The sequence below is a fragment of the Panicum virgatum genome, chromosome 6N, assembly GCF_016808335.1.
Source record: "Panicum virgatum strain AP13 chromosome 6N, P.virgatum_v5, whole genome shotgun sequence".
Taxonomy (NCBI): Eukaryota; Viridiplantae; Streptophyta; class Magnoliopsida; order Poales; family Poaceae; genus Panicum; species Panicum virgatum.
The window spans coordinates 46,341,038-46,479,354 of NC_053150.1; the positions used below are offsets into that span (position 1 = coordinate 46,341,038).

Here is a 138,317-nt window from a genome sequence, read left to right on the forward strand (position 1 = left end):
GTCATCACATCTGCTGATAGGATCATTTCACAAAACTCCAATCATAATCTGGACTGTTATTAGTATCCTGCGTAGTTGGCTGCAATGACAACAACAACAGTAGCAGCAAGTAACTTTCCATTACAAAGAAGTGAAGAACACAAGCCTAGTTTCTAACTACGCAACATGTTTGTCCCTCTTTAACCCTTGCTATAATCACCGCGGCATGTCCAAGATTTCTCTCTCTCTCTTTTTTTTTTGGTTCTAACCTAGTTTACACAGCCGGCCATCTTAGTTTCCAAGGCTGATCCATTTCCACATGCACGCTCTCTCGGCCATACCCTTATATACATGTTGGCAATTCAAAACGAGGTGTTCATCTTCTTTCACCATCCAAGATCACCTCCTGGGGAGGAAGGTGAAAAACGTGCCTTTGACCGTGCTGCTACTCCTGCCATCTCAAGGTGATCTTGGACAGGGTGGTGCCGAGCTGCCTGCAGAGCCAAGGGCACGGCGGGAGCCAGAGCCTCGCGGCCGCAGGAGCGGAGGCGAGGCACCTGACCCTGTAGGAGATCCTGTACCCGCCGCCGAGCTGGGGGGCGGACCAGGGGACGCCGGCGCGGCGCAACTCCCCGAAGGTGTGCCCGGTGGACCTGGACGACGACTTCTCCGACGACCGCTCGGCCGGGAGCGGCTACTCGCCGGCCGTGCACGACGAGAGCGTGTCCGCCGTCAGCAGGGCGTCGCTGCGGAGCCAGCACATCGTGTCCAGGAGGGTGAGCTTCCGGTCGCCGGGCGAGTCCGACGTGTTCATCATCCCCGCGAGAAGCGACTCGGACGATGAGGATGATGAGTCGAGCGACGGTGAGGTCTAGCAGGATGTGAACGCTGTTTCGTCGAGCGACAGAATATCCCTGATGGGCTTGCTGTTCAAAGAGAAAGCAGAGACTCGTAGGTTTACTGCATCTTGCCTGTCGATTTTTCATTGAGCACGCCGATGAGCATCGCCTCGTGTCGTGAAGAGAACATCGGCCATGTTTTGTTTCCGCTTATAAGTGAATTCTCGGCCCAAAAGCGAGAAGCCCACCCAATTGTTTCGCTTATTTTTCGATTTTGCAGGCCGCAGCGTCTCCAGAAATTTCCGGTACAACATAGCAGATTCTCCCCACCGCGTCTCTGGACTCGCGTAGTCGAGAATCGAGCGGATTTTCCCCCGATACCCCCTCTTGCCCCGTCTCCCCCCAAGACCCCCTCCTCCGTCGATCTCCCCGCCCGCCGCCGCCTCCAGGCGCCGCCGCCCCTGCAGGCGCCGCAATCGGGGAGACGGAGGCATCCCGCGCGCGGCCCGGAGCGATGCGAGAACAGGCGGCCGTCGCGGAGGCAGAGCTCACTGCTCACGGCCGCCGCGCGCGCCCGCGACCTTCGCCTCGTCCCAGGTGCTGCCGTCCAGTGCCCCTCCCCGTCCAGCGCTCCTCCCCGAGATCCGCCGCCGCCAACCCAGGCCCCTTCTGCGCCGCCCGCCAGACCGTCGGGGAGACGCGACCCTTCCATCCCTCGTGAGCAAGAAGCGCCGGTGCCCCTGCCTTCTCCCCCAACAGGAGCAATGCCGCGGCCCTGTTCTCCTGCCGACCGTAGCTGCAGCGGTGCAAGGAGTTATGGTTTCGTGATTTAGTTTAGAAATTAGTTGTATCCATCATTTATGTACTCAATGTTTAGAAATTAGTGCTGCTACATCTCTTATTATATTTCTGATATTAATCTATTTGATCAAATAGTAATGTAATTATGTAGTCATGATTGTTAAAAAAATATAGAAATTGTTGAATTTTGCTCGTATTCAACATAAAATGAGATATCATCAGCCTCAAGGATATTTCAGACATTTTACCACTCAACTCAGAGAATCGACTCAAAATAATCAGGATTGTCAGACATCCAGCTTATTCAGACAGTCGATTCTCCAGACAGCTGGTTTATCTCAGAATCCTAATTGTCAGAAAAACGAAGTCTAGAAAAACGAAAACAAACAGGGCCATCGTGCTCAAGCCTCAAGGTCGGGTGTATTGATTTTATTTTTTTGTTTCATTTTATTTTATTTCTTTTTTTGAGAGAAGCCGGGTTTTCATTCATTGAAATATTTGGTGATTACATCCCAAATTACAAGAACACCTTTGAAAGAAATAGCAATTACATTCAAGTTCTTGTGCATTCTCGGTCGTTCTCGCCACAGTCGTTCTCGCCACTGGCGGCCGGAGCTCCCAGCTTGAAACCGACCTCCTCCCTGACGAAGAACAAGATTTTTTGGCACCGTCTTGAGTAGCACATCAGAATCGACATGCTGTATAACCGTTGAATGAACCGGCAGACAATCGACAGGCAACGAGGGATCTGCCGCCTCAAGGACCTCCAGAAACCCCACATCGCCAGATGACGAAGAACCCCGAAGGGGATCAGAACCACCAAAGGTGAGCTCAAGCCACCAATCCGACTTCGATTCGTGTTGGTACATAAAACTCCTCCGATGAACAAAAGAGTAACAACCAATCTTCCTCCCGCCTCCAGCAGCCTTCTCGGTGGTTGCAAGGCCAGCGGCGCCATGGATGGCACATCCAGTGCAGAGAAGCACACGGCGGGTTCGACCGACGACGCAAAAGACAAAGGCAAAGAATAGCATTGTCGTCGCCAAATCACCTGCATAAGACACCGAAGCGCTCCACCCTACCAACAGCCACCACCAAACTGCAGGTCCACTACCAAAGACCACATAGAAAACACAAGGAAGCAAAAGATCCCCGCCATAGCCGGCCACAAGGAGCACGACATCTCCATTTTGTTGGGATCTTAGCTTTTTAGATGCCCAAACAGAGAGCATGAACAGTACGAAAATGGCAATGAAGGTAGGCAATTCTCTAGTAATAACCAGAAAATTCAACCCTTTACACTGTGGAGAGAGGGGGCTATTTATATCCCTAGCCCTCGGCCAGGATACCCCAAATTGCCCCCTTCCAACTCATTTACAGCTCACTTACAGCCGGTTCCGAGGTAAAATTACAAGGTGAGAGGTGTACAAATCCGACCTTCTCACGTATTCACGTTTTACACGCACGCCTACACCCGCCGAAGGGCTTCGAGTCCTTCGGGGTACTTCGGAGGTCGCACCCCTAAATGCTCCGTCTTCAAGCGATCAGCCGTCACCTTCGGCCGCTCGAAGATGGGATCCTTCGTTTGTCGGCGGCGAAGGTCTAGATCTTTAAGCTTGTGCTTCTGAGTAGCCACTTATCACCTTCGGCCTGCCGACGGTGCGATCGACTTGTCTCCTTCGATCTCCTGAAGGTGACTCCTTCGAAGCTTCACAGGTTGCGGACCTCAGGCTTGTGCTCCTGAGTGTTCGGCCCTCACCTTCGGTCCCGAAGGTGAGCTTCTCGGTCCCCGGTGTCTTTGTTGGCACCGAGCACCCTTCGTGCGCGCTTGTTACCTAACACCGGAGCCCTGCAGACAGGTTAGGAGATGTTTTCGAGGCTGGGATTAACCTCCGGGCGCATTCCCGACGGTCCAATCCCCAACAGTAGCCCCTCGAGGGCGAGGTCCGAAGCAGACGGTCCGAACCCGCGTTAATGAAGAAGATTGCGCGTGACCTTCAGGAAGCTCCTGATGAAAAATGTCTCCCGAACCGTCGGCTGCAACGGTCGGTTTTGGTGGTGTACGTGTCAGGCTCCGATTGCGCCGCTTGGGCGGCCGACTCCTCGATTTTACCATTAGTATTGTTGCTTTCCCTCGCCTATATAAGCGGAGGGGGGGGGGGTAAATCCTGTGCCCTCTCGAGCTTTGCTTACCTTCGACGCTTTCCACTATAAAGCGCTTCTTCCGAAGGTTCCGCTTTCATCGTGATCAAGCTGCTCGTTTTTCTCGGTGTAAGTGGATTAGTGGTTCATGGCTCGCACTAAGCAAACAGCGAGGTTGATTGAAGGTTCGTTTGAACCCTTTTTCCTAATTTGCCTTCGTTTTTGTGTAGATATGTCATTCATTAAGAGGGCAGTTCTTCGTGCAGACTCTGGTCCAGCTCCCGAAGGAGAGACAGGTGCTTCACAGCCGCCTCAGCAGCAGCAGTCCAGCGAGATCCTTTCGGCGGTGTCCGCGGACGTTTCGGAACTAATGGCTCCAGAGAAACGTAAGACTCTGCTTTTCGAGCCATCTGTCGTTTCTCAGAGCATGATAGACTTCTACGTTTCGAAAGGCTATTTCGCCGAAGGTGTTTGTCGTCCTCCAAGGGCGGAAGTGATTCCTGTACCGGAGACCGGCGAGGTTGTGGTTTTTAAGGATTTTTTTACTACGGGGCTTAGACTTCCGATGGTTCCACTTGTGCCGAAGCTTTTGGAGCCATTCAAAGTGAAGCTGTACCACTTCACCCCGAACGGGATTGTTGCTTTGGCCAAGTTTTTGTGGGTGGTGCGGACCTTCGGAGGAGAAGTGTCCGTGGATGCCTTTTGTAGGCTTTTTCAGTTGCACTGCCAGCCTCGCAAGGTGTATGTGGATGAGGACGCTGAGCTTAGCAAGGTTCAGAATGGCTGTTGCACCTTCGTTCCTCGCAAGCCGAACAAGAGGATTGGCCTAGAGAAGGTTATGCTTTCGACGGCTTATAAGATCAAGTGGGAGGGGAACTGGTTGGGATACTGGTTTTACGCCAAGATTGGCTTTCCTGATCCCGAAGGTTCTGACGAGGAGAAGTATCTGCTGGCTTCGGACATTGAGATGTTCGAACACATCTATCAGCCTACCTTCAGCAAGCGTGGGCCGGGTTTCAAATCATGCCTGGAGGCCTTCATGATGGCTTGCCAAATTTGTGGCGGTAGGGATGTGGTGGAGGAGTTTTTGGCTGCGAAGATTTGGCCTTTGTCTGCTGGTTGGTCTCCGTTGAGGTTCGAGCGTAAGTGTTTTGCTGGCTTGAAGTATGACGTGACGACTCCGGTTTTTGGGCTTCGGAGACCCGAAGGTTGCAGCGACGAAGTTATAGTGGCTGAGCTGGAGCGGCAGGCTGCGGAGATATTGGGTCCCTGGAACAGGAAGGAGTATGGTTCTTTGGTGGAGGTGTGTGGGGAGAACCTTCGGTTGAACCGGTGTTTGGCTGAGATGGGCGTGGCTTATGAGCCTCGGCCAGTGCCGGCGAACGCCATTTCGAGAATGACGCCGCCCGGGAACGTTGGTTCCGAGGTTCCCGGGTCGAAGTCTAAAGGTAAGGCTAAGGTGGAGGAGGTGGGGAGTTCCGGGGCTGTTGACACATGGGGGCGCGGGCGTGGCCGGAAACCTTCGAGCACGAATGTTTCTATTGCGAGGGCTGAGAACGCCAAGAGGAAGGCACAAGATGAGGAGGTTTCTTCAGGCGATAGCAGTACGCCCTCATTTATGGAAGAGCTCATGGGGACGGTGGGCGGGGAGATTGTAGTTCCCGAAGGGAGGCTTTTTAGATCCCGTTATGATCTTAGCGATGAGTACGGGACCATGCTTTTTGGTTCCAGCCGTTGGGTTGAGGTGGCGAGGGCGTTGATTAATCTTTATTGTTCCCCCGAAGGTATAACAAAATGCCGGAGGATTCAGAGTCTTGTTAAGACTGGCTCCAAGCCTTCGGACATTCCGAAGCCGCCAGAGGCTAAGCCCACCAGGGCTGCGGCCGGTGCCCCGAAGGATCCGGCCCCGATGACGGCGTTCGCCACGCCTACCCTTGCGGCTGGTGTCGAGGAGGGGGAGATTGTGGTTGGTGAGACGCTGCTCTCTCTCAGGGGCGGGGATTTCCCCGGTGGGTCGTCGGCTCTACCTTCGGATAAGGAGGCGGAGATGTTGGAGGGTTTGAATCTCGACGAAGCCGGTAAGCTTCGCTTCCCTGTTTTTGTGAACCCTTTGTTTGTGACCTTATAGTATCCCTCTTTTTATTTCCTTCACAGCTGTCTCTGCGTCGATGAAGCAACTTTTGGCTCTGATGCATGGGCCTGGAATGACTGGGATTCTTCCTCCGGAAAGGGGCAGGGCGGAGCCTGATTATGTTTAGCCTTTCTTCACTTTTTGGTGTCCCCGAAGGTGATTTTGTGTTTGATTCAGAGTTTAATGCAGCCGTGGCAGAGACGTCTACCTCCGAAGCTGCCTTCATTGTTGCTGAGTTGGGCAAGAAGCTTGCCCACGCTAGCCGTATTTTGATGCAGAAGGCCAAGGCGGATGCGGACCTTCGGGTGACGAGCGCCATCGAGAGATTGGTTCTAGCTGACAAACTACGGTGGGCTGAGGCGGTGGTTCTCGCTCTGAAGGATGAGAACCAGCAACTGAAGGTCAAGTGTTCGAAGCTGGAGTCAACTGCTTCGGATAATGAGAAGGTTCTAGAGAGCCTTCGGAGGACTGTTGAGGGGGACGCAAATGAGAAGGCTGCCCTCAAGGGGAGGATCACCGAGCTGGAGAGGGTTCACGCTAAAATGGGTGAACTCGAGCAGGTCTTCACCGAAGTCGCCTCACGAGCCGATGGAGTTTACCAAGAGTACAAGAAGGCTCTTGCCACTCTTGGGGCGGAGCCTTTACCCTTGCTTGAGCCGGCCGAAGGTTCTCAGGTCATCTTTCAGCTCTTGGATTGGATGATGTCTGAGTTTGAGGGCCTCGGTAAGGTGATGAGCGTTGCAAATGACAACGCGGCCTCTGTTTCCTTCGAGGGGCTTGTTGGAAACCTTCTTCGCGCCGGCACAGTTGATCTTGCCCGACTGGAGGGTTTTCAGTATGTCCCCTACGAAGGTTTGGCTGAGGAGGTCGCAAAGATTCAGGAGGTGAAGGTTGCGTTTTTTGAACAGTTCTGGGAACCTTCGGGCATGGTCGCCGTTCGGACTCTGGCAGCCGCTGCTACTGAGGTAGGGTTGGTTCCAGCAACTGTTCGTTTTTGTTCTGCTTGTTTTTTATTGGGTTTGTCTATTTTGTGCAGGGGTCGACTCCTGATCAGCCTTCGGAGGACAATCGAATGTCCGAGGCTCGCAGGTCTCCTTCGGGGAATGACGCCGGTGGTTTGTCGGGGGCTTAGGTCTAGAGATTAGTTTGTAGTTTACTTTGGTAGTTTCTGGCACTTGGTCTGTAAATATTCTCATGGTGCAGGATATGAACAACGCTATGGTATTGATGAGCTGGGAGGCTTTCAGCCTTGCTCGTCCCGGATGCAGTGTGGCAGAATATTTATGCTAGTCCGGTCGAAATTCATTGTAATCTGTTTTGCTCTTTCGTCTGAATGTGACCTTCGCGATGCTTTTCAGAGCCTATGTTATTCTCGCAATTGCATTTAACGTGGCTTCTTATTGCGTATCCTTCGGGTTTCCTTTCTGTGTGCATCCTTCGAGATGCCTGAGATGTCCTTCGGGTGTTTTGATTTGTGCATCCGACGAGGTGCCTTGTTATGTACATCCTTCGAGGTGTTGTGTTTTGTGCATCCTTCAAGGTGCCTTGTTATGTGCATCCTTTGAGGTGCTGTGTTTTGTGCATCCTTCGAGATGCTTTGTTATGTGCATCCTTCAAGGTGCTGTGTTTTGTGCATATTTCGAGGTGCCTTGTTATGTGCATCCTTCGAGGTGTTGTGTTTTGTGCATCCTTCGAGATGCCTTGTTATGTGCATCCTTCGAGGTGACACTCGTTAGGGTTTTGTTTTTTGGAAAAACGTCTCCCCCCTTCCTAACGAGTCGTTGCCCGGAGGCAGTTTATGTAGAAAAGGGAGTTCTCTTTTGTGGAACCTTGATAGATTATTTGCTTACCACCGAGGCAACGCGCGGAAATTTTGTATTTTTGGAAAAATGTCTCCCCCCTTTCTTGCGCGCTGTTGTCTTCGGGAGGTTTTGTTCTTTTTGTTTCGTGTGGATCGAGGGATTGATGCCGAGGGGTCGGATGGAAAAACGTCTCCCCCCTTTCTGGCATCCATGTTTCGATCGTTCCGAGGGTATTTTTCTTTTTGTTTTGTGCGAAGGTCTTTTGGTTCGGTTCGTTTTAAAGGTCGAAGACCCCTTTTTTGCCGATGGTTGTTTGTTTCGGACCTTTTGAAAGGTCGAAGCCCCTTGGCTTTCTTTTTGCACGTTTTGTGCCCTTGGTGCCGAAGGTTTTTTGATTCGGGACTTTTGAAAGGTTGAGGCCCCTTGGCGTTCGTTTTGCACTTTTTGTGCCTTTTGTGCCGAAGGTTTTTTGGTTCGGACCTTTTAGAAGGTCGAAGCCCCTTGGCGTTCGTTTTGCACTTATTTTGCTTTTAGTGCCGAAGGTTTTTTATTCGGACCTTTTAGAAGGTCGAGGCCCCTTGGCGTTCGTTTTGCACTTTTTGTGCCTTTTTTGCCGAAGGTTGTTTGTTTGGACTTTTTGAAAGGTCGAAGCCCTTTGGCGTTCGTTTTGCAGTTGTTGTGCCTTTTGTGCCGAAGGTTTTTTTGGTTCGGACCTTTTAGAAGGTCAAAGCCCCTTGGCGTTCGTTTTGCACTTATTGTGCCTTTAGTGCCGAAGATTTTTTTGGTTTGGACCTTTTAGAAGGTCGAAGCCCCTTGGCGTTCATTTTGCACTTATTGTGCCTTTTATGCCGAAGGTTTTTTGGTTCGGACCTTTTAGAAGGTCGAAGCCCCTTGGCGTTCATTTTGCACTTATTGTGCGTTTTGTGCCGGAGGTTTTTTGGTTCGGACCTTTTAGAAGGTCGAAGCCCCTTGGCGTCCGTTTTGCACTTATTGTGCCTTTAGTGCCGAAGGTTATTTGGTTCGAGCCTTTTAGAAGGTCGAAGCCCCTTGGCGTTCGTTTGGATAAGTATGCAAAGTTTACGGATTCTGTATACTTTGCTAACTTACTGTTTTGTGCAGCATGTAGATGCTTGCCGAAGCTTGCCATTTGGGCTGTTTAGTGTTGGCGCTCCTTAAGTACCCCTTTTATCCCTTATTTATCCTTGATAATGGCATGAATTTAATATCAAAATCACTAACCATCCTAACCCCGGCCTAATTATTGGTCATTTTCACACTTGCACATATATTTTGGAGGAACTTCGTTTTTGCAGGTTTTTGGCCTATTTTGGAGTATGAAATGACGAGGCCCGTGATCGAGCGCTAACACGGAGAAAAACGAAGGCCAAAGCCCAAAGAAAGGACCAAAGCCCATATTGATTCAAAGCCCATTCGTGCACATCCATCCTCCAAGAGAGCCCAAAGGACCAAGCCTACGAAGATGAGATCAAGATACTTCGGGATTAAGCAAAGCAAATGAAGATTTAAGGAAGGATTCCCTATCCTATCCTTTCCTCGAAGATATCTCCAAGATAACGACGTCAAAAGGGGTGCAATCGTGAAGGACATAAACTCTAGAAGATGCGAGGAGTCTGCACGCGAAAGGAGGACACACGACGGCGAAGGAGTGAGCCAGGCCGGCCGGCCTAGGCCCATTGGGCCGGCCGGCCCAGCCCTTTTTTAGATCGGTTCGACCTCCCCTTCGACCGGTGGCTTCCTCGGCTTATAAATAGCTCGCACCTTATTCAACTCGAGGCATCCATCCACCCAGAACTCGACGAAAACCTAGGGCCAAGACCGGAGGGAGACGACGGCCGCCGCAAGTCTTCGAAGTTGTCTAGGAGATGGCTTAGGCCGACCCTAGCCGTCGTGGCCTCCCTGCGTGGTTGTGCCATGGCGGAGTTCAAGAGCTAGTTGGATTCATCGATGGTGTGCACATGGTGGTGATGATCCAAACGAATCTATTATGTGAGTAATGATAATCATGTCTTCCGAATCTATTAGCGATCATGTTCTCCTCTTTCGATTTCGTTCTTCTCTTTGGGTTTGCTTCATCCAAGATCTATTATCGAGATAGATCGCTTAGCATGATATTGTAGTCATGGTGGCTAGAGGTTCATGGCGGAACTACCAGAGGGGTTTCAACTTGCTTCAGGGTATCCCGTTGAAAGGGGTGGCGTCGTGACAGGCCGTTGCCACTTAGTAGGTTGGGTATCGAGGGATCGGATTGGAGATTTTGAGTTTAAAGATGCTTTTGATTGAGATGCATGATTTATCTGCTCGTTAGCTTGAACTACAACTAGATGACGATAGGCCTAGTCATATCTTTGGTTTTGCTATGATTAAGCCTATATTCATGGATGAGATCAACCTTCACATATCACTCATATCTATTAAAGGTTTACCCTTTATATGCAATCAATGCTTCATGTTAGGATAGATCCATTAGATTAGATGGAAAACCTTAGGTAGTTATTTGTCGATCCACGGATTGATAAACCTTGAGGGGAATACTCTAAGGGAAAAGCTACACGAACTGTGCGCTTGCGGTATACAAATCGGGGCGCTAAGGAGCGTCAACAAGCTTTTCTGGCGCCGTTGCCGGGGATCGGCAACACGAACCCTAGGGCGATCTATCTAGTTTTTGGACTAACCCTAATTTTATTATTGCATATATCCTATGTTTCTTGTTTGTGTCCATGAATGCAGGTGAAACCCTAGACACAAAGTGATTGAGAAGTTCTCAACGTCTGTACTTTGACAAGTCCAATCTCACTCAAGCAAGTTGATGGCTACGTGAAGACCCACTCTTTAGTGGTAGGTGCTAACTTTTGTTAGTGGCCCAGCATCCGCTATCGAGTCCCCATTCCCCAAAGCAAAAGATGATAAATAAGGTACGCCACCATGTCAATTGATTTTAAAGACTAATGTTTTTGGGAAAAATTGTTTGTTGAAGCAATAGGTATGAAGCATGCCCGCGAAGAAAATCATGCGATCGTATCATCATCATCTCTAAAGTGTTACTGTTGTAATGAGTTTTTCGTCCAAGATCAGAGAAGTACCATGAGCAAATAATAGATTATTTTGAAGCTCCATCAAGTCTACTTTCTAACGCATCAAGAATCATGAATTTTGGAGATCCGTGTGAAGAGTTATGGTAAAATCTTTCAACGCTGCGCGTTCTGAAATGTCTCTGGACAGAGCGTAGTGCCGGAGTAAAACAACAATAACTTCTTCATCCGGAGTCCGTTTGGGATCAATGACCACTCGTTGAAAAGGTAATTTCATAAGGCTTTCCATGGTGTAGAATTTTGGTACATGTTCTGTGCAGGATGATCAAGGAATTCAACGAAGAAGAGGCAGCAACAAACAATGGAGAAAGTGATGACGATGTCGCAAGATGTTTGGAGAACCTTGTGCACAAAAGTTGATGATTTGAAGTTAACCAACGCTAGAGGCAACAAGATTAGAGGAACCATGATGCCACCCATCTTCTCCATGGGATGCTCAAGAAGCTTCTAGTCAAGTGCAATCAAAGAAAGAGACCGCTCTGATCATCGACACAAAGCATGGGAGCCTCCTTCCATCCCGACACCTTAGGCAAAGCAAGAACCATGGAGACAGACCATTGGTGCCATGCTACTCGCTGGTGAATCAATGGTGATGACCTTGAAGCCAAGGATGCACAACAAGACGCTCCAAAGACCACAAGATCAAGATCATCGACATCTTCGGATCGATTCGTAAGAAGTCATTGTTATCATCAATATTCTGCTCAACCTCAGAAGCAAATAGCATCATATTTTTGGATATTCAAAAGCTCCACGAAGTTCCCGCCCCAACGAATTAAGAACCAAGTCAATCGGAGATTCCTACAAGCGGGTATGGCCAAAACATTGAAGGTTGTGCACTCTGAAAATTTCTGGACAGCACGCAGCGCCAAAAGTGAAAATGGCATAACTCCCTCGTTTGGACTCCGTTTAAAGCGAAGGACCACTCGTTGGAAAGGTAATTTTATAAACATTTCAATAGATATATATTTTGGTATATGTTCTGTTGAGTATACATGAGAGATTCCACAAAGAAGAGGCAGGAGCAACGCGATGAGAACAAGATAGAGAAGATGACGATGGCAACAATGAAGAGGAGTTTGGGCGATGTTTTCATCAAGCGTACATGATAAAATTCAGAGGATTGGAGCAGAGGAAGAACCCCAATGACATTGGCAAATGAAGGCACAAGCGGTCGACCTTCGACAAATGAGGATGTTGCAAACAAGCCACGACGGATTACAAGAGCGCAACATTCAACACATGGAGACGTGAGAAACAAATCACGACGGACCACGAGGAGTGCGTCAAGATGACATCTCGCACAAAGCACCACGACTCCAATGAGTATGAAAAAGCTCCGAGGCTAAGGTATATAGTGAATTCTCAAGCTTCTATTGGTTTTGTTGATAATCGTTAAAAATCTCATGCTCGAACCAATAGTCGGAATGAAAGTTTAAATTCTATGCCTTGTTCTTTTCATGATTATAGGCTAGAGTTTCTTGAGAAGGTTGATTTCATGCTTAAAGAACCTATGCCTAATAATGAGCTCCGCGCTATGCAAGAAACACATGCTGCATTTAATTACACCATGCCTTGTTGATGAAATTTAATTGAGGATGTGATTATGTTGCATATGTTTACAAATAATTGCAAATCTCGATCTTGCTTTGCGCTTGGTCAAGCTCATTACCCTAAAAGAGCACATGTCGGGAGAAGCCCCGAATTTCACTAACCATGCAGGACATGAAACTCAAATGATGAGGAGGGAAACTGTGCCCAAAATTTTGAACACCATCATCAACATCTTCAAGTTTCAAGAACGCATGTTGCTAAGCCTCATCAATTTTGTGCACAAGTCCAGAGATTTACAATGCAAGAAAGTTGAATATTCAGGATCTCCATCAAGTCCTCGGTTCAACGCATCCATAATCGATACAATTGAAGACCCACGGGAGGAGCTATGTCTCAAACATCAGAGATGCACGTGCTGAAATCAGCACGGGGCAGATTGTAGTGACGTGGAAAAAGGGGCATAACTCCCTTAATTGGAATGTGTTTTGGGCAAATGAAGACTTTTTGGAAAGAAGATTTCGTGTACTTTGCATTGGATCAATTGTTTGGCGCAATTCCCAATCTGGACAGAAAGGAAAATCCGTGAAAAGAGAGGTAGCGACGAAGGACAACAAAGAAGGAGGTGACCATGATGTGAGAGACGATTGGGCAAGTTTTCCATTAAGCGTGATTGATCATGTCCAACATGGGAAGTGGAATAAGAGCTGCATGGAACACCTTCACCTCTTGCATTAAGGACCATGGCTTCGCATCAATGAGAAGGTATGTAAGAAATTCGAGCTCTATGACTTTAAATGAAGCGCTTTGCGGGAGGCAACCCGTTCATTTTATTTTATATATATTAATATGACCGTCTACATTGCACTCTTTAATCGGAATATCAAGTAACATTGTACCATTACTCTAACAAAAACTACAACTTCATGTTGTTCATTCTAAATGTTATTGAGGAAGCACTTTGTTATTTGATCTTGGGAAACTTGTAGACCTTTTTGTGTGCCTATTAGTGTTTTGAGTCTTTTTATTTGTGTCCTTTTAGAGGGAAGTATGAAGTGTTGCACCACCCTTTGATTCTAAACTTGTGGCTAGTTAACTTAGGCTAACTTTTTGTTTTGTTTTAGACCACCTCATCATGTCATATCATTTTATTCACCCACCCTGTGTTGCATTGCATACCATGTTGTTCGTCTCACCCTTGCATTGCATTGCATGTTGCATTTAAAAAAAAAACCTTTTCTAAAAACCCAACACTCTAACACGGAGAGTACCCATTTTATCACTCTAAAACGAAGTTCCTCCAAAATATATGTGCAAGTGTTGCTCTTGCATTGCTCCTTAAGTACCCATTTTATCCCTTATTTATCCTTGATAATGGCATGAATTTAATATCAAAATCACTAACCGTCCTAACCCCGGCCTAATTATTGGTCATTTTCACACTTGCACATATATTTTGGAGGAACTTCGTTTTTGCAGGTTTTTGGCCTATTTTGGAGTATGAAATGACGAGGCCCGTGATCGAGCGCTAACACGGAGAAAAACGAAGGCCAAAGCCCAAAGAAAGGACCAAAGCCCATATTGATTCGAAGCCCATTCATGCACATCCATCCTCTAAGAGAGCCCAGAGGACCAAGCCTACGAAGATGAGATCAAGATACTTCGGGATTAAGCAAAGCAAATGAAGATTTAAGGAAGGATTCCCTATCCTATCCTTTCCTCGAATATATCTCCAAGATAACGACGTCAAAAGGGGTGCAATCGTGAAGGACATAAACTCTAGAAGATGCGAGGAGTCTGCACGCGAAAGGAGGACACACGACGGCGAAGGAATGAGCCAGGCCGGCCGGCCTAGGCCCATTGGGCCGGCCGGCCCAGCCCTTTTTTAGGTCGGTTCGACCTCCCCTTCGACCGGTGGCTTCCTCGGCTTATAAATAGCTCGCACCTTATTCAACTCGAGGCATCCATCCACCCAGAACTCGACGAAAACCTAGGGCCAAGACCGGAGGGAGACGATGGCCGCCGCAAGTCTTCGAAGTTGTCTAGGAGATGGCTTAGGCCGACCCTAGCCGTCGTGGCCTCCCTGCGTGGTTGTGCCATGGCGGAGTTCAAGAGCTAGTTGGATTCATCGATGGTGTGCACATGGTGGTGATGATCCAAACGAATCTATTATGTGAGTAATGATAATCATGTCTTCTGAATCTATTAGCGATCATGTTCTCCTCTTTCGATTTCGTTCTTCTCTTTGGGTTTGCTTCATCCAAGATCTATTATCGAGATAGATCGCTTAGCATGATCTTGTAGTCATGGTGGCTAGAGGTTCATGGCGGAACTACCAGAGGGGGTTCGACTTGCTTCAGGGTATCCCGTTGAAAGGGGTGGCGTCGTGACAGGCCGTTGCCACTTAGTAGGTTGGGTATCGAGGGATCAGATTGGAGATTTTGAGTTTAAAGATTCTTTTGATTGAGATGCATGATTTATCCGCTCGTTAGCTTGAACTACAACTAGATGACGATAGGCCTAGTCATATCTTTGGTTTTGCTATGATTAAGCCTATATTCATGGATGAGATCAACCTTCACATATCACTCATATCTATTAAAGGTTTACCCTTTATATGCAATCAATGCTTCATGTTAGGATAGATCCATTAGATTAGATGGAAAACCTTAGGTAGTTCTTTGTCGATCCACGGATTGATAAACCTTGGGGGGAATACTCTAAGGGAAAAGCTACACGAATTGTGCGCTTGCGGTATACAAATCGGGGCGCTAAGGAGCATCAACACTTAGGCGATGGTGACACTTTGTTTGGGGGAAGTTCATTGCATTGAAATAGTTTACAATGGGTCCACCTCGTCAAAAACCTCACCTCCGGTGTGGAGTTTCCCCTTGTGAGGAAAAGAGTACGTCCCTTTTGCAATGTAAAAGGGACTGAAAATAACTGCGAAGGTCCGCGATCGCTTATAGTTTCGCGATGCGGCCTTTTTACAAGCTTATATGTAGTACTTTTCAAGGTTGTCTGCATTCCAGGGATGCAGCAGCTCATTGCCTTCGGCGTCGAACAGGTGATATGACCCTGGCCTGTTGCTCTTGATTACTAGAAATGGCCCTTCCCACTTGGGTTGAAGTTTGCCGAAGGTTTCGGCATTTGGTTTTTTTTAGGACCCAGTCTCCGACTTCGATGCTCTTTTTGACGATCTTCTTGTCTCTCCACTTCGTGGTTTCTTGTTGATACTTCTCTAGGTTTTCCGAAACTTGTAGGATGTCTAGTTCCATGAGGTCTTTGTCATCCGAGGGGATGGCCTCCACTTGGTGGGTCACCCTTAGGCTTCGGTTTTTAAGCTCCTCTGGTGTCATTGCTTTGGCATCGTAGAGTAGCTTGAATGGGGTGAACTTGGTGGTTCTTGATTCTGATGTGTTGTGGGACCAGATGACCTTCGGGAGTTCATCGGCCCATTTGCCCTTTTTCTGATCAAACAGGCACTTTTTTATGCTTCCGAAGATGATACCATTGGCTCTTTCGATGGCCCCGTTGGATTGCGGGTGGTACACTGAGGCAAAGATTACCTTCGTGCCCACACTGTAACATAATTCTCTGAATAGCTGTGAATCAAACTGTTTGCAGTTATCGACAGTGATCTCCCTTGGGACCCCGAACCTGCAGATGATGTTCTGCCAGAAGAATTTTCTGATTGTTTCTGATGTGATGTTGATGTGTGTCTTAGCTTCGATCCACTTTGTGAAGTACTCAACAACAACTGCTGCGTACTTGTAATTGCCCTAAGCTGTGGGTAGAGGTCCCTGTAGGTCAATTCCCCATCTTTGAAGGGGCCAGGTCGGAGGTATCAGCTGAGGTGACTCCGAAGGTTTGGATGACTTCGGGCCCATCATTTGACATGCTTGGCATGTTTTCACTATGTGCTGAGCGTCCTTCAGCACCATTGGCCAGAAGAATCCTTGCCTGAAGGCTTTGGAGACAAGTTGTCTGAAGCCAATGTGGGATCCACAAAATCCGGAGTGAATTTCCTTGAGGAGATCAATTCCTTCAGTTGTCGAGATGCACTTTAACCATGGGCTGGTTACACCTGACTTGAACAACTCTCCCTCGGAGATAACATAGCCCCTCGCTCTCTAGAACATTTTTTTCTCCTCTTTTTCATTTGGCAGCTCGATGTTTCCCTGAAGGTACTCCATTATAGGTGTTCTCCAATCTTCGGCTGAGATTACTGAAACCTGTTTTTCTTTTTTCGACTTGACCGAAGGTTCTGTGATTTCTTCGAAAAATACATCCATGGGTAATTGTTTCCTTCTGGGTGCTGCTTTTGCCAGCTTGTCAGCTTCGTCGTTCATATGCCTCGGGATATGGACGATGTCGAAGCCCTTGAAATGCTTCTCCATGGCTCTGACGACATCGAGGTACTCGATGAGTTCTGGTTTTCTTGCCTCCGAGTCTTTTTCAATGTGGTCTCTGACAACCTTCGAATCTGCTCTGACTATGAAGTTTTGATGGCCCAGGGCTTTCATTTTACGAAGGCCCAGGAGCAAGGCTTCATACTCGGTGGTGTTGTTGGTTGATGATTCGAGGTTGCCGAGGCTTAGACGTGCTGTGTATCTTGTTTTTGCTCCCGAAGGAGATTCTATGATTGCAGCGATACCCGCTCCGTCGTTGCACCAGGCCCCGTCGCAGTGCATGATCCAGGTTTCAGCCGAAGGTTCCTCTTTGAAGATTGGGGATGTCCATTCGGCAATGAAGTCTGCCAATACTTGTGACTTGATGGCTGTTCTTCTCTCGAAGTCTATGTAGAACTCAGAGAGTTCCGAAGCCCATTTAGCAATCCTGACTGAGGCCTCTCTGTTGTTGAACAAGTCATGCAGAGGTTGATCTGTGACTACGATTATCTTGTGAGCTTCGAAATAGTGTCGAAGCTTCCGAGCAGACATGACTACTGCATATAAAATTTTCTCTAGCTCTGAGTACAGGAGCTTCGATCCTGAAAGAGCTTCGGATACGAAGTAAACAGGTAGCTGCTTCTTCTTTCCCTCGATTTCCCTCTCGAGGACGAGCGCTGCATTGACAGCAGAGTAGGATGCCGCGATGTACAGGAGCAACACATCTTTCGGGTCAGGTGAGGTCATTTTGACCATGTTCTGGAGATGGTTTTTGAGTGCTTGGAGGGCTTCGCTTTGCTCGAGGACCCACTCGAATTTGTTTGCATTGAGAAGGACCTTGAAGAATGGTAGGCTTCGGTCAGCAGAGCGAGGGATAAATCTGTTTAGGGCTGCTATCTGCCCTGTGAGCTTCTGTACGTCCCTGATGGACTTGGGCTCCTCCATGTTCCAGAGCGCTTTTACTTTGTCAGGATTTGCTTCGAAGCCTTTGGTGGACACGAGGCATCCTAGCATCTTTCCTTTGTGAACTCCAAAGATGCATTTGTTGGAGTTCAAGGACAGCCCTGCTTTTCTTAGGCTTGCGAAGGTTTCAGCCAGGTCTGCCACATGGTTGCCTCTTATTGAACTTGTTACTACAATATCATCAACGTAAGCCCGGACATTTCTTCTGAGTTGGTGCTCTAGGACCACCGAAGACATTCTTGAAAAAGACTGTCCTGCGTTTTTCAATCCTTCGGGCATCCTCACGAAGCAGTAGGTGTCGAAGGGGGTTATGAAACTTGTTTTTTCTTCGTCTTCTTTCCTCATCCAAATCTGATGGTATCCGGAGAAACAGTCTAACAGAGACATCAGTTGATTGTTTGCCGCATCATCGACGACACTGTCGATTCTTGGCAGTGGGAAGTCATCCTTCGGGCAGGCTATATTGAGGTCAGTGAAATCGATGCACATGCGCCACTTGCCATTCTTCTTTTTGACCGGCACTGTGTTTGCCAGCCATGTTGGATATTTGACTTCTCGAATAACATTTGCATCTAGCAGTCTCTGGACTTCGGCCTTGACTGCTGCGACTTTTTCATCTGCCATTTTGCGAAGCTTCTGCTTCTTTGGCTTGATGTTTGGGCTGATGTCCAAGCGATGCTCAATGATATCTCTGCTAACGCCCCGTAGGTCACTGGCGGACCATGCAAAAACATCTTGGTTCTTGCGGAGGAACTCAAGAAGTTATTTTTCTTCCTCGGGCTTGAGGGTTGCATTGATTGTTACCATCTTGTCTGGTAGATGTACGTCGAGGGGGACCTTCTTGACTTCGCAGTCTTCCTCGAAGGTTGCTTTCTCGTTGTCTTTTTGCTGCTCTTTCAAGGTAACAGACTTAGATTCGGTCCGAAGGTTGTGGACATTTTTCTGGCCTGGGGTGTATCCCCGCTCTATGTCCCGTGCAAGCTGCTGGTCCCCGCAGATGGTGATGACCCCTGCGGGAGCTGGGATCTTCATGCACAAGTACAGTTGATGAACGATAGCTTCGAACTTATTGATTGTCCCCATTCCTAGGATTGCGCGGTATGGGTAGGGCATCTCCACCACATCGAAGGTGATGTGCTCTATTCTTGCATTGGCCGTGTCTCCGAAGGACAGAGGGAGTGACAGTTTGCCAATTGTGTTCAATCTCTTTCCTCCGAATCCCATTAAAGGAATATTCGAAGGTTGAAGCAGGCTTCGGTCGATCCCCATCTTGTTAAAGGTGTCGGAAAAGATGATGTCTGCAGAACTGCCAGTGTCAACTAGTATCTTGCCAACCCTCCAGCCCTGAATATTTGCCTCGATGACAAGAGCGTCTGTGTGTGGGTAGCTGATAAGGTTAACATCTTCTTCAGTGAAGGTGATCGGGGAGTGTGACCACTGGGTTCTCTTGGTTGGACCTTCGGAGACGATGCAATGGACTTGCCTGAAGTAGTCTCTGCGCTGTCTCTTGTTTTCAAAGTCCAGGGTGGAACCTCCGGAGATGGGCATGATCATCCCGAAGGTTGGTAGTGCCGCGGGTTGGCTATTTGTGGTTTGGTTTTCTTTTTTTGGTGGGTGGACTAGGGGTGGTGGTAGCTGCTCTTGTGTTGGTTGAGCTTGGGTGGTGGGTTGACTGGGTTGTGTTTGATGGTTTGGCTGTGGCTGCCAGTTGTGGTTGTAGTTGAACATGGGTGGGCGGTATGCTTGGGTAAATGGGGGGGGGGTGGAACGAACGAAGGTTGTGTGTATTGTATTTGCTGAGTTTGTGGAGTCTGAGGCCATGTAGTATGCCCAACTAGCTTGGCTTTTTTTCTCGGACTCCATTCTGTCAAGGGTCTTCTTCTTCTCCGGGCACTGGTTTGTTCTATGGTCGGAGGCAGACCCGTGGAAGTGACAGAAGAATTTTTTGGGCTCACGCGAAGGTCCACGACCTCGGCCCCTTCCTCTGCCCTGTGCTCCGGATGAAGGTTGTTTGTTATTTGAGTGATGAGGTTCTGACTCTGGCGGTATCATGAAGGGATCGAAGGTTATCTGATCCTCATCATCATGCGAAGGCTCCAGAGGTAGGATGAGCTGCTGAGCTGGCTGCTCTTGCTGCCATGTTTGCTGATTGTATTTTTCTGCCTGACGCATGATTCTTCTTTGCTCGACCCTTCTGTGGTTGTCGGCGTCTGACTTCGCGTACTTCTCTGCTTCTGTATAGAGCTCCTCCAGGGTCCTCAGGGGCTCTCTTGTGAGATGAGAAGCAAGCTAGCCAAGCAGGAGACTTTCGATGCATTTCTCGATCGCATCCTTCTCTGGGAAGTTTGGGATTTGAGCCTTCTTCTGAATGAACCTCCGGAAATAGTCATAGAGTGGCTCACGGTCGTGCTATGGGCACTTGAAATCTTTCATAGTGTTGGTATTTAGCCTTCTGAATCCCTGAAAGTCCTGGAGGAGCCTGCCTTTCAGCTGGTACCAATTGTTGATTGATTGCGGGGGAAGGTATGAGTACCAGTTGGCCACAGAACCTTCACAGGCCATGACGAAGGACTTGGCCATGGTTGAGTCGTCACCTCCGGTCGAAGCGATGGTTGCTTCGTAGGCTATGAGGAACTGGGTTGGATCAGTTGTTGCATTGTACTTGGGGAGCTGTGTGGGCTTGTAGCCAAGCGGCCATGAAGTTCGCTGCAGAGCGACTGAGAGTGGCGAAGTCGGGTCAAATGGGAGGTTGACCGGTGGTGGCCTTCGGTCTTCACTGTGAGCGAAGGTTGTCTGGTGGATGATGCAGTTTTCTTGTTGGGCAGAACCTTCGGGCATTTCTTGGTATGCCCTCTGCAAATTCTCAACTTCCGCCTCCATTTCTGCTAGCTTGCGTCTGGCCTCGGCTAGCTTGTTTGCCTGGTCCAGTGCCCTCTTTTTGGTGGCGAGCTGAGCTTCGATGTTCCTTTTCTTCATATCTAGAGCCTTGAGCTTGAGTGCTGCTGCTGTGAGCTCCGCCGATTGGGCTTGATGAGCTTCGGTGTTTTCAGTGTCATCAACCGGATCTCCATGAAGAACAGCTTTGTTGGTGATGTCTTCAATTCGTGGGTTGGCCTCTTTGTGCTGAGGGCCGTCGGGGACATGGCTAGGCTCAGTGGTGTTGCTTGTGGTGCCGTCGGGGGCTTTCCTCTTCGCCGGGGCCATCGAAGGTTGTCTTTCGAGCTAGAACGGTGGGCGCCGCTGTTGGGATCTTAGCTTTTTAGATGCCCAAACAGGGATTATGAACAGTACGAAAATGGCAATGAAGGTAGGCAATTCTCCAGTAATAACCAGAAAATTCAACCCTTTACACTGTGGAGAGAGGGGGCTATTTATACCCCTAGCCCTCGGCCAGGTTTCCCCAAATTGCCCCCTTCCAACTCATTTACAGCTCACTTACAGCCGGATCCGAGGTAAAATTACAAGGTGAGAGGTGTACAAATCTGACCTTCTCACGTATTCATGTTTTACATGCACGCCTACACCCGCCGAAGGGCTTGGAGTCCTTCGGGGTACTTCGGAGGTCGCACCCCTGAATGCTCCGTCTTCGAGCGATCAGCCGTCACCTTCAGCCGCCCGAACATGGGATCCTTTGTTTGTCGGTGGCGAAGGTCTAGATCTTTAAGCTTGTGCTTCTGAGTAGCCACTTGTCACCTTCGGCCTGCCGACGGTGCGATCGACTGTCTCCTTCGGTCTCCCGAAGGTGACTCCTTCGAAGCTTCACAGGTTGCGGACCTCAGGCTTGTGCTCCTGAGTGTTCGTCCCACACCTTCGGTCCCGAAAGTGAGCTTCTCGGTCCCCGGTGTCTTTGTTGGCACCGAGCAGCCTTCGTGCGCACTTGTTACCCAACACCGGAGCCTTGCAGACAAGTTAGGAGATGTTTTCGAGGCTGGGATTAACCTCCGGGCACATTCCCGACGGTCCAATCCCCAACACATTTCAAAACACAAAGAAACGGAGAGCAAAAGACCCTCTTCTACCTCTGCCGCCAGAGCTGAGAGATCCTCCACAGCCGCAGAAGAAGACCCCCACCCTTTGGGACAAGAACAGAGGAGGCAATAGAAGCTCACAGCATCTTCGTCGAAGATGACACCGCTGTCATCACAGACGAAGAGGAGCTGGAGAACCTTTATTCGGCAAAAGAGAAAAACTAACCACCACAGCAAATCACCGATGGCACCTCCTCCGCAGTCGACGTGACCTCCGGCGAAGACACTGTGGTGGGACATGGAACCACCACCGGCAAGCACCGACAGAGGGAGAACCAAATCTACAACCTAATCTACTAGACTAAACCTAAAGCTAGCAGATATACAGGACCTCATCTGTTTCTCGAGCCGATTCCCTTCCCCTCCGGCGCCGGCGACGCCGTCAGAGAACAGGAATCGGCGAGAAACGGGTGGGGGATCGAGATTCGCCTGGAGCTCGCCGCTAGAGCTTGGGGAACGGGACGCTTCGCGAAGCTACCTACCTTTTATTTTTTTCCTGGTTGATGTGGCAGCATCTTGTTATGTACTGGGCCGTTCGGGGAGGATACATTCATCATCAAAAATGGCCGCGCTGCCCGGGTCCGCAGACCGTGCTATCACGACATTTTCAGTAGGTATAGCCCAAGTAGTGTCCCTTTTCAGATCGCAGAAGGCCAGGCCAGCAGCCGAACGGCCCGCTTTCCCGCAACCCAAGTCCACGGCAGACAGGCCCGAAACAGCGGCACCGATCCGGGCACGCGCCCAAATACTAGGGGTCACGCGCGGGTGCGGACCGTTCGCACAAGCGCCTGAGGGCAGCCCACTAGCTGATGGGTGGTTCACAAGCCTCCTGTCGTGTATAAGGTCCAGTTTTTTTTTCTTTTTTTCTTTTTTTCCATTGAAGTTCCAATGAATCATTTTTTCATTATATTCCAACGGAACTATTTGTTCTAGTGGAATATTTTTTCGTTTTCAAGATAAGATCGTATCCAACTGAATTTTTTTATGCTAGTAGAACTTATTTTTCCAACGGAACAATTTTAGTCCAATTACAGGGGAAGCTGTGGACTGACGGCCCAAAAGCAATTTGCGGTCCAGCTCCGTCTAAGCCTTTCTGTGATGGATCTCCTTAGGGTAACAAGAGTGACCCCGAATAGCCCCCGGCACACGGCCACGCAGGCACTTAACAATCTTTTTTCGGGTTGTATTAGGGGTAATGTGTAACATCCCGTAATTTTTACAGAATGTTATATATTCCGAAAATATGAGTTTTCAAAAACTTTTTTTTGTGTGGAAGTGATAATAGCTAGAATAATCTAAGAATGACTTCTTCTCTATCTCAAAATTCCTAGAATTTAAAACCAAATAAATATAAGGACAATATTGTTAGTATGAATCATTTGGATTTTATTTGGAGTTATTGGATCTACCTTGTTTATTTGAATTCAAGTAAGTTTATTTTCTCTTGTTTGAAATTGTGTGGGATTTCATTTGAATTTGGCCATTCAAATGAAATCCAAATGCTAACAACTAACTTGGGCCAGTACCCAACTAACTTCTAAACCCACTAAACACCATAACCTCAAACCAGCCCAACCTATCTCCTGACTAGGCCTAACCTTTGATCTCAGCCCAAACCCACCTAACATCCCGCCGGCCCAACCCGCCGGTGCGGCCTGCTTCGCATCCCGCCGGCCTGAACCACGGCCCAACCCGCGCACGCGCTAACCCACGCGCTCGGCGCGCGCGGCCTGCACAGCCCAAGCGCCGCACCCCCTTCACCTGCTGGCAAACCGGCCCCGCTCGCCAGCTTTCCCCTTCCTTCCAACCACTCTGCCGCTCCCCTGCATCACCACCCACGCGGACGCCGCCCCCCCTCGTCTCACCTGCCCGCGCGCGTGCCTCCGCTCCGTGCCAAGGAGGGCCAATGGCCTCGCCTGCCACACCAGCAGACGCCCGCGACGCTCGCCACGAACCGCGCTGCCCTGTCCCCTTCTGCTTGCGCGTCAAGCCCCCACGGACCGCTTGGATGTGCTCCACGTCGCCCACGCCGAGCCGGTCCCATCCGTGCCGTCGAACCTCGGCGTCCGTGCCCCAATCGGCCACTAGCCCTAAACCCTAGCACGCCCCTATAAAGCCAGCCTTGGCCGCCACGGGAACCCTAGCTTGGGGAATTTTCCCCTTCCCAGCCGCCGCCGCCAAGAAGAAGGAAAGCAGAGGAGGAAGGAGAGAAGGAGGAGGAAGGAAGGAAGGAGAAGCCAACGCCGCCGGAGCTCTTCGCCACGCCGGCGCCCCCGATCGACGACATCAACGTTGCTGCGCTCCCTGCACAGCCCCGACTCTCCACGGCCGCGCCTCGACTTTGCTTCGCCCCTTTCTTCTCCGAGCCGCACGGTAGGCACCCGCTCCACCTCGCCGCCGGTGAGCCGTAGCAAGCCATAGGGCCCCTTTACCCTTTGTGTGTGCACATTGTAGGAGCCCGACGCCGTTCTCACCTTGATCCCCGCCGTTTCCGCTCAACCCCACCATGGCCTCGCCACGGCATCGCCATGCGTGCGCCGTGGCCACGCCAGACCTCGGCTTTTCGAGCGTCCGCGTGCTCCGTCGAGCCACCTTTGCCCTGCCAGGGTACCTGACCGGACCGCTTCGCCCTCACTCCGCATGCCGCACGGACCTAGCCATGCCCTTTGGCATGCGCACACCCCGCCGGCACCGCCAGATGGCCGCGTCGCCGTCCGCCTTGCCCACGCGCACACGAGCACGTTCTGGCATGCTCGAGCCTCGCCGCCTAGACCAGCCCGGCGCCGCGCCATGGCCTCGTCCATGGCGAGCGCCCGCACGCGCGCGCGCCCTGAACCGCCCAAGGAAGCCGTCGCCCTCGATCCGCTGCCGCGCCGTCGGCGGCCACGACCAAGTCGCCGTCGTGCCGGCCTTGTCCCGCGCACACGCTACCTGCGCCTTTGCCACTTGAGCCTGACCTTACCTTGGCCTCGCCGTGTACACCCCTCGCCACGCCATGGGCTCCTTGTCCACACACGAGCACACGCCCTGCGCCTGAACACCGCACGCGCACGCTAGCCACACCTTCGCCGTGCCCGGCCCCGCCTTGGCCTTGCCTTGCCCAAGATGAAGAAGAGCTGAGCCCTGCTCGCCACCGCGGAGACCGTCGCCCGGCCTTGCTGACCACCGCCACCTTGGCCCTGCTTGCCGCCGCGGCAGTCTCTCCATGGCTTCACCCTGCGCGCGTCGCGCGCGTTTGAGCGCGTCGAGTCCGTACCTAGACCCGTCCAACCCGGCCACTCTATCACCTTGCTCTGGCATGCCGCCACGAACCTGGTTCGCCGGCGACCCGCGAGCCCTGCACCCCGCTAGAACCGGTCCTCGCCGCAGCGTCCCCGGAGCAGATCCACCTCGCTGTCGCCGCCTGGAGGCCCCGACGCCGTCGCCGCTTGGAGACCCGCCGCTTCACCACCGCTGTCGCCATCACTGCCTGGAGGTCGCGCCATTGCCGGACCAAGCCAACAGAGGAAGGAGGATGCCGCCGACCCGCGGACCTGCGCGGGCAGCAAGGGAAGAAAAGAAGAAAGGAAGAAGGGGAGAAGAAAGGAGGGAAAGGAAAGAAGAAGAAGAGAGGAGATGGGCCGCTGTCCTCTTGCCAAGCCGGCCTGCCAAGTGTGGGCCAAGCCGAGCAGAGCCGGTCCATCAAGCCACGAGCCGCGTCAACCCACCAAGACGAGCCTGTTGGGCTGTCGAGCCGGCCCGGACTGCCTTGAGCCCATGAACCCAAGCCACCCTTTCCTTTTTCTTTTTCTTTTAATGGACCTGACATGCGGGGTCCACTGGTCAGTGACCCAGTGCCGCTGACATGTGGACCCCACCTGGACGTGGACCAAGTTGACCGTTGACTTGGTCAATGTTGACCGAGTCAACGCTGACGTCATCAAAGGCCATGATGACGTCAGCATTTGGCGGACCCCGTGCTGATGTCATGCTGACATCAGCAGGACACGTGGCACTCCCCGGTGCTGCCACGTGTCAGTCTGTGTGTTTTTCTTTTTCCGAAAACCTTTATTTAATTCCAGAAATTATTTTAAGCTTCAGAAAATCATAATAAATCAACCGGAGCTCCGAAAATTATGAAATCAGTTTCATAATTCTTCTAAAATCATGATCTATGCGTTAAAGTAGGTTTTGTTGTGAGTTGGATCTTATTTGAGTAGTGTTGTGCATTTTTTCACTTTGGCCCCTATAGTAATCTGTAATTACGATTAGGTCCTGCTGCTGAAGAGAAGACCGACGACGAGGACTACCGGGAGGCCCAGGAGTTCTACGAGGAGCACTCAGGTTCACGCCCATCTATGACTTGAATTCCTATGGGCATTGCTTGCTAGAATTGCTATCGCTTTACTTGTGTGTGTGTGTGTGAGAGAGAGATAAGCCTGCATGGCCTACTTATACCGTATTCCTTACATCCCTATACCTTGATTGATTCTTGGATGCTTTGGCCACTATGAGAGTGTATGGGTATGGGAATTCCATGATATGATAGTCTTGGCATGCATGAGACCTACTTTGTGAGGAGCCAGAGATAGGGCTTTTAGCGGGGGCAAGCTACTGGCCGGGAATGTGTATTGGGCACATTCTGGGGAGCACCTGTGCCGGGTGCGGGAAGAGAAGAAAAGGAGGGGCAATACCTGTTATGGGTGCCCAAGGAGAGGCAATACCTGTTATGGGTGCCTTTGGTGGACCACTGCGGAGGACCGCGTGAGGAGTGCTTGCCCCGGCTCTTATGGACATATGCGGTAACTATGATTTGTGGGACTTTGTAAACGTGCACACCACTTATCTATTATGTGGGTGGACCCGGTCTGAGCTAGATATGCGCGTCACTAGACCTGTTAGAAGTAGGGTATGTGCGGGGGAGGCCCGATGCGGGAGTAGCATGGGCCTTATATAAACTCCGGATGGCAAGGGGTGGGGCCACACAACTCCAGGGCGACCTCTTGCGAGAGGATGCATCCCAACCTGGGGGGACAGGATGGTGTCGTAGCGGTTAGTCTCATTCTCAGTAGACCGGTGCCTCGGAGTCAGTCGGAGTTGTCTGCTGGCTGGCGACGGGGCGAGTGGGTACAAGTGTACAACCCCTGCAGGGTGAAAACTATACGTATAGCCGCGTACTCGGTCATGTATATTCCTACTTTTTTGTTACTTCATCTAGAGTAGTAAACCTAGATTTCTACCTCCCTCTAGTCCACTTTCCCCTGTGGAGTCAGATGAGGTGCAGGGAGAGGGAGTTCCTGCACCGACCTAGGATGGGTGAGAGACATGATTATGGATATGTGTAGATACTTGTGCTTGCATAGGAAACCTCAGCCTATCCTTGGCTATTTTTTATACCTTTGCATCCACTTAAATCTTGCATACGGATGGTGACGTGAACATATCCCGTCCTTGGGGATAGATGGGCAAGATGCAGGATCCGATCAGGAGTTCGACACCAACAACGACGGATGGTACGATTGAGGACTTAGAAGCCCGTGCTACGCTCAAGTACTGCCTGTGGGATTGAAGTTCGAGATAAGGATGGCCTGAAGACCAGCTACCGCTTCTGTTTTCTGTTTGTTCCATTTAGCCCAATGGGCTTGTAATAAATTCGTACTGCAGATCCTACGGATCTTGTAATAATTAAATCCATGTTTGAACCAGTTTTAAGTGAGTATGAACTGATTCACTGCCTGAAATGAGTTCTGTATGTGATAGCTACTGATCCAGGGACTATCACGATGATACAGGGATTCGGATTCTTCTTTCGAAAACCCGAGTCATTTCATAATGTGAGTTACTTCCGGTCAATCTATCGCAAAATAGGGACCGTCTACCTTGATTTATTTGCTGGGCCGATTTCATTCATGGGTCGTTGCCCACCCGTTGCTACCATAGCCTGCTTTGTTGGGCTGCTAATTCTTTTTAGGCCCGCCAGCCCTAGCTCCTCTATGATTGGAACAAATTGTTCCACTAGAACAAAATTGTTATTGTTTCAATGGAAAATTTGTTCCATTAGAATAAACAAAATTTCATCGGAACAAAAATTAAAATTATTTAGTTGGATTCAAGCTTAGCACTAGGAAAAAATGTTTCACTAGAACAAATGACGGGTCCAAGGGCCCGGGGTCCCTAGCAGGCCCACTTAAATGACCGTCACAGCTAAACAAAAACCACTGGTTCAATTCCCCGACTGAGCTCGCGTGCACGAGCAGGAAAAACAATCAAGAATACTCCATGCACTGACAGGCCCACATGGGCAAGCCGTGGAGGAGAAGGCAGCACCCCAAGTCAAAGCTATTGTGCTAGCCAACCACTCTCCCATGGGAGCAATGATGGCTACATGGAGGAGAAGGCAGCACCCCAAGTCAAAGCTATTGTGCTAGCCAACCACTCTCCCATGGGAGCAATGATGGCTACTGACACCACTGCAGGGGGACTCTACTACTCTACTTGCATGCATGTCCCTACGAGGGGACAAGACAGGAGTCTATCAGCTCCACACCACCAGCACAATGTTATGATGACCATACTGCAGACACAACCTTGCCTAGTTGAAGTGACAGGACGACGCCCCCGACTGAGAAGCCCCATCCGGAAGAGCATGCAGTGCCACTTTTCTTCTTGGGCAACACATTAGCTTTTTCTGTAAGGAGCCTCCCTTGGTCTATAAAAGGGAGGACACTCCGCATAGGAAGTGGAGGGGATTCTTAGCCTCCACACTCTAGTTTTCTGGCTTTCTAGCTCTACTCGTTCAACTGTAACTCCCCATCTCCTTCTCGCTCATGAGCACCTGGGCTCGAGCAATACAAGCAGAGAACCACCCCCATACTGGACGTAGGGCATTTCCGGCCCGAACCAGTCTAAATCCTCGAGTCATTGTGTGCTAGGCCATATCCGATCGGATGCACGACAACACGCAGTCAAGTAGTTTGTTAGTTGCCCATTTTTCGGAGCAACAACAAATTATTCCATTGTAACAAATGGAAAAAATGTTCTGTCGTAATTTTCAGGAGACAATAATAGTATCTAATGTTTTTATTCTTCTTCCTGTAAAGTTTCGTGTTCACATCCAGTCTTCTCTGTACACTAGTGCTGCTTCCAGTTCTATGCTATGTGCACACTCCTCCATGTGAAATAGAAAGATTCATCTTCACTTTTTTGTAGTAGTCGTGACCAACAGCCATCAACAGTCGGCTCGTTGGTAAGGCGAGAGCTTCAAGCCCGATTTCAGGTGGCACACCCCCCAAACAAGCACCACTATTCCTTATCTAATGGTATTTTCTTTTATTCTTTTATTTCTCATTGCATACTTATTTTCATCCATTCATTCTATATCTATCCTTTTATTTCATTTCTACTTTAAATTTCATTCTTCTCTTACTTCATATACATAAATTTATCATTTATCTTCTTAGAGTTCATATAATCTCCTCTAAATCTACTTATTAATTTTGTGCATTCGTAGTTTTACATGTGTATATTTTATGTGAGTATGTACAGTTTGTTCAGGTGTTCACTTTGGAGTCTTAATTCTTCATAGTGCTAGGCTATTTATTTTCTTCTTATATTTATGTCTCTTGTTCTTTTCTTCTTTTTCCTATATCTTTTATTTCTTTTTCAATCCTTTGTATCCATTTATTTATTTATTTATTCATTTTCTTGCTTGATTATGAACCTCATACATATAATCTTTATTTAAATTTGTAATTTATCCTTTTTATAATTCATATCAACCATATTTTTTGTTAATAGATTGACACTTACATGTAGAATACTATAATTCTATTTATTTATATTTATGATCAAGTAATGCTTAATGTATACTAATTTATTTATGTTATAATGTATAAAATAACTATTTAGTTATACTATAATTTATTTAGCACATGTATATATGTTTATAAGAATGACTTTTTTTGCACTGTAGAACCATTTGGGTTTTATGTAAAATTATTTGTCTACATGTAACTAATTTGTTCGCAATATCAAATTATTTATTTACTTTATGGAAAAAGTTGTTCAGCGTATTGTTCTCGACATTTTTTTTGTTTTTGATCCTACATGAGTAAATGCTCATTATGTTTAGTCTTTTGTTCATATTATATTATTATTTGTGCATCATGTTTATTTTTTGTTCTTACAAAAGTCATATGTTCGTGTTATTAAAATATTTGTCCCTAATAGCTGAAATTAATTATTTAGTTTAAATTATTTTTAAAAGATCATGGAAACATAGACAAGTGGAGTCTTGTTTTCAAGATTTGTCACAAAAAGATAGTGGTGCAATACTAATTTATGACAAGAACGATAATGGTGCAATTCAAATTTAATTTGGATGCACAATTTAATAGTTATAATTTTTTTAGTTCTGGATTTGCATGCATATGGATGATGTTATCTTCATTGTCTTCTTTTATATGCATACGCAGAACTTCTCCTATTTAGCTGGCAACATGCATGCACCAAATTTTAATTTGTGGTGTTTAAATTTTGTTCGCAGTGCTCTATTATTTGTTCGCCGTGTTTAATATTTTGTTATATGCATTTGTTCGCAGTGTTCCATACATTTGAGCTTTATCAAAAAAAATATTCAAAAAATAAAATTCTTCAAATATAGTTAAGTGTAATCTTGTTTTGATGATCTTGACGCAACAAATACAATGGTGCAATCAGAATTTAACTTGGATACATGCTCTGGGATTTATGCCTTTTTTTAATTTCAAACCTGTTTGCATGTGGGTGATGATATTATTTTATCTTTTCTGCATGGGTGCACATGTCATTCTCGCAGGGCTAATTGGATTGTTGCAGCCATATTTATTGGGCTGAAAATGGTTTGCCCGACCAAACAAGGTTATTTAGCTAATTGGATTGTCGCTGAAAACCAGTCCACCACGCGCTATGCGGAGCTGGTTCTTCAAGCGATGGTTGCATGTCATGTCGCCTTTGGCGATATACAACCGCGCCCGACGGTATGCACACAGAATTCCCGATCCGTGGCCTCGGCGCCCCGCTCGTTTCGCGGCCCGGATCGCAAGAGCGGACGAGGAGGTGCCACTCGCTCTCCCCTCCCCTCCCGTCTCGCGCGGATCCCGAACGACCCATCACACCAGCAAGCTCGCCACGCCACCACGACCACGACCACCACCATCCTCCCTCCTCCGCTCCACTCCACCTCGCGACCACCACACGAGAGCTTCTGTTCTTCCATGAAAGCACCACCGGCTCGCGCGCGCGTGTTCAGATCATCCGTACGTCGCCCGCTTCAGGAATGCTCGCTGCTGGCGTGAGGGTGCGCCCGTAGACAAGACACGCGACCACCGCCTGGGACGGAGGGAGAGAGAGCTTGGTTTGCCTGCGCGGTAGCACGCAGCTGGGCTGGGCGAGATGGAGAGCTACCTCAAGGAGAACTTTGGGGGCGTCAAGGCGAAGCACTCGTCGGACGAGGCGCTGGGCCGATGGCGCAACGTCGTCGGCGTCGTCAAGAACCCCACCCGGCGGTTCCGCTTCACCGCCAACCTCGACAAGCGCTCCGAGGCCGCCGCCATGAAGCGCTCCAACCAGGAGAAGCTCCGTGTCGCCGTGCTCGTCTCCAAGGCCGCGCTCCAGTTCATCCATGGTATGTCGAGTTCTCTCTCCCAATTTCGCCTCTGAATTGAATCTTACCGCAAACCGGAACTCCGATCATCCACCGCAGGCCTCCCGCCGCAGGCCGACTACACGGTGCCCGCCGACGTCGCGGCGGCGGGCTTCGGCGTGTGCGCGGAGGAGATGAGCTCCGTCGTGGAGAGCCACGACATCAAGCGCCTCAAGGCGCACGGCGGCGTGGAGGGCGTCCTGTCCAAGCTCTGCACCTCGGCGTCCGACGGCCTCCCGGCGTCGGCGGACAAGCTGGCGGCCCGGCAGGAGCTCTTCGGCGTCAACCGGTTCGCGGAGGCCGAGGCGCGCAGCTTCTGGGTCTTCGTGTGGGAGGCGCTCCAGGACATGACGCTCATGATCCTAGCCGCGTGCGCGCTCGTCTCCCTCCTCGTCGGCATCGCCACCGAGGGGTGGCCCCACGGCGCGCACGACGGGCTCGGCATCGTCGCCAGCATCCTGCTCGTCGTCTTCGTCACCGCCACCAGCGACTACCGCCAGTCGCTGCAGTTCAAGGACCTCGACAAGGAGAAGAAGAAGATCACCGTGCAGGTCACCCGGAGCGGGTTCCGGCAGAAGCTCTCCATATACGACCTCCTCGCCGGCGACATCGTCCACCTCTCCATCGGGGACCAGGTGCCCGCCGACGGGCTCTTCGTGTCGGGGTTCTCGCTGCTCATCAACGAGTCGAGCTTGACCGGTGAGAGCGAGCCGGTCGCCGTCCACGCCGAGAACCCGTTCCTGCTGTCGGGGACCAAGGTGCAGGACGGCTCGTGCAAGATGCTCGTCACGACCGTCGGCATGAGGACGCAGTGGGGCAAGCTGATGGCGACCCTCAGCGAGGGCGGCGACGACGAGACGCCGCTGCAGGTCAAGCTCAACGGCGTCGCCACCATCATCGGCAAGATCGGCCTCGCCTTCGCGGTCGTCACGTTCGCGGTGCTCACCCAGAGCCTCTTCTGGCGCAAGATCTCGGACGGCTCCTACTTCAGCTGGTCCGGCGACGACGCGCTGGAGCTCCTCGAGTTCTTCGCCATCGCGGTCACCATCGTCGTCGTGGCCGTCCCCGAGGGCCTGCCGCTCGCCGTGACGCTCAGCCTCGCGTTCGCCATGAAGAAGATGATGAACGACAAGGCGCTCGTCCGCCACCTCGCCGCCTGCGAGACCATGGGCTCCGCGACCTCCATCTGTAGCGACAAGACCGGCACGCTCACCACCAACCACATGACCGTCGTCAAGGCCTGCATCTGCGGCAAGGTCAAGGACGTGAGCAGCTCCTCGGAGACCAAGACCTTGCCCACCGAGCTGCCGAGCTCCGTCGTGGCGATGCTTCTGCAGTCCATCTTCAACAACACCGGCGGCGACGTCGTCCTGAACCAGGACGGCAAGCGCGAGATCCTGGGCACGCCCACCGAGACCGCCATCCTCGAGTTCGGCCTGTCGCTCAGCGGCGACTTCGCTGCGGTGCGCAAGGCGAGCACCCTCGTCAAGGTCGAGCCCTTCAACTCGGCCAAGAAGAGGATGGGGGTGGTCATCCAGCTCCCCGGCGGCGCGCTGCGAGCTCACTGCAAGGGCGCGTCGGAGATCATCCTGGCATCGTGCGCCAAGTACCTGGACGAGCACGGCAACGTCGCCCCGCTCGACGGCGCGACCCTGGATCACCTCAAGGCCACCATCGACAGCTTCGCCAACGAGGCGCTCCGCACGCTGTGCCTCGCCTACATCGACGTCGACGGGGGGTTCTCGGCGAGCGATCAGATTCCGATGGATGGGTACACCTGCATTGGCATTGTGGGGATCAAGGACCCTGTCCGTCCCGGCGTCAAGGAATCGGTCGCCATCTGCAGGTCAGCAGGCATCACTGTCAGGATGGTTACCGGTGACAACATCAACACGGCGAAGGCGATCGCGAGGGAATGTGGCATTTTAACTGAAGGTGGTGTAGCCATTGAAGGCCCGGACTTCAGAGTCAAGGGTGAAGAAGAATTACACGAACTGATACCGAAAATACAGGTGAGCTGGTTGGTGTACTACTTGCCTTTGCTTTGCCTACCACTTCTGAGTTCATCTGTCAATATGATCCGATTTCATGAGTCAGGTGATGGCAAGGTCTTCGCCGCTTGACAAGCACACCTTGGTCAAGCATCTTCGGACTACATTTGATGAAGTTGTCGCGGTGACTGGTGATGGAACAAATGATGCACCTGCACTTCATGAAGCTGATATTGGGCTTGCAATGGGTATTGCTGGAACTGAGGTACTATTATTTATATCATTTTCATAAATTAAATAGTAGAATTATTTTCTATTTCATAAAAATGTTATCACTATTGGGCTTTTAGTAATCAAACAATAATGTAATTCCTTGTGCTATTCTTGACATCACCATAATGACTTTAAGAATCAGCAAAACTGTGAGTTGAACCCAATGCCGTTCATTACGCCGCTCTGATATGATTTCCCATCTTTATGTGAAGGTGGCAAAAGAGAGTGCGGATGTTATCATTCTTGATGACAACTTCTCCACTATAGCTACTGTTGCTAAGTGGGGTCGATCAGTGTACATCAATATTCAGAAGTTTGTGCAGTTTCAGCTGACAGTCAATGTGGTTGCTCTCATTGTAAACTTCTCTTCAGCTTGCTTGATAGGTACCTTATGCAAAGCTGATTTTATTTTTTTCTTAAAACAAAGAATTTATGCTGCAATGCAATTACATTTATCAGAGAAATACTGGAATGAACCTTTTATATTTGCAATAATGTTTCGGATAATCCAAATTTGTGTTCTAGTACTAACGCTGCAAACTTCAAACTTCCAAACCTGTTTGTTCTGTAAGTTGTTTCTCACTGTTCCTGTACTTCTGCTTGTTGATGAAGGGAGTGCTCCTCTTACCGCTGTGCAATTGCTCTGGGTCAACATGATCATGGACACACTAGGCGCACTGGCATTGGCCACAGAACCTCCAAACAATGAGCTGATGAAGAGAACTCCTGTTGGAAGGAAAGGAAACTTCATCAGCAACGTCATGTGGAGGAACATCATGGGACAGGCCATCTACCAGTTCCTTGTGATTTGGTATCTGCAGGCTGAAGGGAAATGGCTCTTTGGAATCGAGGGCGACAACTCCGATCTAGTCTTGAACACAATCATCTTCAACTGCTTCGTATTCTGCCAGGTAATTTGGAAGTGGTTCTTGCATTTATTTTTGTGCTTTTACCAAATATGTAGGCCCCGTTGGCTTTACTTTGTGTTTCTTGCTGGAAGTATGGCATTAGTGTGCTAATGAATTTATATCAGAAAATATGGGATTATTCCACAGAATCCCTTCTAAGAAAGGCTGAAACCTGAAAGTAGTACTTTGATATTTTCAACTGTCAGAAAAGGGGTTTCTTTATGGCAATCTGGGAAAGTATGATTACTGGAAGTTTGAAATGTTCATGAATATGGAATAAACATCCATGAACAATACTATATTTTCATTCATTTTAGCATGCGAAGCTCCACTAATTCTTTTTTTCCCTGAACTGTGCAGGTATTCAATGAGGTGAGCTCAAGGGAGATGGAGAGGATAAATGTCTTCGAGGGCATCCTAGACAACAACGTGTTCGCCGCCGTCCTCGGCAGCACCGTCGTCTTCCAGTTCATCATAATCCAGTTCCTCGGCAACTTCGCGAACACGACCCCTCTCACGTTCACGCAGTGGATCGCCAGCATCTTCATCGGCTTCATTGGCATGCCGATCGCCGTTGCGGTGAAGATGGTGCCGGTCGATTCTGCGTAGGAGGCACTACTAATTCCTGTCAGAAACTGAAGCCTGGCAATTTTTGGCCACTGCCATTTGCATAACTAGTTCTTTTTTTCTCTCCTTTGTGTAATGCAATTAGGTAAGTCGTATTTGCCCATTTTTATTGCTGTATGATCTAGAGGTTGAGACAGGTAATGGGCCTGATCATTCAGACTGTCGAATAGGATCATGTAGCTTTTGGTGTTCCAAATTCTTCACTCTTTATGTGTTTCCTTTGGAACTCTGGAACTGTACATGGCTCGAATTGTTTGCACCAAGAACGACTCCATTCATTTGTGATTCTACAACTGGAGCTTGAACTTGCTGCTGTTGTCCCGTCACAAGCTGCATGAGCAACTGGAGCAAGGCACTGCGCGCCGCGCGTCCGCGGCCAGTGGCCAGTGCGCCGCCGTGCCGCTGCTCTGTGCGGTGCCCGGCGCGGCGACCCGCGCACTATGCTGCCCGTCCCCTCGCCGTGCGCGCGTCCGCCAGCGCGACGGACGGGAGGCGCCGCCCATAGGCCGGAGGTTCGGCCGGCCGGAACCCGGGCCTCCGGCTAGCCGTCGCGGACATGTGCGTAGCACTAGGCGGCGTGACGGCGGCATGAGCATGAACTAGTGCGCCGGGATCCTTTTTTCCTGGTGGACGCCGGACGCGGCGAGGGGCCACGGCCAGCCCATGCCGGAGGCGCCATTGACTCATCTCCGGCCAGTGCGAGCTCCACGTCTGGGCACGTCACAAAGCGCACCAAGGTGGGCGCCGGAGGCAGTGAGACGAGGAGAAACGGCCGCGCGAGGGAGAAGCCGTTCCCCGGGCGGTGATTGGTCGGGCCCGTTGGGGACGGCCGGGACGGGGGGTGGACGGTATTTCAATCACCGTCCACCCCCCGGTGCCCTGTCTCGCTCCATTTCCCGATCCAAATCGCGACGAAAAATTCTGAAAAAAATCCCACACACTGAGCAAGAAATGTCGAAACAACCCACCAAATTTCATTTCTATCCTCGCTTTGTGGAGGGAGAAATTAAATCGAGAAAATCTGGAGGCGGGGTGGACGGACGGTATTTCAAGTACCGTCCACCCCCTTGTGTTCTTGTGTTTCAGTTCGTTCGTAGCCAAACCGAGATCCAAAAAATCTGAGAAAATTCATGGAGCCTGGGGGTTCAACGAAGAATCACCGCACCAAGTTTCAGTCCCAGGCTCAATCCATAGCAGGGAAACAGAATTACAGAACCATGGTGTTCGTTTCTTCTTGTTCAGTCTTTCCTCGCCGTCCCTTTTTCTGAACCTCGCAGATGCATGCAGGTCCCCTGTTCCTCGTTTAGTCACGTCACCTCGGCGTCGTCGCCGAGCCAGATCGCACGCAGAGAAGCTCGCGCTCCATGGTCTCGACTCGAGCGCGAGCGACGACGAGGCATCTGTTCGGGATTCATCCACACCGACGGCGACGGGCCGTGGCGCGCGGCGCGGCGTTGGCCGAACACGCCGGGGGCACACAGCTGCAGACAGGCGGCGCCGGTTGGGGGGAGGCCTGTGGCCATGCCCTCTTGTCACGGGAATATTTCTTTCCATCCGCTCCCTCTGCCGTGCGCCCGACACAAATAAGGCCAATAGCCATAGGAAAAATCAGATATACGTTCGAGTGTCCGTGGCCTTCGTGAATACGCCGTGCGGTCGTTCTGCACTTCTGTGCCCTTCTTATTTCTCCATGCAGCCGGTATGCCTTGTTGAATTGTGCTTCAAATGGATGTACCAACGATAGCGGTGGAGACATGTGCCGGATGACAAGCAGCGACACACATGAATCATCTGTAGAAAGCAGGTACATCTCAAAATCTTCATCCAATTAGCCGGCTCATTAGTAAGTTTTCCTTTTCTCTCTTCCAATCTCTCCTAATTATTAACTCGAGCAGAACGCATCAGCTACGCAGTAGACTTTCAGTTGCCACAAAACTTTATTTTATCATGTGTCATTAGATTATATTATTAGAGTGCACGGTCGTATTGGCCTATTTAATCTATCTATATTATAAAGATCGAAAATAATTGAAAATATTTCTTACTCAAATCGGATCCACCTTACCCCTCACGTTGAACCCGTCTGTCAAGGTCCAAATAGGTGGAAAGGGGTGGAGACCCATAGAAACTCGATGATAGAGGATGTTTCTGCCAAAAAATTAATCTTTTTTCTCACTAAACGCGATTCTACCCGCCCGCGTACCCACACATCAACTGCAACCTTCGCGTACCCGTTCGTGGTCTTCTCCTTTCGGCTTTCGCTCTCTGTTCCCTGCCATGGTCCTTCTCACCTCCTTCCGCCCGCCGCGCGCCACCGCCTCCTCCCCTCCTCCCGCTTGCCGCGCGCACGCCACCGCCTCCTTGCTCGCCGCCCGCGCGCTCGCCACCGGCTCCTCGCTCGCAGCCCGCGCGCACGCCACCTTTCCTCCTCCCACTCGCCGCGCGCACGCCACCATTGCCCGATGGCGGCCGCGCACGCGCTCGCCGCCGCCTCCTGGCTCGCCGCCCGTGCGCGCGCCACCTCCCTTCCCCCCGCTTGCCGCGCACCACCGCCTCCTCCCCGCTCGCTGCTCGCTTCCCCACCCTCGCCATAGCCCGGGCCTCGCGGCACAGCCCGTTCACCATGGCGCTCGCGAGAGCCACCATGGCCTCTTGCCCTCTTCCCCTACTCCCGCGGCACGCTGGTCGCGGGCGCGGCGTGGCTCTGCGCTGGGGCCGACAAGGCAACGTCGCCTGGGATCTCGGCCTCGCTGCGTGCGAGGCTAGGTTGCACTGATACTTCACTGACCTGCCGTACCCGTATCCCGATACGTATCCGATACTTCGATACCCCGATACTCCTTCGATACCGTATCGGCAAAGTATCGGAAAATATGAGGAAAAAATAAATAAAATTAATTCCGATACTTCTTCGATACACTTCGATACCTCTACCGATACTTCGTAGCCCATAACCACTCAGTTTGTAGCCCATCGTCTCAACAGCCCATTTGTGTACATGTGAAGTCCTTAAGTAGTCATTTAGGGAGAGCAGCCGATCCTTAACCCTAATCTATTCATACCCCGTAGCACTGTAGCAGGAAACAAACGGTCGGAGTCTCAAAGACGCCTGGCCGGCTGGCCGCCGCTTCCATCCGACGATCACTGCATCTGTTCTTCAGGTATGTCCAAAATTGCATCTAGGATTGGACTGTAACCTTCGTGACTCCATCAGTCCATCTCTCCATCTTTATGGCTGAAATCTATATTGTTTTTCAATCTGTTCTAGCGTTCTTGGTCCATTTTCTAGATGGCTAGTGCTGGTGGAAGTTCTCAGTCTCACGTCAATGTGGCTAAATGCTATTTGCTATCTCATATTAGTTATTGCTCTTTAGAATTTTATTGCAAGAACAAATTATTATGCTATCTTAAATGTGTTATGGAACTATGTTTTCTCAAGGTATATCCATTGTCATATTTATTTTTCAGCTTCTATATATACTCGCCGTATCGGCGTATCCTTATTTTTTGAAGATGCCGTATCGCTGTGTCGTCGTATCCGTATCGGCGTATCCGTATCCCGTATTGGTGCAACATAGGTGCGAGGACGTCGATGCCGAAGAGGAGACGGACGAGGAGGATGAGAACGAGGAGCGGGAGGACGCCGAGCACGAGTCCGAGTCCAGCAACGCCGCGGAGCTCGGAAATTTCAGGAAGAGTTTGCATAGAAAGTCGTGGCTCTGGAGCCAGCAACAGGTGCTTTTCTTGGTTTGCTATTTCAGCTGCATTTTGTAGGATTAGAGGCAGTTTCAGGAAGAAGTTACATAGAAGGTCGTGGCTATGGAGCCGGCAACAGGTGCTTTTCTTGGTTTGTTATTTCTGCTACATTTTGTAGGATTAGAGGCAGTTTCAGGAAGAATTTGCATTGCATCCTAATTATTCAGCAATGGAAAAGGCTACTTTTGTCTGATTCTTTTGGTTTTGGGATGTCCTCGCTGGTAATTTTTTCACTTTGGAGAATTATTTCTTTTGTCAAAAGGTTCTCGCCTTTTGGATGTGGACTATGCAAATTCAAGCAAACTATGAGCAGAAAAAGATTAATGGTTATTGCAGACATGCTAGCTTTTGCGAAGTCATATTCTCTTGCTGAAAAGGGGCAAAACCTAGCTTTTCTCAACATTTTGCTTCCTGCTTCAGTTTCAGAGTTTCTGAGCTGAAAGAATGTGCAGAGTTCAACAATTTTTTTTTGAGGGGGGCTACGGCCAGCAAAACACCAGCCTGAACAAGTTTTATTAATATGTGAGGTTGTACATACAGAATTTACAGCAAAAGAGTATGGGAGGGAAAAAACAATGTGCAAACTAATTGAGTACTATACTAACGCGCCAGGAATTGGCGCGCGCTCATGCGTCGCGGCCCCACGTGGGCCCAGGGGTACTGTTCATCATTTAAAAATAATAAAATGTACTGTTCATGTGGGGCCGGGGGTACTCTTCATAATAAAAAATAAAAAAATACTATTCATGTGGGCCCACCGGGTACTGTTCATAATAAAAAAATATAATTCGAAATTAAAAATAAAAAATTAAAAAGTGGCCCCATGTGTTTAAATGTTTAGTTTTTTATGAAAAAAAATTATATACTACATTTACCTCTATTATATATTGGATTTTATTTTCACTTTGTGAACTCGCAAAATATAATTGAATCATACATTCATTTCTAACCCTATCATTTTTTCTACCAAAATTAATAATTAGTGTAAGCTAATCCACCAATTATATCTACTAACATACACAAAATAAATTCTTCTATGTACTATTTATACAGGGATGGGCCCTGTGTGTTATTTAGGTGTTACCCACATAATATTCAATTGGAATCCACCCACAAAATATATTTAATTATTTATTTACATGAAAACAATAACCATATTTCATACACTACGTCTACACGTGCTAGCCCCTACTACTTATTGGATTTTAATTCCACTTCATAAACTCGCAAAATATAATTATATGACAATCTATCAACTATACCTATCACACTTCATTCAATACATCAACACGTTGCCAAAATATATCAGCACGATATTGCTTTAACTGTAATATACGATAATATATTATTATTATTATTTTACATCAAATTTTTGCTACAGGCGCGCAAAGCGCGCCAACCTGCCTAGTTTACATCAAAAGCAGAACACCACTCGTGGAGGTAAGCTTTGTCTGATGGCGATCGCATCCTAATGGACCAGAGGCGCAGGTCTTGGAGGATGGCCAAACGAGTATCATCAGCTGTGGGGAACAGAGAACTGAAGACAACAGAATTGCGCGCTTTCCAGACATTCCAGAGCACGGCAGTGATGATGGTGGAGCGAGTTCGCGGGGAGGCTTCATCAGAGAAATATGGCAGGTCCCAGAGTTCTCTGAAAGAAGTCAAGTGCGGAGCAATGTTCCAGCCAATATAGTTGAGAAGCCCACGGGCAAGGGGACATCGCAGCAGCAGATGATCCTGATCCTCATAAGCGCCGCAATACTGACACAGAGCAGATTCCACAATACAGCGGTGGTGGAGCAAGGCAGCAGAGGGCAGCCGGTTGTGATGCACCAGCCAGAGGAAGTGCTTGCATCTCAGGATGGCAGCGTTGGACCAAATGCAGTCAGCGAATCCATCAATCGGTCGCTGCTCCATATGCCATAAGTAAAAGCCCCAGGAGGAGAAAGGCTGAAGATCAACGCCAATGCCACGACGATCTGGGACGTGTGGCAGGAGAGCGACATCCGCCAGGGCAAGCAGGATTGCACTCAGCTGCGAGGAGGCCACCGAGGTCAGACGCGGATGCAGAGGAATTATCCACCGGTCCTGAAGATAGGCATGAGCAACCGTGATGTTTGGTCTTGGGCAGAAGGAGAGCAGAGCAGGGAACAAGTCGGCGAGTGGCTGTGGTCTAATCCAGTGATCAAACCAGAAGCTAGTAAACTGACCACTGCCAAGGTGGACTTTGGTGCAGCGTCGGAAATTAGGTATCAGTTGACGCAGAGTAGTCCAAATGGCAGTGTCCAGGTGATGTGTGTCGCCAAGGTCCCGACCAGCACCATCACCATACATAAGGTGAAACCACTTCTGCCAGTTGGTGGTCGGGGCCTGCAGGAGCTTGTCAACAAACTTGGACAGGAGGCCCTTATTCTGGAGATCTAGACGCTTAATGCCCAGCCCACCACGAGCACGATTCCAACAGACAAGCTCCCAAGCAGCCTTGCATTGCCCCCCCCCCCCCCCCGAGCAGGTGATGTCGCCCGTCCAAATAAAAGCACGTCTCCTGGCATCAATAGCCTCAATAGTGCCTTTGTGTAGTAGAGTGGAACACATGGCATAGACCGCACGAGCGCCCAAGACAGCATTGGCAAGAACAGTCCGACCACTAGGAGAGAGCAGCTTGCCACACCAGCCAGGGATGTAGGACGGTGATCAGTGAGACGGAGCTTAGTAGAGTTGAGAGGCAATCCAAGATACGTCTGTGGGAAGGACGAGACTTGGCATCCAAAAAGCTGGGCCATCTCAGCAGCCAGAGATGGCTCAACCCCAATAGGAACAAAGGTACTTTTATCATAGTTGATATGCAACCCAGTGAAAGAGGAGAATTGATCCAGCAGAGCCTTGAGATGTGCCAGTTGATCTGGATCAGCTTTGACCACGAGCAAGGTGTCGTCAGCATATTGGAGGACAGGGCATGGCAGGGAATCAACGATGGGGTGCTGCAAAAGGCCTTGCATGGAGGCACTCAGAACCATTTGCTGCAGAAGGTCTGCCACAAGGATGAACAAATAGGGTGACAGAGGATCCCCTTGACGCAAACCCTTCCGGCACTGAATCCATTTACCAGGAACACTGTTTAGCACAACAGCAGTCTGGCTGGAGGTGTTGAGGTTGGTGATCCAAGTACGCCAACGAGCAGGGAATCCTTTCGCTAGAAGAATAGCATCCAAGGCATGCCAATCAACAGAATCGAAAGCCTTCCTGAAGTCAAGCTTGAGGATGATTGCAGAGGCACCTCGCTTGTGGCAGCATTGGACAACTTCAGTAGCATAAATAAATTTCTCAGCAATACAACGACCTTTGATGAACCCGGTCTGATCAGAGTGCACAAGATGAGGAATAAACGGTTGCAAGCGGAGCGTCATACCCTTGGTACAGATCTTGGTGACACAATTCTGCAAGGAGATAGGTCTGTAGTCTTTGGCCAGGAGGGAGGCAACTTTCTTAGGCAAGAGGGCAAGATAAGCCTTGTTGACACGTTCAAGGTCAGTTGTACCCGCATGGAAGGCATTCAGGAAGGCAAGAAGATCATGATTTACTAGTTCCCAGTTTGCTATGAAGAAGAGAGGTGTAAAGCCATCAGGGCCGGGTGCAGTGTCGATCTTCATGGAGAATAGGATGGTCTTGAGTTCCTCAAGAGAGAAGGGCTCAACCAGAGCTGCAGCCTGACCAGTTGTAAGAGTAGTGCAGCTGAGGAGGGAGGCTAATTCTGGCATATCAGAGCATTGATCAGCTTGTCCCAACAGACCCGAGTAGAAGGCATGAAGAATGGCAGCTTTGGAGGCATGATCAGATACCAAAGAACCATCAGCAGCTTGAAGTGCTTGAATCTGGTTGCGTCGCCATTGCACAGTAGCGGCCATGTGATGAAATTTGGTGTTCTCATCTCCAAGCTTACAGGAACGGAATTTGCTTCGCTGGCGCCAGAAGATGGCAAGCTGCTTTCCATGATCCAAGGCCGCAGCTCGAACCAATGTTCTCAGGTTGAATTCAGCCAGGAATAGGGGCCGGGCTTCCTCAATGTGGTCGATCATGGCAATGACTAAGTTGCAGTTTTGCAGGAGGTCGAAAGGGGAGCGTTTTTGCCGGTGCCAGAGCTTGAGATCATGCCGACATCGTTTGAGCTTTCTGACGAGCAGAGCAGCATGATTGCATTGAGGAGCAAGCAGACCAGGAACACTAAGCCAGGCAGAGGAAACAATATCTGTAAAACCTTCCACACGCGGCCAGTGATTGTTGAACCGAAAGATCGCCGGCTTCGGAATTGTTGTAACTGCAGTGAGGACAAGCTGACAGTGATCCGAAACAGCAGCCGAGGAAGAGGCAAGAGTCGAGTTGGGGAGGCAGAAACTCCATTCAGTGTTAACAAAGAACCTGTCAAGACGTACCAGAATGGGAACCTCCTGATGGTTGGACCAAGTGAAGCGTCTGTCGAGCAAGGGGAGTTCCTGCAGAGCCATAGCATCCAGAGAACCATTGAACCAATCCGCCTCCAGAGAGTCAAAATTACCATTGGAGCGGTCGTCGGGAGATCTGATGAGGTTGAAGTCTCCAAGAAGTACCCATGGGCCAGATACAGAGGACTGGAGACCAAACAACTCATCCAAGAATGCCTGCTTATCACCATGCAGGCAAGGACCATAGCAGTTGGTCACAGTGACAGTGAGATTAGAGCAAGTGTATTGGAGGATGGTTGTCAAGGAGTGAGCTGTGTGGCTGGAGGAGGTGAGGTTGAAGCAATTCTGGTCCCAAGAGGTAAGAATACCAGCAGAGGCACCATTTGAGGCCAGGAAGGTGAAGGAAGAGGCGTGGTTAGCAGGGAGAAGGGAGCGGGCTTTGAAGCAATCAATGGTTTGTAGCTTGGTTTCCTGAAAGCAGATGATGGTAGGGGTAGTTTGAGGAATGGCGAGCGAAATATTGTTGCATTTGCCCCTGTCACCAAGCCCTCTTACATTCCAGGAGAGAATGGTGAGAGATCTAGCCATAAGGAAAGCCAAGCACCACCAAACCCAGAGAAATGCAACTAGACAGGCCTTGGCAGGAAGCAAGCCAACAATATGACATGAAGAAATCATGCTCCGGCAGCCGGGGAGCTCTCAGCACTGAGTATCTCCTGAGAGTTTTAAGGCGCGTTAAGTACAGACCAGGACCGAAGCACAGGGTCAATGCAAAAGTGAGAGCAACGCAGGCTCTCCAGCAGCAGCAAAAAGGGCGAGGAGCATGAACATGAAGTTGCAGGCGCATCAGTCCAGCAGATCGACGGCAGGAACGGGGCAGCCATCCAAGTTGAGGAGGTGGCCATCAGGGACACCACAAGCCCGCCCTAGCAGCTGCAAATCTTGGAGGCACCAGGCCGGAGTAGCCGAGGCCGGAGCAGCATCGGAGTCGACGTTGTTGTTGCCCGCAGAGGTGGCCGCACCCAGCTTACGCTTCTTGAGGCGAACAGCAGCATCAGCCACCGTCTCACGGAGGGGGGCCTCCTTGGCACGGAGACGGGAGCTGCGACGCTTGCCAACCACATCCTCAGTGGCAGCAAGGGTCGGGATCATCGTAGATGTAGCGGGGAGCCGGGTCTTCTTAGGCAGAGGCAGGGCAGCAACATCAGAGAGCTCCAGGGGAGCAACGTCGACATCGGGGAGCTCCGAGGAACCAAGAGGCAGCGGCGGCAAGGGGATGGTCACGGAAGTGATGAGACACTCCGCGTCCCCAAGGCTGCGCAAGGGCTCCGGAGCCACCGGCAGGATGTCGAGGTCGAGGACGTTGAAGTTTGGTGAAGTGGGGGGCGCAGGAACAACAGCCGGCGGTGGCACCAGGACAGCAAGGTCAATGTCGAGGGCGGCAGGAACAACGGAGGTTGGTGGAGCAGTCGGAGAAGCAGCAGAGGCGGCCCGGGGGAGGGGGCGGCCGTTGCACAGGTTGTTGGCATCCCGGATGGAGATGTTCGGAGCCGGGGCCGCGCCAAAGCCAGTGGCGATGATGTCGACGGAGCAGGACAGAGAGCGGGTGGACCCCACCTCTGCAAGCTGGTGAAGGAATCCCATGGAGGCGGTGCAGAGGTTGACGACGAACATTCCCTGGTCCCCCGGAATGTTGGCCCGGAAAGGCTGGGTGGGGATCCGGTACAGGCCTCGCTCGCCGCGTTCACCAACCGTGCGGATCTCAAAGAAGGACCCACGGAGCATGTGGAAGGAGACAGAAACCGGCTTGGAAAGCAAAGGTTCGGCAAGTACCTCGGGGTAGTAGAGCTGACCCAGGTCACGGCCAATAGGGATCGGCAGCATGTCGCCCAGGGACATGAAGGCGCGGCGAGCATGGCGCGCATGGTCCCCCAGGTAGGCAGAGCCAGCCGCCGACATCCCCAAGGCCGCGGCAACCGACCCATCTAGGGGAAGCCCAGCCGGCGGCGGGGCCTCACCAGGAACGGCAACGTCGGCGGCGACGGGGGGTGTGGTGGCGCAGCCGGACCCCGAGGCAGGCCATCATCGTCGGAGTCAGAGTCCTCAAGGTGCTCGACGTGGAGGTTCTCGATCTGAGCCATAGCGCCCAAACCAGCATGGTTCTTGACATATTCCTCGAAAGGAATGTCGGCCGTGCCTTCCACCTTGACAGTCAAGAGCACGACAAAGAAGTCAGTGCCCTGAATGCAAACCGGATCGACGAGATGCGGGTTGGCGTAGGAGTCGGCGGAGTAGACGATGCGCTCGCGGTTTCAGTGCTCCATGGGGAAGTTGCGGATGGCGAGGTGGGCGAATGCCTCATGGCCGAACTGGAAGCGGTTGGGGGTCTCGGTGTGGCGCTCCAGCCGGACAGTGTGCTCACGGCCAAGGAACGGCGCCAGCAGCATGGTCTGCTCACGAACAGCATTGCTTTCGAACATGATGAGAGCAGCACCATAGGACGAAGGGGCGAGCGTCACGCGGGGATTACCCCCAGGGCCGCCCAGAGCGTGGCGGATGTGACTCATCGGCGACGCCGGGGTGGGGTCGACGAGACCAAAGGCGAGGTGCGCGAAGCGCTGCATGCGCACCGGCGGCATGAAGACGTCGATGGCATTAGGGCGTTGCAGGTCCTCCTCAGCAAGCGAGGCATCCTCCACTGCAGCATCCGCAGCAGGAGGCACATCATCAACGGCAAGGGGGGGGAATCTCCCCCTCCTCAAGAGCAGGAGCGGGAGGCGGGGGCGAAGCCAGAGGGGCATCAGCGCCAGAGGAGCCGGAGGAGGTAGCGGAGGTGCGCAGCGAGGCAAGGCCCGGGGAGGAGGGCTCAGCGCCAGAGCCAACAAGCGGCAGGCCCGGCATCTTGCAGTGGCGCGTGGTGTGGCCGAGCTTCCAGCAACGACGGCAGCGGATAGGGTCGCGGCATGCAGCACGGTGGTGGTCCAATGCAAGGCAGCGGAAGCAGCGGCGGTGAGCGAAGGGGAGCGGTGAGCGTGGAGGGGTGACCGGCGGGGGATGGGGTTGCGGGGGAGTGGCAGTGACGGTTGCAAAAGAGTGCCGGGGAGGGGTTCTTGGCCCCGGACTGGCAGTGGAGGGCGGAGCGTCGTGGCTTCCAGGGGAAGGCGTAGCGCTGCAGAGGGGCGGGAAGGGACTGACACCGCAGGGGGTGGGTAAAACTCCCGTGCACCGGGTGCACACCGAAGGGAAGGCAGCAGCAAGAGGGGGAGCACCACCCGAGGCAGGCGCAGGCGTGCACTGGGCGCAGCCGTCCACCAGAGGACGCACACGGCGCGAGGTGACGACGCGACGGCTAGCCCCACCGCCCGGCAACCGAGCGGCAGCAGCAGAGCGCCCAGGCAGCACCCCCGCCGCGCCCGCGCCCGTGCCCTCGGGAGTGGCGAGGCCAGATGACCAAGGGGAAACCGGCTGGAGCGGCGAGGCCAGATGACCAAGGGGAAACCAGCTGGAGCGGCGCATCGGGCACAGCACCGCGGGGGGAGACCGGCACGGCAGCACCACCCCCTGGGAGGGGGAGGCGGGAACCGGACCAACCGGTTGCGGGAGGGACGCAGAGGCCGACGCCGCAGAGGCGAAGAAGAGGACCTTCACCGGGCCATGGCGGAGCACCCCAAGAGTGAGGATGAACCGGGCGATGGACGGCCGAGCAATTGCGATACGGAAGAGGGCCGGCGAGACATGGGAGACGCAGGACGGGCCACCCAACCAGTAGCTCAGGGTGTTCCGCATCCAGGCGAGGTTGCAGGAGGCGAGTCTGGGGTAGGGGTCACCCAGAGCTCAGAGAGCTCGAACAATGGCGACGCCGCAGAGAGAGGCACAAAGACAGGCGAATGGAAGTTCCGGAGGCAGTAGTCACGGAACGCATCACTTGGCGAGAGAGGAGCGCCAGGAGTGGGGTTACCAGCATGGGACCAGCGGGGAGCGCTAGCAGAAGTGAAGCCGGCAATGGCAGGGTTAGGTCGGCCAGGAGGCAGTGTGGAGGCAGGGTTAGGACGGCGGCGACGGCGAGGACGGGAGTGCGTTCTTGGGCTAGGTGGCGCGGTGGCGGCAACGGCCGGGGAGGTCGGGTCGCCGGAGCGAGGGGGGGAGGGGGGGGGGCTCGTTAGCGGTCTTCATCTCCTTCGTCTTCGACGTGGTTTGGCTGTGTGCGGTTCCACCGTGCGCCATTACGAAATATATTCATAAATTCCAAGCTGCAGAGTTCAACAATGTCAGCTTAAATACTTAATATTGCATATTTGATCTTTTCTTCTACACCCCCACCCCCTAAAAGTTGCAATCTTGAAGCTTTATTTTGAATGAAGTGGATATTTTGAAAAAATCAAAATAAGTTGACACGAACATTTCTTTGGCTAGAACGCTCCCTTTTCCTTCTGACACTGATAGAAGTTTTACTCCTCAGAGCCCAGATGGAGACATCATCGACTGCGTGCATATCTCCCACCAACCAGCCTTCGACCATCCTCTCCTCAAGAACCACACAATACAGGTGAGTTAGTCAACCTCTCAAATATTTTCAGGAAACAAAACAAACATATAAATGGTTAATTTATGGGCTCACCATTTTAACACTGCCAAAATATCTGTCATTGCAGTTTAGGCCGGCCTACCACCCTGAAGGTCTATATGATGATGCCAAGAGCAGCATAGGCTCCAACAATGCCGGCCAGAAGCCGATGATCCAGACGTGGCATTGAAATGGCACATGTCTGGAAGGCACAGTCCCAATCAGGAGAACCAAGAAGGATGACCTACTCCGAGCGTCATGAGGCAGTAGGCTAACAAGTTCAGTCTGTCCCAACTCTGGATCCTGGGGGGTCATATGGGGAGGATCTGAACAGCATAGAGGCTAGGTACTTCAAAGAATCTGACATTCTGACCTCATGAGTTTAGTTTGTTCATTCTTGTGTCAAGTAAATGCTGACATTTTTCATAGTGGCATGCAACCCAAAATGTGTGTCTTAACATTTATGTGATGTTTGGTTTTGGTTCATCAGGTTAGCCATGACCTTTATGGACACAACAACACTATATTGTTCACATTACTGGACTGTAAGTCTCACAAAGTCAGTACCTTGTGCTTATATTATTAATTTGTTTCAGTACTTGATTGACAGACATTCTTGGGTTGATGCATCAACTCAATGACTGATGCGCTGCCTTCCGATTGTGTATTTTGCAGAGTGATGCATATCAGGCAACAGGGCGCTATAACATGGTTGTGCATCGCTGGATTATGTTAAACAAATTTTTCTAGGAGTATTATGCTGTCCTTACTATAAATAATTCAAACAACTCGCATTTGCAATGAAAGCGAGTATACACACAACTTGACAGCTCCCGAATTTTATTTCAAGGATACGCAACAGATATGCGTATCTTTTTTTCATTAACAAGAACAATTGTTAATTACAGGCACCTATAGAGCTCTAGATTAGACTCTAGCTGGGAAACTTAGAACAACAAGAATGCTAATTACAGGTGCGTGGTTTAATGACGAAGTACAGCAAAGCTGAGCATGTGCCGAAACAATAGAATATGCAAGGAGCTCCTGTTCGAGTCAAATTCACCAAAAGTTCGCAAACATAGCAGGCTATATTGTAGAAACTCATGATCTTCGTGTTAAACTGAGATAGGGTTGTAGATGGCCAAATAAGTGGCCTAGGCGCCCAGAAGGACCCGGTCAAAGCCTGGATATCAGACACGACACGATCGAGCATAGCACGGTTGGGCAAGGCACGACACGGCGACCAGCAATACCAGGAGGCGGAGGAGGCCGGTGGCACAGCGCGCAATGCCGTGAGGTATATGCAAATGATCAAAACACGTGCGGCACACTTTACTAGTTTTAATAAATGTAGGATACAATTTTTGTTTCAATTGATTATTGGAGTTGTACATTGAAATATATTTTATTCTTTTACATGCTTATTAAAATATGAAGAAGAGTGGTGATATTGACTCTTTTCTTTAAAAGTATGCATCAAAGAATTTTTTTAATGACTTCTATTAAAAATAAGCTAAAAATAAGATGGCTAATAGTCATTAATATCCTTTTGGACGATTATCTAGTGACTTATTGAGCGAGATATCTTATTACAATTGTGTGAAGAAGAAATCATCAACACTTTCATGGCTATTAGAAGCTGTAGGCCTAACAAGAAGTAATGACACAATGTTCTGGTGTGATATTTTAATTCTAGGTTAAGCAAAGCTATACTCTTTTGAGAAATAATTAACGTGGGGGAATGGAGGAGGAAAATATTAGGACTCTAGAGAGACGGAGAAGAGTCCAGAGTACCCAATAAAAAAATCCGGAGAGGGAATCCGAGGAGCGTTGCTCCTTCTATAAATAGGGGCTAGTTCCCCACTGTAAAAGCATCTTGTGAAAAAACAACATAAAGAAATAAAGAATTCCCTTTCTCCTAAATTTCTCTCCTGCTCTGTGTTCTCATTAGACACACTATTTCTTAATTTACTTGTCTATTCCATAAACTTTATGTACCTTTTCTTTTTAATTGTATTTTGTAATTCACATACATGTATACCGACATATTAAATTTATAGAGGTTAATAAAATTTTAGATTGGACCGCCATAGCTACAAATTTTGAATGTGCCACCGAAGAAAAAGCATACGCACTTGAACAGCTCCATGGCTAGATGCCGATCGATGGGTTAATTTGATGGAACGATACAACGTGGGATCTATATTTATAGCTGGCTTTGAGATAGGTAACGATATGATGCGGATCTCCCTATATTATCGCTGGCATTTAGGCATGTAAGACCAGACCCGTTCAGAATGAGTACGACAGGGGGATAAGGATAAATTTCAGCCATGCAATCTTTATTTGCCTTCGCTTGGTGAGTCTCAAGTCGCATGGACTCCATTTATCACCGGTCGGTCATCGGTTCATGCATGCAGGCCACGCGATGCAGAAGTTAGGGAAGTTTTATCTGAAAGGAATTAGGACCAACAGTTTGATACATACACTAGCTAAAGATTTTGGTGGCACACTGTTTGGTATCACAGAAGACGTACTGAAAGGTGCTCAGGACTTCAATGGGTTCCAGGCAAGTATTCCCGGTCTGACTGTTCTGATACACGTTTTGGGGAACGCTCAGATGGAATTTGGCAGATAGATGTTGTACGGAAAAAGAGCGATATGTTCATTTCTACATTGTAAAGAGATATTCATAGACTTGAAATTGCGACTCTTGGAACCGAGTGTCTGTGCATTTTCCTATTTCACTTATTGTCTGCTACGTGTTTGCTAGAACTACAGTTTGAAGGGCAACTGTGATCAGTTACTGAATGCACTTGCTGATCAGTTAATATGGAATGCTGAAAGTCCTCAAACAGACCCCATCTTTTACTATTAGTTTGGCATAATCAGTGATGCAATAGCATAGCCTCTGATGATGCATTGAGATCACTTTTGTTCCCAGAAAATGTTAATATCATAATCAGTTATTTTGTCAGACTATTTTTGGAAGTTATTTTGTCAGACCACTATGACCTACCTTTCAGTGATAGCATCGTACTGAAGTGGAGTGATGTTTACCAGCTAAGAGTATTTTGAAGTTTATAACTAATAGTGACACATGAGTTTAGTCCCTTCTGGCAAATCATAATCATTTTTCTGTGATTATTCCTAACTGCATTTTCTTCTCTGCTGCTCACTGTTCATATTAATGTGACCATAGGAGATGCAACTGGAATTATTTTTGAGCATTGTACTGAATATTTTTTTGACAATTTTAAAAAAATGACTGAATGACTTAGCTGCCACTTGTGAATGTCACTTGTGAATGCCAGTGGCATAGCTGCACTTACAGATCAAGATGAGCCATGAAGTACAGTGGCCTTACAGATCAAGCATCAGCCAAACTGTGGCCTTGTGATTTATGAAATAAAAACCAATTCTTCAGAATTCTTCAGAACAATAAAAACAATAAAATATCCAATGGAAAGACAAATTAAATTCCATTATAGAAGAACAAGATCTACTGAACAAACATAATCAATGGATAAGCAAGAAGAGATTAGCAAGTCTGCCTAGCTTTCATTCATGGTCATTGGGGATGATCTGGTCATCTGGAACAAGAATAGATGCTGCATACAGAAAACTGACCTCCAGCTATTGGTAGCAGACTGGGCATCGAGAGCAACTGAAAATGACTAAACAATTCCAAAAACATAATAGTGCATTCTCCTGTTCTAGAGCTTGCTCCAATATACAAACTGTTTATTAGCTCAATCAAACCAGTACTTAATATTTTCAGAACATATAATAAAAACATTATAAAGCCTGCAACCACAGGTCCCAAATCTCTTCTCAGTTCTGCTGAATGCCATCAAGAACATGCATGATTTTGTAGCCAAGTGAACAACACTTGAAGACCAGTAGCACATAACTGGAGCTGTCAGAAAATGTACAGTACCCTGAACATTCATATCAGTTACTGGACTCCAGATACTGAACTCATTGTGACTTACTGAACATTCATATCAGTTACTGAACTTGATGAGAGTATGGAGGATGACGGTTACGACGGGAGCCCGAGCAGAGGCGGCGGCGCCCGCCCCCGCGGCGACTGCCCCCACGGCGACCGCGACCTTGGTGACCGCGTGTAACGCCCCGATATTTTGCCCCTGTAGATAACACTCGATATTTTTGCCTGTACGTGGCCATCGTGACCAATTTGGCCACGGCACCGCGAGGGCGCAGTGCGGCACCGCGAGAGCGCTGCACGCGCCGTGCGTCTCGCGCTGCTGCTCGCCGCTGCCCCTCTCTCCCCCTCCATCGCCTCTCTCGCGTGCGGATGCCGCCAAGGCCGCGCCGGCTGAGCTTGCCTGCGCCGCCTGCCTGCGAGCGCTCGCCGCACGTTTGCGCGCCGCTCGCCATGGCCGCCAGTCGCCGCCGCACGCCGCGAGCAGTGCCCACGCGGCACGGGCCGCGCCTTCGCGCGCGCCGGCACCGCCCGGCCGCGCTGGAGCTCGCACCGCCCCCCAACGCCGCCATCTGGCCCTGTGCCAGCTGGAACGGCCACGCCGCCACGCCCTCCATGGCCGCCGCCCGCACCTCCACGCCGAGCCATCGACCGAGCTCGCCCCGCCCTCCACCAACCCCCAAATCCGCTTGACCTCGGCTCCCTGAAGCTCCTTGGCCTCTCCTCCGCCCGCCCCGGCCACCGGAGTTCACCGGAGTGAGCTCAGCACCGCCGCCGGCCGCCGCCCGCCGTGGAGCCGCCGCCACAGACCACCTCCTTGCGCTCCAAGGCCACATACAGGTCCGCGCCGATCTCCTCTCTCTCCTCCGCCCCGGGCCCTCGCCGCCGGCGAGCCCCCTCGTCGGGAAACGGCGGCGCCACCGCCTCCTCTGTTTTGGCCGGCCAGGGACCCGATCGCAAGAATCAAAATGTTCCAGGGGTCTATCTGCGAAAGTTCTTTTCTTTCTTAGTTTCAAAAGCAGTAAATTTGTAAAATCAATACAAAATCATAGAAAAATCAAAAAAATGCAAACTAAAATTTGTTGGATGCCTTGTTCTAAGATCTACAACTTTCCTTACAAGTTGATCTTTAGTTTCTAAATAGTTTTTGTTCTAGTTTAAATATTAGTCTAGGTGGATGTAAATTTGAAAATGCATAGTAAATCATGGAAAAATCATAAAATAGGAAATAAAGGTGTTTTGGAATCTTTGTGATTAGATCTATGCAATGAACCTATAATATGACATGTGTTGGTAGAAAAATATTGTCCTAGAATTTTATCCATGCTTGTTAGGGATAAAATCATATATGTAGTTATGTTACTCCTTTTGCTATGAATTTTTTGTGGTAGGTTATTCATGTGATGTATGTTCTGTGGTAAAAATGTCAGAATTATTGATGCATGTATGACTGAGTTATTGATTTAAGTTGTATAGTGCTTAATAAATTATTATGAATAATAGAAAGGGTAAAAATAGAAAATGTGCTAAACTTGTTTAATCTCTAGTAAATTATAGTTTGAGCCATAAGTGACGAAACTTATTTTGTTATGCCCTCACGACTAGATATATGCTTTGGGTAGATAATATGACATGATTTAGTTTAATGTTTTGTTGGAAATCAATAATTGCTTGTTAATGCTTTATGTGGATAATTTGTAATAATTCCTTAAACTGAAGTTGTAACAATTCAAATGCTTTAGCAATTTCATGGTAAACTAGTGATAATGTTTGTAGTTTAAGGTAAGAATTTCACATCCTGAGTTACTAATTTACCTCATAATAGGTTTGTTTAATATTAAGAACATGGATATTAGGTTTAGAAGAAAATAAACATTTGTTTTGTACAAATGATGTCGTGACGGGTGGTTAGTCATCGGAGCTAGCTTTCATGAGCTGTCTAACAAAATTTTGAAACACTTTAATTACCTCTGACCTGTTGGTTGTATGAAGTGCTCGTGTGTTAAGCTAGTGTAGGGTTGATGCAACTATTGATAAGCATCTCTCTGTATGCTGCCTGTCTGCTCTCTAGTTGTGCAAACTTCTTTATAAATACTGTACTGAATGGTAAATTCAGTTATTAAATTCTTGTTCATGTATAAATCATGTTAAATCTGATATATCAGAATGTGGTTTGTCTTTATTTACCTTGCTTATGCTTGCTCGCTTGTTACATCAAGTTCTAGTTTAATCCTTCTTGCTTTATCGTATTGCTTGGCTTTTCTAAATAAATTTAGTAATGCTTTCTAGAAGGAAATACTTCAGGCTAAAATAAATTAAATGAACTCTAGTATTTCAGCACCAACCCAATTGTCTTTTGAGTTTGTTTGTTGTGTTTACTCGATAAATGATTGCCAGTCATGTCTTTCTTTTAATCGTATCGCATTATATGGCATTATGCTCGTGCCCATGCAATCGTGACATTGTGCTAGCCTCGCTTGTCCTTTTTGCTGTATCATCTACTACACTGACATGCATTCAGACATCCACATTGGTGCATCTCATCTAGGTACGCTAGATGTACAACGCATGTAGGTGAAGCACATGATTTTGGAGCCGAGTCAGAAGACGGTGGATGGTGGACACATCTGGAAGATGGATGAATGGATCCCGATATGCATGACCGAAGAAAGGTACTTGCTAAGCGAGTATCATCTAACTAACACTGACTCAGTGTTAATCCCAGGCAAGCCCCGGAGCATAACCTGTTATTTTAACTTATGAAATGTTATATATATATATATACACTTGATTATGCATTAAGTTTCTAGACGTTGAATGAAACCCTAATTGCATAATTCCTAGGTTCCATTGGTCGAAATATTAGTATGGGTAGGTCGGTATCTTTGCCATGCTAAAAAAATAGAATTCGGTAGAAGTCGAGTAATTTCATGTTACTCGCGAGATATAGGATGTCTCTATGAATTGATTATGGAATATTGGAATATGGAGGAAAGGAAATGAATTGGAGACCGGGCGGGAACTGCCTAGCCCCGTCTGTGTCGGTTAAGGACTGTACCGTTGTCGGCCCTGCTGATCATGTTTGAATTGTACTAACCGCATACCGGGAGTAGGAGGTAGTCGAAACCGGTAAGCCGAGTACTGCCTCACCTCGAAAGTACAGGACTCCATCTCACCTCCTGGGGTAGTCGAGTAGTCGCGGAGAAATGGGGTTGCATATGTTTACTTTTGGTGGTCTCACGTTGAGCTCGACTGACCATATGATGGTGGGGCGGTCCTGTAGTTCGAGACGGGGAGGGGAATGGTTGGCTCGTATAGTCCGACGGGGCATATGCGTGCCGTGTTGGTTAGGTCCACATTGCAAGGTTAAATCGGATCGATTCGCCATCAGTCGCTCTCAGACATGAGCACCTTGATCTCCGAGTCACATCGTAGTAAGGAAATGAAACGAAATGATATGATACATGTTGATGTTATTTAATCATTTATGTTTTCACATTGATTGTTATAGATCTGCAAATCATAAATGTTTAGCAACTTTATAACTATAATTTGGAGTTAAAATTTTGAAATTAAGGATCTACCCTTAGATGCTTTTTTGCAAATAAATCCACCAGCCAGAAAACTTTGCATGTCTAGATATGTGGGCTAAGTATACCCAAAAGTCGGATAAGTCTTGCTGAGTATTAGTATACTCAGGGTTTGTTGTTTACCCTGTTTCAGGTATAGAAGTTAACCAGAATTCGCATCAGTGGGCTCGATGTGACGACCTCACGTGTTCATAGTTATCGTTTTGTTTTATTGGTTCTCAATCAAATTTCCTTCTCTCAGGTCATATTCTCTTCCGCTGTTGTCATTTATTTTATGTAAATTCTAAATTTAAAATTGTTTTGTAAATATTCATGTTATTATCTATTTTTGTGAAATTATATTATGCTGGTACCATCTGTGCTCGCCGTTGCGCGAGACTTCTGGTGTGTTTCGATCGGCCTGTGGGTTGGAAACAGGCTGTCAGGTTACACTTAATTAAGCTAATGTGCCTGATGCATTGAAATGATGGTCATTACGTTTAATTAAGCCGTTTAACTTGGCGTTTCTGTCACACCGCGCCCGCGGCGACAGTGACCTTGGCGTCCGCGCCCTCGACGACCGCGCCAGCGGCGACCGCCCCCGCTGTTCTCGACCCGCCATCCTCCCCGATTCGACCGGAAGCTGCTGCGGGACGAGTGACGCGTGCGGCGTCGATTTCATCTCCGGCGTCTTCAAGCTCATCGGACTGCTCCTTCTCCTCCGCCGCTCTTGAGCGCAAGGGGGCTAAGTACAGTCGAGAGCTAGCCGCGGCGCGGGAGCGGCGACTTCAAGCTCTCGCCAAGGCTACGGTTGAGGTAGTTGTTGTATCCCCTCCTCCCTCCCCTCGCGTAGTCCTCCAGCCGCCACCGTCGCAGTCATCCCCTCCCACGTCGCCTCCGCCGCATTCATCCCCATTCCCATCGTCCCATGAGGTTTCCCTCTTTCCGCCGCACCTCCCCTCATCCCCACATCTGCACTGCTCTCCACATCATGCTTCGACATCTCCGCCATGCGATTTGCTTCTTATTTCGTGTTCCCCTATCCGGTTGGATTATGCGACGAATTCGTCGGTTGTTCTCGAATCAACGAAGGATGAAGTGGTTGATCATATGACATCTAATTTTGACTCTGATAGTACAGATTGGGAATCGGACTCCTCGGAGGCCTTACAACGATATCATAAGAAATTTGCGAGAATGTCTGAAAGAAATGATGCGAATATTAGGCCAGCGGAAATTCCGACGGCTGATTCGTATCAGTTGGACTCAGCTGTGTCTCATTCCGGCATTTCGCTAAGCTGTCTGGTGAAAACTCCACTCCCAGAGCCAAATCATGGCTTGTTGGTTGAATGCAACACAAGTGAGAACGTCCAAAATGTCATTGAAATGTCTGATTCCAAACTAACGGAAAATCCGATTACTGGATCAGGGCAAAATACAAATGGCGATATGGTTGGGATTGATGGGGAGCAGACACAAACAGTCTATAATCGTGTCATGAAAGTATGAAACACAAATGGAATCATCAGGTACGGTTTATCTCCTCAACCAGAGGGATTAATCACGGGAGGAGCCATGGAGCTTACTCATTCCCAATGAATCCTTCTGAAAGGGAACTAAGACAAAAATCATTAGCTGTGAGATTTCCATTTGAGCAGGTTCTGAATGATAGGGTTAAACTAAAGTATGCTCCGATTGAATTCCAATGGAATATTCAGGAAAATCCTGATAAAATAACAGAGCCCCTTGCATTCGCTCAAATTATGGAGAAGAAGCCTGACATGTGGGGTTACAGACGTCAGGAACGGTGGTTCAGACTTCAGACAACCGCCCAAGGTGATAATTGTCACCGGTCTATTAGGAGCATATCCTGAACAAGTGACACATGTCACCAACCTAAAGCAAACTGCTAAGGGTAAGTGTAACAAGAATAGTGACCGTGGGTCAGGTCACCTCCCTCCCAATCCATCTTTTACTGGCATAGAATACTCCCAACCCATGCCCATCTCAAACCTGCAAAAGTTCGTGGGTCACATTTGGGAGAAACCTAGGCCCTGTTTGGTTGTGTGGATGGGAAACATGTTATGGAATTATTTTCATGTGTTTGGGTCTCACGGGATGGGCCAAAGACGGGACCCACAGCTGACCGCGTCAGGCGTCAGCATGCGCATCACTCCGCGCACAACGATGCGCCCCCAATGCGCTTCAGGCCTTGTTTAGTTCCCACCCCATAAACCTCGTAAACGCAAAAAAAATGTCACATCGAATATTTTGACACATATATGAAGTACTAAATAAAGTCTATTTATAAAACTTTTTGCATAGATGGGCTGTAAATTGCGAGACGAATCTAATGAGCCTACTTAATCCATGATTTGCAGCAGTGATGCTACAGTAACCATCCGCTAATTATTAACTAGCAAGGTGGCCCGCGCTAATAGCGCGGCTAGTCTGATTTCAGCTATCATAATAACATTATGTACATAAAATTCATTTTTCTATCTCTAGGTAGTTTCTTACTTTTCTTTCTCATAGTGATGAGGTATATGTGTAGATTCTTTTCAGTTGTTATATTCTCCCATTGTCTTCTTGAGCAATTACATCAATATACCATCTTCTTTCTTGGGCCTTGAGCAAGCTAATTTTCTCATCAATGATCAAGATCTTGGTGCGCATCTAATCATTCAAGATCATATATAAATCTATACTCTTTTATATTCTCCTACTTTTTTAAACATGATTTGCTCAAGCCTGTGGACACCCTAGGCTGGATGGACTTCATATTCTTATACTATTATTTTATCACTTTAAGTTTTAGTTTTGTGTACTTTTTTAGCTATGGTCTCGATATCATTCTTAGGAACTACACAAATAGACCATCCTCTTTTCCACGCCTTGAGCAAGCCAATTTCCCCTCTAATCATCCCAGTCTTGATGCATGTGTAGTCCATTAATATTCTGAACTAAACCTCCCCTCCTTGATATTCTAATAGAATACTTTAGCCCAAGACAAATCTACACTGCTCCATATTGGTATTCATAGTCTTTTTGGCCCTATTTACCTTGTCTCTTCTTTTATACTTTCTCTCTTGCCTTGCCTTCTATATGTTGTTGTTCTTGTCTTCTAAGAATGCTTCATCTTTTACATCATGCTTTTCTATCATGACCTGCTCGTATTGATCCATAGGTTATCCGTGTTCCCATTTATCATGTTGGCTTTCACCGACATATCCATTATGATGCCCACATCCTTTTGCAGCATTTCATTATGACCAATAGGATTTCCATGTCCTCTACTGATAGCTTGGCATTATGTACCCTAATGGTAAAATGTTAATCTTATAATGCACTCATTATTTAATCCTAATTTTAGGTTAAACCAATTAAATTTTATATAAGCTATTTATTTGGATATTTTAGTATCACTAGCGGACCTAGGGCCTAGCGACCCTAAGTCGTCGCCCGTGCTCCTCTGCTGCAAATTCTACTATGAGCCTAGATCTTCATAAAATCCAACTTATATCTTCTCTTTTTTAGTTTAACTTGGTTAATATTTTACCAGTACTGTGAAAAAAGCAGGTAGCATTAAAATTTTAGGAACCAATGTCCCTTTATTTAAGTAATCTGTTCAAAATTTAGATACTATTTGTCATTACTATTCCTAAAGATTTAGTGATTTATTTTATTATTTACTTGGATCTTTTATTTTTATATTTCTATTTTTAGATTTTATATTGTATTAAACAAACCCCTCTAGAATAATTTAAAATATTGGATTATCATAAGAATCAATGTTATCAATTATCTTTTATTAGTATGGCAATTTCAAGCCATATTTATAAATCTATCTTAAATAATTTTACTTTACAAGGGCTATATATATATATATATATATATATATATAATTTGCTTCCCAAACTCAATAGAAATCAAATATCAGTTTTTATTATTTGATTAATTTGGATCCGATACTAAAATAGCTCCGTGCCAACTTTAGTACCGGACCAAAAGTTAACCGGTACTAATCGTATGGGACGAAAGCTCGTTTTTATTGTAGTGTATGCACTCTTTTTCAAGTGCTAATTTCCTTTTTCTTATTCTAAATTTACCTATTTGGTTGTAGTGAAGTCTGAATTTTATTATTTTTAATTCCTAATTTATTTATTTACTAATCATATTTGGCAAGTTTTTTTATCAAATCCTAATTTTTTCAATTTTTTAATTATATATATATATATCATATTTGATATAGACTCTTTGAGTTAATTTGATCGTTAGATCTTCATAAAATTTCATGGTGTATATTCTCCTCTTTTTAGATACTTGGTAATGTCTAGCCTCTCTCGACGAATGTGGTGATTTTCTTTTAACGCTGCTTTATTTGTCGTGCTTTGCAAAAAAATTGATGTCGTGATGGATGCTACCGATCCATACATACATATGCTGTTGTTGTTTAATCATCTAGCAGCCAGTGTTTGTAGTATTACCCCGACTCCGAAATGAAGCGGCCAACCGTGTAACATATATATCCAAGGGCGAGCAGGTAGTATAGGACCGAGGTTCACGTAGGCGACCAACGCTTTGCCATCAGCCCATCCTAAACCGATGGTCACCCCCAACAAACATTGAAAATGCAGCATGGCGTACATGTCAGCTTGTGGTCTATGAAAAAGGTCATGTCATGTCACATGTGAGGCTCGTCGGCAGCTTGCCGGCTGCATGCTGTTGAGGAGTATGGCGAAGGCAAGCAGCACGGAGAGATCATGCATGGCGGCGAGCACACCCTCGCTGGACGTGAAGAGGTGCCCCGGCGCTAATTTTTAGAAGCTTATTTACTTATCATATTCGGTAAGGATTTTTAATCAAAGAAATTTTTTATTAATTTATTAATTCTGAAATATATATTTCATTGATGCCGGCAAGCCGGTGGTGAAAGTTGTGTTCAGATCAAGTTACAAATAGGAGCGTTTGCAGGAGTAGGAGTTACAGCATTGGGAAGTTTTGTACTACAACAAGCAATAATTTAATTGGTAGCTATATTTTTCGGCATGTTATTACTTGTGCTATTCTTGACATCCACATAACAGCTATAAGAATGAACTCATTTACCTGTGCTCCCAATGCCATTCATTACACAGTTCTGATATGATTATCTTTATGTGAAGGTGGCGAAAGAGAGTGCGGATGTTATCATTCTTGATGACAACTTCTCCACTATAGCCACTGTTGCTAAGTGGGGTCGATCAGTGTACATCAATATTCAGAAGTTTGTGCAGTTTCAGCTGACAGTCAATGTGGTTGCTCTCATTGTAAACTTCTCTTCAGCTTGCTTGATAGGTATTTATGAAAAGTTGATTTTATTTTTTCCCTTAAAATAAAGAATTTATGCTGCAATGCAATTACATCTATCACATAAATACTGGAATGAACCTTTTATATTTGCAATAATGTTTCGGATAATCCAAATTTGTGTTATAATACTAACGCTGCAAACTTCAAACTTTCAAATCTGTTTGTTCTGTAAGTTGTTTCTCACTGTTCCTGTACTTTTGCTTGTTGATGAAGGGAGTGCTCCTCTTACCGCTGTGCAATTGCTCTGGGTCAACATGATCATGGACACACTAGGCGCACTGGCATTGGCCACAGAACCTCCAAACAATGAGCTGATGAAGAGAACTCCTGTTGGAAGGAAAGGAAACTTCATCAGCAACGTCATGTGGAGGAACATCATGGGACAGGCCATCTACCAGTTCCTTGTGATTTGGTATCTGCAGGCTGAAGGGAAATGGCTCTTTGCAATCGAGGGCGACAACTCCGATCTAGTCTTGAACACAATCATCTTTAACTGCTTCGTATTCTGCCAGGTAATTTGGAAGTGGTTCTTGCATTTATTTTTCTGCTTTTACCAAATATGTAGGCCCCCATTGGCTTTACTTTGTGTTTCTTGCTGGAACTATGGCATTAGTGTGCTAATGAATTTATATCGGAAAATATGGGATTATTCCACAGAATCCCTACTAAGAAAGGCTGAAACCTGAAAATAGTACTTTGATACTTTCAACTGTCAGAAAAGGGGTTTCTTTATGGCAATCTGGGAAAGTATGATTACTGGAAGTTTGAAATGGTCATGAATATGGAATAAACATCCATGAACAATACTATTTTTATTCGTTTTAACATGCGAAGCTCCACTAATTCTTTTTCTTTTCCTGAACCGTGCAGGTTTTCAATGAGGTGAGCTCAAGGGAGATGGAGAGGATAAATGTCTTCCAGGGCATCCTAGACAACAATGTCTTCGCCGCCGTCCTCGGCAGCACCGTCGTCTTCCAGTTCATCATAATCCAGTTCCTCGGCAACTTTGCGAACACGACCCCTCTCACGTTCACGCAGTGGATCGCCAGCATCTTCATCGGCTTCATTGGCATGCCGATCGCCGTTGCGGTGAAGATGGTGCCGGTCGATTCTGCGTAGGAGGCACTACTAATTCCTGTCAGAAACTGAAGCCTGGCAATTTTTGGCCACTGCCATTTGCATAACTAGTTCTTTTTTTTCTCCTTTGTGTAATGCATTTAGGTAAGTCGTCTTTGCCCATTTTTATTGCTGTATGATCTAGAGGTTGAGACAGGTAATGGGCCTGATCATTCAGACTGTCGAATAGGATCATGTAGCTTTTGGCGTTCCAAATTCTTCACTCTTTATGTGTTAACTTTGGAACTCTGGAACTGTACATGGCTCGAATTGTTTGCACCAAGAACGAGTCCATTCATTTGTGATTCTACAACTGGAGCTTGAACTTGCTGCTGTTGTCCCGTCACAAGCTGCATGAGCAACTGGAGCAAGGCACTGCGCGCCGCGCGTCCGCGGCCAGTGGCCAGTGCGCCGCCGTGCCGCTGCTCTGTGCGGTGCCCGGCGCGGCGACCCGCGCACTATGCTTCCCGTCCCCTCGCCGTGCGCGCGTCCGCCAGCGCGACGGACGGGAGGCGCCGCCCATAGGCCGGAGGTTCGGCCGGCCGGAACCCGGGCCTCCGGCTAGCCGTCGCGGACATGTGCGTAGCACTAGGCGGCGTGACGGCGGCATGAGCATGAACTAGTGCGCCGGGCTCCTTTTTTCCTGGTGGACGCCGGACGCGGCGAGGGGCCACGGCCAGCCCATGCCAGAGGCGCCATTGACTCATCGCCGGCCAGTGCGAGCTCCACGTCTGGGTACGTCACAAAGCGCACCAAGGTGGGCGCCGGAGGCAGTGAGACGAGGAGAAACGGCCGCGCGAGGAAGAAGCCGTTCCCCGGGCGGTGATTGGTCGGGCCCGTTGGGGACGGCCGGGACGGGGGGTGGACGGTATTTCAATCACCGTCCACCCCCCGGCTCCATTTCCCGATCCAAATCGCGATGAAAAATTCTGAAAAAAATCCCACACACTGAGCAAGAAATGTCGAAACAACCCACCAAATTTCATTTCCACCCTCGCTTTGTGGAGGGAGAAATTAAATCGAGAAAATCTGGAGGCGGGGTGGACGGACGGTATTTCAAGTACCGTCCACCCCCTTGTGTTCTTGTGTTTCAATTCGTTCGTAGCCAAACCGAGATCCAAAAAATCTGAGAAAATTCATGGAGCCTGGGGGTTCAACGAAGAATCACCGCACCAAGTTTCAGTCCCAGGCTCAATCCATAGCAGGGAAACAGAATTACAGAACTATGGTGTTCGTTTCTTCTTGTTCAGTCTTTCCTCGCCGTCCCTTTTTCTGAACCTCGCAGATGCATGCAGGTCCCCTGTTCCTCGTTCAGTCACGTCACCTCGGCGTCGTCGCCGAGCCAGATCGCACGCAGAGAAGCTCGCGCTCCATGGTCTCGACTCGAGCGCGAGGGACGACGAGGCATCTGTTCGGGATTCATCCACACCGACGGCGACGGGCCGTGGCGCGCGGCGCGGCGTTGGCCGAACACGCCGGGGGCACACAGCTGCAGACAGGCGGCGCCGGTTGGGGGTCTGCCTGTGGCCATGCCCTCTTGTCACGGGAATATTTTCTTCCCATCCGCTCCCTCTGCCGTGCGCCCGTGCGGTCGTCCGTGCGCCCGACACAAACAAGGCCAATAGCCATAGAAAAAATCAGATTTTTTTTTTGAAGTTATGGACAGGAGCACTGCCGGATCATATAAGAAGGAGAAGAAAACAAATTCTTATAATAGTTGTGATTACATAAATAACTGAAAAACTCAAACTCTTAAGAAAGGGATACATAAAAGATTAACTGGCCGGTCGGCCCTCGCACGTCTGTCGCCGAACCTCCATTTCTTTCTTGATGAGGCCTAAAATCCAGTCGCCGGCTGCGAAGTGCCCGTGCGCCTAAAAATCAGATATACGTTCGAGTGTCCGTGGCCTTCGTGAATACGCCGTGCGGTCGTTCTGCACTTCTGTGCCCTTCTTATTTCTCCATGCAGCCGGTATGCCTTGTTGAATTGTGCTTCAAATTGATATACCAACGATAGCGGTGGAGACATGTGCCGGATGACAAGCAGCGACACACATGAATCATCTGTAGAAAGCAGGTACATCTCAAAATCTTCATCCAATTAGCCGGCTCATTAGTAAGTTTTCCTTTTCTCTCTTCCAATCTCTCCTAATTATTAACTCGAGCAGAACGCATCAGCTACGCAGTAGACTTTCAGTTGCCACAAAACTTTATTTTATCATGTGTCATTAGATTATATTATTAGAGTGCACGGTCGTATTGGCCTATTTAATCTATTTATCTATATTATAAAGATCGAAAACAATTGAAAACGTTTTTTACTCAAATCGAACCCACCTTACCCCTCACGTTGAAATCCGTCTGTCAGGATCCAAAAAGGTGAGAGGGGGTGGAGACTCATAAAAACTGGATGATAGAGAATGTTTCTGCCAAAAATTAATCTTTTTTCTCACTAAATGCGATTCTACCCGCCCGCGTACCCACGCATCAACTGCAACCTTCGCGTACCCGTTCGTGGTCTTCTCCTTTCGGCTTTCGCTCTCTGTTCCCTGCCATGGTCCTTCTCACCTCCTTCCGCTCGCCGCGCGCCACTAAGGATGGTAGCGGGGCGGGTTCAGGGCGAATATCCACGGATTTCGGGTTTGCGGGTTTCGGGTTCGGGTTTTGATTTTCGCCCGTGGTTTTGCGGGTTCGGATACCCGAAATATTTCGGATTTGGGGCGGGTTTTAAATTTTACCCACGGAGCTCCACTGGATCTCCAAAACAAACCAGCCCAATAAAAGCCCACTAGCAACTCTAGGTATATAATCCCTTCTCTCCCTCAACCCTCACGACCTAACCTCTCCCTCCCCTCACCAGGGTTAAAAAAACCGGCTGGAACCGGTCCGGTTACCGCGGTTACCGGTCTAACCGGCCCGGACCGGTTCCGGTTCCGGCCGGTTTCAAACCGGCCCAAATTCAAATTTTAAATTTGAATTCCAAAAAATGGAAAAATCTCAAAAAATTCCTAAAAATACTTCAAGGTGCAACGAATCTAATGGTGTCAAATTTTCTCAAAAATTCGTTCATTTAGTATAGTTTGCGGGGAGTTGAAGTTAAATCAAAAAAGAAAAAGAAAAAAATGGGCCGGCCCATTAAGGCAAACCGGTCAAACCGGCCGGTAAACCGGTCAAACCGGCCGGTAAACCGGTTGCACGGGAGCTGTTGAATTTGGATTCGAATTCAAACCGGTCAAACCGACCGGTAAACCGGTAAAACCGGCCGGTAAACCGGTCAAACCGGCCGGTAAACCGGTCGGAACCGGTTGCACGGGAGTTTTTGAATTTATTTGAATTTGGATTTGAATTCAACCGGTTTTCACCGGTTACCGGTCCAACCGGTCCGGTAAACCGGAACCGGTGGCCAGCGGTTTGGGTTAACCGGTCGGGATAAAAAACCCTGCCCCTCACACCCATCCCTCCCGGCGGCTGCCCACCCGACCCCACCCACCTGCCGCACCTCCGCCCCCCGCACGGCCGCACGTAGGCGGGCGAGCGCCCAACGCCCGGAGGCCGCCGGCCGCCGCACCTCCGCCCCCCGCGGCCCGCCCTCCGGCCGCCGGACGGAGGCTGCTCGCGCGGCCGCGCCCCGCCGGCCGCCGCAAGGAGGGTGCTCGCGCGGCCACGCCCCGCCCGCCGCAGGCCGCATGGAGGTCGTGCCACTGCTGCTCGCACCCATTGCAGCGGCCTCCGACGAGCTACCTTGCCGGCTGCGCCTCTTCAAGCCACGAATCAAGCATGCCAGCTCGGCCATGAGCGCCTTGTCTCCGGGAATTAAGCGGATCTGAAGCTACTACTGCATCTCAATCGGATCTGAAGCTACTACTGCATCTCAATCGGATCTGAAGCTACTACTACATCTCAATCTCCTTGCTAGAATATTGTTGTTGCTTGTTTGTAAAAGAATTCGGGTTTCGGATTAACCGTTGGGTTTCGGGTATCCGCGGGTTTGGTTTTGGGTTTGAATTCTCACCCGAATTGAAGTTCGGGTCGGGTTCGGGTTTTAAGTTCGGATTTCGGTTTTGGATGCCCAAACACTCCACCCGAACCGAACCCGACCCGTTGCCATCCTTACGCGCCACCGCCTCCTCCCCTCCTCCCGCTTGCCGCGCGCACGCCACCGCCTCCTTGCTCGCCGCCCGCGCGCTCGCCACCGGCTCCTCGCTCGCAGCCCGCACGCACGCCACCTTCCCTCCTCCCACTCGCCGCGCGCACGCCACCACTGCCCGAGGGTGGCCGCGCACGCGCTCGCCGCCGCCTCCTGGCTCGCCGCCTGTGCGCGCGCCACCTCCCTTCCTCCCGCTTGCCGCGCACCACTGCCTCCTCCCCGCTCGCTGCTCGCTTCCCCACCCTCGCCATCGCCCGGGCCTCGCGGCACAGCCCGTTCACCATGGCGCTCGCGAGAACCACCATGGCCTCTTGCCCTCTTCCCCTACTCCCGCGGCACGCTGGTCGCGGGCGCGGCGTGGCTCTGCGCTGGGGCCGACAAGGCAACGTCGCCTGGGATCTCGGCCTCGCTGCGTGCGAGGCTAGGTTGCACGGATACTTCACTGACCTGCCGTACCCGTATCCCGATACGTATCCGATACTTCGATACCCCGATACTCCTTCGATACCGTATCGGCAAAGTATCGGAAAATATGAGGAAAAAATAAATAAAATTAATTCCGATACTTCTTCGATACACTTCGATACCTCTACCGATACTTCGTAGCCCATAACCACTCAGTTTGTAGCCCATCGTCTCAACAGCCCATTTGTGTACATGTGAAGTCCTTAAGTAGTCATTTAGGGAGAGCAGCCGATCCTTAACCCTAATCTATTCATACCCCGTAGCACTGTAGCAGGAAACAAACGGTCGGAGTCTCAAAGACGCCTGGCCGGCTGGCCGCCGCTTCCATCCGACGATCACTGCATCTGTTCTTCAGGTATGTCCAAAATTGCATCTAGGATTGGACTGTAACCTTCGTGACTCCATCAGTCCATCTCTCCATCTTTATGGCTGAAATCTATATTGTTTTTCAATCTGTTCTAGCGTTCTTGGTCCATTTTCTAGATGGCTAGTGCTGGTGGAAGTTCTCAGTCTCACGTCAATGTGGCTAAATGCTATTTGCTATCTCATATTAGTTATTGCTCTTTAGAATTTTATTGCAAGAACAAATTATTATGCTATCTTAAATGTGTTATGGAACTATGTTTTCTCAAGGTATATCCATTGTCATATTTATTTTTCAGCTTCTATATATACTCGCCGTATCGGCGTATCCTTATTTTTTGAAGATGCCGTATCGCTGTGTCGTCGTATCCGTATCGGCGTATCCGTATCCCGTATTGGTGCAACATAGGTGCGAGGACGTCGATGCCGAAGAGGAGACGGACGAGGAGGATGAGAACGAGGAGCGGGAGGACGCCGAGCACGAGTCCGAGTCCAGCAACGCCGTGGAGCTCGGAAATTTCAGGAAGAGTTTGCATAGAAAGTCGTGGCTCTGGAGCCAGCAACAAGTGCTTTTCTTGGTTTGCTATTTCAGCTGCATTTTGTAGGATTAGAGGCAGTTTCAGGAAGAAGTTACATAAAAGGTCGTGGCTATGGATCCGGCAACAGGTGCTTTTCTTGGTTTGCTATTTCTGCTACATTTTGTAGGATTAGAGGCAGTTTCAGGAAGAATTTGCATTGCATCCTAATTATTCAGCAATGGAAAAGGCTACTTTTGTCTGATTCTTTTGGTTTTGGGATGTCCTCGCTGGTAATTTTTTTACTTTGGAGAATTATTTCTTTTGTCAAAAAGTTCTCGCCTTTTGGATGTGGACTATGCAAATTCAAGCAAACTATGAGCAGAAAAAGATTAATGGTTATTGCAGACATGCTAGCTTTTGCGAAGTCATATTCTCTTGCTGAAAAGGGGACAAAACCTAGCTTTTCTCAACATTTTGCTTCCTGCTTCAGTTTCAGAGTTTCTGAGCTGAAAGAATGTGCAGAGTTCAACAATTTTTTTTTTGAGGGGGGCTACGGCCAGCAAAACACCAGCCTGAACAAGTTTTATTAATATGTGAGGTTATACATACAGAATTTACAGCAAAAGAGTATGGGAGGGAAAAAACTATGTGCAAACTAATTTACATCAAAAGCAGAACACCACTCGTGGAGGTAAGCTTTGTCTGATGGCGATCGCATCCTAATGGACCAGAGGCGCAGGTCTTGGAGGATGGCCAAACCAGTATCATCAGCTGTGGGGAACAGAGAACTGAAGACAACAGAATTGCGCGCTTTCCAGACATTCCAGAGCACGGCAGTGATGATGGTGGAGCGAGTTCGCGGGGAGGCTTCATCAGAGAAATATGGCAGGTCCCAGAGTTCTCTGAAAGAAGTCAAGTGCGGAGCAATGTTCCAGCCAATATAGTTGAGAAGCCCACGGGCAAGGGGACATCGCAGCAGCAGATGATCCTGATCCTCATAAGCGCCGCAATACTGACACAGAGTAGATTCCACAATACAGCGGTGGTGGAGCAAGGCAGCAGAGGGCAGCCGGTTGTGATGCACCAGCCAGAGGAAGTGCTTGCATCTCGGGATGGCAGCGTTGGACCAAATGCAGTCAGCGAATCCATCAATCGGTCGCTGCTCCATATGCCATAAGTAAAAGCCCCAGGAGGAGAAAGGCTGAAGATCAACGCCAATGCCACGACGATCTGGGACGTGTGGCAGGAGAGGGACATCCGCCAGGGCAAGCAGGATTGCACTCAGCTGCGAGGAGGCCACCGAGGTCAGACGCGGATGCAGAGGAATTATCCACTGGTCCTGAAGGTACGCATGAGCAACTGTGATGTTTGGTCTTGGGCAGAAGGAGAGCAGAGCAGGGAACAAGTCGGCGAGTGGCTGTGGTCCAATCCAGTGATCAAACCAGAAGCTAGTAAACTGACCACTGCCAAGGTGGACTTTGGTGCAGCGTTGGAAATTAGGTATCAGTTGACGCAGAGTAGTCCAAATGGCAGTGTCCAGGTGATGTGTGTCGCCAAGGTCCCGACCAGCACCATCACCATACATAAGGTGAAACCACTTCTGCCAGTTGGTGGTCGGGGCCTGCAGGAGCTTGTCAACAAACTTGGACAGGAGGCCCTTATTCTCGAGATCTAGACGCTTAATGCCCAGCCCACCACGAGCACGATCCCAATAGACAAGCTCCCAAGCAGCCTTGCATTGCCCCCCCCCGAGCAGGTGATGTCGCCCGTCCAGATAAAAGCACGTCTCCTGGCATCAATAGCCTCAATAGTGCCTTTGTGTAGTAGAGTGGAACACATTGCATAGACGGCACGAGCACCCAAGACAGCATTGGCAAGAACAGTCCGGCCACTAGGAGAGAGCAGCTTGCCACACCAGCCAGGGATGTAGGACTCAACAGCAGCAACAAAAGGACGGTGATCAGCGAGACGGAGCTTAGTAGAGTTGAGAGGCAATCCAAGATACGTCTGTGGGAAGGACGAGACTTGGCATCCAAAAAGCTGGGCCATCTCAGCAGCCGGAGATGGCTCAACCCCAATAGGAACAAAGGTACTTTTATCATAGTTGATATGCAACCCAGTGAAAGAGGAGAATTGATCCAGCAGAGCCTTGAGATGTGCCAGTTGATCTGGATCAGCTTTGTGTTGGTGATATGCCCAAGAGCCCATCATCACAATACGGTTTAAAGGCCCAAGTGGATATTGATCCAAGAGGGATTAGGGTTACTAATGGGCCTATGAGATAGAAGCCCATTAGTACGCCCTATATATATGAGGGAGGGGCTAGGGGGGCGATGACCTGAGCCGCGCCACCTCCCTAGCCGCCGCCCCTCCCTCTCTCTCGGCCGCCACCCTTGCCGTGCGTGCGGTGCTAGCACACCGACGCCCGGCGTTTCATCCCCGTACGTGTGGACTCCGTGGAGGCGCTGCTGCGACTGCTGCGCTGATCGGCTGCTGGGATCAAGTACGAGGAGCTCGGTTCGTGGGACGTGATCGACTACTTCCTCTACATCGACGCGCGACTTTTTCCGCTGCGCTGCGCGTCTAGTGGTAACGATCTATGATCTTCTACTCGCAAGTATCTTGGGTTTATGCGGTAGTGATGCTAGCGTAGCCTACCCGTTTCCCTACAGTGGTATCAGAGCCATCTTGCGTAGATTTTGGTCTGGATCTTTTGCATATAGGCAATATGTTGTTGTAGTAGATTGGATCTATTACTTTTGCACGGTTTGATTAGATCAATTGGTCATAAGGGGTTAAAACTGGAGCGAGTTGATTGCGCGGCATATGACAAAAGATTAGTTTGTATTCTTTCTCTGTTATGCATACGACATGTCCCTACCGGCTGGAATCACCATCGGGACTAACTGTGTGCATAGTCAGCAGATTGAACCAACAGATCAAGGTCATGTGTAGATGCAGTCTTCTCAAGTGAAAAGTTTGCACGGTCAAGGTGATTGACCTAGTGAAAATTGAGGCATTATGAATGGCTCGGATTTGAGGTGATGCGATCACTCTGATGAGATTTTCATAGGGATTCCATAGATGCGATCTGTGTAATTCCGTGAGGTTTTCAGGCCCCCCGCCCGCTGACCGGCCAGCGGGACCGCCGTTGCTTTCTCGCTGTAGCGGCTTCCCAAGCGCTATTTTGGTAGAACACGTCGTACGCCTAACTTGTTTTTGCAGGGTGTGATGTGAATGGTATGGCCTCAATGTCATGTGATGATGTATGTGATGATTTGTGCGGCCTGCGTGTCGCAAGTTAACACAACCGGGTTGAGGTTGCACCATTATTGTATAACGACCTGCGTGTCGACTTGTGATGTTTGAATCCTCATGTAATTATTTCACTAGCTATTAGATGTAGTAGCTTAGTACCTTTTCATGGAGGTTTCAATCATGATGGCGATGATGATCACCACAAGACAGGACGGATGGCAATGGAGGTCACCTTGGAGCCATGGCGATGGAGCCCATTGTGATGCAAGAGGCCATACTATTCACAATATAATATGATTATATGCCTGTGATGTTTATTTTCCTGTCATACTATTCTTTCATGCTTTTACATATGGTGGATGCTTTAATCATGATAGAATAGCTTCCCTCAGAAAAGTTTGAGTTTTTGATGCCTTTTACCAATAGCTGCACCTATAAATTTTGATCGTTGTGTGGTAGGTTTACCAAAGTAGAGTACCCTCAGCAATCACTTTTGTATAGGGTGGATGTCGGACATTCACAAGCATAGTATTGGTTTACTCAGCAAAGCTATCAAAACAGTTTTGGGCTTTAAGGCATAGGGTTGGGGCCGGGGCATTGGATGCCACCCAACAAACAAGAGTCGCATAGAGATGTGATTAGTAATTTGTTACTTACCTGTATCACTACTTTTCTAGCCGTGATGCTAAAGCTCACTAGAATTTTAGTGATTATGGATCTTGAACTACTATATGTCATTAGAGGGAAGATGACTTTGATATAGTAGGTTGTCTTTTGTTAAATCAGTTAATGAAAGTCTTTACATAAACTTAGTGCTGAAATCTTGCTTTACTTTAATGTTGTAGATCATGTCTGCCAGTAACAATTCCGCTTTTAATTTGCGTTCTGTTCTTGAGAAAGAAAAGTTGAATGGAACAAACTTTATTGATTGGTACCGCAATCTGAGAATTGTTCTCAGACAAGAGAAAAAGGAGTATGTTCTTGAGCAGCCATATCCTGATGATCTCCCTGACAATGCAACTGCTGCTGATCGCAGAGCTTATGAGAAGCACTGCAATGACTCACTTGATGTCAGCTGTCTGATGCTCGCCACCATGTCCCCTGATCTGCAGAAGCAGTATGAGCATGCAGATGCTCATACCATGATCGAGGGGCTGCGTGGGATGTTTCAGAACCAAGCCAGGACTGCGAGGTTCAATATCTCAAAGTCCTTGTTTGCGTGCAAGCTGGCAGAAGGTAGCCCAGTCAGTCCTCATGTGATCAAAATGATTGGTTACATTGAGACTTTGGATAGACTTGGCTACTGATGTTATTCTCCAGTCGCTCCAGGCGAGCTATGAGCCTTTTATCATGAACTTTCAGATGAATGGCTTGGATAAAACATTGAGTGAGTTGCATGGGATGCTAAAAACAGCAGAGGAGAGCATTAAGAAGAATCCGAATCATGTGATGATGATTCAGAAGGGGAACAAAAAGAGGAAGCGTTGGACGCCTCCTAATCCCAAAGGTAAAGGCAAGGAAAAGAGTTCCGGTGGTGAGTCTTCGGGCTCTAAGCTAAAGCCAGCACCTAAGGCCAAATCTGGCCCTACTTCTGAAGATGAATGCTTCCACTGTCATGAAAAGGGACATTGGTCTAGGAACTGCAAGAAGTACTTGGAAGAAAAGAAGAAGAAGAAGGGAAGTGAGACTTCCACTTCAGGTATAAATGTTATAGAAATAAATATTGCATTATCTTCTAGTGAATCATGGGTATTTGATACTGGATCGATGATTCACACTTGCAAATCGTTGCAGGGTCTAAGTGAGACTAGAAGATTTGCAAGAGGCGAGTTGGATGTTCGGGTCGGCAATGGCGCAAAGGTTGCGGTGTTGGCGGTCGGCACCTACCACTTGTCTCTACCATCCGGATTAGTTTTGGAATTAAATAATTGTTATTGCATTCCTGCTTTGAGCAAGAACATTATTTCTTCTTCATGTTTGGAAGAAGTTGGTGATTTTAAGATTGTAATTGAGAACAAACGTTGTTCTATCTTTTGCAATGGTATTTTTTATGCTCATTGTCCATTGGTGAATGGATTATATGTTCTTGATCTTGAGGATAAATCTGTCTGTAACATTAATACTAAGAGGCTTAGACCAAATGATTTGAATCCCACTTTTATTTGGCATTGTCGCTTAGGTCATATAAATGAGAAGCGCATTGAACAACTCCATAAAGATGGATTGTTAATCTCATTTGATTTTGAATCATTTGACACATGTGAGTCTTGTTTGCTTGGAAAGATGACCAAAGCGCCTTTCACTGGTCAGAGTGAGAGGGCGAGTGACTTGTTGGGACTTGTACATACCGATGTATGTGGACCAATGAGCTCAATAGCCAGAGGTGGTTTTCAGTACTTCATTACTTTCACTGATGACTTTAGTAGATATGGCTATATCTACTTAATGAGGCACAAGTCTGAATCGTTTGAAAAGTTCAAAGAATTTCAGAATGAAGTAGCAAGACAATTAAATTTCTGCGATCTGATCGTGGAGGAGAATATTTGAGCCTTGAATTTGGTGATCATTTGAAGCAATGTGGAATTATTCCGCAGCTAACTCCGCCCGGAACGCCTCAATGGAATGGGGTATCCGAACGGAGGAACCGAACCTTGTTGGACATGGTTAGGTCCATGATGAGCCAAGCTGATCTTCCATTGTCATTTTGGGGTTATGCTCTTGAAACTGCTGCGTTCACACTGAATAGGGTTCCAAGTAAGTCTGTTGAGAAGACACCATATGAGATATGGACTGGGAAGCGTCCCGGATTATCTTTTCTCAAAGTTTGGGGATGTGAGGCTTATGTCAAACGTTTGATGTCAGATAAGCTCACTCCAAAGTCAGACAAATGTTTCTTTGTGGGGTATCCTAGGGAAACCAAAGGATATTATTTTTACAATAAGGCGGAGGGCAAAGTGTTTGTCGCTCGCAATGGTGTTTTCTTAGAAAAGGAGTTTCTCTCAAAAGGATTTAGTGGGAGCAAGGTGCAACTTGAAGAAATTCAGGAAACACCCGAAACTGTTTCAGCACCCACTGAAGATCCACGGGATGTGCAAGATGTTGCACAACCCGTAGTTGAGGCACCAGCCCCACGAAGGTCTATAAGGGCACGTCGCGCTACTGACAAGCTCAACCTCCTTATTACGGAGGAGCGCCATGTATTATTGATGGAAAATGATGAGCCCTTGACCTACAAAGAAGCAATGATGGGACCCGACTCCGACAAATGGCTTGAAGCCATGGAATCCGAGTTAAAATCCATGCATGATAATCAAGTTTGGAACTTGGTCGATCAGATTGACAGTGTAAGACCTGTCGATTGTAAGTGGATTTTTAAGAAAAAATTAGACATGGATGGAAATGTTCACATCTATAAGGCACGATTGGTGGCGAAAGGTTTCCGACAAATTCAAGGTGTTGACTATGAGGAAACCTTTTCGCCCGTCGCAATGCTAAAGTCTGTTACGGATTCTCCTAGCAATTGCCGCATATTATGACTATGAGATATGGCAAATGGATGTCAAAACCGCTTTCCTTAATGGACATCTAAGTGAGGATGTGTATATGACACAGCCTGAAGGTTTTGTCAATCCTAAAAATGCTGGGAAAATATGTAAGCTTCAGAGGTCCATCTATGGATTGAAGCAAGCATCTCGGAGTTGGAATATTCGTTTTGATGAGGTAGTCAAAGGGTTTGGCTTCATCAAGAATGAAGATGAGCCTTGTGTTTACAAAAAGGCTAGTGGGAGCGCACTTGTGTTTCTGATCCTATATGTGGATGACATATTACTGATCGGAAATGATATTCCAATGCTTGAAGCCGTTAAAACCTCATTGAAAAAGAGTTTTTCGATGAAGGATTTAGGAGAGGCGGCTTATATTCTGGGTATTAGGATCTATAGAGATAGATCAAAAAGGCTAATTGGATTGAGCCAAGACACGTACATTGACAAGATACTGAATCGGTTCAATATGCAAGATTCCAAGAAAGGTTTCTTGCCAATGTCACAGTGGCATTACTCTAAGCAAGAGTCAGTGTGCTACGACACCTGATGAGCAAAAGAGGATGAGTACGATTCCTTATGCTTCAGCCATAGGGTCGATCATGTATGCTATGCTTTGCACGCGCCCAGATGTTTCCTTTGCTCTAAGTGTTACGAGCAGGTATCAGTCAGATTTCGGTGAACCTCACTGGACAATTGTAAAGAGTATCCTTAAGTACTTGAGAAGAACTAAGGATATGTTCCTAATATTTGGAAGCGAAGATGAGCTCCTTGTAAAGGGTTACACCGATGCTAGTTTTCAAACAGACAAAGATGACTCCAAATCGCAATCCGGTTTTGTTTTCTGCCTCAATGGTGGGGCAGTGAGCTGGAAGAGTTCCAAGCAAGATACGGTGGCTGATTCGACGACAGAGGCCGAGTATATTGCAGCTTCCGAAGCTGCAAAAGAAGCTGTTTGGATCAGAAAGTTTGTTTCTGACTTGGGTGGTGTTCCTAGTGCGTCCAGTCCAGTGGACCTCTATTGTGATAATAGTGGTGCCGTTGCACTAGCAAAGGAGCCTAGAACAACTAAGAAGTCCAGACATATACTGCGAAAGTATCACATCATCCGTAACTTTGTTGAGAGAGGTGATGTGAAGGTTTGCAAGGTGCACACGGATTCAAACGTTGCTGATCCGTTGACGAAGCCTCTCCCACAATCAAAGCATGAGGCGCACACGAGATCTATGGGTATTAGATACTTACATCAGTGATTCTAGTGTGCGTGGGAGATTTTGTGTCATGAGTATGTTTATGTAATGATAAATAATTGTTATTTGTTCCATGGATGATTATTTTACATTGATTATCAAGTATGTGACTTGTTCGTGAAACTCTTTGTTGAAAATGATATGATTCTAAATTATCCCTAGTTTATGTCGTTGTGTGGGACAACAACGATGTTGAGACTAGCACATGCATTAATTGATGATCATGTTTCACGGATCATGGATATGGAGATATCGGATTAATGATGTGGACACATGTTGGTGAACATGGTGTTGGATTGACCCACTCCAAGACAATGTTGGGATTGTTATTTTGTATGTGCCATCAGTTGTTCTTGAGTGTTATACCTACTGAATCCTTAGACCTGAGATCGCCATTGTTTCTCACTGTGTGTAGTGGTGCATCTTGGGGCTGCTAAACGCTACTTCCGTGACTGGGTAGTTACAAAAGCAGCTTACAGGTATGTCATGAAACATGGAATGGGATGTGAGCGGATCAAGATGGAATTTGCCCCTCCTAGATAACGGGAGAGATATCTCTGGGCCCCTCGAGATAGTTGGATTTGAAAGTGCATGGCCATGCCAAAGTGATTAAAGAGTTAATCATGATGACTAAAGGTTAGTTATGAATAGAATCCACTATTAGATCGAGAGAATGGTCGAGCTATCACAAAGGTGGCACGCATCTCGCTTTGAGCTTGACTGGTATCGTGTGGCAAAGGGATCGGTGTATGAGTATATCTATGGTTCGGCCGATATGATCTTTATGTGTATTTGTGAGTCACTATGCCCTGCTAGGTGCCGCTATTGACTTGTGATTCGGAAATGATTTCCGATCACGACCACCTACACATGAACCTAACGGGTCACACACTTAAGGGGTTTGGAATGTTGGAAAGCTTGCATGTATGATTGTCTCTAGTGCAAGTGGGAGATTGTTGGTGATATGCCCAAGAGCCCATCATCACAATACGGTTTAAAGGCCCAAGTGGATATTGATCCAAGAGGGATTAGGGTTACTAATGGGCCTATGAGATAGAAGCCCATTAGTACGCCCTATACATATGAGGGAGGGGCTAGGGGGGCGATGACCTGAGCCGCGCCACCTCCCTAACCGCCGCCCCTCCCTCTCTCTCGGCCGCCACCCTTGCCGTGCGTGCGGTGCTAGCACACCGACGCCCGGCGTTTCATCCCCATACGTGTGGACTCCGTGGAGGCGCTGCTGCGACTACTGCGCTGATCGGCTGCTGGGATCAAGTACGAGGAGCTCGGTTCGTGGGACGTGATCGACTACTTCCTCTACATCGACGCGCGACTTTTTCCGCTGCGCTGCGCGTCTAGTGGTAACGATCTATGATCTTCTACTCGCAAGTATCTTGGGTTTATGCGGTAGTGATGCTAGCGTAGCCTACCCATTTCCCTACACTTTGACCACGAGCAAAGGTGTCGTCAGCATATTGGAGGACAGGGCATGACAGGGAATCAACTATGGGGTGCTGCAAAAGGCCTTGCATGGAGGCACTCAGAACCATTTGCTGCAGAAGGTCTGCCACAAGGATGAACAAATAGGGTGACAGAGGATCCCCTTGACGCAAACCCTTCCGGCACTGAATCCATTTACCAGGAACACCGTTTAGCACAACAGCAGTCTGGCTGGAGGTGTTGAGGTTGGTGATCCAAGTACGCCAACGAGCAGGGAATCCTTTCGCTAGAAGAATAGCATCCAAGGCATGCCAATCAACATAATCGAAAGCCTTCCTGAAGTCAAGCTTGAGGATGATTGCAGAGGCACCTCGCTTGTGGCAGCATTGGACAACTTCAGTAGCATAAATAAAGTTCTCTGCAATACAACGACCTTTGATGAACCCGGCCTGATCAGAGTGCACAAGATGAGGAATAAACGGTTGCAAGCGGAGCGTCATACCCTTGGTACAGATCTTGGTGACACAATTCTGCAAGGAGATAGGTCTGTAGTCTTTGGCCAGGAGGGAGGCAGCTTTCTTAGGCAAGAGGGCAAGATAAGCCTTGTTGACATGTTCAAGGTCAGCTGTACCCGCATGGAAGGCATTCAGGAAGGCAAGAAGATCATGCTTTACTAGTTCCCAGTTTGCTCTGAAGAAGAGAGGTGTAAAGCCATCAGGGCCGGGTGCAGTGTCGGTCTTCATGGAGAATAGGATGGTCTTGAGTTCCTCAAGAGAGAAGGGCTCAACCAGAGCTGTAGCCTGACCAGTTGTAAGAGTAGTGCAGCTGAGGAGGGAGGCTAATTCTGGCATATCAGAGCATTGATCAGCTTGTCCCAACAGACCCGAGTAGAAGGCATGAAGAATGGCAGCTTTGGAGGCATGATCAGATACCAAAGAACCATCAGCAGCTTGAAGTGCTTGAATCTGGTTGCGTCGCCATTGCACAGTAGCGGCCATGTGATGAAATTTGGTGTTCTCATCTCCAAGCTTACAGGAACGGAATTTGCTTCGCTGGTGCCAGAAGATGGCAAGCTGCTTTCCATGCTCCAAGGCCGCAGCTCGAACCAAGGTTCTCAGGTTGAATTCAGCCAGGAATAGGGGCTGGGCTTCCTCAATGTGGTCGATCATGGCAATGACTAAGTTGCAGTTTTGTAGGAGGTCGAAAGGGGAGCGTTTTTGCCGGTGCCAGAGCTTGAGATCATGCCGACATCGTTTGAGCTTTCTGACGAGCAGAGCAGCATGATTGCATTGAGGAGCAAGCAGACCAGGAACACTAAGCCAGGCAGAGGAAACAGTATCTGTAAAACCTTCCACACGCGGCCAGTGATTGTTGAACCGAAAGATCACCGGCTTCGGAATTGTTGTAACTGCAGTGAGGACAAGCTGACAGTGATCCGAAACAGCAGCCGAGGAAGAGGCAAGAGTCGAGTTGGGGAGGCAGAAACTCCATTCAGTGTTAACAAAGAACCTGTCAAGACGTACCAGAATGGGAACCTCCTGATGGTTGGACCAAGTGAAGCGTCTGTCGAGCAAGGGGAGCTCCTGCAGAGCCATAGCATCCAGAGAACCATTGAACCAGTCCGCCTCCAAAGAGTCAAAATTACCATTGGAGCGGTCGTCGGGAGATCTGATGAGGTTGAAGTCTCCAACAAGTACCCATGGGCCAGATACAGAGGACTGGAGACCAAACAACTCATCCAAGAATGCCTGCTTATCACCATGCAGGCAAGGACCATAGCAGTTGGTCACAGTGACAGTGAGATTAGAGCAAGTGGATTGGAGGATGGTTGTCAAGGAGTGAGCTGTGTGGCCGGAGGAGGTGAGGTTGAAGCAATTCTGGTCCCAAGAGGTAAGAATACCAGCAGAGGCACCATTTGAGGCCAGGAAGGTGAAGGAAGAGGCGTGGTTAGCAGGGAGAAGGGAGAGTACTTTGAAGCAATCAATAGTTTGTAGCTTGGTTTCCTGAAAGCAGATGATGGTAGGGGTAGTTTGAGGAATGGCGAGCCGAATATTGTTGTATTTGCCCCTGTCACCAAGCCCTCTTACATTCCAGGAGAGAATGGTGAGAGATCTAGCCATAAGGAAAGCCAAGCACCACCAAACCCAGAGAAATGCAACTAGACAGGCCTTGGCAGGAAGCAAGCCAACAATATGACATGAAGGAATCATGCTCCGGCAGCCGGGGAGCTCTCAGCACTGAGTATCTCCTGAGAGTTTTAAGGCGCGTTAAGTACAGACCAGGACCCAAGCACAGGGTCATTACAAAAGTGAGAGCAACGTAGGCTCTCCAGCAGCAGTAAAAAGGGCGAGGAGCATGAACATGAAGTTGCAGGCGCATCAGTCTAGCGGATCGACGGCAGAAACGGGGCAGCCATCCAAGTTGAGGAGGTGGCCATCAGGGACACCACAAGCCCGCCCTAGCAGCTGCAAATCTTGGAGGCACCAGGCCGGAGTAGCCGAGGCCGGAGCAGCATCGGAGTCGACGTTGTTGTTGCCCGCAGAGGTGGCCGCACCCAGCTTACGCTTCTTGAGGCGAACAGCAGCATCAGCCACCGTCTCACGGAGGGGGGCCTCCTTGGTACGGAGACGGGAGCTGCGACGCTTGCCAACCACATCCTCAGTGGCAGCAAGGGTCGGGATCATCGTAGATGTAGCGGGGAGCCGGGTCTTCTTAGGCGGAGGCAGGGCAGCAACATCAGAGAGCTCCAGGGGAGCAACGTCGACATCGGGGAGCTCCGGGGAACCAAGAGGCAGCGGCGGCAAGGGGATGGTCACGGAAGTGATGAGACACTCCGCGTCCCCAAGGCTGCGCAAGGGCTCCGGAGCCACCGGCAGGATGTCGAGGTCGAGGACGTCGAAGTTTGGCGAAGTGGGGGGCGCAGGAACAACAGCCGGCGGTGGCACCAGGACAGCAAGGTCAATGTCGAGGGCGGCAGGAACAGTGGAGGTTGGTGGAGCAGTCGGAGAAGCAGCAGAGGCGGCCCGGGGGAGGGGGCGGCCGTTGCACAGGTTGTTGGCATCCCGGATGGAGATGTTCGGAGCCGGGGCCGCGCCAAAGCCAGTGGCGATGATGTCGACGGAGCAGGACAGAGAGCGGGTGGACCCCACCTCTGCAAGCTGGTGAAGGAATCCCACGGAGGCGGTGCAGAGGTTGACGACGAACATTCCCTGGTCCCCCGGAATGTTGGCCCGGAAAGGCTGGGTGGGGATCCGATACAGGCCTCGCTCGCCGCGTTCACCAACCGTGCGGATCTCAAAGAAGGAGCCACGGAGCATGTGGAAGGAGACAGAAACCGGCTTGGAAAGCAAAGGTTCGGCAAGTACCTCGGGGTAGTAGAGCTGACCCAGGTCACGGCCAATAGGGATCGGCAGCACGTCGCCCAGGGACATGAAGGCGCGGCGAGCATGGCGCGCATGGTCCCCCAGGTAGGCAGAGCCAGCCGCCGACATCCCCAAGGCCGCGGCAACCGACCCATCTAGGGGAAGCCCAGCCGGCGGCGGGGCCTCACCAGGAACGGCAACATCGGCGGCAACGGGGGGTGTGGTGGCGCAGCCGGACCCGGAGGCAGGCCATCATCGTCGGAGTCAGAGTCCTCAAGGTGCTCGATGTGGAGGATCTCGATCTGAGCCATAGCGCCCAAACCAGCATGGTTCTTGACATATTCCTCGAAAGGAATGTCGGCCGTGCCTTCCACCTTGACAGTCAAGAGCACGACAAAGAAGTCAGTGCCCTGAATGCAAACCGGATCGACGAGATGCGGGTTGGCGTAGGGGCCGGCGGAGTAGACGATGCGCTCGCGGTTCCAGTGCTCCATGGGGAAGTTGCGGATGGCGAGGTGGGCGAATGCCTCATGGCCGAACTGGAAGCGGTTGGGGGTCTCGGTGTGGCGCTCCAGCCGGACAGTGTGCTCACGGCCGAGGAACGGCGCCAGCAGCATGGTCTGCTCACGAGCAGCATTGCTTTCGAACATGATGAGAGCAGCACCATAGGACGAAGGGGCGAGCGTCACGCGGGGATTACCCCCAAGGCCGCCTAGAGCGTGGCGGATGTGACTCGTCGGCGACGCCGGGGTGGGGTCGACGAGACCAAAGGCGAGGTGCGCGAAGCGCATTGCACCGGCGCATGAGACGTCGATGGGATTAGGCGTTGCAGTCCCTCAGCAAGCGAGGCATCCTCCACTGCACATCCAGAGGGGGAGCACCACCCGAGGCAGGCGCAAGCGTGCACTGGGCGCAGCCGTCCACCAGAGGACGCACACGGCGCGAGGTGACGACGCGACGGCTAGCCCCACCGCCCGGCAACCGAGCGGCAGCAGCAGAGCGCCCAGGCAGCCCCCCCGCGCGCTCGCGCCCGTGCCCTCAGGAGTGGCGAGGCCAGATGACCAAGGGGAAACCGGCTGGAGCGGCGAGGCCAGATGACCAAGGGGAAACCGGCTAGAGCGGCGCATCGGGCACAGCACCGCGGGGGGAGACCGGCACGGCAGCACCACCCCCTGGGAGGGGGGAGGCGGGAACCGGACCAACCGGTTGCGGGAGGGACGCAGAGGCCGACGCCGCAGAGGCGAAGAAGAGGACCTTCACCGGGCCATGGCGGAGCACCCCAAGAGTGAGGATGAACCGGGCGATGGACGGCCGAGCAATTGCGATACGGAAGAGGGCCGGCGAGACATGGGAGACGCAGGACGGGCCACCCAACCAGTAGCTCAGGGTGTTCCGCATCCAGGCGAGGTTGCAGGAGGCGAGTCTGGGGTAGGGGTCACCCAGAGCTCAGAGAGCTCGAACAATGGCGACGCCGCAGAGAGAGGCACAAAGACAGGCGAATGGAAGTTCCGGAGGCAGTAGTCACGGAACGCATCACTTGGCGAGAGAGGAGCGCTAGGAGTGGGGTTACCAGCATGGGACCAGCGGGGAGCGCTAGCAGAAGTGAAGCCGGCAATGGCAGGGTTAGGTCGGCCAGGAGGCAGTGTGGAGGCAGGGTTAGGACGGCGGCGACGGCGAGGACGGGAATGCGTTCTTGGGCTAGGTGGCGCGGTGGCGGCAACGGCCGGGGAGGTCGGGTCGCCGGAGCGAGGGGGGGAGGGGGGGGCTCGTATGGAGGATGACGGTTACGACGGGAGCCCGAGCAGAGGCGGCGGCGCCCGCCCCCGCGGCGACTGCCCCCACGGCGACCGCGACCTTGGTGACCGCGTGTAACGCCCCGATATTTTGCCCCTGTAGATAACACTAGATATTTTTGCCTGTACGTGGCCACCGTGACCAATTTGGCCACGGCACCGCGAGGGCGCGTGCGGCACCGCGAGGGCGCGTGCGGCACCGCGAGAGCGCTGCACGCGCCGTGCGTCTCGCGCTGCTGCTCGCCGCTGCCCCTCTCTCCCCCTCCATCGCCTCTCTCGCGTGCGGATGCCGCCAAGGCCGCGCCGGCTGAGCTTGCCTGCGAGCGCTCGCCGCACGTTTGCGCGCCGTGCGCGCCGCGCCGTCTCGCCTCGCCGCCGCTCGCCATGGCCGCCAGTCGCCGCCGCACGCCGCGAGCAGTGCCCACGCGGCACGGGCCGCGCCTTCGCGCGCGCCGGCACCGCCCGGCCGCGCTGGAGCTCGCACCGCCCCCCAACGCCGCCATCTGGCCCTGTGCCAGCCGGAACGGCCACGCCGCCACGCCCGCCATGGCCGCCGCCCGCACCTCCACGCCGAGCCATCGACCGAGCTCGCCCCGCCCTCCACCAACCCCCAAATCCGCTTGACCTCGGCTCCCTGAAGCTCCTTGGCCTCTCCTCCGCCCGCCCCGGCCACCGGAGTTCACCGGAGTGAGCTCAGCACCGCCGCCGGCCGCCGCCCGCCGTGGAGCCGCCGCCACAGACCACCTCCTCGCGCTCCAAGGCCACCTACAGGTCCGCGCCGATCTCCTCTCTCTCCTCCGCCCCGGGCCCTCGCCACCGGCGAGCCCCCTCGCCGGGAAACGGCGGCGCCACCGCCTCCTCTGTTTTGGCCGGCCAGGGACCCGATCGCAAGACTCAAAATGTTCCAGGGGTCTATCTGCGAAAGTTCTTTTCTTTCTTAGTTTCAAAAGCAGTAAATTTGTAAAATCAATACAAAATCATAGAAAAATAAAAAAAATGCAAACTAAAATTTGTTGGATGCCTTGTTCTATTATCTACAACTTTCCTTACAGGTTGATCTTTAGTTTCTAAATAGTTTTTGTTCTAGTTTAAATATTAGTCTAGGTGGATGTAAATTTGAAAATGCATAGTAAATCATGGAAAAATCATAAAATAGGAAATAAAGATGTTTTGGAATCTTTGTGATTAGATCTATGCAATGAACCTATAATATGACATGTGTTGGTAGAAAAATATTGTCCTAGAATTTTATCCAAGCTTGTTAGGGATAAAATCATATATGTAGTTATGTTGCTCCTTTTGCTATGAATTTTTTGTGGTAGGTTATTCATGTGATGTATGTTCTGTTGTAAAAATGTCAGAATTATTGATGCATGTATGACTGAGTTATTGATTTAAGTTGGATAGTGCTTAATAAATTATTATGAATAATAGAAAGGGTAAAAATAGAAAATGTGCTAAACTTGTTTAATCTCTAGTAAATTATAGTTTGAGCCATAAGTGACGAAACTTATTTTGTTATGCCCTCACGACTAGATATATGCTTTGGGTAGATAATATGACATGATTTAGTTTAATGTTTTGTTGGAAATCAATAATTGCTTGTTAATGCTTTATGTGGATAATTTGTAATAATTCCTTAAATGAAGTTGTAACAATTCAAATGCTTTAGCAATTTCATGGTAAACTAGTGATAATGTTTGTAGTTTAAGGTAAGAATTTCACATCCTGAGTTACTAATTTACCTCATAATAGGTTTGTTTAATATTAAGAACATGGATATTAGGTTTAGAAGAAAATAAACATTTGTTTTGTACAAATGATGTCGTGACTGGTGGTTAGTCATAGGAGCTAGCTTTCATGAGCTGTCTAACAAAATTTTGAAACACTTTAATTACCTCTGACCTGTTGGTTGTATGAAGTGCTCGTGTGTTAAGCTAGTGTAGGGTTGATGCAACTATTGATAAGCATCTCTCTGTATGCTGCCTGTGTCTGCTCTCTAGTTGTGCAAACTTCTTTATAAATACTGTACTGAATGGTAAATTCAGTTATTAAATTCTTGTTCATGTATAAATCATGTTAAATCTGATATATCAGAATGTGGTTTGTCTTTATTTACCTTGCTTATGCTTGCTCGCTTGTTACATCAAGTTCTAGTTTAATCCTTCTTGCTTTATCGTATTGCTTGGCTTTTCTAAATAAATTTAGTAATGCTTTCTAGAAGGAAATACTTCAGGCTAAAATAAATTAAATGAACTCTAGTATTTCAGCACCAACCCAATTGTCTTTTGAGTTTGTTTGTTGTGTTTACTCGATAAATGATTGCCAGTCATGTCTTTCTTTTAATCGTATCGCATTATATGGCATTATGCTCGTGCCCATGCAATCGTGACATTGTGCTAGCCTCGCTTGTCCTTTTTGCTGTATCATCTACTACACTGACATGCATTCAGACATCCGCATTGGTGCATCTCATCTAGGTACGCTAGATGTACAACGCATGTAGGTGAAGCACATGATTTTGGAGCCGAGTCAGAAGACGGTGGATGGTGGACACATCTGGAAGATGGATGAATGGATCCCGATATGCATGACCGAAGAAAGGTACTTGCCAAGCGAGTATCATCTAACTAACACTGACTCAGTGTTAATCCCAGGCAAGCCCCGGAGCATAACCTGTTATTTTAACTTATGAAATGTTATATATATATATATATACACTTGATTATGCATTAAGTTTCTAGACGTTGAATGAAACCCTAATTGCATAATTCCTAGGTTCCATTGGTCGAAATATTAGTATGGGTAGGTCGGTATCTTTGCCATGCTAAAAAAATAGAATTCGGTAGAAGTCGAGTAATTTCATGTTACTCGCGAGATATAGGATGTCTCTATGAATTGATTATGGAATATTGGAATATGGAGGAAAGGAAATGAATTGGAGACCGGGCGGGAACTGCCTAGCCCCGTCTGTGTCGGTTAAGGACTGTACCGTTGTCGGCCCTGCTGATCATGTTTGAATTGTACTAACCGCATACCGGGAGTAGGAGGTAGTCGAAACCGGTAAGCCGAGTACTGCCTCACCTCGAAAGTACAGGACTCCATCTCACCTCCTGGGGTAGTCGAGTAGTCGCGGAGAAATGGGGTTGCATATGTTTACTTTTGGTGGTCTCACGTTGAGCTCGGCTGACCATATGATGGTGGGGCGGTCCTGTAGTTCGAGACGGGGAGGGGAATGGTTGGCTCGTATAGTCCGACGGGGCATATGCGTGCCGTGTTGGTTAGGTCCACATTGCAAGGTTAAATCGGATCGATTCGCCATCAGTCGCTCTCAGACATGAGCACCTTGATCTCCGAGTCACATCGTAGTAAGGAAATGAAACGAAATGATATGATACATGTTGATGTTATTTAATCATTTATGTTTTCACATTGATTGTTATAGATCTGCAAATCATAAATGTTTAGCAACTTTATAACTATAATTTGGAGTTAAAATTTTGAAATTAAGGATCTACCCTTAGATGCTTTTTTGCAAATAAATCCACCAGCCAGAAAACTTTGCATGTCTAGATATGTGGGCTAAGTATACCCAAAAGTCGGATAAGTCTTGCTGAGTATTAGTATACTCAGGATTTGTTGTTTACCCTGTTTCAGGTATAGAAGTTAACCAGAATTCGCATCAGTGGGCTCGATGTGACGACCTCACGTGTTCATAGTTATCGTTTTGTTTTATTGGTTCTCAATCAAATTTCCTTCTCTCAGGTCATATTCTCTTCCGCTGTTGTCATTTATTTTATGTAAATTCTAAATTTAAAATTGTTTTGTAAATATTCATGTTATTATCTATTTTTGTGAAATTATATTATGCTGGTACCATCTGTGCTCGCCGTTGCGCGAGACTTCTGGTGTGTTTCGATCGGCCTGTGGGTTGGAAACAGGCTGTCAGGTTACACTTAATTAAGCTAATGTGCCTGATGCATTGAAATGATGGTCATTACGTTTAATTAAGCCGTTTAACTTGGCGTTTCTGTCACACCGCGCCCGCGGCGACAGTGACCTTGGCGTCCGCGCCCTCGACGACCGCGCCAGCGGCGACCGCCCCCGCTGTTCTCGACCCGCCATCCTCCCCGATTCGACCGGAAGCTGCTGCGGGACGAGTGACGCGTGCGGCGTCGATTTCATCTCCGGCGTCTTCAAGCTCATCGGACTGCTCCTTCTCCTCCGCCGCTCTTGAGCGCAAGGGGGCTAAGTACAGTCGAGAGCTGGCCGCGGCGCGGGAGCGGCGACTTCAAGCTCTCGCCAAGGCTACGGTTGAGGTAGTTGTTGTATCCCCTCCTCCCTCCCCTCGCGTAGTCCTCCAGCCGCCACCGTCGCAGTCATCCCCTCCCACGTCGCCTCCGCCGCATTCATCCCCATTCCCATCGTCCCATGAGGTTTCCCTCTTTCCGCCGCACCTCCCCTCATCCCCACATCTGCACTGCTCTCCACATCATGCTTCGACATCTCCGCCATGCGATTTGCTTCTTATTTCGTGTTCCCCTATCCGGTTGGATTATGCGACGAATTCGTCGGTTGTTCTCGAATCAACGAAGGATGAAGTGGTTGATCATATGACATCTAATTTTGACTCTGATAGTACAGATTGGGAATCGGACTCCTCGGAGGCCTTACAACGATATCATAAGAAATTTGCGAGAATGTCTGAAAGAAATGATGCGAATATTAGGCCAGCGGAAATTCCGACGGCTGATTCGTATCAGTTGGACTCAGCTGTGTCTCATTCCGGCATTTCGCTAAGCTGTCTGGTGAAAACTCCACTCCCAGAGCCAAATCATGGCTTGTTGGTTGAATGCAACACAAGTGAGAACGTCCAAAATGTCATTGAAATGTCTGATTCCAAACTAACGGAAAATCCGATTACTGGATCAGGGCAAAATACAAATGGCGATATGGTTGGGATTGATGGGGAGCAGACACAAACAGTCTATAATCGTGTCATGAAAGTATGAAACACAAATGGAATCATCAGGTACGGTTTATCTCCTCAACCAGAGGGATTAATCACGGGAGGAGCCATGGAGCTTACTCATTCCCAATGAATCCTTCTGAAAGGGAACTAAGACAAAAATCATTAGCTGTGAGATTTCCATTTGAGCAGGTTCTGAATGATAGGGTTAAACTAAAGTATGCTCCGATTGAATTCCAATGGAATATTCAGGAAAATCCTGATAAAATAACAGAGCCCCTTGCATTCGCTCAAATTATGGAGAAGAAGCCTGACATGTGGGGTTACAGACGTCAGGAACGGTGGTTCAGACTTCAGACAACCGCCCAAGGTGATAATTGTCACCGGTCTATTAGGAGCATATCCTGAACAAGTGACACATGTCACCAACCTAAAGCAAACTGCTAAGGGTAAGTGTAACAAGAATAGTGACCGTGGGTCAGGTCACCTCCCTCCCAATCCATCTTTTACTGGCATAGAATACTCCCAACCCATGCCCATCTCAAACCTGCAAAAGTTCGTGGGTCACCTTTGGGAGAAACCTAGGCCCTGTTTGGTTGTGTGGATGGGAAACATGTTATGGAATTATTTTCATGTGTTTGGGTCTCACGGGATGGGCCAAAGACGGGACCCACAGCTGACCGCGTCAGGCGTCAGCATGCGCATCACTCCGCGCACAACGATGCGCCCCCAATGCGCTTCAGGCCTTGTTTAGTTCCCACCCCATAAACCTCGTAAACGCAAAAAAAAATGTCACATCGAATATTTTGACACATATATGAAGTACTAAATAAAGTCTATTTATAAAACTTTTTGCATAGATGGGCTGTAAATTGTGAGACGAATCTAATGAGCCTACTTAATCCATGATTTGCAGCAGTGATGCTACAGTAACCATCCGCTAATTATTAACTAGCAAGGTGGCCCGCGCTAATAGCGCGGCTAGTCTGATTTCAGCTATCATAATAACATTATGTACATAAAATTCATTTTTCTATCTCTAGGTAGTTTCTTACTTTTCTTTCTCATAGTGATGAGGTATATGTGTAGATTCTTTTCAGTTGTTATATTCTCCCATTGTCTTCTTGAGCAATTACATCAATATACCATCTTCTTTCTTGGGCCTTGAGCAAGCTAATTTTCTCATCAATGATCAAGATCTTGGTGCGCATCTAATCATTCAACATCATATATAAATCTATACTCTTTTATATTCTCCTACTTTTTTAAACATGATTTGCTCAAGCCTGTGGACACCCTAGGCTGGATGGACTTCATATTCTTATACTATTATTTTATCACTTTAAGTTTTAGTTTTGTGTACTTTTTTAGCTATGGTCTCGATATCATTCTTAGGAACTACACAAATAGACCATCCTCTTTTCCACGCCTTGAGCAAGCCAATTTCCCCTCTAATCATCCCAGTCTTGATGCATGTGTAGTCCATTAATATTCTGAACTAAACCTCCCCTCCTTGATATTCTAATAGAATACTTTAGCCCAAGACAAATCTACACCGCTCCATATTGGTATTCATAGTCTTTTTGGCCCTATTTACCTTGTCTCTTCTTTTATACTTTCTCTCTTGCCTTGCCTTCTATATGTTGTTGTTCTTGTCTTCTAAGAATGCTTCATCTTTTACATCATGCTTTTCTATCATGACCTGCTCGTATTGATCCATAGGTTATCCGTGTTCCCATTTATCATGTTGGCTTTCACCGACATATCCATTATGATGCCCACATCCTTTTGCAGCATTTCATTATGACCAATAGGATTTCCATGTCCTCTACTGATAGCTTGGCATTATGTACCCTAATGGTAAAATGTTAATCTTATAATGCACTCATTATTTAATCCTAATTTTAGGTTAAACCAATTAAATTTTATATAAGCTATTTATTTGGATATTTTAGTATCACTAGCGGACCTAGGGCCTAGCGACCCTAAGTCGTCGCCCGTGCTCCTCTGCTGCAAATTCTACTATGAGCCTAGATCTTCATAAAATCCAACTTATATCTTCTCTTTTTTAGTTTAACTTGGTTAATATTTTACCAGTACTGTGAAAAAAGAAGGTAGCATTAAAATTTTAGGAACCAATGTCCCTTTATTTAAGTAATCTGTTCAAAATTTAGATACTATTTGTCATTACTATTCCTAAAGATTTAGTGATTTATTTTATTATTTACTTGGATCTTTTATTTTTATATTTCTATTTTTAGATTTTATATTGTATTAAACAAACCCCTCTAGAATAATTTAAAATATTGGATTATCATAAGAATCAATGTTATCAATTATCTTTTATTAGTATGGCAATTTCAAGCCATATTTATAAATCTATCTTAAATAATTTTACTTTACATGGGCTATATATATATATATAATTTGCTTCCCAAACTCAATAGAAATCAAATATCAGTTTTTATTATTTGATTAATTTGGATCCGATACTAAAATAGCTCCGTGCCAACTTTAGTACCGGACCAAAAGTTAACCGGTACTAATCGTATGGGACGAAAGCTCGTTTTTATTGTAGTGTATGCACTCTTTTTCAAGTGCTAATTTCCTTTTTCTTATTCTAAATTTAGCTATTTGGTTGTAGTGAAGTCTGAATTTTATTATTTTTAATTCCTAATTTATTTATTTACTAATCATATTTGGCAAGTTTTTTTTATCAAATCCTAATTTTCTCAATTTTTTAATTATATATATATATCATATTTGATATAGACTCTTTGAGTTAATTTTGATCGTTAGATCTTCATAAAATTTCATGGTGTATATTCTCCTCTTTTTAGATACTTGGTAATGTCTAGCCTCTCTCGACGAATGTGGTGATTTTCTTTTAACGCTGCTTTATTTGTCGTGCTTTGCAAAAAAATTGATGTCGTGATGGATGCTACCGATCCATACATACATATGCTGTTGTTGTTTAATCATCTAGCAGCCAGTGTTTGTAGTATTACCCCGACTCCGAAATGAAGCGGCCAACCGTGTAACATATATATCCAAGGGCGAGCAGGTAGTATAGGACCGAGGTTCACGTAGGCGACCAACGCTTTGCCATCAGCCCATCCTAAACCGATGGTCACCCCCAACAAACATTGAAAATGCAGCATGGCGTACATGTCAGCTTGTGGTCTATGAAAAAGGTCATGTCATGTCACATGTGAGGCTCGTCGGCAGCTTGCCGGCTGCATGCTGTTGAGGAGTATGGCGAAGGCAAGCAGCACGGAGAGATCATGCATGGCGGCGAGCACACCCTCGCTGGACGTGAAGAGGTGCCCCGGCGCTAATTTTTAGAAGCTTATTTACTTATCATATTCGGTAAGGATTTTTAATCAAAGAAATTTTTTATTAATTTATTAATTCTGAAATATATATTTCATTGATGCCGGCAAGCCGGTGGTGAAAGTTGTGTTCAGATCAAGTTACAAATAGGAGCGTTTGCAGGAGTAGGAGTTACAGCATTGGGAAGTTTTGTACTACAACAAGCAATAATTTAATTGGTAGCTATATTTTTCGGCATGTTATTACTTGTGCTATTCTTGACATCCACATAACAGCTATAAGAATGAACTCATTTACCTGTGCTCCCAATGCCATTCATTACACAGTTCTGATATGATTATCTTTATGTGAAGGTGGCGAAAGAGAGTGCGGATGTTATCATTCTTGATGACAACTTCTCCACTATAGCCACTGTTGCTAAGTGGGGTCGATCAGTGTACATCAATATTCAGAAGTTTGTGCAGTTTCAGCTGACAGTCAATGTGGTTGCTCTCATTGTAAACTTCTCTTCAGCTTGCTTGATAGGTATTTATGAAAAGTTGATTTTATTTTTTCCCTTAAAATAAAGAATTTATGCTGCAATGCAATTACATCTATCACATAAATACTGGAATGAACCTTTTATATTTGCAATAATGTTTCGGATAATCCAAATTTGTGTTCTAATACTAACGCTGCAAACTTCAAACTTTCAAATCTGTTTGTTCTGTAAGTTGTTTCTCACTGTTCCTGTACTTTTGCTTGTTGATGAAGGGAGTGCTCCTCTTACCGCTGTGCAATTGCTCTGGGTCAACATGATCATGGACACACTAGGCGCACTGGCATTGGCCACAGAACCTCCAAACAATGAGCTGATGAAGAGAACTCCTGTTGGAAGGAAAGGAAACTTCATCAGCAACGTCATGTGGAGGAACATCATGGGACAGGCCATCTACCAGTTCCTTGTAATTTGGTATCTGCAGGCTGAAGGGAAATGGCTCTTTGCAATCGAGGGCGACAACTCCGATCTAGTCTTGAACACAATCATCTTTAACTGCTTCGTATTCTGCCAGGTAATTTGGAAGTGGTTCTTGCATTTATTTTTCTGCTTTTACCAAATATGTAGGCCCCCGTTGGCTTTACTTTGTGTTTCTTGCTGGAACTATGGCATTAGTGTGCTAATGAATTTATATCAGAAAATATGGGATTATTCCACAGAATCCCTTCTAAGAAAGGCTGAAACCTGAAAGTAGTACTTTGATACTTTCAACTGTCAGAAAAGGGGTTTCTTTACGGCAATCTGGGAAAGTATGATTACTGGAAGTTTGAAATGTTCATGAATATGGAATAAACATCCATGAACAATACTATATTTTCATTCATTTTAGCATGCGAAGCTCCACTAATTCTTTTTTTCCCCTGAACTGTGCAGGTATTCAATGAGGTGAGCTCAAGGGAGATGGAGAGGATAAATGTCTTCGAGGGCATCCTAGACAACAACGTGTTCGCCGCCGTCCTCGGCAGCACCGTCGTCTTCCAGTTCATCATAATCCAGTTCCTCGGCAACTTCGCGAACACGACCCCTCTCACGTTCACGCAGTGGATCGCCAGCATCTTCATCGGCTTCATTGGCATGCCGATCGCCGTTGCGGTGAAGATGGTGCCGGTCGATTCTGCGTAGGAGGCACTACTAATTCCTGTCAGAAACTGAAGCCTGGCAATTTTTGGCCACTGCCATTTGCATAACTAGTTCTTTTTTTTCTCCTTTGTGTAATGCATTTAGGTAAGTCGTCTTTGCCCATTTTTATTGCTGTATGATCTAGAGGTTGAGACAGGTAATGGGCCTGATCATTCAGACTGTCGAATAGGATCATGTAGCTTTTGGTGTTCCAAATTCTTCACTCTTTATGTGTTTCCTTTGGAACTCTGGAACTGTACATGGCTCGAATTGTTTGCACCAAGAACGAGTCCATTCATTTGTGATTCTACAACTGGAGCTTGAACTTGCTGCTGTTGTCCCGTCACAAGCTGCATGAGCAACTGGAGCAAGGCACTGCGCGCCGCGCGTCCGCGGCCAGTGGCCAGTGCGCCGCCGTGCCGCTGCTCTGTGCGGTGCCCGGCGCGGCGACCCGCGCACTATGCTGCCCGTCCCCTCGCCGTGCGCGCGTCCGCCAGCGCGACGGACGGGAGGCGCCGCCCATAGGCCGGAGGTTCGGCCGGCTGGAACACGGGCCTCCAGCTAGCCGTCGCGGACATGTGCGTAGCACTAGGCGGCGTGACGGCGGCATGAGCATGAACTAGTGCGCCGGGCTCCTTTTTTCCTGGTGGACGCCGGACGCGGCGAGGGGCCACGGCCAGCCCATGCCGGAGGCGCCATTGACTCATCGCCGGCCAGTGCGAGCTCCACGTCTGGGCACGTCACAAAGCGCACCAAGGTGGGCGCCGGAGGAAGTGAGACGAGGAGAAACGGCCGCGCGAGGAAGAAGCCGTTCCCCGGGCGGTGATTGGTCGGGCCCGTTGGGGACGGCCGGGACGGGGGGTGGACGGTATTTCAATCACCGTCCACCCCCCGGTGCCCTGTCTCGCTCCATTTCCCGATCCAAATCGCGACGAAAAATTCTGAAAAAAATCTCACACACTGAGCAAGAAATGTCGAAACAACCCACCAAATTTCATTTCCATCCTCGCTTTGTGGAGGGAGAAATTAAATCGAGAAAATCTGGAGGCGGGGTGGACGGACGGTATTTCAAGTACCGTCCACCCCCTTGTGTTCTTGTGTTTCAGTTCGTTCGTAGCCAAACCGAGATCCAAAAAATCTGAGAAAATTCATGGAGCCTGGGGGTTCAACGAAGAATCACCGCACCAAGTTTCAGTCCCAGGCTCAATCCATAGCAGGGAAACAGAATTACAGAACCATGGTGTTCGTTTCTTCTTGTTCAGTCTTTCCTCGCCGTCCCTTTTTCTGAACCTCGCAGATGCATGCAGGTCCCCTGTTCCTCGTTCAGTCACGTCACCTCGGCGTCGTCGCCGAGCCAGATCGCACGCAGAGAAGCTCGCGCTCCATGGTCTCGACTCGAGCGCGAGGGACGACGAGGCATCTGTTCGGGATTCATCCACACCGGCGGCGACGGGCCGTGGCGCGCGGCGCGGCGTTGGCCGAACACGCCGGGGGCACACAGCTGCAGACAGGCGGCGCCGGTTGGGGGGAGGCCTGTGGCCATGCCCTCTTGTCACGGGAATATTTTCTTCCCATCCGCTCCCTCTGCCGTGCGCCCGTGCGGTCGTCCGTGCGCCCGACACAAACAAGGCCAATAGCCATAGGAAAAATCAGATATACGTTCGAGTGTCCGTGGCCTTCGTGAATACGCCGTGCGGTCGTTCTGCACTTCTGTGCCCTTCTTATTTCTCCATGCAGCCGGTATGCCTTGTTGAATTGTGCTTCAAATTGATGTACCAACGATAGCGGTGGAGACATGAGCCGGATGACAAGCAGCGACACACATGAATCATCTGTAGAAAGCAGGTACATCTCAAAATCTTCATCCAATTAGCCGGCCCATTAGTAAGTTTTCCTTTTCTCTCTTCCAATCTCTCCTAATTATTAACTCGAGCAGAACGCATCAGCTACGCAGTAGACTTTCAGTTGCCACAAAACTTTATTTTATCATGTGTCATTAGATTATATTATTAGAGTGCACGGTCGTATTGGCCTATTTAATCTATCTATATTATAAAGATCTAAAATAATTGAAAATGTTTCTTACTCAAATCGAATCACCTTACTCCTCACGTTGAACCCGTCTGTCAAGGTCCAAATAGGTGGAAAGGGGTGGAGACCCATAGAAACTCGATGATAGAGGATGTTTCTGCCAAAAAAATTAATCTTTTTTCTCACTAAACGCGATTCTACCCGCCCGCGTACCCACGCATCAACTGCAACCTTCGCGTACCCGTTCGTGGTCTTCTCCTTTCGGCTTTCGCTCTTTGTTCCCTGCCATGGTCCTTCTCACCTCCTTCCGCCCGCCGCGCGCCACCGCCTCCTCCCGCTTGCCGCGCGCACGCCACCGCCTCCTTGCTCGCCGCCCGCGCGCTCGACACGGCTCCTCGCTCGCAGCCCGCGCGCACGCCACCTTCCCTCCTCCCACTCGCCGCGCGCACGCCACCACTGCCCGATGGCGGCCGCTCACGCGCTCGCCGCCGCCTCCTGGCTCGCCGCCCGTGCGCGCGCCACCTCCCTTCCTCCCGCTTGCCGCGCACCACCGCCTCCTCCCCGCTCGCTGCTCGCTTCCCCACCCTCGCCATCGCCCGGGCCTCGCGGCACAGCCCGTTCACCATGGCGCTCGCGAGAGCCACCATGGCCTCTTGCCCTCTTCCCCTACTCCCGCGGCACGCTGGTCGCGGGCGCGGCGTGGCTCTGCGCTGGGGCCGACAAGGCAACGTCGCCTGGGATCTCGGCCTCGCTGCGTGCGAGGACGTCGATGCCGAAGAGGAGACGGACGAGGAGGATGAGAACGAGGAGCGGGAGGACGCCGATCACGAGTCCGAGTCCAGCAACGCCGCGGAGCTCGGAAATTTCAGGAAGAGTTTGCATAGAAAGTCGTGGCTCTGGAGCCAGCAACAGGTGCTTTTCTTGGTTTGCTATTTCAGCTGCATTTTGTAGGATTAGAGGCAGTTTCAGGAAGAAGTTACATAGAAGGTCGTGGCTATGGAGCCGGCAACAGGTGCTTTTCTTGGTTTGCTATTTCTGCTACATTTTGTAGGATTAGAGGCAGTTTCAGGAAGAATTTGCATTGCATCCTAATTATTCAGCAATGGAAAAGGCTACTTTTGTCTGATTCTTTTGGTTTTGGGATGTCCTCGCTGGTAATTTTTTCACTTTGGAGAATTATTTCTTTTGTCAAAAAGTTCTCGCCTTTTGGATGTGGACTATGCAAATTCAAGCAAACTATGAGCAGAAAAAGATTAATGGTTATTGCAGACATGCTAGCTTTTGCGAAGTCATATTCTCTTGCTGAAAAGGGGCAAAACCTAGCTTTTCTCAACATTTTGCTTCCTGCTTCAGTTTCAGAGTTTCTGAGCTGAAAGAATGTGCAGAGTTCAACAAAAAAAATTTTTGAGGGGGGCTACGGCCAGCAAAACTCCAGCCTGAACAAGTTTTATTAATATGTGAGGTTGTACATACAGAATTTACAGCAAAAGAGTATGGGAGGGAAAAAACTATGTGCAAACTAATTTACATCAAAAGCAGAACACCACTCGTGGAGGTAAGCTTTGTCTGATGGCGATCGCATCCTAATGGACCAGAGGCGCAGGTCTTGGAGGATGGCCAAACCAGTATCATCAGCTGTGGGGAACAGAGAACTGAAGACAACAGAATTGCGCGCTTTCCAGACATTCCAGAGCACGGCAGTGATGATGGTGGAGCGAGTTCGCGGGGAGGCTTCATCAGAGAAATATGGCAGGTCCCAGAGTTCTCTGAAAGAAGTCAAGTGCGGAGCAATGTTCCAGCCAATATAGTTGAGAAGCCCACGGGCAAGGGGACATCGCAGCAGCAGATGATCCTGATCCTCATAAGCGCCGCAATACTGACACAGAGCAGATTCCACAATACAGCGGTGGTGGAGCAAGGCAGCAGAGGGCAGCCGGTTGTGATGCACCAGCCAGAGGAAGTGCTTGCATCTCGGGATGGCAGCGTTGGACCAAATGCAGTCAGCGAATCCATCAATCGGTCGCTGCTCCATATGCCATAAGTAAAAGCCCCAGGAGGAGAAAGGCTGAAGATCAACGCCAATGCCACGACGATCTGGGACGTGTGGCAGGAGAGCGACATCCGCCAGGGCAAGCAGGATTGCACTCAGCTGCGAGGAGGCCACCGAGGTCAGACGCGGATGCAGAGGAATTATCCACTGGTCCTGAAGGTAGGCATGAGCAACTGTGATGTTTGGTCTTGGGCAGAAGGAGAGCAGAGCAGGGAACAAGTCGGCGAGTGGCTGTGGTCCAATCCAGTGATCAAACCAGAAGCTAGTAAACTGACCACTGCCAAGGTGGACTTTGGTGCAGCGTCGGAAATTAGGTATCAGTTGACGCAGAGTAGTCCAAATGGCAGTGTCCAGGTGATGTGTGTCGCCAAGGTCCCGACCAGCACCATCACCATTCATAAGGTGAAACCACTTCTGCCAGTTGGTGGTCGGGGCCTGCAGGAGCTTGTCAACAAACTTGGACAGGAGGCCCTTATTCTCGAGATCTAGACGCTTAATGCCCAGCCCACCACGAGCACGATCCCAATAGACAAGCTCCCAAGCAGCCTTGCATTGCCCCCCCCCCCCGAGCAGGTGATGTCGCCTGTCCAGATAAAAGCACGTCTCCTGGCATCAATAGCCTCAATAGTGCCTTTTGTGTAGTAGAGTGGAACACATTGCATAGACGGCACGAGCACCCAAGACAGCATTGGCAAGAACAGTCCGGCCACTAGGAGAGAGCAGCTTGCCACACCAGCCAGGGATGTAGGACTCAACAGCAGCAACCAAAGGACGGTGATCAGCGAGACGGAGCTTAGTAGAGTTGAGAGGCAATCCAAGATACGTCTGTGGGAAGGACGAGACTTGGCATCCAAAAAGCTGGGCCATCTCAGCAGCCGGAGATGGCTCAACCCCAATAGGAACAAAGGTACTTTTATCATAGTTGATATGCAACCCAGTGAAAGAGGAGAATTGATCCAGCAGAGCCTTGAGATGTGCCAGTTGATCTGGATCAGCTTTGACCACGAGCAAAGGTGTCGTCAGCATATTGGAGGACAGGGCATGACAGGGAATCAACTATGGGGTGCTGCAAAAGGCCTTGCATGGAGGCACTCAGAACCATTTGCTGCAGAAGGTCTGCCACAAGGATGAACAAATAGGGTGACAGAGGATCCCCTTGACGCAAACCCTTCCGGCACTGAATCCATTTACCAGGAACACCGTTTAGCACAACAGCAGTCTGGCTGGAGGTGTTGAGGTTGGTGATCCAAGTACGCCAACGAGCAGGGAATCCTTTCGCTAGAAGAATAGCATCCAAGGCATGCCAATCAACATAATCGAAAGCCTTCCTGAAGTCAAGCTTGAGGATGATTGCAGGGGCACCTCGCTTGTGGCAGCATTGGACAACTTCAGTAGCATAAATAAAGTTCTCAGCAATACAACGACCTTTGATGAACCCGGCCTGATCAGAGTGCACAAGATGAGGAATAAACGGTTGCAAGCGGAGCGTCATACCCTTGGTACAGATCTTGGTGACACAATTCTGCAAGGAGATAGGTCTGTAGTCTTTGGCCAGGAGGGAGGCAGCTTTCTTAGGCAAGAGGGCAAGATAAGCCTTGTTGACACGTTCAAGGTCAGCTGTACCCGCATGGAAGGCATTCAGGAAGGCAAGAAGATCATGCTTTACTAGTTCCCAGTTTGCTCTGAAGAAGAGAGGTGTAAAGTCATCAGGGCCGGGTGCAGTGTTGGTCTTCATGGAGAATAGGATGGTCTTGAGTTCCTCAAGAGAGAAGGGCTCAACCAGAGCTGCAGCCTGACCAGTTGTAAGAGTAGTGCAGCTGAGGAGGGAGGCTAATTCTGGCATATCAGAGCATTGATCAGCTTGTCCCAACAGACCCGAGTAGAAGGCATGAAGAATGGCAGCTTTGGAGGCATGATCAGATACCAAAGAACCATCAGCAGCTTGAAGTGCTTGAATCTGGTTGCGTCGCCATTGCACAGTAGCGGCCATGTGATGAAATTTGGTGTTCTCATCTCCAAGCTTACAGGAACGGAATTTGCTTCGCTGGCGCCAGAAGATGGCAAGCTGCTTTCCATGCTCCAAGGCCGCAGCTCGAACCAAGGTTCTCAGGTTGAATTCAGCCAGGAATAGGGGCCGGGCTTCCTCAATGTGGTCGATCATGGCAATGACTAAGTTGCAGTTTTGTAGGAGGTCGAAAGGGGAGCGTTTTTGCCGGTGCCAGAGCTTGAGATCATGCCGACATCGTTTGAGCTTTCTGACGAGCAGAGCAGCATGATTGCATTGAGGAGCAAGCAGACCAGGAACACTAAGCCAGGCAGAGGAAACAATATCTGTAAAACCTTCCACACGCGGCCAGTGATTGTTGAATCGAAAGATCGCCGGCTTCGGAATTGTTGTAACTGCAGTGAGGACAAGCTGACAGTGATCCGAAACAGCAGCCGAGGAAGAGGCAAGAGTCGAGTTGGGGAGGCAGAAACTCCATTCAGTGTTAACAAAGAACCTGTCAAGACGTACCAGAATGGGAACCTCCTGATGGTTGGACCAAGTGAAGCGTCTGTCGAGCAAGGGGAGCTCCTGCAGAGCCATAGCATCCAGAGAACCATTGAACCAGTCCGCCTCCAGAGAGTCAAAATTACCATTGGAGCGGTCGTCGGGAGATCTGATGAGGTTGAAGTCTCCAAGAAGTACCCATGGGCCAGATACAGAGGACTGTAGACCAAACAACTCATCCAAGAATGCCTGCTTATCACCATGCAGGCAAGGACCATAGCAGTTGGTCACAGTGACAGTGAGATTAGAGCAAGTGGATTGGAGGATGGTTGTCAAGGAGTGAGCTGTGTGGCCGGAGGAGGTGAGGTTGAAGCAATTCTGGTCCCAAGATGTAAGAATACCAGCAGAGGCACCATTTGAGGCCAGGAAGGTGAAGGAAGAGGCGTGGTTAGCAGGGGGAAGGGAGAGTGCTTTGAAGCAATCAATAGTTTGTAGCTTGGTTTCCTGAAAGCAGATGATGGTAGGGGTAGTTTGAGGAATGGCGAGCCGAATATTGTTGCATTTGCCCCTGTCACCAAGCCCTCTTACATTCCAGAAGAGAATGGTGAGAGATCTAGCCATAAGGAAAGCCAAGCACCACCAAACCCAGAGAAATGCAACTAGACAGGCCTTGGCAGGAAGCAAGCCAACAATATGACATGAAGGAATCATGCTCCGGCAGCCGGGGAGCTCTCAGCACTGAGTATCTCCTGAGAGTTTTAAGGCGCGTTAAGTACAGACCAGGACCCAAGCACAGGGTCATTACAAAAGTGAGAGCAACGTAGGCTCTCCAGCAGCAGCAAAAAGGGCGAGGAGCATGAACATGAAGTTGCAGGCGCATCAGTCCAGCGGATCGACGGCAGGAACAGGGCAGCCATCCAAGTTGAGGAGGTGGCCATCAGGGACACCATAAGCCCGCCCCTGCAGCTGCAAATCTTGGAGGCACCAGGCCGGAGTAGCCGAGGCCGGAGCAGCATCAGAGTCGACGTTGTTGTTGCCCGCAGAGGTGGCCGCACCCAGCTTACGCTTCTTGAGGCGAACAGCAGCATCAGCCACCGTCTCACGGAGAGGGGCCTCCTTGGCACGGAGACGGGAGCTGCGACGCTTGCCAACCACATCCTCAGTGGCAGCAAGGGTCGGGATCATCGTAGATGTAGCGGGGAGCCGGGTCTTCTTAGGCGGAGGCAGGGCAGCAACATCAGAGAGCTCCAGGGGAGCAACGTCGACATCGGGGAGCTCCGGGGAACCAAGAGGCAGCGGCGGCAAGGGGATGGTCACGGAAGTGATGAGACACTCCGCGTCCCCAAGGCTGCGCAAGGGCTCCGGAGCCACCGGCAGGATGTCGAGGTCGAGGACGTCGAAGTTTGGCGAAGTGGGGGGCGCAGGAACAATAGCCGGCGGTGGCACCAGGACAGCAAGTTCAATGTCGAGGGCGGCAGGAACAGCGGAGGTTGGTGGAGCAGTCGGAGAAGCAGCAGAGGCGGCCCGGGGGAGGGGGCGGCCGTTGCACAGGTTGTTGGCATCCCGGATGGAGATGTTCGGAGCCGGGGCCGCGCCAAAGCCAGTGGCGATGATGTCGACGGAGCAGGACAGAGAGCGGGTGGACCCCACCTCTGCAAGCTGGTGAAGGAATCCCACGGAGGCGGTGCAGAGGTTGACGATGAACATTCCCTGGTCCCCCGGAATGTTGGCCCGGAAAGGCTGGGTGGGGATCCGGTACAGGCCTCGCTCGCCGCGTTCACCAACCGTGCGGATCTCAAAGAAGGACCCACGGAGCATGTGGAAGGAGACAGAAACCGGCTTGGAAAGCAAAGGTTCGGCAAGTACCTCGGGGTAGTAGAGCTGACCCAGGTCACGGCCAATAGGGATCGGCAGCATGTCGCCCAGGGACATGAAGGCGCGGCGAGCATGGCGCGCATGGTCCCCCAGGTAGGCAGAGCCAGCCGCCGACATCCCCAAGGCCGCGGCAACCGACCCATCTAGGGGAAGCCCAGCCGGCGGCGGGGCCTCACCAGGAACGGCAACGTCGGCGGCGACGGGGGGTGTGGTGGCGCAGCCGGACCCCGAGGCAGGCCATCATCGTCGGAGTCAGAGTCCTCAAGGTGCTCGACGTGGAGGTTCTCGATCTGAGCCATAGCGCCCAAACCAGCATGGTTCTTGACATATTCCTCGAAAGGAATGTCGGCCGTGCCTTCCACCTTGACAGTCAAGAGCACGACAAAGAAGTCAGTGCCCTGAATGCAAACCGGATCGACGAGATGCGGGTTGGCGTAGGAGCCGGCGGAGTAGACGATGCGCTCGCGGTTTCAGTGCTCCATGGGGAAGTTGCGGATGGCGAGGTGGACGAATGCCTCATGGCCGAACTGGAAGCGGTTGGGGGTCTCGGTGTGGCGCTCCAGCCGGACAGTGTGCTCACGGCCAAGGAACGGCGCCAGCAGCATGGTCTGCTCACGAGCAGCATTGCTTTCGAACATGATGAGAGCAGCACCATAGGACGAAGGGGCGAGCGTCACGCGGGGATTACCCCCAGGGCCGCCCAGAGCGTGGCAGATGTGACTCATCGGCGACGCCGGGGTGGGGTCGACGAGACCAAAGGCGAGGTGCGCGAAGCGCTGCATGCGCACCGGCGGCATGAAGACGTCGATGGCATCAGGGCGTTGCAGGTCCTCCTCAGCAAGCAAGGCATCCTCCACTGCAGCATCCGCAGCAGGAGGCACATCATCAACGGCAAGGGGGGAATCTCCCCCTCCTCAAGAGCAGGAGCGGGAGGCGGGGGCGAAGCCAGAGGGGCATCAGCGTCAGAGGAGCCGGAGGAGGTAGCGGAGGTGCGCAGCGAGGCAAGGCCCGGGGAGGAGGGCTCAGCGCCAGAGCCAACAAGCGGCAGGCCCGGCATCTTGCAGTGGCGCGTGGTGTGGCCGAGCTTCCAGCAACGACGGCAGCGGATAGGGTCGCGGCACGCAGCACGGTGGTGGTCCAATGCAAGGCAGCGGAAGCAGCGGCGGTGAGCGAAGGGGAGCGGTGAGCGTGGAGGGGTGACCGGCGGGGGATGGGGTTGCGGGGGAGTGGCGGTGACAGTTGCAAAAGAGTACCGGGGAGGGGTTCTTGGCCCCGGACTGGCAGTGGAGGGCGGAGCGTCGTGGCTTCCAGGGGAAGGCGTAGCGCTGCAGAGGGGCGGGAAGGGACTGACACCGCAGGGGGTGGGTAAAACTCCCGTGCACCGGGTGCACACCGAAGGGAAGGCAGCAGCAAGAGGGGGAGCACCACCCGAGGCAGGCGCAGGCGTGCACTGGGCGCAGCCGTCCACCAGAGGACGCACACGACGCGAGGTGACGACGCGACGGCAAGCCCCACCGCCCGGCAACCGAGCGGCAGCAGCAGAGCGCCCAGGCAGCACCCCCGCCGCGCCCGCGCCCGTGCCCTCGGGAGTGGCGAGGCCAGATGACCAAGGGGAAACCGGCTGGAGCGGCGCATCGGGCACAGCACCGCGGGGGGAGACCGGCACGGCAGCACCACCCCCCGGGAGGGGGGAGGCGGGAACCGGACCAACCGGTTGCGGGAGGGACGCAGAGGCCGACGCCGCAGAGGCGAAGAAGAGGACCTTCACCGGGCCATGGCGGAGCACCCCAAGAGTGAGGATGAACCGGGCGATGGACGGCCGAGCAATTGCGATACGGAAGAGGGCCGGCGAGACTTGGGAGACGCAGGACGGGCCACCCAACCAGTAGCTCAGGGTGTTCCGCATCCAGGCGAGGTTGCAGGAGGCGAGTCTGGGGTAGGGGTCACCCAGAGCTCAGAGAGCTCGAACAATGGCGACGCCGCAGAGAGAGGCACAAAGACAGGCGAATGGAAGTTCCGGAGGCAGTAGTCACGGAACGCATCACTTGGCGAGAGAGGAGCGCCAGGAGTGGGGTTACCAGCATGGGACCAGCGGGGAGCGCTAGCAGAAGTGAAGCCGGCAATGGTAGGGTTAGGTCGGCCAGGAGGCAGTGTGGAGGCAGGGTTAGGACGGCGGCGACGGCGAGGACGGGAGTGCGTTCTTGGGCTAGGTGGCGCGGTGGCGGCAACGGCCGGGGAGGTCGGGTCGCCGGAGCGAGGGGGGGAGGGGGGGGCTCGTTAGCGGTCTTCATCTCCTTCGTCTTCGACGTGGTTTGGCTGTGTGCGGTTCCACCGTGCGCCATTACGAAATATATTCATAAATTCCAAGCTGCAGAGTTCAACAATGTCAGCTTAAATACTTAATATTGCATATTTGATCTTTTCTTCTACACCCCCACCCCCTAAAAGTTGCAATCTTGAAGCTTTATTTTGAATGAAGTGGATATTTTGAAAAAATCAAAATAAGTTGACACGAACATTTCTTTGGCTAGAACGCTCCCTTTTCCTTCTGACACTGATAGAAGTTTTACTCCTCAGAGCCCAGATGGAGACATCATCGACTGCGTGCATATCTCCCACCAACCAGCCTTCGACCATCCTCTCCTCAAGAACCACACAATACAGGTGAGTTAGTCAACCTCTCAAATATTTTCAGGAAACAAAACAAACATATAAATGGTTAATTTATGGGCTCACCATTTTAACACTGCCAAAATATCTGTCATTGCAGTTTAGGCCGGCCTACCACCCTGAAGGTCTATATGATGATGCCAAGAGCAGCATAGGCTCCAACAATGCCGGCCAGAAGCCGATGATCCAGACGTGGCATTGAAATGGCACATGTCTGGAAGGCACAGTCCCAATCAGGAGAACCAAGAAGGATGACCTACTCCGAGCGTCATGAGGCAGTAGGCTAACAAGTTCAGTCTGTCCCAACTCTGGATCCTGGGGGGTCATATGGGGAGGATCTGAACAGCATAGAGGCTAGGTACTTCAAAGAATCTGACATTCTGACCTCATGAGTTTAGTTTGTTCATTCTTGTGTCAAGTAAATGCTGACATTTTTCATAGTGGCATGCAACCCAAAATGTGTGTCTTAACATTTATGTGATGTTTGGTTTTGGTTCATCAGGTTAGCCATGACCTTTATGGACACAACAACACTATATTGTTCACATTACTGGACTGTAAGTCTCACAAAGTCAGTACCTTGTGCTTATATTATTAATTTGTTTCAGTACTTGATTGACAGACATTCTTGGGTTGATGCATCAACTCAATGACTGATGCGCTGCCTTCCGATTGTGTATTTTGCAGAGTGATGCATATCAGGCAACAGGGCGCTATAACATGGTTGTGCATCGCTGGATTATGTTAAACAAATTTTTCTAGGAGTATTATGCTGTCCTTACTATAAATAATTCAAACAACTCGCATTTGCAATGAAAGCGAGTATACACACAACTTGACAGCTCCCGAATTTTATTTCAAGGATACGCAACAGATATGCGTATCTTTTTTTCATTAACAAGAACAATTGTTAATTACAGGCACCTATAGAGCTCTAGATTAGACTCTAGCTGGGAAACTTAGAACAACAAGAATGCTAATTACAGGTGCGTGGTTTAATGACGAAGTACAGCAAAGCTGAGCATGTGCCGAAACAATAGAATATGCAAGGAGCTCCTGTTCGAGTCAAATTCACCAAAAGTTCGCAAACATAGCAGGCTATATTGTAGAAACTCATGATCTTCGTGTTAAACTGAGATAGGGTTGTAGATGGCCAAATAAGTGGCCTAGGCGCCCAGAAGGACCCGGTCAAAGCCTGGATATCGGACACGACACGATCGAGCATAGCACGGTTGGGCAAGGCACGACACGGCGACCAGCAATACCAGGAGGCGGAGGAGGCCGGTGGCACAGCGCGCAATGCCGTGAGGTATATGCAAATGATCAAAACACGTGCGGCACACTTTACTAGTTTTAATAAATGTAGGATACAATTTTTGTTTCAATTGATTATTGGAGTTGTACATTGAAATATATTTTATTCTTTTACATGCTTATTAAAATATGAAGAAGAGTGGTGATATTGACTCTTTTCTTTAAAAGTATGCATCAAAGAATTTTTTTAATGACTTCTATTAAAAATAAGCTAAAAATAAGATGGGTAATAGTCATTAATATCCTTTTGGACGATTATCTAGTGACTTATTGAGCGAGATATCTTATTACAATTGTGTGAAGAAGAAATCATCAACACTTTCATGGCTATTAGAAGCTGTAGGCCTAACAAGAAGTAATGACACAATGTTCTGGTGTGATATTTTAATTCTAGGTTAAGCAAAGCTATACTCTTTTGAGAAATAATTAACGTGGGGGAATGGAGGAGGAAAATATTAGGACTCTAGAGAGACGGAGAAGAGTCCAGAGTACCCAATAAAAAAATCCGGAGAGGGAATCCGAGGAGCGTTGCTCCTTCTATAAATAGGGGCTAGTTCCCCACTGTAAAAGCATCTTGTGAAAAAACAACATAAAGAAATAAAGAATTCCCTTTCTCCTAAATTTCTCTCCTGCTCTGTGTTCTCATTAGACACACTATTTCTTAATTTACTTGTCTATTCCATAAACTTTATGTACCTTTTCTTTTTAATTGTATTTTGTAATTCACATACATGTATATCGACATATTAAATTTATAGAGGTTAATAAAATTTTAGATTGGACCGCCATAGCTACAAATTTTGAATGTGCCACCGAAGAAAAAGCATACGCACTTGAACAGCTCCATGGCTAGATGCCGATCGATGGGTTAATTTGATGGAACGATACAACGTGGGATCTATATTTATAGCTGGCTTTGAGATAGGTAACGATATGATGCGGATCTCCCTATATTATCGCTGGCATTTAGGCATGTAAGACCAGACCCGTTCAGAATGAGTACGACAGGGGGATAAGGATAAATTTCAGCCATGCAATCTTTATTTGCCTTCGCTTGGTGAGTCTCAAGTCGCATGGACTCCATTTATCACCGGTCGGTCATCGGTTCATGCATGCAGGCCGCGCGATGCAGAAGTTAGGGAAGTTTTATCTGAAAGGAATTAGGACCAACAGTTTGATACATACACTAGCTAAAGATTTTGGTGGCACACTGTTTGGTATCACAGAAGACGTACTGAAAGGTGCTCAGGACTTCAATGGGTTCCAGGCAAGTATTCCCGGTCTGACTATTCTGATACACGTTTTAGGGAACGCTCAGATGGAATTTGGCAGATAGATGTTGTACGGAAGAAGAGCGATATGTTCATTTCTACATTGTAAAGAGATATTCATAGACTTGAAATTGCGACTCTTGGAACCGAGTGTCTGTGCATTTTCCTATTTCACTTATTGTCTGCTACGTGTTTGCTAGAACTACAGTTTGAAGGGCAACTGTGATCAGTTACTGAATGCACTTGCTGATCAGTTAATATGGAATGCTGAAAGTCCTCAAACAGACCCCATCTTTTACTGTTAGTTTGGCATAATCAGTGATGCAATAGCATAGCCTCTGATGATGCATTGAGATCACTTTTGTTCCCAGAAAATGTTAATATCATAATCAGTTATTTTGTCAGACTATTTTTGGAAGTTATTTTGTCAGACCACTATGACCTACCTTTCAGTGATAGCATCGTACTGAAGTGGAGTGATGTTTACCAGCTAAGAGTATTTTGAAGTTTATAACTAATGGTGACACATGAGTTTAGTCCCTTCTGGCAAATCATAATCATTTTTCTGTGATTATTCCTAACTGCATTTTCTTCTCTGCTGCTCACTGTTCATATTAATGTGACCATAGGAGATGCAACTGGAATTATTTTTGAGCATTGTACTGAATATTTTTTTGACAATTTTAAAAAAATGACTGAATGACTTAGCTGCCACTTGTGAATGTCACTTGTGAATGCCAGTGGCATAGCTGCACTTACAGATCAAGATGAGCCATGAAGTACAGTGGCCTTACAGATCAAGCATCAGCCAAACTGTGGCCTTGTGATTTATGAAATAAAAACCAATTCTTCAGAATTCTTCAGAACAATAAAAACAATAAAATATCCAATGGAAAGACAAATTAAATTCCATTATAGAAGAACAAGATCTACTGAACAAACATAATCAATGGATAAGCAAGAAGAGATTAGCAAGTCTGCCTAGCTTTCATTCATGGTCATTGGGGATGATCTGGTCATCTGGAACAAGAATAGATGCTGCATACAGAAAACTGACCTCCAGCTATTGGTAGCAGACTGGGCATCGAGAGCAACTGAAAATGACTAAACAATTCCAAAAACATAATAGTGCATTCTCCTGTTCTAGAGCTTGCTCCAATATACAAACTGTTTATTAGCTCAATCAAACCAGTACTTAATATTTTCAGAACATATAATAAAAACATTATAAAGCCTGCAACCACAGGTCCCAAATCTCTTCTCAGTTCTGCTGAATGCCATCAAGAACATGCATGATTTTGTAGCCAAGTGAACAACACTTGAAGACCAGTAGCACATAACTGGAGCTGTCAGAAAATGTACAGTACCCTGAACATTCATATCAGTTACTGGACTCCAGATACTGAACTCATTGTGACTTACTGAACATTCATATCAGTTACTGAACTTGATGAGAGTATGGAGGATGACGGTTACGACGGGAGCCCGAGCAGAGGCGGCGGCGGCCGCCCCCGCGGCGACTGCCCCCACGGCGACCGCGACCTTGGTGACCGCGTGTAACGCCCCGATATTTTGCCCCTGTAGATAACACTCGATATTTTTGCCTGTACGTGGCCATCGTGACCAATTTGGCCACGGCACCGCGAGGGCGCGTGCGGCACCGCGAGAGCGCTGCACGCGCCGTGCGTCTCGCGCTGCTGCTCGCCGCTGCCCCTCTCTCCCCCTCCATCGCCTCTCTCGCGTGCGGATGCCGCCAAGGCGCGCGCCGGCTGAGCTTGCCTGCGCCGCCTGCCTGCGAGCGCTCGCCGCATGTTTGCGCGCCGCTCGCCATGGCCGCCAGTCGCCGCCGCACGCCGCGAGCAGTGCCCACGCGGCACGGGCCGCGCCTTCGCGCGCGCCGGCACCGCCCGGCCGCGCTGGAGCTCGCACCGCCCCCCAACGCCGCCATCTGGCCCTGTGCCAGCTGGAACGGCCACGCCGCCACGCCCGCCATGGCCGCCGCCCGCACCTCCACGCCGAGCCATCGACCGAGCTCGCCCCGCCCTCCACCAACCCCCAAATCCGCTTGACCTCGGCTCCCTGAAGCTCCTTGGCCTCTCCTCCGCCCGCCCCGGCCACCGGAGTTCACCGGAGTGAGCTCAGCACCGCCGCCGGCCGCCGCCCGCCGTGGAGCCGCCGCCACAGACCACCTCCTCGCGCTCCAAGGCCACCTACAGGTCCGCGCCGATCTCCTCTCTCTCCTCCGCCCCGGGCCCTCGCCGCCGGCGAGCCCCCTCGCCGGGAAACGGCGGCGCCACCGCCTCCTCTGTTTTGGCCGGCCAGGGACCCGATCGCAAGAATCAAAATGTTCCAGGGGTCTATCTGCGAAAGTTCTTTTCTTTCTTAGTTTCAAAAGCAGTAAATTTGTAAAATCAATACAAAATCATAGAAAAATCAAAAAAATGCAAACTAAAATTTGTTGGATGCCTTGTTCTAAGATCTACAACTTTCCTTACAGGTTGATCCTTTAGTTTGTAAATAGTTTTTGTTCTAGTTTAAATATTAGTCTAGGTGGATGTAAATTTGAAAATGCATAGTAAATCATGGAAAAATCATAAAATAGGAAATAAAGATGTTTTGGAATCTTTGTGATTAGATCTATGCTAATGAACCTATAATATGACATGTGTTGGTAGAAAAATATTGTCCTAGAATTTTATCCATGCTTGTTAGGGATAAAATCATATATGTAGTTATGTTGCTCCTTTTGCTATGAATTTTTTGTGGTAGGTTATTCATGTGATGTATGTTCTGTGGTAAAAATGTCAGAATTATTGATGCATGTATGACTGAGTTATTGATTTAAGTTGGATAGTGCTTAATAAATTATTATGAATAATAGAAAGGGTAAAAATAGAAAATGTGCTAAACTTGTTTAATCTCTAGTAAATTATAGTTTGAGCCATAAGTGACGAAACTTATTTTGTTATGCCCTCACGACTAGATATATGCTTTGGGTAGATAATATGACATGATTTAGTTTAATGTTTTGTTGGAAATCAATAATTGCTTGTTAATGCTTTATGTGGATAATTTGTAATAATTCCTTAAATGAAGTTGTAACAATTCAAATGCTTTAGCAATTTCATGGTAAACTAGTGATAATGTTTGTAGTTTAAGGTAAGAATTTCACATCCTGAGTTACTAATTTACCTCATAATAGGTTTGTTTAATATTAAGAACATGGATATTAGGTTTAGAAGAAAATAAACATTTGTTTTGTACAAATGATGTCGTGACTGGTGGTTAGTCATCGGAGCTAGCTTTCATGAGCTGTCTAACAAAATTTTGAAACACTTTAATTACCTCTGACCTGTTGGTTGTATGAAGTGCTCGTGTGTTAAGCTAGTGTAGGGTTGATGCAACTATTGATAAGCATCTCTCTGTATGCTGCCTGTGTCTGCTCTCTAGTTGTGCAAACTTCTTTATAAATACTGTACTGAATGGTAAATTCAGTTATTAAATTTTTGTTCATGTATAAATCATGTTAAATCTGATATATCAGAATGTGGTTTGTCTTTATTTACCTTGCTTATGCTTGCTCGCTTGTTACATCAAGTTCTAGTGTAATCCTTCTTGCTTTATCGTATTGCTTGGCTTTTCTAAATAAATTTAGTAATGCTTTCTAGAAGGAAATACTTCAGGCTAAAATAAATTAAATGAACTCTAGTATTTCAGCACCAACCCAATTGTCTTTTGAGTTTGTTTGTTGTGTTTACTCGATAAATGATTGCCAGTCATGTCTTTCTTTTAATCGTATCGCATTATATGGCATTATGCTCGTGCCCATGCAATCGTGACATTGTGCTAGCCTCGCTTGTCCTTTTTGTTGTATCATCTACTACACTGACATGCATTCAGACATCCGCATTGGTGCATCTCATCTAGGTACGCTAGATGTACAACGCATGTAGGTGAAGCACATGATTTTGGAGCCGAGTCAGAAGACGGTGGATGGTGGACACATCTGGAAGATGGATGAATGGATCCCGATATGCATGACCGAAGAAAGGTACTTGCCAAGCGAGTATCATCTAACTAACACTGACTCAGTGTTAATCCCAGGCAAGTCCCGGAGCATAACCTGTTATTTTAACTTATGAAATGTTTTATATATATATATATATATATATATATATATATATATATATATATATATATATATATATATATATATATATATACGCACTTGATTATGCATTAAGTTTCTAGACGTTGAATGAAACCCTAATTGCATAATTCCTAGGTTCCATTGGTCGAAATATTAGTATGGGTAGGTCGGTATCTTTGCCATGCTAAAAAAATAGAATTCGGTAGAAGTCGAGTAATTTCCTGTTACTCGCGAGATATAGGATGTCTCTATGAATTGATTATGGAATATTGGAATATGGAGGAAAGGAAATGAATTGGAGACCGGGCGGGAACTGCCTAGCCCCGTCTGTGTCGGTTAAGGACTGTACCGTTGTCGGCCCTGCTGATCATGTTTGAATTGTACTAACCGCATACCGGGAGTAGGAGGTAGTCGAAACCGGTAAGCCGAGTACTGCCTCATCCTCGAAAGTACAGGACTCCATCTCACCTCCTGGGGTAGTCGAGTAGTCGCGGAGAAATGGGGTTGCATATGTTTACTTTTGGTGGTCTCACGTTGAGCTCGGCTGACCATATGATGGTGGGGTGGTCCTGTAGTTCGAGACGGGGAGGGGAATGGTTGGCTCGTATAGTCCGACGGGGCATATGCGTGCCGTGTTGGTTAGGTCCACATTGCAAGGTTAAATCGGATCGATTCGCCATCAGTCGCTCTCAGACATGAGCACCTTGATCTCCGAGTCACATCGTAGTAAGGAAATGAAACGAAATGATATGATACATGTTGATGTTATTTAATCATTTATGTTTTCACATTGATTGTTATAGATCTGCAAATCATAAATGTTTAGCAACTTTATAACTATAATTTGGAGTTAAAATTTTGAAATTAAGGATCTACCCTTAGATGCTTTTCTGCAAATAAATCCACCAGCCAGAAGACTTTGCATGTCTAGATATGTGGGCTAAGTATACCCAAAAGTCGGATAAGTCTTGCTGAGTATTAGTATACTCAGGGTTTATTGTTTACCCTGTTTCAGGTATAGAAGTTAACCAGGATTCGCATCAGGGGGCTCGATGTGACGACCTCACGTGTTCATAGTTATCGTTTTGTTTTATTGGTTCTCAATCAAATTTCCTTCTCTCAGGTCATATTCTCTTCCGCTGTTGTCATTTATTTTATGTAAATTCTAAATTTAAAATTGTTTTGTAAATATTCATGTTATTATCTATTTTTGTGAAATTATATTATGCTGGTACCGTCTGTGCTCGCCGTTGCGCGAGACTTCTGGTGTGTTTCGATCGGCCTGTGGGTTGGAAACAGGCTGTCAGGTTACACTTAATTAAGCTAATGTGCCTGATGCGTTGAAATGATGGTCATTACGTTTAATTAAGCCGTTTAACTTGGCGTTTCTGTCACACCGCGCCAGCGGCGACCGCCCCCGCTGTTCTCGACCCGCCATCCTCCCCGATTCGACCGGAAGCTGCTGCGGGACGAGTGACGCGTGCGGCGTCGATTTCATCTCCGGCGTCTTCAAGCTCATCGGACTGCTCCTTCTCCTCCGCCGCTCTTGAGCGCAAGGGGGCTAAGTACAGTCGAGAGCTGGCCGCGGCACGGGAGCGGCGACTTCAAGCTCTCGCCAAGGCTACGGTTGAGGTAGTTGTTGTATCCCCTCCTCCCTCCCCTCGCGTAGTCCTCCAGCCGCCACCGTCGCAGTCATCCCCTCCCACGTCGCCTCCGCCGCATTCATCCCCATTCCCATCGTAACATGAGGTTTCCCTCTTTCCGCCGCACCTCCCCTCATCCCCACATCTGCACTGCTCTCCACATCATGCTTCGACATCTCCGCCATGCGATTCACTTCTTATTTCGTGTTCCCCTATCCGGTTGGATTATGCGACGAATTCGTCGGTTGTTCTCGAATCAACGAAGGATGAAGTGGTTGATCATATGACATCTAATTTTGACTCTGATAGTACAGATTGGGAATCGGACTCCTCGGAGGCCTTACAACGATATCATAAGAAATTTGCGAGAATGTCTGAAAGAAATGATGCGAATATTAGGCCAGCGGAAATTCCGACGGCTGATTCGTATCAGTTGGACTCAGCTGTGTCTCATTCCGGCATTTCGCTAAGCTGTCTGGTGAAAACTCCACTCCCAGAGCCAAATCATGGCTTGTTGGTTGAATGCAACACAAGTGAGAACGTCCAAAATGTCATTGAAATGTCTGATTCCAAACTAACGGAAAATCCGATTACTGGATCAGGGCAAAATACAAATGGAGATATGGTTGGGATTGATGGGGAGCAGACACAAACAGTCTATAATCGTGTCATGAAAGTATGAAACACAAATGGAATCATCAGGTAAGGTTTATCTCCTCAACCAGAGGGATTAATCACGGGAGGAGCCATGGAGCTTACTCATTCCCAATGAATCCTTCTGAAAGGGAACTAAGACAAAAATCATTAGCTGTGAGATTTCCATTTGAGCAGGTTCTGAATGATAGGGTTAAACTAAAGTATGCTCCGATTGAATTCCAATGGAATATTCAGGAAAATCCTGATAAAATAACAGAGCCCCTTGCATTCGCTCAAATTATGGAGAAGAAGCCTGACATGTGGGGTTACAGACGTCAGAACGGTGGTTCAGACTTCAGACAACCGCCCAAGGTGAGAATTGTCACCGGTCTATTAGGAGCATATGCCTGAACAAGTGACACATGTCACCAACCTAAAGCAAACTGCTAAGGGTAAGTGTAACAAGAATAGTGACCGTGGGTCAGGTCACCTCCCTCCCAATCCATCTTTTACTGGCATAGAATACTCCCAACCCATGCCCATCTCAAACCTGCAAAAGTTCGTGGGTCACCTTTGGGAGAAACCTAGGCCCTGTTTGGTTGTGTGGATGGGAAACATGTTATGGAATTATTTTCATGTGTTTGGGTCTCACGGGATGGGCCAAAGACGGGACCCACAGCTGACCGCGTCAGGCGTCAGCATGCGCATCACTCCGCGCACAACGATGCGCCCCCAATGCGCTTCAGGCCTTGTTTAGTTCCCACCCCATAAACCTCGTAAACGCAAAAAAAATGTCACATCGAATATTTCGACACATATATGAAGTACTAAATAAAGTCTATTTATAAAACTTTTTGCATAGATGGGCTGTAAATTGCGAGACGAATCTAATGAGCCTACTTAATCCATGATTTGCAGCAGTGATGCTACAGTAACCATCCGCTAATTATTAACTAGCAAGGTGGCCCGCGCTAATAGCGCGGCTAGTCTGATTTCAGCTATCATAGTAACATTATGTACATAAAATTCATTTTTCTATCTCTAGGTAGTTTCTTACTTTTCTTTCTCATAGTGATGAGGTATATGTGTAGATTCTTTTCAGTTGTTATATTCTCCCATTGTCTTCTTGAGCAATTACATCAATATACCATCTTCTTTCTTGGGCCTTGAACAAGCTAATTTTCTCATCAATGATCAAGATCTTGGTGCGCATCTAATCATTCAACATCATATATAAATCTATACTCTTTTATATTCTCCTACTTTTTTAAACATGATTTGCTCAAGCCTGTGGACACCCTAGGCTGGATGGACTTCATATTCTTATACTATTATTTTATCACTTTAAGTTTTAGTTTTGTGTACTTTTTTAGCTATGGTCTCGATATCATTCTTAGGAACTACACAAATAGACCATCCTCTTTTCCACGCCTTGAGCAAGCCAATTTCCCCTCTAATCATCCCAGTCTTGATGCATGTGTAGTCCATTAATATTCTGAACTAAACCTCCCCTCCTTGATATTCTAATAGAATACTTTAGCCCAAGACAAATCTACACCGCTCCATATTGGTATTCATAGTCTTTTTGGCCCTATTTACCTTGTCTCTTCTTTTATACTTTCTCTCTTGCCTTGCCTTCTATATGTTGTTGTTCTTGTCTTCTAAGAATGCTTCATCTTTTACATCATGCTTTTCTATCATGACCTGCTCGTATTGATCCATAGGTTATCCGTGTTCCCATTTATCATGTTGGCTTTCACCGACATATCTATTATGATGCCCACATCCTTTTGCAGCATTTCATTATGACCAATAGGATTTCCATGTCCTCTACTGATAGCTTGGCATTATGTACCCTAATGGTAAAATGTTAATCTTATAATGCACTCATTATTTAATCCTAATTTTAGGTTAAACCAATTAAATTTTATATAAGCTATTTATTTGGATATTTTAGTATCACTAGCGGACCTAGGGCCTAGCGACCCTAAGTCGTCGCCCGTGCTCCTCTGCTGCAAATTCTACTATGAGCCTAGATCTTCATAAAATCCAACTTATATCTTCTCTTTTTTAGTTTAACTTGGTTAATATTTTACCAGTACTGTGAAAAAAGCAGGTAGCATTAAAATTTTAGGAACCAATGTCCCTTTATTTAAGTAATCTGTTCAAAATTTAGATACTATTTGTCATTACTATTCCTAAAGATTTAGTGATTTATTTTATTATTTACTTGGATCTTTTATTTTTATATTTCTATTTTTAGATTTTATATTGTATTAAACAAACCCCTCTAGAATAATTTAAAATATTGGATTATCATAAGAATCAATGTTATCAATTATCTTTTATTAGTATGGCAATTTCAAGCCATATTTATAAATCTATCTTAAATAATTTTACTTTACATGGGCTATATATATATATATAATTTGCTTCCCAAACTCAATAGAAATCAAATATCAGTTTTTATTATTTGATTAATTTGGATCCGATACTAAAATAGCTCCGTGCCAACTTTAGTACCGGACTAAAAGTTAACCGGTACTAATCGTATGGGACGAAAGCTCGTTTTTCTTGTAGTGTATGCACTCTTTTTCAAGTGCTAATTTCCTTTTTCTTATTCTAAATTTAGCTATTTGGTTGTAGTGAAGTCTGAATTTTATTATTTTTAATTCCTAATTTATTTATTTACTAATCATATTTGGCAAGTTTTTTTTTATCAAATCCTAATTTTCTCAATTTTTTAATTATATATATATATATCATATTTGATATAGACTCTTTGAGTTAATTTTGATCGTTAGATCTTCATAAAATTTCATGGTGTATATTCTCCTCTTTTTAGATACTTGGTAATGTCCAGGCTCTCTCGACGAATGTGGTGATTTTCTTTTAACGCTGCTTTATTTGTCGTGCTTTGCAAAAAAATTGATGTCGTGATGGATGCTACCGATCCATACATACATATGCTGTTGTTGTTTAATCATCTAGCAGCCAGTGTTTGTAGTATTACCCCGACTCCGAAATGAAGCGGCCAACCGTGTAACATATATATCCAAGGGCGAGCAGGTAGTATAGGACCGAGGTTCACGTAGGCGACCAACGCTTTGCCATCAGCCCATCCTAAACCGATGGTCACCCCCAACAAACATTGAAGATGCAGCATGGCGTACATGTCAGCTTGTGGTCTATGAAAAAGGTCATGTCATGTCACATGTGAGGCTCGTCGGCAGCTTGCCGGCTGCATGCTGTTGAGGAGTATGGCGAAGGCAAGCAGCACGGAGAGATCATGCATGGCGGCGAGCACACCCTCGCTGGACGTGAAGAGGTGCCCCGGCGCTAATTTTTAGAAGCTTATTTACTTATCATATTCGGTAAGGATTTTTAATCAAAGAAATTTTTTATTAATTTATTAATTCTGAAATATATATTTCATTGATGCCGGCAAGCCGGTGGTGAAAGTTGTGTTCAGATCAAGTTACAAATAGGAGCGTTTGCAGGAGTAGGAGTTACAGCATTGGGAAGTTTTGTACTACAACAAGCAATAATTTAATTGGTAGCTATATTTTTCGGCATGTTATTACTTGTGCTATTCTTGACATCCACATAACAGCTATAAGAATGAACTCATTTACCTGTGCTCCCAATGCCATTCATTACACAGTTCTGATATGATTATCTTTATGTGAAGGTGGCGAAAGAGAGTGCGGATGTTATCATTCTTGATGACAACTTCTCCACTATAGCCACTGTTGCTAAGTGGGGTCGATCAGTGTACATCAATATTCAGAAGTTTGTGCAGTTTCAGCTGACAGTCAATGTGGTTGCTCTCATTGTAAACTTCTCTTCAGCTTGCTTGATAGGTATTTATGAAAAGTTGATTTTATTTTTTCCCTTAAAATAAAGAATTTATGCTGCAATGCAATTACATCTATCACATAAATACTGGAATGAACCTTTTATATTTGCAATAATGTTTCGGATAATCCAAATTTGTGTTATAATACTAACGCTGCAAACTTCAAACTTTCAAATCTGTTTGTTCTGTAAGTTGTTTCTCACTGTTCCTGTACTTTTGCTTGTTGATGAAGGGAGTGCTCCTCTTACCGCTGTGCAATTGCTCTGGGTCAACATGATCATGGACACACTAGGCGCACTGGCATTGGCCACAGAACCTCCAAACAATGAGCTGATGAAGAGAACTCCTGTTGGAAGGAAAGGAAACTTCATCAGCAACGTCATGTGGAGGAACATCATGGGACAGGCCATCTACCAGTTCCTTGTGATTTGGTATCTGCAGGCTGAAGGGAAATGGCTCTTTGCAATCGAGGGCGACAACTCCGATCTAGTCTTGAACACAATCATCTTTAACTGCTTCGTATTCTGCCAGGTAATTTGGAAGTGGCTTCTTGCATTTATTTTTCTGCTTTTACCAAATATGTAGGCCCCCATTGGCTTTACTTTGTGTTTCTTGCTGGAACTATGGCATTAGTGTGCTAATGAATTTATATCGGAAAATATGGGATTATTCCACAGAATCCCTACTAAGAAAGGCTGAAACCTGAAAATAGTACTTTGATACTTTCAACTGTCAGAAAAGGGGTTTCTTTATGGCAATCTGGGAAAGTATGATTACTGGAAGTTTGAAATGGTCATGAATATGGAATAAACATCCATGAACAATACTATTTTTATTCGTTTTAACATGCGAAGCTCCACTAATTCTTTTCTTTTCCTGAACCGTGCAGGTTTTCAATGAGGTGAGCTCAAGGGAGATGGAGAGGATAAATGTCTTCCAGGGCATCCTAGACAACAATGTCTTCGCCGCCGTCCTCGGCAGCACCGTCGTCTTCCAGTTCATCATAATCCAGTTCCTCGGCAACTTCGCGAACACGACCCCTCTCACGTTCACGCAGTGGATCGCCAGCATCTTCATCGGCTTCATTGGCATGCCGATCGCCGTTGCGGTGAAGATGGTGCCGGTCGATTCTGCGTAGGAGGCACTACTAATTCCTGTCAGAAACTGAAGCCTGGCAATTTTTGGCCATTGCCATTTGCATAACTAGTTCTTTTTTTCTCTCTTTTGTGTAATGCATTTAGGTAAGTCGTCTTTGCCCATTTTTATTGCTCTATGATCTAGAAGTTGAGACAGGTAATGGGCCTGATCATTCAGACTGTCGAATAGGATCATGTAGCTTTTGGTGTTCCAAATTCGTCACTCTTTATGTGTTTCCTTTGGAACTCTGGAACTGTACATGGCTCGAATTGTTTGCACCAAGAACGAGTCCATTCATTTGTGATTCTACAACTGGAGCTTGAACTTGCTGCTGTTTTCCCGTCACAACTCACAAGCTCCATAAGCAACTGAAGCAAGGCAATGCGTGCCACGCGTCCGCGGCCAGTGCGCCGCCGGGTTGCTGCTCCGTGCGGTGCCCGGCGCGGGCGCGCGGCTACCCGTCCCCTCGCCGTGCACACGTTCCGCCAGCGCGACGGGAGGCGCCGCCCATGGGCCGGAGGTTCGGCCGGCCGGAACCCGGGCCTCCGGCTAGCCGTCGCCGACCTGTGTGTGGCACTAGGCGGCGTGAGCATGAACTAGTGTGCCGGATTCCTTTTTCCTGGCGGACGCCGGACGCGGAAAGGGGCCACGGCCAGCCCATGCCGGAGGCGCCATTGACTCATCGCCGGCCAGTGCGAGCTCCACGTCTGGGTACGTCACAAAGCGCACCAAGGTGGGCGCCGGAGGCAGTGAGACGAGGAGAAACGGCCGCGCGAGGACGACGCCGTTCCCCAGGCGGTGATTGGTCGGGCCCGTTGGGGACGGCCGGGACGGGGGGTGGACGGTATTTCAATCACCGTCCACCCCCGGTGCCCTGTCTCCCTCCATTTCCCGATCCAAATCGCGACGAAAAGTTCTGAAAAAAATCGCACAGACTGAGGAAGGAATGAAGAAAAAACCCACCAAATTTCGTTTTCATTCTCGCTCTGTGGAGGGAGAAATTAAATCGAGAAAATCTGGAGGCGGGGTGGACGGTATTTCAAATTCCGTCCACCCCTGTGTCCTTGTGTTTCAGTTCGTTCGTAGCCAAACCCAGACCCAAAAAATCTGAGAAAAATCATGGAGCCTGGGGGTTCAACGAACAATCACCGCACCAAGTTTCAGTCCCAGACTCAATCCATAGCAGGGGAACAGAATTCCAAAGCCATAGCGTTCGGTTCTTCTGTTTCAGTCTTTCTTCGCCGTCCCTTTTTTCTGAACCTCGCAGATGCATGCAGGTCCCCTGTCCCTCGTTCAGTCTAGTCACCTCGGCGTCGTCGCCGGGCCAGATCGCACGCAGAGAAGCTCGCGCTCCATGGTCTCGACTCGAGCGCGAGGGACGACGAGGCATCTGTTCGGGATTCATGCAGCTACGAGGCGTCGTTGGCCGAACACGCGGGGGCACACAGCTGCAGACAGGCGGCGCCGGTTGGGGGTCTGCCTGTGGCCATCCCCTCTTGACTCTTGTCACGGGAATATTTTCTTCCCATCCGCTCCCTCTGCTCCGCCGCGCTGGAGCCCGGAGTCCCGTCGCCGTCAGGGACGACGTGCCTGCAGCTGCGGCTGCCTTGGCGGCCGGGAACGCGGAGTGCGGGATCTCCCTTCACGCGTTCGACAGGCAGGCTCACCCGTCAATCATAGGCTTGCAACCGCAGCAATCGGCAGCAGATTCTGTGCTTGTGCCCGTATCCGTTCTGATTTTTGTATCGTGGGCATCTCATTCGTGCGTGTTTAGGCCAAGTTTGATTTTTTGATTTTTTAAATTTAATTAAGTCCCATCACATCGCATGTTTAAATATTAATTAGGAGCACGAAATATAGACTTATTACAAATCTAATTTCATAAATCGTGAATTAATCATGAGATGAATTTATTAAATCTAATTAATTATAATTTGATCACTAATTGTTATAATAACTATCTGTTAATTGTGTATTAATTATACTTAATAGATTCGTCTAGAGTTCTAATTGCAACTCATGCAATTATTTTTATATTAAATTAACATCTGAACATTCGAATTGATATATGAATATTCGATGTGACAGCTACTAAAAAACCAAACGAGGATGCAAATCATTAATGCGTGCGCGTGACCGTGTCAAATTGCATGTGTTGATTCTCTTGGTCAGTCTGCTTGCTACTGTATAGAACCCCAATCTTTTTGTTTTCTGAAACTGTAGGGTGAAGAAACAACTCTGTCGTTATTTCAAGAAAAAAGACCCACCATGTTAGCATTCAGAAAAGAAGAAGAAACCATTATGTTATCTGTATAAAAAAACGGAAGAAGAAATCACTTTGTTTCCTGTTGAAGTGTTGACGCATATAAACGCCTTATCCATATTTGCACTGTCGGCTGAACCAACCTTTCAGTCAAACGACTATTACCCGCTTGGGAAAGCTGCGGGCATGTGTAAAAGAGCTTTTTCCGCGCCTGCCCCTGCCCCTGCCCTCGAGGCTTTTTTGCTCAAGACTGCTCTGGCGCGAAAGCGAGGCAACGGCGAGCGACATGACGCGGATGATGGAAGAGGTACAAACCTGTGTGTTTGTACCCCAACTTCTCTAAATTTTCCAAATTTTCTATCACATCGAAACATTAAATATAACAAATGACTCATGCATGGAGTACTAAATGTAGGTAAATAAAAAAACTAATTGCATAGTCTTGATGTACGTTGCGAGACGAATCTTTTGAACCTAGTTAGCCTATGATAGAACAATATTTACCACATATAAACAAAAAATGCTACAATAATTTTCGCAACCACTTTTCGCATACTTTCTGCAACTAAACACGGCCAAAATCCTTGGCTTTTCGTTCGTTCACTTCCCGCGGCTGCTGGTGGTGGTGGACGGCAGGAAGTCAATGCGGTCTCTGTTGGGAGCCACGAGGACTTTTGAGCAACAGCTTTGACAAGATGTGTATTTTCTACTGCAAAAACTTTGGAGCAATTCATATATCCAAACAGGACACGATAAGACAATCTGATTAGCAATGCAATGCTAATTAGGATGTGTTTAGATATTGTAAAGACAAAAACTTTGGAGCAATTCATATATTCAAATGTAAGGCCGTGTTTAGATATTGTAAATACAAAACGCAAAATTTTTGTAAATCGTTTGCATGATGTATTAAATATAGTCGAAAAATAAATCGCATTATACAAATGGACTGTAAATCGCGAGATGAATCTAATGAACCTAATTAGGATGTGAGTAGATACCAAATTGCTACAGTAATGCTACAGTAAACATACTCTAATGATGGATTAATTGGGCTCATTAGATTTGTCTCGTAGTTTACAGACGAGATCTGTAATTTGTTTTGCGATTAGTCTACATTTAGTACTTCAAAAGTTGAAGATTCCCTTGCAAAAACACAAAAACACAAAAACGCAAAATACAAAGTGAACACACCCTAAGCATATTGTCTTTAGTCTTCACTGAGAGAGACAGATCAATTGGGGCTGCAATGCTGACGAAACACGTTGGAGTGCTGGACAGAGCCCGATTAGCAATGATTGATCTGTCAAGAGTCAAGACTAACTCATATAAGTTGGAGCCTTCTATAGGACAAGACAGACCAAGATCGTCGTCAAACTTTGCACAGATGCACGTACTGAGAGAGAGTGACAGATCAACCGGGGCCGCAATGCAGATGAAGCACGTTGGAGTGTTGGAGTAAACCATCTCGGCCTAAACCGAGACTAAGCCCGTGTTCAGTTCCAAACTTCCAAATTCTAAATTTTTTTTCCGGCACCCGTATGGAGACTTAAATCTAGACGAAATAAAAAATGCATTGCGACTGCTGTTTGTAAATGGCGAGACGAATCTAATGAACCTAATTAGACTGTAATTAGATGCTAAATTACTACAGTAATGCTACAGTAAATAATCTCTAATGACATATTAATTAGGCTCATTAGATTCGTCTCGCGATTTACAGACGAGTTCTGTAATTATTTTTGTGATTAGTCTATATTTAGTACTTCAAATATAAAAAGATGTCTTTTCAAAATTTTTACAGACTGCAACCAAACACAAACGGGGCCTAATGTAAACGCTAGGACAAGCAAAGAAACGAGAAAGGCGTCAGGTTCAGGTCTGCAAGCAAGACTGCAACGTACCCCTAGCTAGCTATTAGGACGCCACCGGTTTTTCTTCGGTAGTGTCAGCCGCGCCCTGCGCACCGGATCCTGAAGTCAAAACCGGCAGCTCAAGAACACAGGCACGCATCGTAACCGATTAAACAAAGGGGGTCGAGAAAGCGACGCCATCGTTACGCCTTGATTACTAGTTAATGCCGATCCACGTTTCGTGCTGCATATGCTTCGGGGGCCTTCAGCTTTGTATAATGTCTCTCATCGCAAGCTTGGTCGGGCGGAGCACCCGAATCCCGAGGACTTTATACTAATGTAGTGCACTTAGTCTTGGTTGCCTAGTGAGAGGGGTTTTCCTTAGACTCTCGAGAAAAGAAAAGAAAAGAAAAGAAAAGAAAAGGGATTTAATATGAGATGATACTACTTTTTTTTTCCCAACAACTGGAATACATTTCAGAGGCGTATGTATGTAGGTTGCTGCATTGGTTGAACAACCGACTAGATTCATGCCCCTTATTAGGTGCTAGTACTTTTTTATGAAAAAAGGAGAATATTAGCTGCTAATACTTGGTAAGTTCAAAAGCAAATGTAGCTGGTGCATTGAGCCAGAGAAATTCTAAACTGCAATTCAGGTAAGTCAAGTGACCTGACCGGTCAAAAAGAGCCTACATGGGGGGTAACAGGAAAAGAAAAGTTCGAACAGCGCTGATGTCAAGTTGTCACTGACAAGGATGTGATGCAACATAAGAAGGGGAGAAGTAGTCTATAAATGCACATTATTATGCGGTTGTTAGGGCACAAACAAGTTTAAGGTGTATAGCTGTACACCATCAGCATATTCAAACACAAACAAGAGGAATATTGGCTAAAAAAGACCTCATACAAGCTACATGAATAATTCGAAAAACTGGCTCTCATCAGCAAATCACTGCTCAATCATAGAATAGAACCTATCCATCCCCCAACAGAAGGCGAAGTGCAAGGATGATCCATTCGACAAGACCGGAGAGTCTCAAGACTGCACGCAAAAAGGCACCTAAAAGACAAAGTACTTGCACATAATGCTTGCTCAATGATTCATTGCAGGAACAAGACCCATCAAGTTGGCACTGCAAAAATCAGTTCAGTACTGCTCTGTAGATCTTGTTCTGCAACAGTAATGCTTAGCACTGAAAAATGAATTGGCGAATCAGGAACTTTATGATGCATAGTAGATGCAGCAAACAATTACTGCATTGCGCTACAATTAAGCCTAAACGAACAAGATAGAGTAGACAGAAGACAAGAGTCAGCTGGTTTTCAGAAGCTAAACGCTCAAGAACACTGCATCGTCTCAAAAATGAATATCGCAAAAATTTGACTTGTAAGATGTAACATTGCACTTGATTGAGCTCCACTTATTGCTGAATGACGACTTTATACATAGATATATTGAATCCACAGGATCATTTCGATCTCCAATAATGATCGATACTGTTCTTGAAACGGTAATCGACAAAGCTACAAATAGTTTGAAGAAAGAAGCTAAAGCAGCAACAACAAAAGCAGCAACAATCTCCAAGGAGAGGAAAGCGAAAACGAGTCTGAATTGAGAAAAATGCCTGGCTTTCCCGCATGCCAAAATCCGTGTCGCGAAACACGGCTCCTTCTTCGCCAGAACACTCCTCAATCCGTCGAGCCGCTGGTTCGCACGACGAGCTCCATGGCTTTGCTCTGAAGAAGAACTGAGAAGGCGAGGAAGAAGAAGAAGAGATCACCGGAGCGACGGCCTCTCCGGGACGGGGGGCGAGGAACGGCGGCGGTGGAGAAGACGCAGCAGCAGGTCGTAGAAGATGATGGCATTGGCATCCTCCTCATCCTTCTTCTTCATGTCCTGGTGAGCTGCTGCTAACTCAGAAAGCACCAAGAAAGCGTGTGTGTTAGAGAGGGATAGAGAGGTAAGGGAAGGTTTGTTTGCACTAGAGGCCAGTGCGGTAGACCCATTATAATACTAGAGGTTTTTAAACACACCCAACGTAGCAAGTTAGGCCGTGTTTAGTTCCCAAGCTTGTAAAGGCAAAAAAATTTTTGCAAAAGAATTTTGGTAATTTGAAGTACTAAATGAAATCTATTTATAAAACTTTTTGCACAGATGGATTGTAAATCACGAGACGAATCTAATGGTGCTAATTAATCCATGATTAATCAATAATTAGCGGATAGTTACTGTAGCATCACTGTTGCAAATCATGGATTAAGTAAGCTCATTAGATTCGTCTCGTGATTTACAACCCATCCATGTAAAAAATTTGTAAATAGACTTCATTTAGTACTTCAAATTAGCAAGATTCCTTTGCAAAATTTTACGTTTACAACTTTTTTGCGTTTACGGGGTGGAACTAAACAGGGCCTTAGCAAGTTAGCAAGGGCTCGCACTAGGATCTTCTGTGGCTGCATTCATGTGGCACACCTAGGCATGTAACTGGATCAGCTTATAGAAGTACTCTTATAATTTTAGCTGATCCAAACAAGGACTTCTGAAATTAATGTTAGTTGTACTTATATTCATGTAAAAGATCAATTGTAGTGTCCACTTTAGACATTTTGACAATAAATACTGAGTTATTGACTCTCGAATAAAATATTTGTAATTTTAGAAATATTGTAACACCTGACATGCATGGTTGGAGTTCATTGCACGACCAAGATTATTTGACTCAAAAGTCAATCTCCCAACTCTATAATTGTTTGTGTAGAAGACGCTCATTGCAAACAATCTTGTGTGTTTGCATTGTCCCTTTCGTAAAGAGCGATGAGGAAGAAGATTGTTTTGTTCCCACAAAGTAGCTAACCAAAGAACGACTTCTACGGCTTTGATTTGTGGATCAAAGAGATGGTAGTGGTCCAAAAGTGAAAAACGGTGCCTTTGTCCCACGCTCACATGGACCCATTCTTCCATCTTCCCCACACAGTGACAGGAAGGGTTGTGAAGTCATGAACTTCTCTTCTGTTTGCCGTTAACTAGGCTTAGCATCAATTAGCAGAGGCGACTTTTGTTTTGCCCTTTAAATCTCTGTTTAGAACCCCTTCAAAAAGAAATCTCTGGTTAGAACAAAAGCGTTCAAGGAACAATAGGCATGTGCCGTTTTTTACCAAGACATCCACCTTGCATGTGGGATCAGGCGATGGCCAGTACTTTGAAAGAAGAACATGTGTGAAACTAGGCCTCCGTATTATTGCTAGAGACTCATGATGCAAACTGCAAATCCCTCCCCAAAAATTTTATACCCTGTCACACCAAAGAAAATCTTGCTATTTAGGAGTATTAAATAAAATTTGTTTTCAAAACATTTTGCACAAATAAATTGTTAATCACGAGACGAATCTAACGAGGCTACTTAATCCATAATTTACAACAGTAATACTACATTAACCATCTATTAATTATCAATTAATTAGACTTATTAGATTCATCTCGCATTTATTAGTCCATCCGTACAAAATGTTTTAAACGAATTTTATTTAATACTTCTAAATAGCAAGATTTTTTGAAAATATTAAAAGAAACTAGTTGCGGCAAGCAAAGCCCGAGGGAACCAGATCCTCTGCAGTAGAGGATTCTACCTCAGAGGGACGTCCGAAGCTTTGGGACGTCGATCGTCCATCCAACGAACTGGGGACATCGTCCTTCTAATAAGCATAAAAGGCGGACAAATTTTCTCCGTAGCCCACTAACGGCCCAAGTTTACCACTCGGATCCTTGCAGCTCCGCATAGCGGCCGCCATAGCAGTTTCGCACCGCCGCGGAGGAGCGATGAGCCGATGACCAATGTGCTGTCGAGCTTGGCCACCCCGGCAGGCCCAGCGAACACCAGCGCGCTCTCTGCGCAGTTCCTCTCCTGTTCAGAAGGGTGGGGCGCGTGTATGGGTGGCGCGGAAGCAAAGTTCGGCGTCGAGGGGACAGTCTCGTCATGCTGGATCCGAGGGATCATGGCCATGAAGATTTTGTAGGGAGACCGCCATGGCAGATCCTGCCTTGAATGATCTTTGCCGAATGTTCTAAATTCTACAGACTTGCGTGCAATCTTTCTCCCTGTTCTCAGCTTGCTTCCTTGCAAAATCAGTGTTATTTCATAGTTGACTCATGGCGAGTGTTTCTTCAGCAGATGATAGGAATTTCTGCTCAGATGTATTGTGAACCTTTCTTCTCAGCTCAAATTGTCACAACAATCTGAGTTTCAAATTGACAAGGACACTCAATATTGAATCACAATCCCATCTCACATCAATTCTTGGTCTCAATTCAACAATCTATCACCACGTTGTCTGCTCCTTATGAAGATAGTCTCCTCAAGCTGCTGGTGCCCCCTCCTGTATAAGCCCGTGTGGCCGTGGCCCCTCCAGAGCTTGGCGAGGACGCGACCATCATCATCAACAAGGCTGCGCACGGTTGTGGATTCGACGGTGACCTTGAACCAGGAGCTTTGGAAGCCGAGGGTGACGAGTCGCAGCAAGCAGCCGGTGGCCATGGGGAATTTGGGGATTCCCGGTCTTTGTGTTGCTCGGAGGTCGAATTGGGCCGCATAGTTGTTTGTGGGCCGATGACTGCGTGGGCGCTAGCTTCCTCCTCGTTGGATGTGCAAGCAACGGCGATGCGCAGTTGGACGTCCCTCGGAGGTAGAATCCTCTACTGCAGAGGATCTGGCTCCAAGCCCGAGGGAGAGTTACCAGGCCCTGGTCCACCGCGCACCGCACCACGCGCGGCACAGCCGCACAGGCGACACGGTGACAGGCCGCGCCTACGACGGCCACGGGCGCTTTGACCTCCGGCGCCGGAATGCGGGGGCCACCCGCCACTCCGTCGCCTCTGCGCCGCATCTCGTGCACCGTCCCTGGCCTCGCGGCCATTTCGTCCGGCCACCGCCGGTCGTCGCCGCTGCGGCCTGCGGGTGGGTAGGGTGGGTTCGCACGTGCGGGTCTCCACGGCCGGAGCCGCCGGTCGGGCGTTCCCGGGACCGAGCCCCACGACATCGGCCCGGCTCTTCCACCGATGGCCATGGCGCCCGCCCGCCCACCGAGACCCAGGCCCCGGCGCGCGCGGCAGCTTCTATTCCGACGCGCGCGCCCATCCCCATGGTGGCGGCCAGCGCGCCGCTGTCGCCGCCGCTCCCTTCTCGGACCTGGAGCAGCGGCCAGGGCCAGTGGTTCTGTCTGTCATCTGCGCAAGGGATGATCGCCTTGTTCGCCATGTTGAAAAGGCACCTGGGTCCGGTTCTCGTTCCAGATGGTGTCGGCCGCACTCGGGATCGGATCAGGTCAGGTCTGCTTGTGGATCATGGAATTTTACGTGACCTGTAAAGCCATTCGTACGCGTCTAGGGTGAAAAAAAGATGGGAGAGATACGTTCTTTTTTTTCTCTCTGATTTGGATTCGGATACTAGTATGTTAGATTATCTAATATTGATGTTCATTCTACTCACATATGACATATTCAAGACTAGTTTCCAGATGAAAAAAATCTAAATTACTTTCTTGAACTATAGCCAAAGTTTGGATAACTCCATAAACTATTGTTTAGTTCATTTTACCCCTCAAACTATACCTTTTGGTTTAAATTATCCCTAGTATAATTTTTTTTTTCATTTCTCCATGCACAGGTGGATTTTTAAGCTAAAATTTTACAAGATGATAGTACACATCATAACACATTTTAGAAAAATACATCATAATTTTTTATCATAATTTTGATAGTTTAGTATATTTAATAATAGATTAATCATTGGAGTACAAAATTATTGAGAAATAATGATAAAAAATGTAACAATTTTTTCAATATGCATTGTGATGTCCACTACTACCCTGCAAAATTTGAAATTAAAAATTCAACTTATGTGTGGAGAAACAAAAAAGACAAATTGTATATGGGGGGTAAAATAGACTAAATTGCATAGTTTATAGGTAAATTGAATCAACTTATAGTTTAGGCAGTTCTTTAGACTTTGTCTATACTTGAAGGGAGTAAATTGGACTTTTTTCTATCCAGATTCGGATACAGGATGTTGAATATCCGAATTAGGATACGAGCTATCCATTTATTATTTGAACATGTTCGTTCAGACAAATAGATAATATAAGTACCACTATTATCTCTAGATCAGGCTTGTCGATGACCATGAGCGAGGTGGACGACCACTCCAGGTGAAAAAAAAATGAAGGATCCCAAATTTTGACAGACAAGTCCTATCAATCCATCGATCATGTTCTATTGGTCATCTGGTACATTGCGGCAACTGAATCGTCGTAGCGAACATCGTACGCTGTCCCTTCAGCATTCCGCTAGTATTGTTGGCGACCGTACTTGCGAGTCGCAGTTGTTGACATGCAACTGACGGGAAGCAATGTCGGAGGAGTGACCGAACTCTTAGCAGTAAGTAACCGAACTCCGAACTGCTAAGAGACGGTAAGTGACGGTGAGAGGAACCATGTCCAGATTTCACCACCACCCAAGCGCCGGCGTCACGCTTGTTTCTGGCCGTTGATCCGGCCCAATCTGATCGCTCAGCGTACGCAAGAGTATCTGCGAAGCAGCCGATCAGTATAAACTAGCAGCTCATTTTCAGTGTTGTGCAACGTTTTTCTTTGTTGATACGGAGCTAATGCATTGATCTGTATTGCATAACTTCGTTTTTTTGCCATGTCAAAAAGAACCATCTATGTACAGTAACTTTCTTGATTTACTACTATTAATCGTACACAATACTATTAGTTAAGTAAGCACGCCACACATTGGGAAGAAAAAAAATGGTCTGTAGTTTCAAGAACAAGTGAACGGCGAACAGGCATCAATATCCAGCATGATTTGTATACTTGTCAAAGAAACATAACAACTCCCTTTTAACGCCGGCCTAGACAATCCTTCCGTTCCATGTTCTTGATAAATTTGTGATCATGTTTAGTTTAGGTTGCGTACATACACAGATAAATGTAGGCTAAAATTATTTGGAGAAGAGAAAATCAGAGATACTCAAGCTATCCCACAGACAGAGAGTACTTTTCTGAAATATTAAGCTACCTGGAGGCTTTTAATATGGTCACGGCAGGAGGAACAGCAACAGATTTGCAGCAAACGAGAAACTATAACAAAGCAAGTCAGTGGTTTACAGCATACAGTCATAACTCATCATAACAGCCGCAAGGTACGTAGAAGTAGATGCATAAATGGAAACGAGACGATTCACGTAAGCTACATTAAAAACTAATCACTCATCTACAAAACAGCTTTGTTACTGATGTTCTTATCATCCAGGACAAGCACACACTCCCTGGGCGTACTCCAAAAGCATCAACAACATTTGTATCAAACAAAAAAAAGCAGCAACAACACTACATGGGCAGTTACAAGCTATACTACCTCTAAGACTCTAAGAGCAACACTGCAACTACAGCCGCGTCCAGTATAACACTCATGAGAACTATTATGCATACTCCCTTAAGATGATCACTATTTGTTGCAAGCTGCCATTACACCTTGCGCTGCAGCAGCTCATAAACTGTCTGGGCAAGGTTAAGCTCGTTACTGATGCAATTGCTCTCAATCCATCTTGTGCTGAACCGCACCCTCATGCTTTAGTGCACTTGGAAACATCAGGTTCGTGTGAGCGGCAAGGAACTCTGAAACTTCAGCAGCTTTCGCGACTACAAGGAACTAGGAATCATCAGGAGTTGTCGCAACGAATAACATCCTGCAGAGTAATATTACAAGCTTAGTGACAACTGACAAGGTAGAGGATGACTGCACCAGATACATGTTCTCCGGTCTACCAGCAAAACAATGGAGTCAATAACGTCTGATGTGGGTGAACTGAGTCGGCGAAGTCTTCAACACATGATCCCAGTTCAGCTGCGGAGGGCAGTTTTGCTGCAGTGGGGTAATTCTGGTTGCCCAGGAATCCTTTGTAACTTGTACTTAAACACCATCGAACCTGCCTGACCTTCTGTCCACCAATCCACAACATGATACAGACCATCGTATTCGTATTTGAGAGCTGAAGCTCCTTTGGCCCTTGAATGACTGCCTTTTTTTCTACTCAAACCTTTAAAGCCGTGAATCACCCTGACAGGAGTCCGCGTTTGGATGCAGTTCTTCAAGGCTAGGTTACCCCTCTTAAGCTGTTGATTCTCATCAGTCTTCTTGCCAGCAAACTTTCCTCCAGAACCAGTATATACTAATTCACCCGAGCTTGATAGCTCATCAGGATAACATCCAGAAGCAACAACAATGCTAATTGCAATGAGCACACCATTTTCATCCTTGGTGGTGTCAATGCCTCCCCGGGTATGTCCGTGGAGACCAACAAGTCTCAGCTCAACCTTGTACAGGAATTCATCACCAACTTCAACTCCAGGAACGTTTCCAATGACAGGCTCATGTTGGGTAAATCCTGGCAATTTTTGGATCGCGTCAGCAGCTGCAAGGTCAATTCTACTAATCTTCTGTGAGCGCTGTTCCACAAATCGTACTACAGCCCCGCACATAAACTGGAATCTCATGCACATCTTCTTGACTTTACGCCTGGCATCCGCATCTGATGAAACATTGAGCTCCTGTTCAATCTTTCTGTCATTAGCAGCTATTTCCTTCAAGAAGTCATCATCTTCCAACATGGAATCCACCACTTGATCCAGTTTATTGATGGTGCCCATTGTGCATGCAGAGGCAACCTTCAGCCGAAGATAAGCTGGATCTCTTACAACCACCCTCTTCTTGAGACCAAAGGAGCCCCTAGCTGTGGAAGACTCCTTGCTCTCTGTCCGGGGGCCCTTGTCTGCAGACTTGTTGAGAGACACCAACGCTTTGACCCTCCTGCGCCCAAGCGGGACGCTGTGGATGGCGGAAACGATCCTCGGTTTCGGTAGCAACCGAGTGGCTGGCACCAACTGCTTGCCGCTCCCAAATTCACCACCCCTCCCTGCACCACCACTGCGGCGGGAGCGCTCTGGCGATCGCAGCGCCCCAGCATCTGGACCGTGACGACCGTCCTGACAGTCAGGCACATCTCTTCTGAACAGCCTGAAGAAGATCACTTCATTTCTGAAGCTGAAGACTAAGGAAGCGTCATCGGACGGCTAGAGCTGAAGCATACCGTTTCATGGCATCTAACGGTCCAGACGTCAAGTTCATTTCTGTTTACTATTTTTCCGTCATTTTATTTTCCGTCAAGAGCGCTCGCAGAGAACAATTCAGAGAAGGAATTGCTAGTTCATTAGCCTACGGTAGAACCAGTTCCGGATCTTGTTGTATTGTGAGATTTATCCCTGGCTAAGTGAATTTATCGTGGTGCCCTATCTGTTCTTGCTTGATTTCATTCTTGTTCTTGATTTTGCCGTGGAGTTCTTGTTCGATCCACTCGGGATCTGACAAATTGGTATCAAGAGCCTTTCGATTCTCGGCAAAAAAAATTTCCTCCTTCCTTGAATCCTCTTGTTTCTCCACTTCAAGAGCCAAACTCTCTCGGATCGTGCCTATCCCGGTGTGGACTGGTGGTTTCGGCTTACCCGTGCAAAACCCCACCCGCCCACCCAATCCGAGCGAGATTACCCCTTTTCCCCTATCAAATTAGCAGTGAAATCGACTTCAACAAGGGTTGCAAGACTTGTTCTTGCGTAAAATTCCGGGAGTTGAATTCGATTTGGATCTGCGGTGGCGACGGCGTGAATCACTCTTGACAAGGGTTGCGAGACGAGTTCTCGTGTAAAATTCCGGCGTCAATCCGTGATTCTGGCGGCGGTAGACTGAGTTTCGTGACAAATTGAGGAGGGTTTTACCTGAATCAATCACGACTCTTTTCTTGGAGTGTTTTTCCCATGGCTCCCACAACTCTTGATGTGGCTAAGGAGGCGATGGCGGCGGTAGAGAAGCTTCAGACTGACGTAACTGCAACTCAGGAGCGGCTAAACAGCATTGAAGTGATTGCTGATGATATGAAGACTAAAATTACATCCATGGACGCCATGATTCAGAGTATTTACAAAGCTGTCATGAACACTACCACTGACAGTGAACCCCCAAGTGCTGCAAAAGTTGACAATTCAGCTCTTACTGATGAAGAATTGGCCTTCCTGAAGAAACAAGAAGCTGAAGGCAAAATCATTTTACATACTGAGCCACCTATATTCACTGGCAAATCAGATCCAAATGCTTCTACTTCAGTTCTGCATGAGGAGCCCAAAGGTAAAAATCAGTCCACATTCCTACTCAAGCTGAGTTCCATTCTATATCTGCTGCTGCCCTTGAAATGGGAACAAGTACTGCTCATATGTGGAGTCATTCCTCTGATCATCAGTTTAGTTTGTCCATTGCAAGACCTAAACTTGATTTCCCTAATTTCAATGGTGATAACCCTGTTGGCTGGTTGCAACAATGTGAAAAGTATTTCCAGTTAGCTAGTGTTCCTATGGATATATGGGTGTCCTTAGCTACTTTGCATTGTTCTGGTCCTGCTGAGCATTGGTGGAGAAGTATACGATTGCCAGCAAACCATTTGCCATGGTCTAAATTTTGTCCTATGGTCTGTGATAGATTTGCTCAGCATAGTACTTATGATATTGTGGAGCAATTCCATTCCTTGAAGCAAGTAACTTCTGTAGATCCGTACATTGAACAGTTTGAGAAATTCATGGCATTGGTCCAAAGAGAGCATCCATTGCTAGATCAAACATACTATCTCAAGAGTTTTATTGCTGGTCTCAAAGATGGCATTAAACACTACCTCAAGCCACATAGCCCACAAACTTTGTGTGAAGCTTACTGGAAGGAAAAAGAATTGGAAAAAGGCCTATTGTCCAGGAAGTCTCAGTTTCAGTCCCAGTGAACCACTTCATTTTCACAATTTCCACAAAAAGCTCCAACTACTAACCAGCAAGCCAACACCAATACCACATCTCCAGGAACAGTAAAACCAACTCAATCTGTGAAAAGAGAACTTGGGAAATGTTGGGGCTGCCAAGAACCTTGGACTCCTGAGCATAAATTTGTTTGTAAATTCAGAAGGGCAGTCAATGCTATGGCAGTGGATCCTGATACTTGGCTAACTATAGAGCAAGAAATGGAAGAAGAAAATGCTCAACCTTTTTATGATGCAGTTGGCAGTCCTCAAGCTACTCCTCATGTTCTTATGATTTCACCACAAGCTGCTTATGGCAAAACTTCAGTAGCTACCTTCTCTCTAACACTAGATATTGGAGGCAAAAAGGCAATTGCATTGATTGACAGTGGCAGTACTGATACATTTATTGATCCAGTTTTTGCTAGCAAGTGCAATTATCCAACCACTTCTACTTCAGTCAAGAAAGTTTAGGTGGCAGGAGGGGGCTTTCTTGAAACTGGAGTATTCTTGAAGCATTGCAAGTATTCCATCCATGGAGAAAAATTTCAGAATAACTTTCAGTTACTACCACTAAAGGGGTATGATGTCATCCTCGGTTGTGATTGGATTTTGTCCCATAGTCCCTTAAACTTGGACTTGCAAAAGAGACAGGTATCAATCAACAAGGATAACAAGTACACTGTGACATTTCCTGATAAGCACATTCCCAGTTTACATTCTCTTTTTTCCTTGGAGAAAAGCCAGCAGGTGCACACACATGGTATTTTGGCTGATGTTTTAGCCATCAGGTACATGTCAGAGCATTCTTCTCAGAACTCACAGTCAACATCAGTGGTTGCTAATATTCTCCAACAATATTCTGATATCTTCAAGGAACCAGACTCTTTACCTCCATCAAGGCCATGTGACCATAGCATACCTCTTCAACCTGGAAGCAATCCACCAAATGTCAGATCTTATAGGGTCCCTCACAAGCATAAGGAACATGTTGACAACCTCATCCAGGAAATGTTGAAGGCAAAATTCATCAGGTTAAGCTCTAGTCCGTATTCGTCTCCTGCCATATTGGTCAGGAAGAAAGATGGTTCCTACATATTATGCATTGATTATAGGCTGTTGAATGGCCAGACCATCAAAAACAAGTATCCCGTACCAGTTATTGAAGATCTGTTGGATCAACTGTTTGGAGCAAAAATATTTAGTAAACTTGATCTCAGATCTGGGTATTACCAAGTCAGAATGGTTGAGCAAGATATTCACAAAACTGCCTTCAGAACATATTGTGGTCATTATGAATTTGTGGTAATGCCATTTGGACTTACAAATGCACCAGCAACATTTCAGTCCATGACGAATACAATATTTGCTCCTTACATTGGCAAGTTTGTGTTAGTTTTCTTTGATGATATACTGATATTCAGCAAGAGTGTTGAGGAACATGAAAAACACCTTCAGTTAGTGCTGCAGCTACTCAGGGACAACAAACTTTCAGCCAAAAGAAGTAAATGTACCTTTGGTGTGCCAGAAATTGAATATTTGGGCCATGTTATCAATGAGCAAGGAGTAGCAACTGATCCCTCAATGATTCAGACTGTGGCTGACTGGCATATCCCAAACAACATCTCTCAGTTGAGAAGTTTTTTAGGCTTGGCGGGATACTATAGGAGATTTATCCAGAACTATGGCACTATCTGCAGACCACTACATGATTTGCTAAAGAAGGATTCGTTTAGTTGGACAGATGTTCATACTAAATCATTTCATCAGCTAAAACAATGCCTTATTACAGCACCTGTTTTGGCTTTGCCCTACTTTGCCCAACCATTCATTCTTGAAACTGATGCATCAGGTGCTGGTATTGGAGCTGTAATTATGCAGAATGGTAGGCCCTTGGCATATTTCAGTCAGTCTTTAGGACCTAAAGCTGCAGCTCAATCAACTTATCATAAGGAAGCTCTAGCTATTATTGAGGCGCTAAAGAAATGGAGACATTACTTCTTGGGCAACCTTCTCATTATTAGAATTGATCATCAAATCTTGAAATATATGATTGATCAAAGGTTGGCTAAAGGAGTCCAACACAAGTTGTTATTGAAATTACTTGAATTTGATTACAAGATTTACAAGAAGGGCAAGGAAAATTTGGCTGCAGATGCTCTATCAAGAAGAGATAGTGCTTGTGCTACTGTAACCATGGTTACACCATCTTGGATAACTGATTTGGAGTTAAGCTATGTAGCTGATCCTCACTGCTAGCAACTCATTGAAAAATTGGCTATCAACTCTTCTTCTGCATCAGATTATACCTTAAATACTAGAGTATTGCGGTATAAAGGAAGAATCTGTGTGGGAATTTCCACAACTCTTTGAAGAAACATCTTGTTATCCTTGCATGCTTCGGCTGTGGGTGGTCATTCAGGCATTAGAGCCACTTACCAAAGAGTTAAAAGAATTTTCTATTGGCCCAACCTGAAGAATGATGTCGAAACATTTGTCTCTGAATGTGTTGTCTGTCAAAGAGCAAAAGGGGAGACATGCCATTATCCTGGTAAGCTGCAACCTTTGCCAATTCCTGATATGGCATGGTCCTATATTTCAATGGATTTTGTTGAGGGATTGGCCAAGTCAAATGGGAAAGATGTTATTCTTGTGGTAGTTGACAGACTTACTAAATATGCTCATTTTCTGTCATTATCACACCCCTATACAACATCATCAGTTGTATCACTATTTTTGGAAAATATTTTCAAACTCCATGGTCTTCCTACTGCAATTGTGACTAATAGGGACAGAGTTTTCACTAGTGACTTTTGGAAGGACCTATTCAAATCACTTCGAGTGTCCCTACAACTCAGCTCGGCATACCATCCTCATATTGATGGACAGACAGAAAGAGTCAACCAATGCCTTGAGAATTATCTGCATTGTATGGCCTTTCAAGAACCTCAGAAGTGGACCTCCTAGTTACCTCTAGCTGAATGGTGGTACAATACTAACTTCCACACTTCCTTGAAATGTACACCATTCCAAGCACTCTATGGTTATCCTCCTCCTCTAATTAGTGAAGTGATGATTCCAGGACCAGAATCACCAGCCTTGCAGTACTTATCTGACAAGCAGACCATGCTGCACAGATTCAAGGAGAATCTAGCTCAGTCTCAGGCAAGAATGAAGAAGTATGCTGATTTGAAAAGAACTGAAAGAACATTCAATGTTGGTGATATGGTTTACTTGAAATTCCAACCCTACCGGCAAGCAACCCTTGGAGTCAGGCACAATCTTAAGCTGACAACAAAGTTCTATGGCCCTTATCTTATCCTTGAGAAAATTGGTGAAGCTGCCTACAAACTTCAGTTACCACCGTCTGCAAATATTCATCATGTCTTTCATGTGAGCTAGCTCAAGAAGCACGTGGGCAAAATGGCAGTTCCTAGTTCTGACCTGCCTCTTGTTACTAAAGAGGGATATATTAAAACAGAACCACAAAAAGTGTTGAGCACAAGGGCAATTCCACGGGGTGATGTGGTTATCAGCCAATGGCTAGTTGAATGGCTGAATCTGCCACAAGACAAGACAACATGGGAAGATGCTTCATTTATCCAAGCAACATTTCCAACCTTTTACTGGAATACTTTGCACTCTTGGTTTCCAGAGAAATATCCTCGAGGACAAGGATCCTCTCAGTGGGGGGGATTGTCAGGCACATCTCTTTTGAACAGCCTGAAGAAGATCACTTCATTTCTGAAGCTGAAGACGAAGGAAGCGTCATCGGACGGCTAGAGCTGAAGCATACCGTTTCATGGCATCTAACGGTCAAGACGTCAAGTTCATTTTTGTTTACTGTTTTTCTGCCACTTTATTTTCCATCAGGAGCCCGTTAGCTCTGGTCGGTAACAGGCTATAAGGCCGAGCGCTCGCAGAGAACAATTCATTAGCCTAGGGTAGAACCAGTTCCGGATCTCATTGTATTGTGAGATTTATCCCTGGCTAAGTGAATTTATCGTGGTGCCTCTGTTCTTGCTTTCATTCTAGTTCTTGATTTTGCCGTGGAGTTCTTATTCGATCCACTCGGGATCTGACAGCCCTCCGCAATCGGACGGGGAACAACCGCAGCAGACGCCTTCACCTGCACACCAGAACCAGCCTCGGCGACCGAGCGAGGCGGCGGCGGCTTAGGCGACGCAGCAGAACTGCCGTTGGGGCGCGCAGGTGCGGCCACGGGCGGCGAACTGCCGTCGGCGCCGCCCCTCCCGCACCCTGGCGGGAAACGGCGCGTGGCGGAGACCAGCCTCCGCTTGGGCGGCGGATGAGCGCGCGGCACCGCCATGGGGAAGGACGACGTCCTCTTGCTCCCCACCTCGCCGCCTCCGCTTCCTCCCCGCGGTGCCGACACCACCGCCATCCCAGCCACGCCGTCATCAGCTGAAACAACCACCCCCGCCTTCCCCGCGCCGTCACCCGCGTCCCGCGCCACGCCGCCACCACTACCGCTCCCACAGCCTGGACACCCTCCCGCGGCGTGAGGAGGAGGAGGTAGAGGCCGAGGGCGCGGAGGAGGAGTGCCGCGGTGGTCACCGGGCCGCTCGGGCCACCCTGCGGCTGCCATCCGATGGCCCGCGACAGTCACGCTCCTGCGCCGAGCGCAGGCCGGGAACCGACCGTTCCAATCGAGACGGGAACCCGCCGTGGCCGGCGGCGCAAGGCGACATCGAGGGGGGAGCAGAAGGGGCGTAACCGTCTCTGGGCCATCGGCGTGTGAGGAATGAGGAGGGAGGAAGAAGCGGGGGTCTCGCCTCGACGCCTCGTGCGCCGAGGAGGAACCGCCTCTGCTGCCTTGCGTACCGCCACGACCACCGACCGGTCTGGTCTGGTCTGGTCTGGTCTAGTCAAGTCAGGTTGGACATGGCGAGCCGGGCGGGGGCCCGGTGGGTGGGTGGCACGCCTGGGGAAATTTTTTTATTTTAATTCTTTTTAATCTAACATTTTAATAATAATCCATCTAGATTTAAATTTCTAAGAACTAGCCCTTTTGGTCGCGCCAAGTCCCGTGGCGCGACTCCCTGAAGGGTCACGCCACATGCTTCAGCACGACCGAGCTGCCACCCTGGCACACGCGTGCCAGCGAGCCTGACGTGGCAAGGCTGAGTCGCGCCATATGCATTGGCGCGACTGAGTCGCGCCATGCGACGTGGCGCGACTCAGCCTAATACAGATCCACCCGGCCAACCTTCTCTTCCTTTTTCTCCCATTCTTTTTTCCTCCACTCCCCACTCGACCCGACCTCCATGGCGCCGCCCCTCCCTCTCTTCCTCTAGATCCACTCCATACTCCACCCGATTCGAAGGGGAAACGAAGGAAAACCGATCCTTGAAGGTAACTCCTCCATTCTAACCAATTAGTGTTTTTCCAGTTCGCGGATTTTTTAGGATTTGAGTTGGTTAGGCTCTGGGATGGTGGGTCCGAATCGAGGCTGTGCGCGGGCCATTCTCTTGAGCGGATGTCGATTAAGGTCCCCATCTGTAGGGTGTCGCCTGGCAATTGCTCTCCCGTGCGTGGCATCGGTGGTGGCAGGGGCTGGGAACTCTGCGGTGGTACCTGACATGGCTTCCGAGTCGGGTTTGGCCGGCCGCGGTGTCCTGATTCGCTGTTCCTGATGGATACATGGATGGATCATGCATATATACCTTGCTTGTGATACCTTCTCTCTATTCCTGTCGATACCCGGCTGCTGCTGCTGTAGAGCTGCTGCAGAGGTGATCTCTCTCTCTCGCTGTGTGTGTGTGTGTGGAAAATTAGTAGGCACATCTGAACGTTGATGTGCCTGGTCTCATCCCCTAGCGAGAGAGAAGGTGTGCATGTTCGCAGCAGCAGAGGATTGGGAACTGTAGGGCAAGTTTGCTTGCGGTTCCGGTTGGGGTTTTGTCAGGCAGTGTGAGAGCTAGCCTTGTGATTGATGGATCCTTCCCGCTCTCATTTGTTTATTTGTTTGTATATGCACTCATGTCTGAATTTTCGATTACATGCTTTGCCATTGAGAATTTGAGAATGTCATTTGTCAATTGACCCGGATATTTATATGAAAATGGATTGCTAATGAGTGGGCAAGTGGCAATGATGATGAGCCCCCCTTTAAAGGACTTGCCTCC

At 48.0% G+C, this 138,317-nt stretch overlaps 5 protein-coding genes and 1 pseudogene across 9 annotated transcripts; all 6 read left to right on the plus strand.

Annotated features, from left to right (window-relative positions):
- The first annotated feature begins 30,605 nt into the window (after positions 1-30,605).
- LOC120677496 lies at positions 30,606-35,455 on the plus strand (annotated as a pseudogene).
- A 2,348-nt stretch (positions 35,456-37,803) lies between these two features.
- LOC120680132 lies at positions 37,804-48,776 on the plus strand. Of its 2 annotated transcripts, XM_039961755.1 has the most exons (5): positions 37,804-37,951; positions 38,776-38,932; positions 47,852-47,938; positions 48,447-48,501; positions 48,632-48,776. In XM_039961755.1, coding segments are annotated over exons 1-5 (432 nt in total). In that variant the 5' UTR covers positions 37,804-37,820; the 3' UTR covers positions 48,634-48,776. The 2 variants fall into 2 exon arrangements, with proteins under 2 accessions (XP_039817689.1, XP_039817688.1); XM_039961754.1 differs by lacking the exons at positions 48,447-48,501; positions 48,632-48,776 and adding an exon at positions 48,045-48,439.
- An 11,432-nt stretch (positions 48,777-60,208) lies between these two features.
- LOC120678230 (calcium-transporting ATPase 2, plasma membrane-type-like) lies at positions 60,209-61,945 on the plus strand. Its single transcript, XM_039959374.1, has 4 exons — positions 60,209-60,217; positions 60,640-60,811; positions 61,040-61,338; positions 61,697-61,945. The coding sequence occupies exons 1-4, from the start codon at positions 60,209-60,211 to the stop codon at positions 61,943-61,945; spliced, it is 729 nt and encodes a 242-aa protein (XP_039815308.1).
- Positions 61,946-90,304: 28,359 nt separating this feature from the next.
- LOC120678231 (calcium-transporting ATPase 2, plasma membrane-type-like) lies at positions 90,305-92,298 on the plus strand. The gene is made up of 4 exons (XM_039959375.1): positions 90,305-90,313; positions 90,736-90,907; positions 91,136-91,434; positions 91,794-92,298. Exons 1-4 carry the CDS (start codon positions 90,305-90,307, stop codon positions 92,040-92,042), a joined length of 729 nt encoding a protein of 242 aa, XP_039815309.1. The 3' UTR covers positions 92,043-92,298.
- Positions 92,299-94,481: 2,183 nt separating this feature from the next.
- Positions 94,482-103,988, plus strand: LOC120677547. Of its 4 annotated transcripts, none has more exons than XM_039958698.1 (4): positions 94,482-95,082; positions 103,064-103,150; positions 103,659-103,713; positions 103,844-103,988. In XM_039958698.1, coding segments are annotated over exons 1-4 (693 nt in total). In that variant the 5' UTR covers positions 94,482-94,533; the 3' UTR covers positions 103,846-103,988. The 4 variants fall into 4 exon arrangements, with proteins under 4 accessions (XP_039814632.1, XP_039814634.1, XP_039814631.1 ...); XM_039958700.1 differs by having other exon boundaries at positions 94,482-94,982; XM_039958697.1 differs by lacking the exons at positions 103,659-103,713; positions 103,844-103,988 and adding an exon at positions 103,257-103,651.
- An 8,314-nt stretch (positions 103,989-112,302) lies between these two features.
- LOC120678233 (calcium-transporting ATPase 2, plasma membrane-type-like) lies at positions 112,303-117,167 on the plus strand. The gene is made up of 4 exons (XM_039959376.1): positions 112,303-112,542; positions 115,862-116,033; positions 116,262-116,560; positions 116,919-117,167. Exons 1-4 carry the CDS (start codon positions 112,303-112,305, stop codon positions 117,165-117,167), a joined length of 960 nt encoding a protein of 319 aa, XP_039815310.1.
- The last annotated feature ends 21,150 nt before the right edge of the window (positions 117,168-138,317 follow it).

Excerpts from the sequence above, each read along its gene's own strand:
- LOC120680132 (XM_039961754.1), top strand. The coding sequence starts at position 37,821 with ATGGCGCTCGCGAGAGCCACCATGGCCTCTTGCCCTCTTCCCCTACTC. Across the intron at positions 38,933-47,851 it reads GGCTCTGGAGCCAGCAACAG|AGCCCAGATGGAGACATCAT; the intron begins GTGCTTTTCTTG and ends TTTACTCCTCAG. Across the intron at positions 47,939-48,044 it reads TCAAGAACCACACAATACAG|TTTAGGCCGGCCTACCACCC; the intron begins GTGAGTTAGTCA and ends CTGTCATTGCAG.
- LOC120678230 (XM_039959374.1), top strand. Across the intron at positions 60,812-61,039 it reads CTCTTCAGCTTGCTTGATAG|GGAGTGCTCCTCTTACCGCT; the intron begins GTATTTATGAAA and ends TTGTTGATGAAG. Across the intron at positions 61,339-61,696 it reads ACTGCTTCGTATTCTGCCAG|GTTTTCAATGAGGTGAGCTC; the intron begins GTAATTTGGAAG and ends TGAACCGTGCAG.
- LOC120678231 (XM_039959375.1), top strand. Across the intron at positions 90,908-91,135 it reads CTCTTCAGCTTGCTTGATAG|GGAGTGCTCCTCTTACCGCT; the intron begins GTATTTATGAAA and ends TTGTTGATGAAG. Across the intron at positions 91,435-91,793 it reads ACTGCTTCGTATTCTGCCAG|GTATTCAATGAGGTGAGCTC; the intron begins GTAATTTGGAAG and ends TGAACTGTGCAG.
- LOC120677547 (XM_039958697.1), top strand. The coding sequence starts at position 94,534 with ATGGCGGCCGCTCACGCGCTCGCCGCCGCCTCCTGGCTCGCCGCCCGT. Across the intron at positions 95,083-103,063 it reads GGCTATGGAGCCGGCAACAG|AGCCCAGATGGAGACATCAT; the intron begins GTGCTTTTCTTG and ends TTTACTCCTCAG. Across the intron at positions 103,151-103,256 it reads TCAAGAACCACACAATACAG|TTTAGGCCGGCCTACCACCC; the intron begins GTGAGTTAGTCA and ends CTGTCATTGCAG.
- LOC120678233 (XM_039959376.1), top strand. The coding sequence starts at position 112,303 with ATGAATCCTTCTGAAAGGGAACTAAGACAAAAATCATTAGCTGTGAGA. Across the intron at positions 112,543-115,861 it reads ACTTCAGACAACCGCCCAAG|GTGGCGAAAGAGAGTGCGGA; the intron begins GTGAGAATTGTC and ends CTTTATGTGAAG. Across the intron at positions 116,034-116,261 it reads CTCTTCAGCTTGCTTGATAG|GGAGTGCTCCTCTTACCGCT; the intron begins GTATTTATGAAA and ends TTGTTGATGAAG.